We start from the raw sequence: 144,179 nt of genomic DNA on the forward strand, positions 1-144,179 counted from the left end.
CGATCGGCTGCCGGCGGCGCGCCGCCGGCTGCAAATCGCGGAGGCCACGTACAGACGCACACGGTACCAGTGGGCCGGCCAGGAGGAGCCACTGGTCAGAGATTTTAAATGCAGAGCATTTCAGTAACTCACGATGTCACCCGCGTTGACGTCCGTAGTCCGCACAGTCGTTGTCCCTACTATATAAAAAAGAATACTATCCGGCGCCCGGCTTCGATCCCTCGACCCTGCGGGCGGAACGCAATGTACAGGGCCGTCCACGCTATTCGCCCCGAGCGCGAACACAGTCGGCCCCTGGCGGCGGCGGGACGAACCGCTCCTAGTGTGGATGGCGCTCTCGCGTCGTCTGCTTTTTCACGTTGCGTGCGGCGCAAGACGCGTGCTGCACACGACAAAACAACCAATATGTGTGCCCGTTTGGCAGTAAGCAATGACATAGTTACCTCTGCTTGTGCATTTCCTCTAGAAACGCAATAATCAGCGGCCGTTGCGGGTTAATGCGCTGGTTTAATTCCACGGAACATCTTCGCCGTGGTCACCCCTTGAGTGGGAAACGTGTTATAAACATTGCTTCCACACATTGCACTTTTATTATTGTTGAGTGCAGTCATCTGCCGTTTATGGTATGTCGAAGGGTGCTTTTTGAAGGTGGCGTGGTGATTATTTAAAGGATAAAAGTTTAGTTCGCGAAACGGGTAAGAAGCGACAAGACCTGTGCATACGCGTGCAAATTCCACACCCTTGTAAAATTGCGCTGTGTCCTTATAGAAAGAAGAAACAAACAAAAACATTTACACTGCACACGACCCGTGCGCTATCGCCCATACATTACCGGACACGTATTTTACACCCGCAAGCGCCTGTGTGATCGTGTCCTTCCCGTGCCTTTTCTAAAATAAATACCATTTTTGGACAGTCGTTTATGCTAAGGAGGAGGAATAAACATTTATTCAACTGTATCGAGTTGCTAATTTTACGTATTATTTAAAATACGTTTCTATGGATGCGCAAGAGTATTTAGGGGGGATTTTTCGGTAAAATTAAGCAGTTGTGAGTTTGCGTCTGTCATGTGGCATTCCGTGTGTCATTTTCATATACCGACATGAATCATTTTGTCCAGAAACGTGTCTCACTCAGCATAACCAAATGCCTAATATGGTCACGTCTTAACCTTTTAAGGTGGACCTAAGTTTAAAGAAAGAGGAGAAAACGCGTAATATAATGCACGTTGTTGCCCACATGTGTGAGGGGTGTGTGCCATGACTCGCTGTTTTTTTTTTTTTGTAATTTTTTCCCACAATGCTTGCTTTCAATACAATTTTGAAAAAGGCGAGCCACAATTCCTGGACAATCTCGGACCAAAAGGGGGTTAATCAGTTTTGAAAATACGTGTTAAAATACTGCTTTTTCACCGCTACAGAACACGACGCCTAGTGTAGTTTCGATTGTAAGTAATAGCAGAGGAGACTCTGGTAATAGTGATAACCATAGTTTGGCTTTTCGCGTTACATGCATTCTCTTCTCGCTGCTCTTGCAACGTTGGCAGGACCCCCCCCCCCCCCCCCCCCCCCCCCCTTTCCCGAAAACAAAAAACGAAATGCACAGAATTTTATTTTTTAACCAATCCTCAAGAAGTAAATGCCAAGACAAAGGCGATATTCAGTTTACAAAACAAAGTAGTTACCCGGAACCCGTTGCGCTGATTCGCAACGAGAAATAAAAAAAATGGTTCACTACATCTGCAACAGCGCAACTTCATTTATTTCCATCTTTAGGGTTCGTAAGCGACCTTATATATACGCAAGAATGCAAACACATCTCGCTGTTGGAGGCACCTGTTATATTTTAAAAGGAACGCAGCGGGTCAACAAGCAGCCGTAACAGAAAATTTGTGCTCACTGTGAGGTCCCAGAAGCTTGGTTTGCACAATGTAAACCTGCTTATCACTTTGCGAAAACCTAGCTAAACATGAGATGTTGATTGTACTGCGTGCGTTGACAGTTCAATTCGCAAGTTCACTTGCGATGAAAGCCGTAAATAAGTCATCCGAAACCGTTATTCATCAAACCTTCCTTCAGTGTCGTTAAAATTTCATTTAAAAGACCCGTTAGAGCGGTTACATTTATATATCTGTACTGATCAAAATTCTGTAATCTTATGTTGCCTTTTGAACGCACAAAAAATATCGTAAGCTCTCAGAAAGAATTTCGGGGTAGTTAAGTATATGTTACCATTTCAGGGCATCGCAAGAATGCGTCATGCTACCAGTGAAAGCGATTGAGATTGCCGTTGTAAACTGAATTTCAGAGATCGAGGCTTCCTGATTTGTTTCTATTTATGCTTTTATTCAAGGCTCAAAGCCATAATCTGGAAAGATCGAGCTTGCTACGAGCCACAGCGTACAAGTTCATTGTCACAATTACGGCCATTCTGAGATTCCCGATGAGTCGTCGCTTTTTTTGGCGTAGTAATGAAAACTGACTGCCACTTCCATGCTATACATTGAACGTTGAGGAACCGAGCTACAGCATACCCCTCTTGTTTACACCTTTCGTGGCAACATACGGCGAGAAAAAGGCACGAAGCGCGCCCACACTGTGCATTCTTACGGGCCGCTCAGCGGAGCATCCACACTAGCAGCGCTACGCTGTCGCCACCTACATGTCGAGCTCGCGGCGAATAGGTGCGAACACGGCGCAGCGTGGCCTCGCTCCGCGGAGCGCCAGCGCACAATCCGCGGCCGCGCATCGAAGCTAAGCGGCGCAGGCGCACAGGGGCTTGAAGGCGGGGCTTGGTGTCGTCTACTAGCGCGGGAGAGCACCGTGCCTGCTTTGCTGTGAAGCACGCCTAACTGTTGGCATGCTTGTAGCGTCTAAGCGCGCCGCGACGGCGTTGCGGGAAAGCGCACTTTCCTTACTGCGGCGCGTTGTGTAGTTTCTGCGTACGAGAACTCACCGCTTCCGCTTTTCACTTCCGTGGTGCCGGTTAAATGCAAGTATGGTTGCAAACATTTAAGGACTGGCTTGGTTTGGTTCAATGAGAGACGCTGTATAGAACGGCATCATATAATTTCGGCCACTAGGATTTATTTAATGCTCACTGGCATTACGCAGAACATAATTGTCTGTGCATTTCGCCTCTGTGGAATTTTGGTCACATTGGCTGGGTTGCGATCTGACGAATTTCTTCCCGATGTGTAATGGCTTTTTTCACACATACGAATATTGCGCATCGTCGAGATGGTTCAAGCAGTCGCCCAGCCAGGAAGTCACGCCCCCAGCACAATTGTCTACTCTACGGTCGATTCCTGGACTTGTCCCACTCTAGTGTGTTAAATTGTAATGCCTACGTCATTGGTTGCGCTCCCTACATGGCTAGTTATTGGGAGACAGCGGCCCTTTCTTTGTTGCCACCTGTACGTATCCTCCTTTCTGGTAAGACCCGTAGTTCTTTAGGTCCACAATTTCTGCATTCTTCTCTTTACTATCCCCACACACATGGCCTAGCCAAACGCCACGAACAGAAAAATCACCAATATGTTTCAACACATTTTCAATATGCTTAACAATGCATGCAATGCCTTACATTAAACAAACACTTGCATTGTGGACTCGGCATATTCTGATTTCTTTTCACATTTACGATATTTCTCGTCGATTTCCATGAGCTCGTTGATAATATTTGAAGTCGCATCGAGCAGTCTGGGAGCGTCTTCGAGCAAGACCGAGCATTTGAATACTCCGATCAAAAAAAATTTAGGGAAGCTAGTACTCACGCGCAAGACTTCAATGTTGAAGCTGTTGGAGGTGAGGTTTGCTGAACGCAGTTAAGCTTTAATATCATTGTTTATTTTCATAGTTGCGGTGCTAGTAATCGTCGTCATATGCATCAAACCGGTCGCCGTCTTTCTCGAAGCGAGTGGTGGATTGAAAGTCGTCCTCTGCATTGTAGTATTCAACCAGCTCTTCGTCATCGACTCGAGACGCGGTTGCAGGATCTGTAAGTCGTCTCAAGAAGTATTGGCACACTCGTAGCCATGTCTCCAATTATCTAGAATGGCTTCCAGAGAATGTGTCGGTCGCGGTGACCTCTACCAAGCAGGATGCTTTTTTTTTTTAATTTTAGCATTTCACTTTAGCATTAACGCTGAAGTTTTCTTACATGTGCGGTAGGGGTTGACGACAGCGCTGGTGGTTCTTTTTTTTTTTTTTGCTATAGCCACTGCGCGAGCCGGGGACTCGGCGTTTTCTGCAGGGTATGCGTTCACGAGTGCTCGGCATGTTCTCGCTTCTCGAGGGTTTTGCCGGTTTTTTATTCGCGTTAAATCCACTGCGCGTGTCGGGGACGCTTGGAGGTCACCGCAAGCACGCGCCCAGGAGTCTCAAAATTTTCTCTCTTTTTTTTTTTTTTTGATGCAACGGCGGTCTTACAGCCAGTAACATCTCCGTTGTTAAAAAAGCCTACCGGACGGCATATTCGGGCATAAGGCGATCTGCTTTAGAGAGCACACGCAGAAAATACAGCTTTGCTCCCGTACCCTCATAATTCTAGGGTGCGGTTAAATCCTGAAAAACCCGCCAGGACTTGACCTGGCCCGCTGCGGTGGCTCAGTGGTTGGGGTGGTTGGCTATACTGAGCCGGGAGACCCATGTCCGATCCCAGTATAAGGTACCGCTTAAAAAAAAAAAATTCCCCCGCATTTCCCCGAAGGGGAGTATGAGGAAGTGCGAAGCACGGGGTGATGCTATGAGGGGGAGTTTGTTGAAGTTTGGTGGCATTTTGCCCGTTAGTTACATTAACACCCCCTCGTGATCACGTTCGGCTTAACACGCCTCGTTTGTTCCTCTGCGGAAATCTTGGTGAATTAACGTGTATGTTCGAGAGGAGGAGCGCACCGCACCGCAGCGCACCGCAGCTGCGAAGCGCCGACAGGAGTGAAGGGAGAGGAGGCGCAGTCACGTGAGAGAATGCAGAACTAGCGGGTTTGTAGTATCACGTGTACACCACGCAGTTATCAAGCCGCTATTGGCCGCGAGGCCCACCACTGGAGAGGCCGGCGCTGCGATCGTTTTGACGTCACTTGTAGGATCACCGTTCCTATATTTCTGCGCAGTTGGCTTGCAGCGCGTGACACTTCGCTTAGGAAGCGCGTTCTAAAAGTATTTTCGTGTTAATTTCCTTCGTTTGAAGTTAATTCTCAGTGCGTCAAGCGCAGTTCGACCTAATGGGGACTGTATAACCGTATCAACTGTGGTAGATTATCCGCAAACACCATGAGCGGGGTGGTGTATTACGCATGCGACCGAAGCATAAGCAGCGGCTCGTTTCCCCGATCAACAATGTGGACTACGACGATCGCCCAGTGAAGTTTATAGATTTCCCTTGTTTGCAAGAAATGCATAAAGCAGGAAATCGTGAAGCGTTAACTGCTCGCAGAAGCACACGCACCCGCCGTGCCTGCCCGCACAGCCGACGGTGCGGCTCGAACCGACGCAGGTCCCGGCAGCAACTTGTCGCCGCTTTTTAAAATCACAAGTCGTGGAAAAGAAGTTCCAGATTGGTGAAAGTGGATGTTAGTGTGATGAAAAATCCTGATAGGTAGTGTCATCAGCTGTGGTTTTCAAAGCGATGCTCAAATATCTGCCGCGATTTACGCCGACCGGCCGCGGAGGTCGGTCCCGCCAGCGCCGGCCCGTTCACGCACGGTGCGGAGAGCGGCCGAAGGATGGCTATGCTTGCGCGCAAGAATCGGCCGAGACCGTGCAGGTAACTTGATCGTCGATCGCTTCAACGGAAATCACCGCGCTTACAGAGTTCCCAGCGCGGTGAAACGTTCTGCTAGGGACTGTCACTCGCAACTCTAACGGCGATGAAATATCTGCTGCGGCGCCAAGCCTAAAATTCCCAACATCCGATTACGTGCATCCGAAGCCGGCTGCGAGCTGTTGGCGAAGGCCCTCCCGTCGCGCACGCGCGGGTTGCGTTTGGGTTCCTCTAACTTCATGGGGGCCCCCAACGCTCGGTTCTCCTATTCTAAATATCCCCATTACCCGAAATCATTAACGACGTGTTTCTCCTCGTACGCAGCCTCGCCTTCTGTGAGCAGTCGTGAGTTTCGAAATTGATGCTTGAGAAATGCCGGATTACTGTAAACATACAAAACACGCTGCAATTATAAATTACCACGCCGAGCAACTAATGAAAACTAGATATAGCCTTGTCCGAACCCGCTCGAAGGCGTTAAAAACTCGCGTTCATACCGTTCATACATTGCGGACAAGTCGCGAAAAGTAATCAGCCGTGCAGAGTACAGGATCGTTAATCAAATCCGGGCATGACTATAAAAACATCGTAGGGGAAATAGGCACTGATCAAGCCAAACTGCAGACCATAACAATACTTTTAAGCATGTGCAGCGAAGCAATCTGATCAGCGTTCTTGCGTCATTCATTTACCAGGCAATACGAGCAGTTCGCGCGGTGAGATCATAAGTGAGCGACGCGTTTCCGTCGCTGTTACAAGGTGTTTGCTTGCACACACATGTCCCGTCACAAGTATTTCATAATGAATTTACAGCGTACTTTTCTCGGCATCAGTTGCATCGTCCTTGGCGTTAGCTGGCTGCGTATGAAAGAGCTGTGGGTCGCGATGGTAGCAACTACCTAAACGCGGCGGTGTCGCAGGGAACAAGCGAGTCGCGATTGCTTACCAGAATTATTTGGTTTACAGACAACTTTTTTGGTAATTTTCATCAAATCCACTAGGAGCGGGCGAGACGGTGGCCACAAGAAAAAAACACGCTTCCGCATACTCACGGGAAATCTGCTGTAGCAGACGACAACACGATTCGGCGTCCTACAAGTGACGTCACTCGCAGGTGGCGCCACGGTATGTCCTCGGGGCCAATAACGCCGCTGAGTCGCCAACGCACGCCGCTGACGACGTAGTTTGAATGCGTTAAAGATATAAGGCGCGTTACTAACACTGATATCAACGTCGCGTCCGTGGCTTAGTCGGTAGAGCGTCGCGCTGCGGCCGCAAAGTCCGCAGATGGAAACCTGGCGCCGGATGCTGTTTTTTTTTATATAGTGTAGTGGCCTGGCTGGCGCGCCGAGAGAGGGTGTTGCGAGCTGGAGAGTAGTAAAGGGGCTTTAGGAGAGTAGGCGAGGGGGGAGAGGAGGCGCTATGCGAGCGCGACGATTCAGGCTCGCTTAAGAAGTGCATTCGCACTTATTCCTGGCCAATCTCCCACGTGGGTATGTGCCATGTCAGCGGCCAGGCAGCGCGCGCCCATCTCCCCCCGTTGCTAAGGAAGACGAAAAGCGCGCGCACCCGCAGCTGTTGCTATGCGGACGGCGGAAGGTTCGGGGTCGCTTATAAAGTGCACTCGCACTTAAAAGAGGAGAAATGCAAGAACGCGCGTTTGCTGCGTGGTATCAGTGCACGGTAAAGTTGCTTGGGTTATTCGGAGCACTTCTCTGCAGCTTTTTCGTAGCAAGAGTCGTTTTGTGGCGCTAACCCCTATAACCCGAGCCAAACCACTTCTGAAATGCCTTCAACCTTCAACAATACTTGCATATAACTGGCACAGCAGAAATGAAAAGCGGAAGCTGTGAGTTCTCGTACGCAGAAATTACACAACGCGCCGCAGTAAGGAAAGTGCGCTTTCCCGCAACGCCGTCGCGGCGCGCTTAGACGCTACAAGCATGCCTACAGTTAGGCGTGCTTCACAGCAAAGCAGGCACGGTGCTCTCCCGCGCTAGCAGACGACACGAAGCCCCGCCCCCAAGCCCCTGTGCGCCTGCGCCGCTTAGCTTCGATGCGCGGCCGCGGATTGTGCGCTGGCGCTCCGCGGAGCGAGGCCACGCTGCGCCGTGTTCGCACCTAGCGTGGACGGCCCTGTACATGTTGCTCTACTCACTGCGCCACAAAGCCGACACAGAATGGGACGCTACGAACGCGCCTTATATCGTTGACTCAAATTTCTGCTGACGAGCGCTCTCTCGTCAGCAGTTGCCACAAGTGCAACAACATTAACGTAACGCAAACTACTTAACGTCGTGCGCCCCCGGAAATGCTCTGCATTTGATCGTGCCCCTCACGAGGGGGATGTTTCACTGCGTCTTCTCTCGGTAGCGGGACCCGTGGCGCCATCTGGCGGAGGCGCGGCACAACTCGTAGCATTTTGAAAAGATGCGGCGCCAGCCAGCTGTGTGTGTTTTTCTTCCTCCATGGTACTGCACATGCGCCGGCCCCAGCGCGTCTGCCGCGGCTATGACGCAACGTGCCGCGGCTATGACGCAACACAATCCAACACAATCCACTTTAATCCAATCCAATCCAAATCGAATCCAATCCAATCCAAGCCAAGCCAAGCCAATCCAATCGAATCCAATCCGATGCCCCTCGCGAGAGAGTGTTCGCTATCGGAGAGGAGAGGGGGTGAGCGGCGGAGAGCGCAGCTGGCGCGGCGAGGAGAATGGGGGAGGGGTGGACAACGCCGACGCCGATGACGACGACAACGACGACGACGCCGGAGGGACAAGGCGAGTGAATCAGATGCTCTGCATCTAAAAATGGCGTGTTTGGAGAGAGATACTTCCAGTCTATACACCATTTTCCATAAGCAGCCGGGAAAGGAGGAAAATACTCTCAAACCAGTTCTCTCGGCGGCCGACCAGCGTTGCCTGAGCGCGCTGGGCTGCTAACATCGCTCGGCGCGGTGTGCTCCGCTGCGTAGTTCAGGAGTATTTCGCACCGTGTGCTTAGTTTTTGCGGAACTTTCAACTGTTTTAGCCAATGCTGCGATGCCGTTCAAGGCGCAAACGCCGCTTGGTCAGCACTGCGCGGTGGTGGGTTATTGAACAACCAGAGAAAGCGAGAAACAGTCGCTAAGTGCACGCATGTGCACGACACTGCCTGGAGAAAATGCAGTGCGGTTGCGGCGTGTTTTTGCGGAATCGCTTCCCAACGCACACCGAGTTGAGATATCGGTGGATTCCGTTGATAAATCACAACGACTTTGTACCAACGACCAACTCAAGGGTTTGTTGGGTGCACTTGGACGGCAAGCAGACGGAGCAAAATCCATTTATCACACGCAAAGCTGCGACAGGGAACGGAACCCCCTGAAATATCAGAAGCAACTTTATCCTTTACAATACAGCATTGATTGGTTGGTTGATTGATTGATTCATTCATTCATTATGGTGTTTAACGCCCCGACGCTTCATGGGTGAGGAGGGCTGCGGGTTAATTTTGACCACTTTGGGATCTTTCACGAGCGCCGATACAATACAACATTACAATAACTTCTGGTTACTTGTAGTCAATTTAAAATATCATATATTGTTTGGTCATTACAACCGATTGGCATTAAACAATCCCCTTTTCATCTAATCTAACGTTTAAAATCACGGCGTTTTGTTTACTTTTTCGAGGCCAACGCATTATACTGCCAAACGGTATGAAAGGATAACTTTCTCCATCGCACACTGCTGGTCGATAGCAGGATAAGCAGGCAGCCAAATGTGGAAACGCAGCTCGAGATACGCGTGAACGCTGCATTTGGAAAATAGCTCAACCTGTTCACAACGCGGCCAAAGGAATCTAAGGTATTACAATTACAAAACAGTTACTGCTGGTCGCGTAAAGCATTAGCGGTGCAAGCAGCGGTTTCACAAATGTGGGCTCCGAGCGACAGGCCACATGCGCTGCGCAGAGTTAGGTCAATCATGATCACGATCATGATCAACCAATATTAACTCGCCCGAACGTCAACCGTTTTGCTCAACCTTCGAATAGTAATTTGACTGGTTGTGCGGTCGTGTTATTTTTCCGCCCAGGTAATTTCGTTTCGTCAGTAACCGTCATAAGTCTAGTTAAGGAAGATTATATTGCATTGCAATGTCAACAGCGTAGCAATCGCTTCGTCGAAAGTCCATTGCGAGCACGGATCACCGTGACCCACATATGCTGTGCGCGCTCCGCATTCGACGTCCGCGCTTCCGTAAACATGATTAATCGTTCAACATAACAAGCACGGTGGCATTGAAAACATGTATTTACTCCCCGATATCGATTTCTATGTCAGTCGGTGCCATACCGGTACGTTTGCATCGCGGAACTGCGGAGCACCACCGGCACCAACACCACACTGCTACTGCTGCTCGCAACAGCCGGGGTCGGAATTTCCCGCTCTGGCAGCAAATTAGGAACTAAAATTCGTCCGCAGATGATGAAAACAAAACAGAACACACACACTTAAGCACTGCAACCGCTAACTTAACGCTAAACCACTACGGTTCACTCGGTAATGCACGGATACCGAGCAGACGCACGCAAAGAACGGCGCACTTAACAGCCCAGCGCGGAGGTTTCGGCGGTCGCTTCATAGACGGCGCTAGCGTCTAGTCAGAAAAAGCAAATGGCGGCGCCCACCTCTAGCAAGGAAAATGGTGTATACAAGAGCCGGTGGTGACACTGGCTGATGCGGCGCTGCGTTCGCGCCGTAGCCCCTACCTGACGTGCCCGTCGGCTGGCTCCCTGAAGCGTCCCGCAACCGCTTGTGCGCGTTGGTAATTGGAGTGCTACGCCAAGGTAGGGTGGCCGAGTCACGGAAAAACACGATAGAATGGGAATGACCGGGATCCATCGCCGATAATAGTAGACAACAAAACGAGTTTCCAGTGGAGAAGGGCTAGTGGAGGCATGTTGATTGAGCTCCCCCTGAAAGTCGGGCATAATAATGAATGCGTTGTGCTTGTCCATCAGCATGGGGCCATAAAAGTCCTTTGTGTCATGCAACACGGGGAGGCGAAAAGGAAAGTGCACGCCTCCCGGTATGACAGCAGGAGGAACCGCGTCACTCTGAATAAACTACCTTTTGGCTTGACCCTTAACTCGAGCGCACGTCTCCTGCTTCGCCCCTTTGGGGCCGTCGCCGTCGCGACACCACAATGGCGCAGCTGACTCCTGAATCATCTAAAAATGTAAGCACCCCACATCTCTTGAATAACGTGTAAGCCGCCGTACTGGCCGCAAGTTTTTCTTTTGCGTATTCTGGATGAAATGTTCAGGCAGTTTCGGTAGAGCGTTAGGCGAACGCGTTCGACCGCACCGGGGAGAAGACTCGGATGGCTAGCACCATAGTTCCGAAATCGGCTTTCATCGAACGACGCGCAGCAAATACGTCCAGCAACATGTCACAGTGAAGCAACACTCGAAGATATCCACAACTAGCACCAGTTATTTCTTGCACCAGGCTGATATAAACTTCAGAAGGCAAAGTAAAGCGGCACCACTCCGTTCAGTATTTTGTCTAGATGGCTCACATAGCAGCGAAGCCACCTCCATTCCTGCCGGACCCGGGAAGACCGGCCATTCCATGGCGCGAGTGGCACCGCTCGTTCGCAACATACCTTATCGCAGCAGGCTGCGAAAATTTCACACCGCAACGAAAAGCGGCACTCTTTAAGATATTTTCAGGAACGGAAACAGGTAGAATTGCTCGCATACGCATAATCGAGTCAGCCAGACCAGCGGGCGGAAGCACGGTCAACGACTATGTATATCTTGTGCAGGGCCTCGCGGCTCATTTCGACGGCTATACTTCACAACGGGCCAACCGCATACAGTTTCGAAGTCTACGTCTAGCAGAAACGGAATCAGCAATCGACTTCGCACGCCGTTGGAATACTTGGGTGGAAAGTGCAACTTCGACTCCGAAGAAGCCTCCTCACTTGTAGATCAACTCACTGTCGGACTTGCGTCAGAGTTCACCAGGGAATGATTGCTGGTAGAAGACCCGACTATGACGTTCGACAAACCCATCTAAGGTATACAAAACATATCAGAAGTCCAGGATTTACTTCAACAATATCGTGCAACCAAGGAAGAGACAGTTCAGGCCACCGATAAGACGCAACAACAACGACCCAACCGACTTCCACGTCGTGAGTTTCGCTCCAGAATCCCCAGAAACAGAAGTGCATCACCATCACATCTGGGACTTAGGTTCGCTCGAACCAGTGGTTGGCGCTCTTCTCCTCCTACGTGCGGCCGCTGTGGTAGGACTTGGCACCCTCTTCAGCAGTGTCCCGCTCTTGGGAAAACGTACGTGTTTCCGGTGCGGCAAAATTGGCTCCTTCAGAAATGTCTGCCGCAAGCCATATCCTGCAGCTACCAATCCCGCGTCAACTCGTGTCACTCGACAACCACGTCCACCGGTACGAAACATCGAGGTCCCACCCGACGACGAGGAGGACATAGTCGTCGTCAACCAGCTTGGTCAACATGCGACGCCAACACGCCAAGGATTCTGCGCTGATGTCAAGGTGAATTGCACTTTGCTTTCCCTTCTGAAGTCACCAGAAAAGGAAGCAGCAGACAACAGGCTGCTCTCGGAATAGAGACAAGCGGAGGTCCTAAAACTAACATCTGAGGTTGAATCCCTTCGCAGACACTTTGAGAACATTTTGTCCTCACTTGACTTAGCCATACGGTGAGAAACGGAGTTGACGCACGAGGTCCAGTCATTGAAGTTGCAGATTAAGTCAGACGTAACGAAGGGGACCTCGAAGGGCCGAGACCTTCCAAAGGAACTGGAGATAACCGCGTTCCAGCCAGAAGAGAGTCGGCATAGAGACGAAAGTGGACTGGTGGAATGCTGCAACGGCCTTGAAAAGAAGGATGAAGATAACGAGCAGGTGCTCTACGAGGAAGTGGTAGAAATGCAAGATATATATATATATATATATATATATATATATATATATATATATATATATATATATATATATATATATATATATATATGTATACACGTCCCCACATGACAACAGCAGTTTCCCCCTACCTGCAATCATCGAAAAGGAAGAAAAAGAAAAGGGGTGACGATGGTGACAGGGGTGTGGTGTTGGTGGTAAAAACTTTATTTATCCAGAGCTGTTAAGAAAGAGGCACCGGCTGGGAGCACCGGCACACTACAGTCCCCTAGTCGACGGCTAGGAGCCCGTGGGCCCTAGCGGCGAGTTCGGACAGCTGAATCACACACTCTTGAACTTGTTGGTCGGGGCTGAGCAGAGTAGCGTCCCATTGCTCTACCGTGGTAAGGGGCAGGGACAGAGTAGGATGAAGGAGGGGTTTCGAGGGGCACGCGCCTACAATGTGGTGGAGGGAAGCAAAATGCGCTCGCGAGAAACAGTGCTGTGTGCGTGCCGGGAAAGTGCAGTGCACTGTTGTGCAGAGAGTGCAAATGAAGTATAAAAACAAAAGTGTTTTGTAGGGACTTATAAACTATGCAACGTGTAGCCAATCGTTCCCGAAGGAAGGGCAGACAGAGCAGAGACTAAACATTTTGAGTAGTTGAGTTTGTGTCGCTATTTTGGGTTATTTCGTTTCCTGTATCTTGCCTTTCCTCCCAAGGGAGAGCTTGTTTTAGGGGGGAAAGTATGTAGTATCCGGGGTTTTCGCACCTCGGCGTTTCGGTGGTTCTACCACTATATATGTGACGTCACTCTGAATAAATTACCTTTAGGCCTGACTCCAACTCGAGTGTACGTCTCCTGCTTCGCCCCTTCGAGACCGTCGCCGACGCGACACCACACATCGATTGAAGAAAACAAAATTCTTTCATTTCGCTGAGCTTTACCTTAACGTATATATTTGGTATACGTTATTGTAGAACATTTTTCTGCGATTGTCGGGGACGTTTACGCTTTTCAATTGCTGCACGCTCTTCGGTGGAGCGCACAATGGGCGGCCTTCCCAGGCTGCGCTAGAAGGTAAACTGCCTGACGAGAGCAATTAGCGGCCCGGCCCCACCGGCGGTATGGCACGCTGCTAGCGACGACGCTGATTTGCCCCCAGTGTGGCATGATATACCGTGGTACTTGAGTGAGAAAACACTTTATTAAAGACAAGAGGCCATGAGGCCTTGCGGGGAAGTGAGGATGGGAAGGGGGAGGAATAAGGGAAAGGCCACAATTCACACAATGTACACAGTCTCGGGGTCCAATTCACAACATGCACAGTTCACTCAGTCAGTGGCAATGCCACTGTTGACATGGGACGTGGATGAGTATGGTCAGTCCGAGACAGTCTGTAAGACCGCTACACCAATTTGTAGAGGCCGTTTTAAAGGGCGTACTGGGTTATTACTTCTACAGTAGCGGGGTCACGCGGTTCATTGCTAGATTAAAGAAGAGAGGAGCCAAAATGGACCCCTGTGGGACTCCACTTGTGCGTGGGCGTCTGCGCCAGCTGCAAATGGCGAGTGGGATCTGCGCCTGAAGCACACACGGATAAAGTTGGCATGGTCACAACTTTATCCCTGGCCAGGCCCCGAGTGGGTGCGCAATAACACTCCAAGAGCATCGTAATCGTCGTCATTACAGCTCATGGATAAATTTGGCTTTGCCTTAACGAGTTTCGGCGTAGGCCACCATCAACGTCGCAAGGTAGCCAATACGAGCTTTAATTGAAAAGAGCCGCCACAAATATGGCAAACCCCCCGGCGAAGTAACATCTGACGTTGCTGTTGTCTATTTTTTGATAACTGGCCACAGCGGACGCCTCTTCGTGATTCTAGCTACACAGAACAGTCCTCGTTAAACGACACCCGTGAAGGTAGCTATTCCCCTGGGGCACACTAAAGTGCAGAGCAGTTTTAGCAACCTCAAAGTAACTTGGAGGGTACCATTCTGATAGCCGAGAGAATCGTAGGTTATGGGAGTCTCTCAAATACACTAAAACTGTTTTTTGCCGCAATTGATGCGCTATAATCCTTCGATATCTAGCAGCGGTAACTGAATGTGGTTTATTGACTTCTATGACGGGCCCTCACAGTGGTAGCCTTGCTATGGGGTCTGTGATCATCTCTTTTAAAGCGAAGCTTTCGGCCTCTCACTGATGATGTCCCTACGCCAAACGCATTTCGGGAAATTCAAATGTTTTTGACGATGATGAAGATGATCATGGGTGAAGTGTCGAAAAATTCAAACGCTTTCCTGCGAAGCTTGGCGAAAGCTCCGTTAGGCCTCCTCCGCTAAATGCTGATGTGCAGCAGAGGGAAGATGTGACTCAGGCATGCGTCTGCGTGACGCTTATATGCCTAACGTCAGGTTCTGTAATGAATCTGGGCAGCCGTTATGCAAGCTCAAGGTACGATAACCATGACGTTGCTCTGCCCGCCGCAAGGATGTTAGCCGCAGGAAGGTAGGACTAACGCCGCATTTTAAGGCTTAGTACGTGAAAACGTTACCTGTGGAGGTCTAAAGCGTGAACCGCATGGAGCGTTTTCAGCTCGCGAAAACGCACCGCCCACGCCACAGGCGCGGTGACGCTGCCGCGGAGCCACCCGCACGCTGCGCGCGCCGCGCCTGACGGCGGCAACATGGCGGCGGCTTCGGCAGCGAAGTGGTGTCGGGAGCTCGAGCGACCGCTTCTAAGCGCTCTCTAAAATGCCGCTCAAGGCACGCACGAAGTTGCTTGTGCGTTAAAGGAGCATATAAGGTGGATGAAAACGGCACTATAAAACATCCGCGTCGCTAGTGAAAGCGCCCATTCAATATCTGCTGGTGTGGTAAGCCTATCCAACCTGGCGTGTCTGTTAAGTTATTTGCCGACGATTGCATAATTTTTAATACCATAAATTCTATCTCTGACCAGCGTGACTTGTGTGAGAACTTAAACTACATAAAAGAATGGTGTAAAAAGTGGGAAATGGTAATTAATTTTGAGAAAACCGCATATTTATGTCTGAGTAACAAAATCCGAAAATTCGAGTTTACTTATAATGTAGGCGGATACACTATCAGGCAAGTAGAAGAATACAAGTACTTGGACGTAACGATTACATCGAAGCTTAGCTGGACAGCACATATTGATGGTATATGTTCTGCTGCCCGGAGAAAATTAGGCTTTCTAAAATATAAATTGGGTCGTTCTTCTAGTTCACTAAAACTTAGAGCCTATAAAGTCATAGTTCGCCCTTCTCTTGAATATGCCAGCATTGTGTGGGACCCCCATACAGCTGGTAATATACAAAAAATAAAAAAATACAACGATTACCTGCTCGATTTATATACAATCGGTATAGACGTCGCGATTCGCCGTCAGCCATGTTGCAAGATTCGAACCTCCAACTTTTGGCCGGCCGAAGGAAAACTGCACGGCTTAACTTTTTCCGCCTCCTATACTTTTCCAGATCAGGATTGCATGCGCCAGATTACATGACAAAGGACACAACCAGGGCTTCACGTCATAAACATAGTCTTAGCATTACACCTATATTTGCACGTACTAACATTTACAAGTATTCATTTTTCCCGAAAACAGTGTCTGATTGGAATTCTCTGCCCCATGATTCCCCTATGCTCGACATGCCGAGATGAAACTGCATAACTTTTTCTTGTCGCTTAAGTCTGCTTCTTTGCCTGTATTTGTCCCTTGTTTTTCACGAATTTCAAGTATAACATGAATTTTGTTCTGCAGTGTATGTATACTGCAGCAGAAGTGTATGTATACTGAAGAATTTTGAACTGTATCGCCTTCTCCTGCATGGATCATATTTGGTCCGCAGTATTTGATAAATAAATAAATAAATAAATAATTAAATAAATAAAATAAACGTCCCCGGTGGAGCCAGCCGGCTGCCCCCAGAGCTTCGAAACAGCCGCCATGAGGCGCGCGCCTCCCCATTGGCGCAAGTCGCCAGGCTCCTCCCACTGCCGCGTGGGACGCGCGTCAAAATCTAGCCAAGGCAGATGCTGCCGCGGGCGCGGAATCGTCGACGCGGGCGTCGAAAAAACGCACGCGCAACACCGACGCTCGCCGAATCGCGTGAAAAAACGCTCCATGCGGTTCGGCCTTAACACCTTGACCCGGCACCCTGACGCAACAGGACTGACTGCACGCCAAGCAGAAGGTACCGATTCACTCCGTAGACCCCAAACACAAACGTTAGGCCTAGGGAGTGGACACCTGAGATTTGCTGCTGGCATTCTAGAAAAGTGATGCACACCTCAAGCGTAACTCTTATTCGCAGTGCGGCATTGGATCTAGAATATACGTCATTGAATAGCGAACTGCCTACAGCTAGCGTTATAGGTCGTATCCCAACAAGGTTATCTGATGTAATTAGCGATTGGCTCTATTTACCAGAATGCGTCCAGAGTGTGTGTACGGGCAAATGAGTAGCAATTGTGTATAGAGTACAGCTCACATTAACATAACTTACCACGATGTAGTTTATCAATGCACTATTCTTTATAATCGTCAGCGCGCTTTGCCTGCACACTTGATGCGCGGGGACAAATCTTAGCAGCCTCATTACCCGGAATTTGGTGGGAGTTCTCGAAGACACAAGACAGAAAGGCACGGGTTTATGCAGAATTTCGATTTTGGGGGGGGGTGCCGGTGAGATGTTTGGGGGGGGGGGGGTGTTGTATCAATCCCTAGGCAGGGTGCTTGTGGTTGTGGAATGTTTTTTTTTTTGGGGGGGGGGTGTCGAAGTCCTTCTGGGGGGTGTTAGGGGGGGTGTATAAATCCCTGCAGAAAGGAGGGTAAATTGGCGTTAAGGCAAACGTTTTTATGTGAATCAGCGTCTAATACCGGCTGGTCTATGCGACACAGCGAAGAGGATGTGCGAACCACACACAGGTTTTCCATTCGCATTTCCTGACTGTCATCATCTCCTTCACCAAGAATGAGTAGCCCGTGTTAGGTTTTGATATTGACGTTATTTGGACGCTTGCCCGAGCCTGCCGCAGTTGGGGCTTCGCCTCCTAATGTATTCTTGCTCTGTGGCATCGGGTTACGTTTATTACAAATTATTTGGTAGCAGTTGCACAGAAGTTTATTTCGCAGAGAAATGGCTGTGGTTCCTAAGTACAGAAGCCCAAGTGGAGATTTTGTGATCTCAACCCTGGAGAGCAATGATTGCCCGGCGTACAAGTCAGCGACAGTCGTCAGGTTCACCCATAGTTCGGCAACGTGGAAATGAATGAAAACTCAGTTGCAAAAAATATAGACTGACACATTTTCACCCTTTAACCAATTTTTCTTCACTCCCCCTCCTAACATTCCGAATTTATTGACAGCTTCGTCATGGGCATGTGTTTGTCGCTATACTGAAGTCCGATTAGTGTCACGGCTGCCACATCGGTACGGCAAGGTGGGCTTGGGTGGCGTTGTGCGCCCTTGGGTGCTTTCTTTTCGGGGGGGATTTCTTCTGGCCACAGATCAGATTCCGGGTCGATTTTGCGACGAGCTGAGCTCTGATTCCAATTTCCGCAGGTGAGAGCAAATGCAGGGCAGAGACAGGTGTGCTGAGACCCTAGTCTGCCACAGAAACCTGCAAAGAAGGTATGCGTTACTAAGTCGAGGCAATCTGTGAAGGCAAAGAAGATGCTAGTGCAAAATTTGCTTGACTGGCATCAGGTAGTGCATTCTGTGCTCTGCAACGACATACAGGCTGGTGGCTGACGGAAGTGCAGCTCATCACATGGACACAAGTAAACTCGAAACGGTTTATTCTGTCTAACTGTGGGGAAAGTTCTGCTACTAATATATTTTTCAGATTTAGTTCGCCATTGAGCAATTAAAGTTTCGCTGCCATTGTCTAGTTTTCGTCAAATTCCTGCGGTCATTTGACACTCCCTCCCGTCGATTTTGCTTTAAATGTTATTTTTATTACTGACCACAATTCCGAGGTTGTTCCGAAATTGTATGGTTCATGTTCATGGTTTTCATAGGTTCTCACCGAGCTTTCATGGTACACACAATGTGGGCGGTAAAATTTCGTTTTCGTCAGTGTTTTTTTCTTGCAGTTGCCTCTGCGTGCAAACGTTTCTATTCACAAGTGCTCGTACAAATAATTTTGCTCTGTTGTTTTACAACGCTAATGGCATGTGTGCATACCATTTTGTAAGATGCATTAACATACAGGTATTATACTTAGCGAAATGATGTAAAATGCATCCTGCTGACAACGTTCTCCTCGAGGACTTAGGCTTAGGGCTTAGAGGAAAAAAATAATTTTATGTTATCTAACAGAAAGACCTATTTCACAGCTTAAACATACTTTTTGCTCTCGAAGCTGCAGATTTTTGAGGTATTTAAAAATGAAGCACGGGAAAAACGAACGGACGGCACAAGCGCGCATCCAATGTCTCATGTAGTATTGAACTCTGGAAAAGGGGCTCAAGTATTTGTTCGGCATTCATATGGATTTTTTCATGGCTACGTATCGCGCCTGTATTGAAAATAAAGGAGCGCCTTACCACAGGCCGATAATTATTCATTTCACAACAACAACAAAAAAACAACACGTCGTCATTTACCAGCAATATTAAACTCTTGACATTGCTTTTTTTTAAAGAGATCGTTACTGACCCTAAAAGAATATCGTTGCTGCAAATAAAACCTTCAGAAAGACAGCACAAAGCACTAAAAGTATGAGAGTATACTTATAGTATAGGCGAAATGACGATTTTAAAAAAAAATGCGGATTTTATGAAATTCTCAGAACAATTCAGCCCTCTGATATATTAAATTTGTTCTTGCATGCTTACAAACGCTGCCCATACAAATTTCCAAGCCTATTTCAAGATTTTGTCCTAACAAACACATAAATAGGCGAATGGAAGTTTTCAATTCACACTCCTTAAGAATAGGAATTCAGTTCAATTTTCCCGCGTTTGAATAGCACGCGCCATCTCATCGGGGTTTGTGCAACCACGCGCCTCCTGCAGGAGCCCATGCTAGTTATCATAAAACCGTGACTGATGGCTATCTATCACTCATACGGAAATAACACTTCCTTAGTGTAAGCAGTCATTCGAGCACACTATACTGGTACAAATGTTTTTGGATAGTCCCAATAAAACACGAGTTCCAGCTGTTTCCATGAATATGCCTTCGGTAGGAGCCCTCGTATTGACAGTTGGCGGGATTTCCAGTTTACAACTTCATGGTACACTAAGTAACAAAAAATTCCCCGCATTTCCCCGAGGGGAAGAATGTGAAAGTGCGAATGCACGAGTTGAATTTGCGCGGTTCGGTAATGTTCGCGAAAGAGAGATCACACACACACACACACACAACTACAAAGAAAGAAAGATGAAAGAAAGATGCATTTATTCACAGACACCTATTTGTGTTGTCGTTGTACTTGATTGCTAGAGCGGATCTCAGCTTTGAAATTTCGTGTCAGTACTCCTTTAAGCAGGTGCATTAGCCCTTCTCACGCCCGATTCTTGGCCAATCCCCCACGTGGGTATGTGCCATGTCAGCGGCCAGGCAGCGCGCGCCCATCTCCCCCCCGTTGCCAAGGAAGACGAGGAGATTCCTGGCCAATCCCCCACGTGGGTATGTGCCATGTCAGCGGCCAGGCTGCGCGCGCCCATCTCCACGTGCGCGGACATCGCCGGTGGACGCAGGTTCAGCGTCGCATAAGTGCATTCGCACTTAAAAGACTCAATACGTGTTATACCCATTAGCATAGTTGCCCACCCCGGCGTCGCTGGGTACTACAGCTAGTGAAGGATAAAAGAAGGGTCCTGAAACCAAATTTACTTCACAGCTGATTGAAAACAGAAAAATACAATTTCCTGGGTTCAGTAAACAAGAGTGACACTGTCAGTAGTATCCCTCCAAACACGAGTTGTCGATACAGCAAGGTAGTCACGATAAGGACAGGACGAAGCTATGTCTCTGGCGCGTGGCTTGGCTCAGTGCAAAGATGACGGATATATGTAATTAGATCAGTTCATACTCATCCGGGGTTGGTTTCATTTGCCATGCCGGAGAATAATACATTTGGAAAGGTGCGGGTTCATCCCCAAACTGGCCGCGTGTTCTCAGAGTGCGGTTCTATTGAGCAACTTGTGGCCGATAATTTAACAAAACTTGTTCGGTGGCTAGTTGGTTCATGATTTTAAAATAAGTTTAGCGCGAAAAGCAGGCGAAATGAGACAGGACAAGCGCTAGGAGACAAGTCCAGCCTCCTTTATTGTGTTCGTATTTGGCTTTTGCGCTGAAATTATTTCGGAAGAACTTGTGGCCGTTCGGCCTCTGTGGCCTCATTGTGGAATTGTGGGTACTAGCGCTGACGGCCTGGTCTCCAGCCCCAGAGGGCCTGACCATATTTTATTTTTTAAGGACGGTAGTCTTTATTGGGATACCTAAACGCGGACATTTTGGTATATCTGTCTGTCTGTCTGTCTGTCTGTCTGTCTGTCTGTCTGTCTGTCGTTCTGTCGTTCTGTCGTTCTGTCTGTCTGTCTGTCTGTCTGTCTGTCTGTCTGTCTGTCTGTCTGTCTGTCTCTCCATCGGTGCCTCGGTTCAGCCACCCGACCAGAGCTAAGGCGTTTGTACTTGTGAAACCGCTTTCAACAGCAGATATGTTTAGGCCGAGCTTTGTACGTCCGTCGCACCGAAAAATCTCGAAGCCTCAAGAAAAGAATGTGGAAGGGAGATCCCTGGAATCCACCTCAGGACCTTTGCGTCGTGAAACCGGCAACCTAACCACTCGGCCATGTTAAAGGTACGAGGGATACGTGATTAGCAGTGGCTGGGGAACAAGAACGTGTGCAGCCAATTGAAAAAAAAAAAAAAGAACGTTTCCATGGCCGGAACCGAACCTGTGTCCCTCGCTTGTTTCATTATTGGCGGTCTTCGACAGTACGACACAACACAAAGGTACAACGAAAAAAAAAAACAGCAAACAATATGGCCGCCATGCCATGGTGCGCTGGCGTTGTCTTTTAAAATTCACTAAGCGTGTCGAGGGGTTCCACCCTTGGCAGCCACGCAGGAACAGAAAACTTCCCTCTCTGAACTTCAATTAACTGGGAAACAATTTCGCGGAAATATTGCCGCGTCGGCCGCGCGTCTACAACATAGTTGAGCCATGCCATGCGTGACCGGGAAGTACTGTGGAGGCCCAACAACATGACGAGATCATACGGCACCCCGCCCTCTCTGTCGTTACACAAAAACCGTATGCCATGGGGGTTCAGGGGAAAGACCTTTCGAAGTTTCCTTTGGAGAACATCTCATAGAAACACTGCTGTCCAACAATGGAGAAAGACATGCTCCACAGTTTCCCGTTGTTTGCAAAGAGAACAGTCAGTTCCCCATGACATAGAAATCCCCTTATCCTTCATCTATGTTGCAAATGAAAATGTGCCCGCATGTAGGTTGAAGAAGAAAGACATCGCTCCTGGTGATACTCCCATTCGCTTCACCATTTTTAGAACATCTTGTCCTGGGCCTGCACGGTGTAAGACTCTGTACAATGGTACAGGTAAGACCACATCGCATGCATCCGTATATATTTTTTCCGCGTAACATTGACCAAATAGTGCATAGAAAATCGAGCAAACAAAAAACGGGATGACACAATAATCTTTTAAAAGCATCCATAAATGCCCCCTGTGATACTATTCGCAGAAACTACGAATTTCGGCAAAGCCCGCATGAGCCGCACTTGAACTACTGTGCGCAAAAAAAGGGTCTTGAACGTGCCGCAAAAACGAAAATCGATTCAAGAGTTTTCTTACAAACAGGTACGTCAGCCCTAGACCGCCATCGCGGGTTCGTCGAAACAAATTCATTGTACACTGGTCCTCTCCCAAGTGGAAGCCCATACAAATACAGCTAACACCCGGTGAAGTCGTCGTATATTCTTTTTTTTTTGCGCCGATTTGCTCCCGGGCATCAGAGGAATTGGAAAAAAAAAAAAAAACGAAAGTGGCGGGAGGCAAGCGGCTTCATGGACTACAGAATGCCGTATAGGCCAGTTCGAGCAAGAAAGTCCAAAACAATGCAGCGCTTGCATAACAAACCACATTTGCTAGCCAGAAAAATGTTGCATACATTTGCCCTAGCAAACACAAACCATTGGCTCTCCATTTATTCGCTTCCTCACGCAGCGACCCTGAGCTTGCGCACGCCAATATGGCTCACTGTCTCTGTAAAACTCCAATGGAGTACCGAAGTTCTTCACTGGATGGGTGACCCAAGTGTTTCTTATAGCGCAGGCGTTGGCTTTGAACTTGTCCGCGGGTTCTAGCGCGTCCACTGTGGGAAAGATGTGAAAGCCTGCGGACGAAACGATCCGTGCCTGCCAGTCATAAAGAACTTTCAGCGGCAAGTTCAGAAGTGGGAGGAGGTGTAACAGCCGAATCTTCGACGGAGGGAAGAGGGCCGCCAGCTCCGCTGTTTCTCCTGCCTTGCGCCATTAGTGCAAGCTGTGCCATTGTTTTCTGAGATCAATTCTACGCGTTGTTTTTCTGAACAATGGTGATTTGGTTCCCTTTAGGTCGCTTGAGATTCGGGGAGCAGCCTATGACTATGTTTAGTTAATGTTATGCATCGCGCGACGTGATATCACACACATCACGGGGGGGGGGGGGGGGGGGGGGTGTAATGCAGTGAAGCATTTGGAAGTACGGAACCTGGCCCTAGCTTAGCATCGCCTCGCTATGGGCGCTGTCGTCAATAGCACGAGGATCGTGTCGGGCAGCTTCAGCCCCGCCCAACCGCAACTCACCAATGATGTTACGCGATGGCAGGACAAACGAAATGAACCATGGTCGAGGATGAAGATATCTACAAAATGTCGGCCATCACCGCCCTGAGCCAAGACACCCGCCACACGCACCACATACTTTCATCCTCGTCTTTTTATTGTGGCGACATTGCTGTATCGCCAACGTGTGTTCAGAGGAATCACGGGAATCTATAGTACACTTTTGGTTTCCTAAAGGCAACAAATTTATTGTTGTGCCATTTTCAAGCAGGGGAGTTGGAAATTTAATTTGAGGACAGTTCTTTCACTCGTACCCGCCCCGGTGGCTCAGTGGCCAAGGTGTTGCGCTGCTGAGCACGAGGTCGCGGGTTCGATCCCCGGACACGGCGGCCGCTTTTCTGATGAAGCGAAAAGCAAAAACGCCCGTGTGTACGAGATTTCGGCGCACGATAAAGATCCCCAGGTGGTCGAAATTAATCCGGAGCCCTCCACTACGGCGCGCCTCATCGCCTGTGCTGCGTCGGCGCGTTAAACCTTACAATCAATCAATATTTCAATCGTAATTAGTTTCTTGTGAGCTTCTCATTTTCCGTCGGAATGTTCTATGCTACCTTTGAAACACTGAGCATATACACGTGGCGTTTATTAATCTTTGCCGCTCTTTCGTCTTGTCGCCTGCATGCCCTTGGTTAACAATCGGCGTCGGTTTTAAAGGGCTCACAACATAGGCATTTGTCCGTAGTATACATGCATTCCCTGCGTTATCGTTAATACCCTATAATATCATACAAGGTGGGCGTAAGCCACCTCGTTTTGTAAAATAAAACATGTACTTGAATGGGCTGTGTACACGTTGCCAGTGCAGTTTTATTGTGGCCTTTCCGCGCGGTTTTTGTGCTGCTGGGTCCTGTCGTTCAATGATAGTCTTGGTTTGCAGGTGATATCTGTTGTAGCCGTGCAACTTGTTCTAATTAAGGTTACATTCTTCAAAACACAAAAAAGTTAGCACACAGCTAAAAGTAAATACAACCACGCGACGACTTAAACGTGAGGAGCTTTTATGCATGCTTTTTGCTCACGTTCGCTTCACACAAAGCTGATTCATTTTTATTTAACACCCCTTGCCATAACCACCTGCGGTTTATGCGGGGCGCCTAAAAAGGGAGGTGTACTTTTAGTGTATATCAATGGTTCAACAAAAATATAGGCGTAGCTTACCGTGGAGCCACTGGGCCAACCTTGTAACGGGGATCAGTTTCCTTGGACTAAGAGTAGCAGGGCTTGTCTGTAGTCTCCGGACGTGTCAGTCTGTGAAAACAGAACAATTCTGACCAACCTCCTCCAACGGGAACTTCAAGATCATAAAGAGAGCTGTAAGTACAACCACTCGAGGGGAAACCCTTGTTTCTTCGGTCGTTTGTGAAGTAAAGTTCTAAATCAGGTGAAAACTATTTGTTTAAAGCGACCAGTGAAACAAATAAGTTTACTCGAGGCGGTTACGCCATATCCGCACATCTGTTACCACGAACGGCAAATACGCGCTATAATTCCAGTCATCGCGTCGTTCATCTACGCTGAGAAGCAGGCGCCGGACGGAGTGTTTTCACGTACTAAATCTTTTGTAACTTAATGGAGGACGAACAAGGCTATCGCTCATTCCGTGTTCACATTCATCATCACCATAATCATCATCGTCATCATCATCATAATCATCCTGATGCTAAGGTGCACTGCAGGACTTTAATTTCATAAAGGTAGTGCATTATCTGGTCACCTTGGCAGATGAAAGCTGAGAGTGCGTAAGCCTTGTGTGTTCTTACGTTGTATTGAGGGTAATTTGTAACCAAAAGACTCTCTTTTAGTGCCGTTTCAAGTTTGAATCGCATCACCCTTCCCGCCAAATTGATTACGGAGGATATAACCGCATACTGACAAGTACGCCCCGTTAAATTTACGGACTGGTGGCCTATGTACATGATAAAAACTATGCAGTAACAGAAAAAAAAAAAACATTGATCATACTTTCGGTGAAAATTTATCTTCAGCTTTAAAGAAGCTCCAAAACAATAAAAACCTGTGGCTAGCGATTCAAGGTCACACAAGAGTAACTGGCACAAATGGAATTTAATACTCGACGTTTTACCGAAAAGCCTGTGACCTTAGCGTGTTCAGATTTTGGTCGATACGCGGCTTTGAGCCGAGATATGCAACGAACACAGCCGATCTATCTAAAATTGAAGATACCCTTTGTTGGAAAAAAATCCCACTCAAAACTCCGTTAATATCTGAAGCCCACATAAACTACCGAGGGCCATATTTGTGCGAATTTTGAGCTTTGATGAATGTGCCGCTGGGAAAAACTTTGGGGACTTAGCAGTAGAGCCTCTGCTTGGAGGACAGCATTTAAAATTTTTGAATTTAAAAACACACAGTTGATAAAATCTCTTCTACCACAGACCTTTTGTTTATTTTGGGCCCACTTTCATAAAATCAAAGCGTGCCACGACGTTTAGAATTACGTGGCCAAGCGAAAGTTAATTGACAAGCCTGGCCGCTGAACGTCACTACCTTTTCCACTTCGCAACATCAGCGATAAACTGGTTCTTGCGCTTTTGACAAATATATTTCATTCGACCTGTAATGTGCTTTCTGTGACTGGATGATACCGAGGCAGTGCACGAGTTTTATTCTTAGCAGCAGTTGTCATTATGAATTATGCATTACTGTACATTCTCATTTAAAAAGAGGAGGCTCTCGTTGCAAAGCTCTTGAACATGACTATATTCTCGCACATAAAGGAAGAATAAATGAAACAACCAACTGATGAAGGCAACAAGTATACAAAGATGAACCAAATAAAGCTATCGCCCTTTCCCCCTTGGCATTGTAACCAATTTACTTCATGAGCATAGTGCAATCAGACCATCAGCTTGATTGTATATTCATAATGATTTCCCCCTTATCACCCGCCGACCTGTTGTGACCGTCATTTTATAGCCAGCGCTTCGATCGTACCCCCTCTTAACCCCACTTTTTTTTTGCAAATGCTGTTTTTAAATAAGCGGATCTTGTTGGACTTGCGGGTATTGTTTTAAAATTTATGAATACTACCCGCGCGTAGAACAACGCACGCAGAAGCGTTATTCGGATAGCGGGGTTGCGCATTCAGACCCTGTCATCGTCGTCGTACCCGTATGGCGTCGTGCAGCTCAACTTTGAAGTTCCGGACGTACTCCTCCTTTATCTGCGCCAGGTCTACCTCGCAGCGAGAGACGATGATACGGATCAATGCCTTGTCGGCGGTGCCTGCGCCCTGCGAGAGAGAAAGTCACAACCACCATTTTCTCTTTCTAAAATGTTCTCCAGCCTGTTTGATGATTCCAGAAAATGTTTTCAGCCGAACTGTTTCAGATTCACTGCATATGTGGACGTGCCGAAACACGAAAGCACCAAAATATGCCCTGTATTTTTCTCTCGCCCGTTTCCTACCGTTTTTGTGGCGTGAGCTACACTGGCCGAGGTTGAGCAGTTTCGCGTGGTTCTTGGAGAGCCGTGCTGCACATGCGCCAGGAGCAGTGACGTCTCACAGCGCACAGCTGGCGCGCCGGAGCCGCAACCACCGCCGCGACTGGATTGGATTGGATTGGATTGGAAAGCGTTTTAGCAGCAGTAAGCATGATAATCGGCTAATCCTAGACAACCAGGAAACATAAGAATAACCAGCTGAACCTTAGCTCACGCTACGTATATCCTGGCATAGCCGAGCTGAGCCACTGCTATTTTTTTTTACTTTTGCGCCAATAAAAAAATCTCAAACAAGCAATCTTAGATGTGGAGTTTTTGTGCACTCTGTGGTAATACCACGCCCATGATTTGGGGGATGTCACGTGTGCTCATTGGCGTCCTGTCATTTTTAAGTGATCAATAGTTTTGGTGCACTAGAGTCAACCACCGTCACGAGCGAGAACGGTTCATTGAAGACGCCCCGCCCCGTTTGCACCGAGCCCACTGACAGAAGCACTTAGCCGTGCTCACAAACATGTTAGGGTAGGTTTTCTAGCTCAGTTTTTGTCACCTAGTATCATTCTGGCCGTATGATTTTCAATCGCACTACGTGAAGAAATAATGCTGCCTTCCTGTTACCATGCGTACAGCTGGAGAGGCTAAAAGTCCCTAAATATCTGGAAGTCTGAAAAGCTATAGTGAGTGTTGGCTTGCAAACTATTCAAAACCTTCTGCAGATAATAATATTCTAAAGTGCTCTCCATTTATCACAAAACAAGTGTTTTACATTTTTTCAAATTTAAGCTGCTGATATGCACATGTTACCGTATACACTGATGTGGGCACATGCCGCAGCAACAAGGGCTCATATTTTCCACAGCGCAGGCCAATGGGGTTATTGAAATTCAGTTATATAAAATACTCCTTACGGCTTTACATGAAATACTCTTTACTGAAAGCAAATCAAGTTTATTATTTTTGTCTTTTGCAAAATATATATACAAAAATAAACATCACTGATAACGTATCCGAAGCATCGTTATATAGGTATCGCCGCCAACAGCTTATTAAGAAGGACTGTCGATTGGGCTATTTGGTACTTGTTCATGATGAAAAAAGAAAAACAGCGCAAAAACGATGAACTATAATAAAAAAGGGAGACAGGATAGCGCGTGTCCCGTTTCCCTTCTTTTTTGTAGTTCGTCGTCTTTGCGCTGAGTTTTTTCATTATGAACAGCTTATTAAGATCCCAAAGACAACAACAAAATATGGCAGACAACATATAGAATAGCAAATTCTCTTTATTTTAAATATGGTTGGGATGCAATTAGGTTTTAAAAACACTATATCGAATCATACATTTAGAGTTCTAGTAATGAAAAGTAATGTTCAGTGTACCTAATTTGATTATGTGCCTTGTATTTACTTAATATGGGCCGACTAGTTTCTCTACTCTCAAGTACAACCGGTACTTTGTTTCCATTGTTTTCCCATGATTATCCTAATATGCCTTAATAATTAGAATGACGTCGTTACATGTGCCTTTATTTTCAATGCACAGCTGTGTATTTTTATTTTGTTAAGGGTGTGTCTGTATATAAACCAATTTCTTTGTAAAACATTTTTATTGCCATGTTCTGTTATGGAATTAATTTTCATGTTTTGTTCTGTTTGCGTACAAATGTACATGCGTTGAGTTGATTGATTGATTATTGATTGATTGTAGGGTTTAACTCGCCGACCCTATACACAGGTCATGAGGTGCGCCGTAGTGGAGGGCTCCGGATTAATTTTGACCCCCCGGGAATCTTTAACGTCAGTCACAATCTAGAACACACGGACGTTTTTGCTTTTCGCCTCCCTCAAAAAAGCGGCCTAGCTCCACTGCCGGGATTGAAACTCGCTTCCTTGGGCTCATGTACCTGCGTGTCAACTGTGCTCGGAAGGAAGGCCTTTGTCGGGCAGGTCGCCTTTTGCGTTCCCTCCATTTTTATTGTATTTAGAAAAGAAAGAACGAATAAATTCATTTTAAAAATCCTATTCAATTCAAACCAGTTGAACAGAGTCAAAGCCAACCGCCCTCTTTCCGACAGAAAATACACTGGGCCTGCTGTGATATTCGGAATGAGGGCCGCAGGCCACTTAGTTAAAGCCGATTGCAAGAGTGAACCACGCATGGGGCATCGTTACATGGTTAAGCACCTGCGCGCGCTGAAGGGCCATATATGGCTGGCGCAAGCTGTAGCGCTATAACAACGTACACTACAAGGCCAATGTAGGGACTGGTGTTTCTGGATGTTCAAAATTCCTAAGTGCCCCGCTTCGGTCGCTCTTGTTGTTAGGCAAGAAGCAAAATAAGGAGTGGTGACGGGACGCTTCATACGAAACAGGAACGCAAATACAGATCCAGCGAGGTCTTAGGAACTGGAATGACAGTAGGTACTGCTGCTCTAAATCTTGAGAGTGTGCAGTCGAGAGAGAAAGAGAGAGAGAGAGAGAGAGAGAGAGAGAGAGTTAGTTTTTGGAGTTTTAGGCTGGTTTAGGGAGTGGTGTGGCCGTCTTTTTAAAGGAGCCATGAAGAGAAAACACAAGTTTGGTTCATTCGAAAGATTGCCTCGTTAGAACCATAACGACACCACTTATAACGCAAACTTCGCTCAAATAAGCTACATAATTAGGGAAAACGGGACTGGTCATGCGACCCACCAGCTCATTTCCCGCAACAGAACCTATGCCGTCACATGGGCTAAGCTCTGCGATTGGCGGAGGCCGGCAAAAGCAAACGCATGTTAGGCAGGGCTTACAGTTTGCATAGCGAGCTAAATGCCCGTGAAACATACTGCACATTCTTTTTATGACAAAGAACGGTGGAGTAAACGGTTGAAGTTCCGAACGAACACGCAAGCGTGTGCGCCAATGCGTACGAAACAACCGCCTGGCCGAGCTCGACATCTCGCCGTCGCGCAGACGAATTTTCGGGTTCGAGGCGCTCTGACCTTGGAGGAAAAATGCCGTAAACACCGCGCATTGACGCTCGTATCTTTCTGGTCGAAGCAGAGAGCTCGCGCGAACGGCTTTCCATACACGACACCGGCCAACTGGCATAAGCGATACTGCTACTGAAGTTGAACTATTATTAACCGTAATAAAAATACGGCACATACGTACCAGTCTGTATTCGTCCGTGGCGACGGCGCTGACGAGGCAGCGGTGCCGACGGCAGGGCGTTCGTCTGTTGTGGCTATCGCGGAATGGTCGCTTTCCCGTCCACCGCGTATCCCACAACTCTTGCCGCTCGTGCACTTAGACGCGTTGAGCGTTCAAGTGGTGTGAGGTTGTTAAATGCAAGCCCGAGCTCCTCGGCGAGAGTTTTGTTCTCCGGATCAGGCGATTCCATGACTAGGGCTGCGGGTGCACTAGGTTTTACTAGCATTTTTAAAATGGCCGCCGTCTCGGTCGACTCCCGCGTGTGGGTGCTATATGGAGTCGACATACTAAGTATCTGTTTCATGGACCGGCCCGTGTGACACCATTGCTCACGTCACCAAATGTGCAATTTTAGCGGGAGATTTAAAATTTTGGCTTAAATTGCCTTATTTCTCAGTGAATAAAGCATCATTTGCTTCCGGGAAAGCGCTTGGGGTACTATGAAACACCTAATCTTTCGAATAAAACAAACTTTTGTTTTCTCTTCATGGCTCCTTTAAGTCCGGCGACGATGTTGGCAGTGCGGGTGACCCGAAGCGTCTGGACCTCTGGGACCGAGCTGCCCAGCGCCCCCACCATCTGCTGTTCACTAACTACGGAGGGAAAGGGGTCTTATGGGCAGGCCCACATAGAGTGGATGAGTGAGGCTAGGTCCCCACAGCGACAATTAAAAGTTTTGTGTTGGGAGACTCATACGCCCACCAGTCTCACACGTATGGTAAATCTGCTCGGTGATGCATCGAAGATGTAGAATGGCTTTCGAAAAACGTTTATTAGAAATCGTCAGGCGCGACTAAAAACAGAGGTTGACTATGGCGCAGCTTATGTTTTCGTAGGCACCGAATGTCAGAAGGGAATCCCGCAGAGAAAAGAATAGTAAATGCGGTATTGTACCTTAATTTGAATGCAAACGTTAAAGCAAATATATTTCACATTTGCTTAACTCGAACAGTTGGATGCCGAAACTCCAAAGACGATGTGACTGAAGCCGGCTAAGATGCTAATTTACACTTTACTGAATCCATTCGAGCAGGGTATAGAACGGAAGAGTAGCATTCCATGTAGGAGTGCTGTTCTGCATTATATTTATCGTTCCTTTAAAGCTACGCATATCTACATCATGTTTACGCACAAAATTTCTTGATGCTTGTGGCGGATTGCTAACACGAACCAGGAATCCAGGTTAGGGGTTTGCTCTGTACAAGACACAGGTGCTGAATGTTAGAGGAAGGGAATTGGCACCCACCTTCATGGATCTGTAAAGCTTCTCGGCGAAGTAGTACGGGATGTTGATGACGCACTTTGCTGCGTGGGACAGAAAGGAAGAAACGAAAAGACGTTTAGGGCAACCGAGCTATCAGTAATATCGTCCACGGAAAAAAGAAGTCTTTCTTAGGGCGTACAGTTTACACGTTTGCCTAGATAGAAAAACAGGTAAAACTTCACATGTTAAATACCCTCCAATATTTTAAAATGCACGGAATACAATGGCATATGAAAACAACCTGTGCACGCCAGAGTCTAAAAGTTCAATCACATTACACAAGAATAGAAAAGAATAAAACATTGTTATTATAGAATATACGGAGAAAATATGCGTACGCGTGCCGAGCTGAAAAAAAAAATGGCCCCGTATCTGTTCACTTTGCTGTAAATGTCGCGCAATATGATAGTCTTCTGTCACAAGACGATTGTCTTCGCCCCGTAAATGCCTCTCTTTCCTTTCCCGGCCTCTAGCGCTCCTCTCCTCCCTTTCTTTACCTTCCAAGGTAAATGCGGGAGAGGTTGGCTCAGGTCGATTAAATTTCGCGGGATTTCACTGCTGGCGCGCCATATGCTGGAAACTTTATTTACCGTTGGCCTTTTTGGAATGCGGCCACATGGTATAGGGTCGTGCGCAGTCGGGTTTTGTATTTGTGAGTCAAAAGATTTTTAACGCGAATGTTTTTTTTTGCTACTGCAAAAATCAAGCAGTCATGTGTATTTATTTAAAGAACATTTACTCATGTATTGATAATGTGCCTCAAATATGTCCAATGCATTTTCTTTCCTGAACAATTTTATAAGTATGAAATGTGTTTCTACATTTAGTGGTTTAGCAAAAACTTTGCCTATATAAAATTCCCTTTCAAGATTTTATTTTCCTTTTGGCATGATGGTTGAATCAATGAACAGGCAGACAAACAGACACATACAGACAGACATTTTTTCGCGTTTAAGTAGCCCCAAAAGGACTATCATCGTCTTAAAAAAGCACTTCCTCTAAAATCGTAGGTATCATCAAGTACACCATTAGATGACGTTTTAGTAACGAAGCTTTTGGCGCACTAAGGTGTCCGTGGCAAGAAAGAGCGTCGATTTTTATGTACGAACAGGAAGAACATTGCATGAGTGAAATTCTGAGAAGTCGTAAAAAGTTAAATTACATACGTAAAAGCATCTCTCTAGCATATCCGGATGTCTAACTGAAAAGTCAAATGTTTAGCGTAACGCTTAGACTGCCTCCCTTTGAGAACCATTGCACTAGGTCGTAATCCCTATAGAATATTTTACTTGCACTAACTTTGTGGTAATTCAGTGGCAGCTAAAAATTATTGTTTGTAAGTGAAGTTAATGTGTGCTTAGTAGAATACAGGCGACAACAGCAGAAAACCGGCGATGCCCACAACCCATTCTGAATCATTCTGCGCCACAGAAATTTGCTATTTTATAAATGTTCACTGAACTACAAAACTTCTGACTTTTTCTAGGTTGATCACCCGATAATAATAAAGAACGTGCAATATCAAATTTACTTATGTGCCTATTGCTGGCTAGCTGGGAATGTACTTGGCTGTACACAGAACGAAATGGAACTATCGAGAGCTGACGTCAAGCAATTGATATCAAGCGCGGCCATCAGAATTTTGATTCACGTGCCAGAAGGATGGCTCAAGAAAAAATTTACCGTTAGGGGCCTGATAATTGTACGTTCGCGCCTTTGTGAAGTAGGTTTCGTAGTTTGGTTGAAGAGCGTCATTGTTTAGAATTCGGCTCCGTTGGGGAAAGTTTTTTAATTGTACAACCATCTTTTATTTGCATCAATCGGATCAAAATATTCCGCAAGAATTTTAAACAAGTGAAGAGTGCTGCTATAACAGTGCTTTCATAAAACAACCGTTGAAAGTCCCCGCACTCCGGTGCGGAAAACAATATAAATTATGCAAGAACACTTCACGGCGTTTCGTTCTGCTATTTAGCATGGTCGCTTCCACTCACAACCATTCTTCCTCGTAAGCAGAAACAGTTTAGCATACCCTATTTGGCGAGGCATGAAACCGTACGGCCGAAAACATTCATACGCCAAAACACCTCCTGTTTGGTAATCGTTGAGCAAAAAAAGGGAATCGCAAATTGATTGTATTAAATTCCCTGTGAACGCTACAGTGGATTCCCGTATGTGACACACGTGGAACACAGAAAACAACGGGGGTAACCATTGGTTACTGAACTCGCACCTTGAATACCATCAACCATGGGACTTCATGTGGAAAACATTTGTTAGCCACTGATCCACCCACACTTTCACGTGTTCCTGCCAATTTTTGCGGGTAGGGAGGCGTGCCGTTGCGCAGAAATGACCCTAAAACTGTTTTTGTTTATTTTCAGCTCCTTGGGAAGTCCCTTCTGCCGCCTTGTGTTCGCGCGATATTCTGTATCCGAGCAACGACTACAGTATATGGCCATTTTGTGGTGCGAGTTTGTCGATGCTTTATGCATAACGTTGGCACGAAATAGCAAACACAAACGATTATTGCCGAAAAGCATTGGTTCCTGTAAAAAATGTTTCTACAGAACTTTCTTTAAGATGCTTCACTTGTCTATCATTTTCTTGTGCGTAAAGCTGGCTCTGCTTGGGTACGCACTGCTTTGCAGTGAAGCACCATTTTTAGGACTGTTTCGGTCGGAAGGTTTACAAGCCAATGACAGCTTAAGCTGAAACGACGGAACGACGACCAAGGGACACTTTAGTTTGTAATTGCGTAATAAAAATGGGGACAAGAAAGAAATGAATCTCCGCGCGCACCCCCGAAGTACATTTACAGGAGGGCAATATTTTGTTTTGATTTGGTTTTTACCTTCCCGTGTAATAAATACCTTCGCGGCCGACATTGCGTACTTTTACTTAGGTTGTCGACGATAATCACCGCCCCCACCATCACCACCAGCCTATCTACGTCCACTGCAGGGCAAAGGCCTCTCCCATCAATCTCCAATTATCCCGGTCCTGTGCTAACTGCGGCCAATTTATCCCCGCAAACTTCTTGATCTCAGCTGCCCATCTAACTTTCTGCTACCCCCTGCCACGCTTGCCTTCTATAGGGATCCACCCTAATATAAGATAACTAAAACAGTATAATATAAAACACCTAAAACCGTATGCGCAAAATGTTATAGAATTTGTCCCATTTGTAATTTTGCCCATCAGTCGCAGGTTGACGCAGAACGTTCTAAGATCGGCAAAAAAGTCGTGCGGGTCGGAATATATTCTGTGCATGCAGTAGAATCCCTCATTTCTGCTAAACAATAGATACGCCTCTATGCTTCCACTGTGCTCTTAACTGAACGTTCTATGTTCTATAACTTTCAAAACTGTGCTGAAAATGAGAGAAGCTAACCTTTAAAGCAGGCTTCCGTCATGCTAACAACCTACACCGTGTGCTGCTTGCTTAACCTGTCACTCTCCGATTCCTGGAGATCGTTTAGATGCACTCATCTTCAGGAATCGGCATTTAGCTGCATATACATCATTTAGCTGCACTACGCAACGCCACAGTAGAAAACACCCTCGACAATTGCATGCTATGGACAAATTATCTAACACCTTCCCCTGCTCCCATGGTTGTAAAAACTGCGAAATCATTCTGTACTACCATTGTCGATGCCTTATAACATGAACAATACGACTATCGATGCCGAATAAGCCATCAGGTTTCTGTGTAGTTCAAAAAAACATGACTCCTCATATGACAACGCTCTTACTGTACATTTCCCCCTACCCTGTGTATTCGTTCATTTGCAGAGTGCCCCTCCTCCGAATTTCCGGTCTTACCGATGGCTAGGTACGCTGTTCGAAGGTCCCCGCTCATCTCGCTTTGTATGGCCTGCAGAATGTTGCGGCCCGACATGTTCTGGTATTCTTGGAAGACCAGGCGCAGGTGGTCGTAGCTCTGGTTCGCGAGTATCTGGTTGAACACCGACTCCTCGGTTCCCCACTTCATCACTCCTGCCTGCTGCAGCATCTGCGTGGAAGAACGGGAACAGAGGCAGCTGTTAGTCACCATTCAAACACCAAGTGTCCTCTCGCGAAAAAACTAACACGTGCTTCACCAGCGAATCGTACAATAATAATAAAAAAAATGAGAGCCGTTCCACTCAATGTGAAAGCTGTCAGAAGTGCAGAGCAGGGATTCGCCATAATGAGCTGCAGCGCCGTTATCCGCTCACTATGCCACCCACAGTACCTCAAATTTCCCGCCTTCGCAGGGCTCGCGCGCCCCCTGCCTGAAACTGCGCAGGCGGGAGTTCTGTTCTCTTTGCGCTTTTCTCCCCGCACGTGCCGGCGTTGCACTGCCACATTCTGCGTTTACTAACTTAAAAACCAACCCAACGGGCCTCCTTAACTAAAGGAACGCGGGCGCTGCCGGTTAATTACGTATATTTTTCCTCAAATGTACCTATAGTTCTTTTCGCGCCAAACAACGGGAAGATGTATGACAAGCGCCAGCGTTTCACAAGTTTCGAACGCTTACGACTATATAAACCTCTTGGCTTTCGATGTCTCTGGGGCACGCCGCGTACAACAGCGTTACCCCGGGACGCCGCCATGGTGCTCCATATACTGGGTCGAGCGAGCGAGCTAGGACGACAAAGCGAGCGCCTAAAGTGCTCTGTAGAGATGGGCAAAACGGCTCACTTCAGTGAGCGGCTCAGAACGGCTCAGTTCACTGAAGTGAACCGGTTCATTTGAACGGTTCAGCGGTTCATTTAGGTTTGTAACCTGTGTTAAGCATCCATAATCTAAATTATTACTCAATTGTTATTTAGTCATTTATTTTGTAACAACATCCGCTGTATTTGTGCTGAAAAGAATTGGCCTCACCATCATTACAAAGGTTTTTATGTGTCAGTGGTATTTCAGAATCATTCTCGGTCGATATATATAGAAGAAAATGCAACTTTTTGTCAACTTTATAACCTCACAAATATGATCTCTACTAGTGAGCTGTGACGCCAGAAAAAATGATTCTGGACATAATACAAGAAACTAATTTTAATATTGTGGTGGTGAACAACACTTTGTTCAGTTTATTCGAAGCGAGGTCGACGGGTCCGCTTTCTGGCAGCGATAATAGATGACGCGAAAGTTGCACACAAGACCCAGCTGGGTCGGCCGATACGCCTCTAATAACTCTACCGGAACGTGCCGACACGACTCCTTCAGAGCCATGCTCAGCACGATTCTCTAATCGAGCGAGCAGCCGCTGAACGTCGGTTCTTAGGAGAGCCGCTCTGCCGAAGAACCGCCGGGAGCCGATAATCGCCGCGGAACTGAGCGGTTAAGAAGATGCGGCTCGTTCCTGATTCGGACAACAGCTACACGCACAAATGTAACTGTAGTGATTCTAGTGAATTATATGGTCACAGGAGTTTATTTTCCTATTACTTTGAAAATACAGACGCAGTTCGTTCACTGCTGCCATTGCGGCCTCCCGATCTGTCATTCACCGCCGCCGTCATCGCGGTTCCCAAATGGCGCCTCAGAAGATCCGCTTCGCGAGGAGCGGCTCTCGAAAAGAGCGGGAGCCGTTCTTCGGTTCTTCGGTTCAGTAACTGAGCGGAAAGAGCCGGAAGAGCCGATGAACGGGTCAAAACTGCATCCGGTTCTCCTAGCTCTCCCACGACAGGAGGCGCGCTGGAGGAGTTTGAAAAATTAGCCCCAGCCGGCCCGGCAGTACAGTTGCTTTCCCGCGCCGATAACAGATGGCGCAGAGCGACGGCTCATTTGACCCGGGTCTTCGGTTCTTTCGCTCAGTAACTGAGCGGATCCGCTCACCGGAAGAGCCGATGAACGGGTCAAAACTGCATCCGGTTCTCCTGGCTCGAATTGTCTGCTCCCACGACAGGGGGCGCGCTGGAGGAATTTGAAAAATTAGCCCCAGCTGGCCTGGCAGTACAGTTGCTTTCCCGCGCCGATAACAGATGGCGCAGAGCGACGGCTCATTTGACCCGGGTCTTCGGTTCTTTCGCTCAGTAACTGAGCGGATCCGCTCACCGGAAGAGCCGATGAACGGGTCAAAACTGCATCCGGTTCTCCTGGCTCGAATTGTCTGCTCCCACGACAGGGGGCGCTGGAGAAATTTGGAAAATTAGCCCCAGCTGGCCCGGCAGTGGAGTTGCTTTCTCGCGCCGGCAATAGCTGGCGCGAGAGAGCGTTGGCCCGGCTTTTAGGCTCCGTTGGCTCTTTCTCCATGGTTTGCAGTGCTGTGGCTCGCCCCGTTCGACACTGATCACTGAGGGGGCGAGAAGGGTCTCCCTCTCTCCAAAAGAACCGCCGCTCACTTTTACTGAGCCACGGCTCACTCGTTCTTCAAAAAGAGCGGCTCAAAAGAACCGGATCACTCCTGAGCGACGCATCTCTAGTGCTCTGCACTTAATACTAGCTGCAACACACAGAACTCATTCAGATGGAATGCATAGTGGGCCGCCTACTACCACGGAGCCCCCCAAAGGCCTGGGGTAGCCTCGGCGCGTAAACCTCCCCTGAAATCTCCCTCGAAAATAATAGGATGCGCAAGTAAAGGATGTTTTACATCCAGATCTGAATGCAGCTTTCAGAAAATTAATTAGTAATCCCACGAGCGTTAAGCCGGTTTTGTCCTCCCGTTTTATGAATTCATTACCAATCAGACTGGTCCGCATTTTTTGGTGACTCTGCCGCCTGCGTTGTACCATTTGCGTGTTCTTTGTGCTATGAAATAAGTTTCCGGCAAAGCACAATCTTAAAGCAAGACAAGTGATTACTAAAGCTTAAACGAAGGTATTTGCTAATCCGATTGCAGCGACATTTTGGAAAACTGTTTTAACAGAAGAGCTCTTTGGGCTTTTAGTTCTGCCGCCGAGCGTTAGCAGAAAACTCAGCCCAGCCGAGCGCATGTCAGCGTGCGCCTCGTGAGGATATCCTGGCGTCGTCCAGACTTTCGCGTGGGCTTGCGCCATGTGAGGAGCTCGCAAAAAATACAAAGAAGACATATCGAGCGCACGTGAGCATGCGCCTCGTGGGAAGCGCCCGGCGTCGGGAAGCTCGACCTTCGAAAACACTCTGCCAGGCGTTCGTGGTGTGTTTCCTCGCGTGCTGGGGCGGTATTCTCGAGTTTTGTCGCTTTTGCGTCCCTTTCAAAAGTGTCCCTTTTGGCAAGCCCTGATTGGCTAAAAGCAAACAACCGGAAGTGACGTAACGCAAACGCGGCAAACCTACTGCCAACGCTCACTGCTTAACCGAAAGTACGTCACGAGGAAGGGGCGCAAAAGGGACGTTTTTAAAAGGGACAGTTACGAGAATACCGCCCCTGTTCTCCTCGCCAGTTAGCGTGCGTTCACGCCTGAAATGGGGAGCACAGACGCCGAGTTCGCGAAGCCGGTTGCCGCTGGTTCTAGCGCGTGGGAGAGATGTGATAGCCTCTGGACAAAACGATCCGGGCCTGTCAGTCATGTAGAACTTTCAGGGGAACGTTTACAAATCCATGTGAGGTGCAACAGCCAGGCCTGCAATGAAGGGAGAGGGGCCGTCAGCTCTCCTGTTTCTCCAGCCTTGCGCCACTAGTCTAAGAGGCGCCAACCAGGCAACCGGAGACCACGTTCACACCGTGTTTCTGAGGCTATTTTTACCGAAAAATATTTAAAGCTCCTCATTGACGATATAATGACATGCAAGAGGGCACGGCAATCTTGGATCACAGCTCATCTTGTTCGACTGCGTAAAAAAATAGCGCGAATTCGTTTCTGCATTCATTAGAAATGGTCCTGAAGATGCGTTTAATCGTAAAAGTGTGGAAATTAGGTTAGGCAAGGCGACTTTTAACAAGGATTTATACTTATGATTTCTTTCACTTCGACTAAAATTGAATAGAATACTAACGAAACGTTCCGTATATACGGAATTAGGAGAACACGGAATTCATACGGAGTATTACGCTCCCCGGCTTAGCTAATGCATATAATGTTTCCAAGAGCATAAAAATCAAACGATTTGTCAGGATGGAAACGCTTGACGCAGTTTTTGGGTTTCTGTCTTTATTAAAGCGCGCTATACGGCGACAATGTTTTCCGTATGTTTTTCGTATGCTCCGTAGGTACAGAATGCATATTGACCATGATTTAGCGCTTGTGGCGGTCGTAGAGAGAGAAAACCGGTGTCAAAATCTTTAACGTAATACCATACTCCACGAGCGTTGGCAGGATTTTGTCCTGAGGGGGCCAATACTGTTGTGTTGCGGGTAGAGGGGATGTGGACGGGGGGGAGGGGCAATTGTGCTGCTGTGGCTTAGTGGGGGGCATGCCCCTTTTGTACTGCCTGCCAACGCCCATGCCCTACTGTATTCTCATACGTGGCGGGCACATATCTGTTTTTATTCCGGCCGGGTGTAAGAAAAGGTGAAAATTTCGTATTCCCGTAATTCTGCATATACGGAATGTTACACGAGGGAAGACGCTGTGCTCTAAAGCTGCTCTGGAATAGAATAAATATCTTAATAGGATTGTGCACTCGGTAATAAGGTTTTGAAGAGAAGCTCGTGAAACCGCTTGATTTGACCAGATCAAACGATAAACATTTGCCAACACCCGGTTTGGGAACAGCGACATAGATTATCACACCACCCTTGAGGAAGTAAACATCTGTTACCCCTTTTTATAATCGTCATTCTTCAACTCCCGGATATGCCAGAGATCAAAAGGCACTTGTACCCGAAGCAGTGTTTGAAAGGCGTAAATGTGTAGAAAGAATGTACCAACATAGAAAGGGCACTGTCGAAAATAGCCAGTTGTTTCAAGGTACCATACTCACTTGAGCGTCGTTCCGGGCTTGAGCAGCATTCGGAGCGTTGCCTTCCTGACGATGGGCCTGATGAAAGCAGCAGAAAAAATAAGGAAAAAGTTACTCCGATGATGTACTGGAAGGATTAACTAAAAATTCAAAGCCCCTTTTATCTAACTGGAAACATGGTCGAAACACGGAGCTTTCTACCGTGCAACCTGAGTCAAAGACAAAGTCCAAAACTCTCTCCCAAAGTTTAATACCCAAACTCCCAATGTGCAAAGCCAAAGTCCGCTTCAACTCATCCAAAGTCCAAAGTCAACGTTCAACCCCACACCACCAAAGTCCAGAGCCAAAGTCCAACCTTGCTTAGAAGGGTGTCGAACAGAAAAAAAATACCGGTTCGGTTACCCTTCTATTAGGGCGAATTCTTTTCGTTCCGGTTCAGTTCTGGTTCAAATAAATCACGTGCCGAACTATTTCACGAAACGGCTCGATGAGTTGCATTATCAGATGACTATGAAGAGAGATATAGAGAATAAACTTTATGAATAGTTTGCCAACTGTAATGCTTAGTCGTAGGCAGTGGACCCTTGGGTTCCGGCAGCGTCCTCGGCCAGCTGGACGGCCCAGAGTTGAGGACGGGCAGGAGCTGAGCAGCACGGTCTCCCACTGCTTACTGTTAGTGATTGTGCGACCATTTGTTAAAGATGCCCTGGTGGCCAAAATTAATCCGGAGCCCTTCACTACGGCGCGCCTCATCGCCTGCGTTGCGTCTGCGGACATTGCCATAACACGTCCACCGGATGCGCTCGTTCCTGACATCTATGACCTCGGGGGAGTAGCGCCGCTGTAGGAGTCGCCAGACCACCGAATGCCGCTTACTGAGGGATGAGTGCGCGTGTGGGAAGCGGGCCCCGCCTAAACAATAATGACCGGAATGGCAACAGCCTTTCCCTGCCTGACAGGGGGACGAGGTCCGCATCGGAGGTGCCGTCCGGTCGGTCGATGAAAAAAAAAAAGTTTGGTACTGTGTATGCATGCAACCGTTTCAGAAGCAGCCGCTGCGGCCGGGAGTCGAACCCGCGACCTCGTGCTGAGCAGCGCAACGCCTTAGCCACTGAGCCACCGCTTTTTTTTCTTTATTACCGTTTGTCTCAAACGAAAAACTAGGTTACAGTGATTTTATAACATTCGCCACCTTTAATATAAACACAAGTTTAAAATCTCTTCCGTTGAACAAGGTCATCGAGCATTGGTAACCATTCAGGTGGTTCGCTTAGCGCTTTGTATACCTCACGTATGTTGACCATACTCTCAATGAAATACTCTCTGGCGGGCCGCGCATTGGGATCGGCATGCCTGTCCGCCATCCTTGTGCGCCACAAGCTGTGCATGCTGATCAACATAAACATGTCGAATGGCACGCCTCCTGTATCACATACAGACAGAAAACGAATCCCGAAAGAGTTTATGGGCAGGTCCTTCTTAACAGTGCGCTGTAGGATGTCCCAGTGAAATCTCGCGTCTGAGCAGTCTAGAAAAATGTGGTCAATAGTTTCCGGCTTTAAGCATATGCGACAGTTAATGTTCCAATGTATGTCTAATCCTTTCTCGTGGAGCCATGACTTTACAGGAAGCGTGCCACTGTGGAGCTGAAAAAAGAAACTTTTAACGGAGGCGCGCACGGGCATTCTCTTTACCCTCTCGAGCACATCACCTTCCCATCCCACTGCATACATAGACCTGTATAGGGGAATGGCTAACATAACATCAATGAGGTCCTTATATAACTTTTTGCGTGGTACGTTGCTCAAGTACTCAATCGAAAATCTCACTCTCAATAATTTGAACGCCCATACAACATCGCGCATGAAACCACATAGACTCGTTCGTCTATCCCCAAAAGAGGACACAACAAATTCAGGTATGTGATCACGAAGGCGCACTTGAATGACAGTACGTAGAAAGAGATTATTCTGATCCCTTAAGAAACAAAACCTGGACACAATCTGCTTCAGAAACAAGTGGCAGAGCCCCAAGCCTCCTTTTCGAACCGCGCGGAACAGGTTCGAGCGGGTGGTCCGCTCCCAAGTCGATTCCCAAATAAAAACCGCAAACACTCTGTGTAGCTTCTGAACAGAAACTCTCGTCATGGACAGCACCTGAAGGACATAGAACACTTTGGCTACAAGAAATAAGTTGCACACAGTAGCTCGTGCAAACATCGACAAATCCTTCCCACCCCACCTGGTTGTCTGAACTCTTGTGCGCTCTGTTTCCAGCGTCCAAAATTCGGTAGGCTGCCTGTAGTTATTGAGTGGTACGCCCAAGTATTTGGCCGGAGTTAACGTCCACTGCATATTTTCAAAAACCTCAGGTGTGTCTTCCCACTCCCCGTGCCAGAAACCTAGCGACTTTTTCCAGCTTATAGCACTACCCGTATGTTTACAAAACTTTCCAGCTTCTTTTACTGCCTTTCGAACACTTTCTTTGTCGCTGCAGACTATAGCTATATCACTTAGCCACCGCGGCGGGTTTTCGACATGAAGAATTGTAAAGGTCTTGGCGTATACCCTTCTGGAGTTCCGCACGTTAGGTACAGTTCTAAAAATCCAATGTCTCGAATGTAAGTTAAGAGATGATTCGGGGGGAAACACAGGTTCATCTGCTAAAAACAGCGATGGGTGTAGAGATACGTCCTATCTGTAAATCTCAGGACAGTGTCCGCCTCTAGAGCCCTTAAATCCTGTGCATTGAATTAAGATATGAACCTTTTAAAGTGCGGGCTTTAACTGTTGCGTAGTGCAGCTATTTGTGCGCTGATCGCTCCAATAAAGTCACCGCGAAAGAAGGGCCAAGTGGATGTTTAATAACGCCTGCAGGATTAAGAAATAGTGTCATTTCTTTCACTCAGCCTTTTACTCCGCATGCGTGACCATTGCAACAGTGGCGCGCATACCTTTCCCGACGTTACGACCACGAGGTGATAGCGTTTCGATTGCTCTGGTGAAGGAAAGTGCGTAAAAGGTTTCGAAAATGATCTATTGTGAAAGAGAAGAGCATTCAGTGACATCGACTGGTCATTATCAACTACGGGTGCTCGAACTGTTTTCACGTGAACCGGTAACCTTTATTTATGTTTTCGGTTAAATTCTGGTTCGAGTCCAGCGGGCTCAAAAAGAACTTCTGGTTCGTCTTCAGTTCCGGAAAAAAATATCAGTTCTGTTCCAGTTTTCGCCTGGGTTTGGTTCCGGTTTGACACACTGCTGTTTAGAGAATTATTTAATCGTCATAATCGCCAAGCGTGTGTACTGCCAAATGATATTTTGCGTATTACGAGAGGTCCGTGAGGTGTGCAAAGACATCCTATTGTTACGCTATGTCGGCTTTGATTGGCGTACCCCCTTGAAACCCATTGTGAAAATTTGGTTTTCTTGCAGGGTGCTTTATTTAAGTTGGCTTCCCTGCAGTGAAGTTTTATCGGACATTTACGCTCTCATTAAGGCATCTAAAGACATGCTTTAAAAACAGAAAATGGGATCTATAAGTAGCCAGAAATATGTTGAAAAGACATGGTTCGCTGAAGTATAGGCCACGGCCTGGCCTCCAGTACGTTGACCTACAAAGCAGATACAGACTCGGATACAAAAAAGTGGTCTTCTTCAAGGGACCTCATCTTGATAGATACTAGTCTCCTACCGATGCTTATCTTACATGTCTTTCCTTCGAGTGTGCGCAATTTATGTAACGTCTGACGTTACTGGGCACTCTCACATAGCTCTTCGCCAATCGGTATTTGTCAAACCGTTTCCCGGCGTACGATGTATATTTCACTGTCAACGTGGGGAGGGCACGGCTACAGGAGTGGACGAGAGAGGTAATGAAGAAAGGTAAGGAAGAAAAAAAAGGCGACATTGCATTAAAATGGCGTATGCCAGAGGAACAGTAATGCTGAATAGGATAAGGAAGTAAAAAAGAGATAAAGCAGAGGAGGAGAGGTTGGGCGAATTCAATTCAGGGAAAAATGATTTCATTCAACGACACAAGCACAAAATATTCGGACGAATACTGCTTTTATCGCGCCGACAGGTGGCGGATAGGGGTTCCGCTTATTCTTTTACTAATTCTATGCGTGTGCGTGCGTGTGTCTGTGTGTGCATGCGTGCGTGAACGCGTGCGTGTATGTGCATGTGTGTGTGCGTGTGTGTGCGTGTGCGTGCGTGAATGCACGTGTGTGCGTGTGTGCGTAAATGAGTGCGTGTGTGTATTTATAGGGGTGCCTATGTGTGTTTGAGTGTGTGTGTGTGTGTGTAGGCGTGTGTGCTGTGTGTACGTGGGTGTGCGTTTCTGTGTATGTGCATGCGTGTGGGCGTGCGTACGCACGTAAAGATGTGTGTGTGTGTGTGTGTGTGCGTGTTTGTGTGTGTTCGTGCGAAGCCTTCACTGCTAGGCCGGGCCTGATCATACGACGTTCGGGAGACGGAATAAGGGATAGATATCTTAGAGCATGATGAGAGGAGGCAACGACACTCCTATAGTCTATCTGTGCTTGGTCTGATGGCTTTAATTGCATACAATATGTTCATCGCCGCCAATAATGCCTAGCAGATTTGCAATTTTAAAAATAAGGTTGTTAGTATCAACTTTTAACACACAAGTCTACGAGCGACTTTGTGGCATGACGAGTAGCTGTAAACAGGCGTTGTCGATTCTTTGTGGCAGGGACACTGTCCACCTGACTAAAATGACCTTGGTCCTCCTCCAGCTTGTATATTCTGTGGCCGCGAGCGCCGCCACTCAAATGATTTTTATTCTCTGCGTCGCAAGGTGTGGTCACAATTTATTTCGAATTGGGAATGCAACTTTCCATATAGCTCATACTTGTTGTAGCACCAAAATCCAGAAGTTCTGCCACTTGCGCCTACGCAATGCAATAGTAGGTGACTATATTTAATGCCAAAATCATGTAATAGGTTGCCTTACGTGCTACGCCGGGCCACGAAATGCGCTCCCAAAATTGGTCATTGTTCGTTTTTTAAAGCGAAGCTTTCAGCCTCTCACCGATGTCCTCTAGAGTCCACCCAAAACGCACTGTGTGCAAAGCCTACTTTCCCTGACAAGGAGGATGATCGTGGTTGAAGTGACGAAAAATTAAATCGCTTCCCATGGTCAGAATCGAACGTGGGTCCCTTGGCGTTATGAATACGACGTCTATCCGATTGCGCCATTCCGGCATGGTTCAAGCAGTTTGGATTAAGAGAGTGGTGCATGGACGTGCAAAATTTCAGAAAACGTACCCCTCCGTCTAACGACGACGTTGGTTTAACTATAGCGAAAGTCATGATGAGTAAAGCACCAGAAAACACAAACGCAATGTGAAAAACCGTCCCGATAAAAAACAGCGGCTCGCTTCTGGGTAAGTTCATTTGCTGTTGGACTTGATTTTGAAAAGCTTCGAGTTCCCTCAATGTGGTCGTTTCGACAGAGGTGTAGTTGACTTTTTCCATATTGCGTGAGCAGTAGATGGCGCATATCTGCAAAATTTCCCCGTCACTCTTCCGCGCCACCGCAAAATTTCCGCGTGACCGCGTCCTTCAGCGCGCCGAGATGGCTCTCCTCGGGAGTGTAGAAGGCGGCACTGCGAAAGCGACGTCACTCATCCCCGTCTCCTGTTGCCATTTCCCGCTCCTCCTCATTCGCTAGTCTCCAAATTAAGGGTAGAACACATGAGCGGAAAGGGACGCGCCCTGCACGCGCCCCCGCTCCGAGAACCGGATTGGCTGCCGGTTGACCCGCCGCACCGTCCGCTCCCGCGCGCGTCCAATAGTTCATACCACAAGCTAGGTGGGGCACTGTGGAGGCTACATTGTTGTCAACAGTGCGCCCACTGAGGGTGCATAACTCGCCGGGAAGGGGGTCCTGAAAGGACATTCCCCTCTCCCCTCTCGGCAAGTGGAACCGCAGGGTCCCGGCGTCTGTTGTCGCTTCCTTCGCGGTGATTTAGGCACCCTGAGGGGGCGGGCTGTTGACAACAATGTAGCCTCCACAGTGCTGCACCTAGCTTATGGAATGAACTATAGATATTTTGACGCGCCTCGTCGGAAATTGCATTGCTAAAACGGACATGTGTTTCCCCTTTACCCTTGCCTGGGGAACTGCGCGGATTCGCGGGAAGATAATTTGCGAAGTGACGGAGCCGCGCGCCCCAAACCGCCGATGAGAATCCGAACTAAGCGTTCCCAGTGTTCCCATAGAAAATCGTGTGACATGACCGGGAGTGGTAGAGAGGCAGCGTTGCTCGAGGGGAGTCCAGCTATTCCGGCGGCTTACGAGCACGTGTTACCGCATCTTGTCGCATTTGTAAGCATAGGTACGACAGACTCCGCCATTTGCAACAGAAGATGCAAAAGAACCTGGATTTTAGGACCCGGATTTTCCGAAAACAAAATGATCCTACACTCGCTGGAGGGTACGTTGATTTGTCAGCGAATATTTATATTCCATTTCACATGTCTCCATTCCTGACCTGAGTCCTCAGGTTTTAATTTCTCAGCACTAATAGCTCAAAGACAGCTGCGTCAGTGCGTCTTTTGAAGCTTCTTTGTTCCCATCGCTACAACCTGTGCAACCACGATGGTTAAGGAATGCTGCTCAGGAGCGAGAAAGGGGGAAATAAAATAAAATGGAGCTCCGGTGACCTCATCAAAGGTCCTAATGTTTGTCTTTGTAGCTGGCTATACGAATTAGACTATTCTGTTTTATAAATATAAAGTTGCAAATCCTTCAAAGTAGGTACATAAAAATGAACCTTAATATGTTGTTCTCCAATCTAGTTCTAGCGGTGCATAATAAGGAACGCTTCAAAACCAGCAGTAGGGGCCGCGTCGGGAACAACTCCTACAACAGTAATAATGGCCAGAGGGCAGACTCTAGTCTCCATCACTTGACCCTGAATAATTCTTCCCGGTGTCAAGCCGCGTGTAAATAAGCGGAATTTTATGAAACAGCAGCTTTGTGCGCCCCCCAGATTGACACAGGAAAACAAAACTTCATCCGCAGGGCGACCTCACGTTCGCAAATGAGAAACCCGAACATTATGCACTATCTACCATGGTCCCTTAGTACTTAACGTAAGGCGGGTTACAAGCCTTTCAGAAGATCATGGACGACGAAGTGTGGGGGCCAACCAGACGACAAAAGAATGGCGGGGGTTTGCGCTCATAGCGATGACGAGAAAACAATGTAAACGTTTGGGTAGCCTTTGCAGCCACTTCCCAATGCCAAATCGGTATATATACTTACGTTGCACATTGATATCAGGATCCTTCGGAAATCTCCGGATGTCTCGCTCCTAATGTCATTTTCCAGGTCCCTCCCGAACACTGTCAGGAAAAGGGCAGTACAGGATAAAACATTTTCCGAACGTTTAACTTGTATTTACGCAAAGTGAACATTTCAGGAAACTTTCCGTGTCGCAGTTTTGAATTTCCCGCTTTAAATTAGTGAATAATTGGGTTACAAAGTGATTGCAGTAAAATTATGTTTGCCGTCACACCTACGGATGCTCCCGAGCACTGCTCAGGTAACCGCCTAAAAAAAAAAAAAAAAAAAAAGGAGAAGTTGAAGTCTTCCACTATGCACCCTTAGATAAGGATTTGTTGTGCCCCCATCCACAGTCCCGCAAGACGAAGTCGGACGGCCAATGACTTGGACCGTCCTAAACCTAACTCAAAAATATACTAAGCTCGTCAATAGTATTAAATGACAGCTTCACCCTTCCAATAATGGCTTGTGCCACATCGGAAATAGTGCGTTTTCGAAGTATAGTTGTCTCAACGTTAATCGACAAAATAGCTTTTTGGATGCTGCTAAGGGCCATTTTATTAAATTTCGGCGAAAGGGGCACGCGAAAGCTTTTTTGAGGTATTTTTAACAATCTCTGAAGCTACGCGCAACCTTTTTCACAGCAATGGGGTTTCTGCCTAATAGATTTGCAAATATTGACGACATGATGTTTCGCATGTACCGCGACACTAATGCAAGCTAATGAACTATGCTTACTCTAAGTCTCCAAAGAATGCCCTCCTTTTTGCACTGTGGGTAGCAGAATTCTGTACTCGGTGACAACTTAAGAACGGCACCAGAAGTTGCCGCTGTGCCTTATCACCGTAGCCGGATGTTTCTCCGCGCGGCGCAAGTAGGGCGTTACTGGGAATATTTTGAACATGGTGTGAGCCGTTCCCGTGATTTTTTGGACTTATTATGCTTATAAACGACTCCAGTAACGACAAACAAACTGCGTGAGACAAGGCAGACGATATCACGCATTCATAGCAAACCCCTTTCAAAACACGCGCGCACTGACATCACGGGTCCGGCGCTTTGGCGGAGTGATACACTACATGAAGTGGTGCCGTTCTTAAGTTGTAACCGAGTATAGTAAAGACTTTTTCACTAAGTGATGCTTTACGGTTTATGCATCTACCATCTTAATGGTTATTTTGCAAGTGCGTTTAACTTTTGTGTCCGTGACATCATGCAAACTAGGTTAGGCACACGTTTTTGGAGCAAATTATGCGAGGGAAGGGTGATTTTGTTTTCGATAATTCATCTCCATAAAACAATTACACAGACGTTATGTTCTTCAGTTGTCTTGATGCGTGTCCAAAGCGGGATGACAAAGATGGGTAAATGTTTCCTCACAAAAAGGTATATTTAAAGCAACCCCAACAAAAACTACACGGGAGAAAAAGTAGAAACTGATCATTTTGAAACAGATAAAATAACCTCTTTATACTGCGGCCGAGGGAGCCCTCAATAAACATTGTTCTGCAGTTTAACTGTAACTAAATATTGAGTGGTTACCAATAAGCTTCACCTGTGTCTCCTTTAACGAAAACGTGGTCAATAAAAACGTAATTCAAGGTACTTGCTCATTGAACAAGAAATCACCTAGACCTAATCTATATCTCCTTCATAAAGTGTGTCGCGCTTTTTAGCGGCACTGACTGTAAAGAATATTTTCAAAGGAATAATATAAAGCCCCTCGATATAGGAATGACTTTATGAAGGTGCGGAGTACAAGGACTCATTCAGAGCGGCCATAAAGCGATAAATGTCTTCACCGAATCATGACAGCGTAGTCGTGTCGTCCGGACAATTTTTGCGTCAGCAGAGCGACGTAGTTGTGGCTAACTCAATACCCCAATTCGTCCTAGATTTATTATGAATGTCTGATTTTGTTACGTTGGGAAATATTCTTAAACACAATAAAGTGTTGTAATTCCTGTGGATAGAACAAACTGTTGAAGTAGAAACAGATTTGTTGTTTTTCATGCACTGGCGGTCAATTACAGAACTCGAGACAAGGTAAACATGATACCGTTTACACATTACTCCGGTAGGGGACACCGACCGTTGCAGCAGTTTTGTCAGAATGTTCTGCAGTTGTCTGGTCATAAATCATGTGTTATAAACAATAAGGCAGTCAAATAAGGGCAAATTATTCTCAAATGAATGTCGCATGTTCATGCACACACAAGGAAATCGAGTGTGCAACAGAACATTGGCCCCGCCCTCGTGGGTACTTCCCACACTACGTGGTTGGAAGCTGAGCAGACAGCCCTGAGGTTGTTACGGAGAGACGTTGACTTCGTGATGTCGCATAAGAACTGTTGCGTCGTTAACTGTGCACATTCTCACGCTAATTGCTCGTGGGAGCGAATTTTGTTTCGTTTTTTACACGGCCTTACCTTCAGGGCCAGCGATCGCAATAGATACGGTGTGTGCGCCGCGTGAACTAAATAGTTGTGGACGTTTTCGTCCGAGCATGTCCGTGTGCCGTTGACAGTTATTCTAAATTTTTTTACATAGTGCCGGTGAAACCAAACGGCAGCCGTCGAAGTGGGCAAGGGTATGCTGTGCCCACTTAGTCTGCGGTAAACCATAGACAAATCCAAGATGGCCGTCATATGCGCTATATGATTTTCCGGCCGGCCTACCGCGAAAGGCCTACGATATCTGGAGACAGAGACTCCTGCTATGAAAGAACAGAGTGTTTCATCTATCAGTTCTTATCCGCTACATAATTTTGTGTCTAGGACTCTTGGAAGCCATTCCCACCTTAAAGAATGGGCATGTATTTGCATGGTTGGCGGCTGGTAGAGTCAATGTTACCTTCTTTTGTGTCTCTACTGCGGGGACTTTTTTTCGAGTCGTCACGGTTTTTTGTCACACGCTGCGAGCCACAGTATGTATTGATAAGCTGTATGAACTGTCATTTAGTAGCGACGGCGACAACGCAAGCCAAACAAACCACCGGTGCCAATGCTTTCAGTAAAAGAAAAATGAACGTCCCGGTAGAGCACTCGCCAGCTGTTTCGCGTTTGGTGACCGTGATTCGTTTCGTTTTTGTGCAGTGTGCTGAATGAAGAGCAAGCGCAGCCCTTCTGCACACAAACAACAAACCAACGCTGTTATTATTTTTGTTTTTATTATTTTAATATATCGATTCAATGTCGAAATAGCATTAAAGAAAAGTGTACATAGCATTAAAAAAAACAACAGAAAGGCGGGGCAGGGGGAGATACAGCGCTCAGGAAATTTTGAAGGGTGTTCTGACACCGAAACACCTCCCTCCTGGCTACGCCCCTGGTTATAATGCACTTGTTGTACGTAATTATCACACGAGTAAGGCGTTTTAGCAGAATGTCTGCATGGTGCAAAAAAAAAAAAACACCCAAAGGGCATGCTGTGAAGTGAACGCTCAGTTGGCATGTACGTGCTTTAGAGCTATTTTTATTCCGCAAACTTCAAATATTGCGACCGGTAAGTGTGCGATGCGGATCGAATACCAAACATTATTCGCGACGTTCTCAAGTTTCGAATAATCGCAAACCCTTACTTTTTTCCCTTCTGGGTGGATGGCTGGCCGGCGCTTTACGTACACGTTTCTACCTATTGTCTATCCTAACGTAGAAGATTGAGGAAGTTGATAAAGCATTACACAAAAATGAGTACCGCGAAAGGTAAGAACGACGGCTGTTAAAAGGGGCCGTTTCAGCATTTTATCATTTAAAGCGGAAGTTCCTGGCTTGCACCTGTAATACCCTAGTTACACGGCGGAAATACCCGCAGTTACGTTTAACCGTGGTTACTAAACTTTAACCGTGGTTATCGCAAACTGCGGTTTTGGCTGTTACACGCGAAATCCCAAGTGTTGCGACAGCAGTCACGTGATTGTGAGTGTAACGAAATTAAATTATCAAATTTTTAACCTCACGATAAAAAAAAGAAGAAGCAGTGTAGACAAAAGGAAATATCGTTAAAACAGTTGTTTTAGATTGAAACGCAACGCACTTGCGCACGGCAAGTTTTAGGAGAGGCTCGAAACCGGCTTGGGTTTCTGAAGTCGGCTCTGTGTTGGAAACTTTATCGGGGTAAATATTTGACCACCGCTGTCTTTACAACTGCGAATTACAATACATAGCACAATTTTTCTCCACACTAACATCCACTTTCTCGCATGGGGAATTTATTTACTGCGATCAGATTGATTTCCAACAGCGGCGACAAGCTGTTGCTGCTGTGGTCTGGGCCGGTTCGAGCCGCTTCGTGGGACGTCGCGCCAGCGTGTTTGCGGGCACGGCCAGCGTGCACGCGGTTCGTTTCCGTAGGCTTTTTGAAAACGCTTCATGATTTCCTGCTTTATTCATTTCTGGCAGACAACGCACGGAATTTGCAAATTTAGCACAGGTATTGTCGTAGTTGATCGGGTGGATCTGGAAACGAGCCGCAGCTTTCGCCTCTGTCGTGGTCACCCGCAGTCGTGCTGACTGCGAGAGGACGCAAGGAACGCAATCTCCTCTTGGGGCCAGCTTTGGGGCGCCCACTATTTCGGCTCTGTGAGGGCCGTCGTCTCCTCCGCACCGTCAGGTGATTTTTTTTCGCCTCTTCTGATGCGCCGCCACTTGCGTGCGAGCTGATTGGCGCGATTTTGAGCACTGCGGCTGTTGCGGCGACGGCGGTTAGCGCGGCAGAAGTGAGCATGCCAAGCTCGGTTTGCGTTAACCATGGTTATCAGCATAACCGAAGTTTAGTGTGGTGTGTGACGCAGCAAACTGCATAGTGCACGATTCCCACCTTGCGCGTAGCACCCTTTGATGTCTTGTATGTCCTTGTTGCTGCGCGTACACAGGATCTCAACGAGACAGTCCTCGTCGGTGCCGAGGCCCTTCATAGCGGCACGTAGCTCGCGGGCAAGGAACTCTTCCATGGGGTAGAGGAGGCCCAGCATGATGCTTTCGAAGCGACCCCGAAGCTCTGACTTGATGTCTGCTACGAGATCCTGCACCAGTAATCGTTTTCGTATATGTTCACCACAATGATTTCATGGTCATTTTCGGCCCTATCATCGTCTGCTTTACAGCAAAGGTTGCTCGCCATCGTCTGTGTCTGCCCGAGAGCTGTGATGATGCAGTAAGCGTCTTTGCTCCCCTTTCCGCCATTGCCATTTCCCTTCCCGCCATTTCCTTTCCCGCCATTTCCGTCATTTCCCGCCACTGCCTGTATTTTTCTGCACCCAAACGAATTCGGCGCTTACCCCAACCTTCTCTTTGTAGCCAGCTCTTCCAGTCAAACGAACGAAGTTTCGAGTACCTCGCAACTTGATCAGCCGTCATTAGGCTGGCCGTACAACGACTAGAAGGATTCGAGATCACCCGTTGTTATGCAAAGGTGGCGGGTGCCCGGAAGACCCAACTAAAAATAGTAGCGAAAAAATTTGGCGAATTTGCATCTTTTGGTCACCGCTCAGTCAAGAGCTTCGCGGGAAGGCTGACCCCACTACAGAGAACCTGAACTGTATAAGACGGCTTTCACTTTTCACAGAAAACTGTCACGCGTAATTTTATGTAATTACCTTAATTTGACTGGTGGTCGCAGTTTGTGCTTGAATTGGTGGTGAAAGCTAGAAAATCGCCGAGTTCAATTCTAAGTCATAAGGCTGTTATGACTTCACAGAAGCTATTGTAGCGTGTGGTAAATAGAACGAGTAGAGGTATGAGCGAAATACATTGAGAACTTAAGGGAGACCATAATAATCCCCATCGCTCGTTAATATCCCCCGATGGTCCTCGTGGCTAAAAAGCACGAGTGGACCTAACGTTGGTACCCTAAGCACCCCATCGCCTGAAAATCATTATGGTGTTCAAAAACGTATCTTCTTTAATAATTATGATTCGACTTCATATATTGAAGGGTAAGCTTTAAGAATGGCGTTAATGTAAGAGACCAGCACCATCTCAAAAAAAAAAAAAAAAAAAAAAAAAAACGTTCGTATACCCTCTCCAAGAGCCCCACACTCCGTGTGGAAAGTTGGAGGTGGCAGCCTCACTTACACGACCAAACATCTGCTTGTACGTGCGTACGATAGTCAGCCTCTGGTCACCGGAACGTGCACAGAGAACGTCGATGATGGCCTTCTCGTCCGTCCCTAGAATGCACGGAAAAAGCCGCGTTGCCATAAAAGCTACCACAAGGAGCTCAGAGAGTAAAAAAAGAAGGGTTGCTATAACAAAAATGTCATTGGGTACTAAAATCTGCTGTCGTGCATTGAATGTATAAGGCTTGTCCTGGCACACAACATCGGACTTGAGTTCCCGAGGGGCTTTTATTTTATTTACAATTGCCACGATGATACCGAGACAATCGCCTTCTTGTGGCATGTACACTCAGGATCAATTTGAAGGTGATCACGGGAGCATCGATCAGTGGACATTTCGACCTACAAAGCAGCCATTTTATGAACTTTGGAGATAAAGGTAGCAGCGCCTTCTTCTGCAGGTTGCCTCTTGCATGATACAACCCTGATACAACAAGTAACATAGCGAGGCTGCTTGATTCTTTGCCACCCAAGCGATCACCTTCAAATTGATCCCGACTGGACCCGCTTTTGTAAATGTTATTATGAATTTATTATGTAAATGGATTATGTAAATGTTATTATTGTAAATGTTACACATGAATTTTTTTGACGAAACTATTGCTGTTTTTTTTCGCCACCTTAATAAGAATGTTAAAAAATATATTCGTGCCATGGCGACCGGTGGAGAGGACAATATTTCCAAGGAACGCGGTCAAGAGAAAAACCTCTGTGAGAATAAAACTCCACTAAGGAGCGTTTATTATTGATTGGTTGTGGTAGCTACCGCGCAGAAGCTACACCAGGGCCATGAGGCGCGCCGTAATGAAAGGCTCCGGGTTACTTCAGACTACCTGGTGATCTATAACATGCGCCGAAGTCTCGGCACACGGGCGTTCTCGCTTTTCGGCTCGATAAGAAAAGTATCCAGCCACTGCGGCCGAGATCCAACCCGTGTCGTTGGGCTCAACAGCACAACACCTTAGCCACTGAGCCATTGCGGCGGGTCACTGAAGAGGGCACTTTTTGTAAAGGGAGATGTTAAAATACATTGTTGCACACCAAACTTGCACAATTTGCAGACTATGAGGGCAAACAAATGTGCCGGGAGTTGGCTTGCAATAAGTAGTGGCAGGTAAAAGATGTATTCGCGTAGCCTGTAGAAGCAACCCAGACTGATGCCAAGATATCAGCGATTTGAAGATTTTAGCGCGTGCACCTTCTTCGGTATACAATGTATTTCTACGTGAACATAAACTCTGGAGTGTGCCCAGTATCTCTAAGACCCTTTTGCGCAGATAATTCATGAAAATAACCCCCACAGAGCTTCACAAGTGGCTGCGGCATGCGCTTGCAACTGGTTATTTGTCCCCTAAGCAAGCGTAGGTGCGAGCCTGCACTATACTTTATGGCAGACTTACCCCATCCTTTCATGGCCGTCCTTAGAGCTTGGGAGTCTGCCTGGGCGTTGAAGCTTGGGTGCGGCCTCAGGGTTCCACGCTGCAGATAGGCATTAAAGAAAAAAAAAAAAACACGAAATAGTTGTTGTGAACTACTGCTTTCCTGCGGTAAAAGGTGGAACGGCCGTTTCTCTGAAGGCCGAATAAACGTGTACTTGACGAGAAGACATGAGGCTGTGCTTCTACAGGGCTTCGCGAGAGGACAATAGAAATTGGACAGCTTGGTTTTGCGGTCGCATTTATAATTATATAACGGTAATGCGACGCGGCGCGCAGAAGTAGAATGTACATAAACATGGCAATGGCAACTTAAAAACCTTATATACACGTGCGCTCGTGTGTGTACGCGCCTGAGTGTGCACATGTACGTGCAGGTAGACGGTATTAGCTGAAGAAACCGGAGCATTCAAATGAATATGTCCATATGATTTTGTATGCCGTTCATTTATGCGGTATTGTACTAATTAGCATGCGTTTGGTGGTGAAGCCTCTTTTAGTACCCGCACCCTTTATTTAATTTTCTTTTTTCTTTGTCTCCAAAATAACGGGGAAAATCAGATCATGAAGGCTGTCCGTTTACGCGTGCTTCCATTCATTCATTCGTTCCCTCTGGGACCAGCTCACACCTTTTCGAGGGCTTGCGGTATTCTTGCCATTCGGGCAACGACACTTGTCACCTCAGTTCCCCCTTGTTTTCAGGTGCGTTTTCGCAGTTTTGTTTGGCCCCATGCGAACTTCTCGGTTAGGTTTATTTGCCTGCACACTGAACTTCTTGACTTTTTTTGACTGAAAAGGGTGTAAAAATCTTGTTCCATGGCGCACACCTTTAAAAGGTGTTTTGGCTAAATAACGGTGTAAGGATGGGAAAGGGATGTTATTGTGAACACCCTAAAAAAGTCGGCGGGGTTGCGCGTGAGGGAAGCGCAGCTACGCGTGACGATGTGGGCCCGATGACCCGCAGCATGACATACAGACACGTTCAACCCGCACAAGTCGCACTTGGGCAACAAATGAATTGATCAAGAAAACCAACGGGATGCACGGGCAGAGCGAGTACATATTTATAAGTACATCTGCTCGTTTTGGTTTTATAGGCAGCAGAGGAAAGTCCTCCGATAAAGTCAGTGGGCTTGTCGCAAAAAATCAGATATTTTAGCGCTAATTTTGGGATTATGCATATCAATGTGAGCATATACAAATCAGCATGCGGACTTGCTAAAACGTTTTAATCGTGAGGGAGTCATCATGTTCAAGAAGTCATACAATTTTATTAAATATCAAGCGCCTATTCCACACCATTTCAACCACCGCCGAGAAGGGTGCTGATCCTTTCAACACCTTTTTTCCCACGTGGGTGTAAAGCTACAAATTAGGGTATTGGAAACTAAGAAAAAAGGTGTGAAAGACCACCAACTAAGAGAAAAAAAGGTGCAAAAGACCTCCAACTTTGGAGGTATTTGTACCAGTTCACACAGACGGACTGAACATTTGTGCAATCGGAGAGATGTTTTGTACCTCACGGTGTTTAAAGCAATATGATTTTGCATAATTTATACAGGGCGGACCTGAGATAGGTTCCGTGACGTTAGCAAGAAAGATAGCAAGGAACAGAACTGCGCCGCCTGTAAAGGGTGCACCACCGAGGCATAGGGTGTTATAACAGTGAAGCCGGGTTTCGAGCATGTTCGAGTGTGAGCGCGAGTTGCGCATGCGTACGCGCACCTCTTAGTATACTATTTTAAGTGTACTAGTCCTTTTGGGGTACTAAAACGCAAAACAAAAATTGCCGTAGCTTGCGCTAGTGTTGCAAGGCGGTAGTAACAGCGGAGCTGGGGGTCAACGTAGCTTGTTTCCCCCTTGAATCTTCATCAGTGTGGGGACACACTGGAACAGGCTTGTAAAATCCGGCTAAACTTGGCCTCACCCCTCAGCGCGCTTAGCATCTATAGTAAGAACATCGCAGAACCTAACTTAGCGAAGCCTAGTAAAACCTATCAAACTTAGCAACACAGAAAGAAGCTAGGTCAATCTCCAGCTCCAGTATTTTTTTTGCAACTGAAGACCTACTTACAACCTTTTCAACACCATACAGAAAACCAGGTGTGTTGCAGTCGGCTAACACGCTATTCGCCATACAAAAGTAGAACTACAAGTTTGGGTGTTGGAACGTCAGAAAAAGGGCGTAATGATTTTCCAACATCCTTATTACATTTATGCTACACCTTTATAGGCAACAAGGGTCTAAAACAGTTTAGTGTGTATGTATGTATAGTCTTTTTAATTTTACAATTTCAAATTGATATTTCACGTGCCAAAGCTTAATTTGGGCCATGAAGTAAAATTTGGAAACGAGCGATCATTGCAGATGAAATTTGTTTTTTGCTTTTAAACATTTTGTACGAGGAGAAAGGAGGGTAGGAGGGACGTATCAACCGCTGGGCACCTTTTCCACGCCCTTTCAACACCCTACTAAGGGTGTTAAAGTTGGTCAACACCCTTTTTTCACACAAAAGAGGTGTAAAACTACAAAAAAGGGGGTTGAGATTCCAGAAAAAAAGCATGTTATGGCTTCCCAACACCCTTTTCCCAATTATGGTACACTCTCTTTGGCTGGAATATCAGAATATATGCACAGTCTCTACGGGCTCGTCACTATTCAATGGACTTGTAGTGAATGATTTTTTTCCTGCGTCTAATCATCATAATCATCATCAGCGTATTCAGGTGCACTGCAGGGCGGCCTCTCCAACCGACCTTCAAGCGCTCCTGTCCTGCGCTGCTCGAGTCCATAGTTAACCCGCTCATTTCTCTATTTCATCCCTTCATCGGGTTAATAGCCTTCCCCTTCTTCTAGACCCATCTTTTGGTATCCACTCTGTTATCCTAAATGTCCACCGGTTTTCGCGTCGTCCCACTACATAGTCAGCCGAAGTCCATTTCTTTTTCTTTACTTTTTTCTTTTCTTTTTCTTTTTTATATCTTCTACTCTAGTTTGTTGTCTGATCCAGGTAGCTCGTCTTTTGTCCTTGAGTGTTATTCCTAACATTATTCGTTCCATGGCCCGTTGAGCCGACCTAAGTTTCCTTTCAAATTGTTTAGTAAGGTGCCAAGTATCACCTCCGTGAGCCGTCACCGGCAGTCCCCACTGGTTACAGATTTTTTTTAATTGACAGAGTTAGCTTACTTTTGATTATTTTGGAATGCTTGCCGAGTACTCCCCAACCCATACCTATTCTGCGCCGGATTTCTCTCTCGTGGTTGGGGTCAGCCCTAGCCATCTGTACGAGGCAGCTATATTCTTTTACTTTTTCTAGCGTTTCGTTTCCTAAGCTGAAGAGGACGTTCTTGGCATGCCTATTCCTCTATACTTTAGATTTATTATTGTTTATTTTTAGCCCTGTAGAATCTCTTTGAATGTGTCGCAGCCGCATCGTCATCGACCGCCATAGGCCTGGTGTGGCCAGCCATTGTCTTGAAGGGACAGAGGTCAATCTCCTGTGCTCTGGCAACATCGTCATGTCTAAGGGCGCACGAGCGCACGCATTGCTTCTTCTTCTTCCCTTCCCCCCTGACGTTCCATTAAAAGACAGACCTTGATGGTCACTTCTCTCCCCCCTTGATGCTCGAATCTCGTCCTTGGGGGTCGACGGATCCCACAACTCGGTGCCGAAACGACCCGGGACTCGTGTCTGCCAGGCCGACACCGACAAGCAGGACCGATAGCCTTTCTTCGACGGCTTCTGCTTGACTGACCGGCGGACCTACCTCCAAGGACCAAGGATGATTTCAATCGAGTGCAAGCTGCGGCGACGAACTGCCCTTCGCGACAAGCTTTCCGCCGTCTTGACGGAGATAGAAGATGGCCTCCGAAGTGGCACCCTGACTACAACGATGGACGCAGCGATATCCTTGGAGAGGATCGAGGCCATGCATCGACCTATCCAGAAGCTGGACGACGACATTTTTCTGGAAGCGATGGAGGAAATGGTCACAGAAGAGACCTCCAGCGCGACTTCGTTCAGTGACCAGGTGGTGACGATCATGGCGGAGCATCGCTACAGATCTCGAGACCAGAAAGCTGGTGAGTCTCTAGTTTTGCCTTCTGCACAGAGACCGCCTCATAGTGAGCCCGCAACCACCAAAACGAAGCTACCAACCATAGAACTGACGAAGTTTGATGGAGACCATCACAATTGGACCAGATTGCGGAGTCAATTTGAGCATGCCATACAAAAGAATTGGGAACTGCGAGCGACTGAAAAGTTTCATTATTTGACCAGCCTGCTTACCGGATCGGCCGCTTGCGCAGTAACTGGGCTCCCCGTTACAGAACAGTGCTATAACGACGCAATAGAAATACTCCTGAAGCGGTTCGGCGATCAGACTCCGATTGTTCAAGACCACCTGCGGGCACTGATTGACATCAGAGCAGTTTCGTCTTCGAGTGACGTCGCAGAACTTCGAAAGCTTCAACGAGGGTTCAAGTCTCAGAAGACGCGCGATACGAACACGCTCTTCCTCGGAAGCAGGACATCGACCTATCCGACAACTTCGATGCAGAAGAGCGAAGATGTGACCAGTTGGTTGAGACCCCGGATAAGGGGCAGTGTTGGTCAAGAAGCGAGAACCTGACTGACGCCCTAAAAAAGGAATAGGAGACCCGTCGCTGCTACAGTCCCCATCGTGGTGGGAAGAACCTGCGTGGATGTCTTCGCATCGGGAGCTGCAGGAACTAACGAGTCATCTCGGGCTGCCACAGAAAACAGCGGAGGAGGCTAGGGCACAGTACTTCACCCTTCAGTTATTGACTTCGATTTCGGTGAACTTTACCCGATTGAACCAGGCTGCCCGCTCAACATCTATACTCTTCAGAAGCATGCTGGCTCCACGTCCTTGGCGGCCGGGAAGATCTAGAATCTCTTTGAAGGGGTCGCAGCCGCATCGTCCTCGACCGCCATAGGCCTGGTGTGGACAGCCATTGTCTTGAAGGGACAGAGGTCAATCTCCCTGTGCTCTGGCATCATCGTCATGTGTAAGGGCGCACGAGCGCGCGCATTGCTTCTTCGTCTTCCTTTCCCCCCTGACGTTCCATTAAAAGACAGACCTTGATGGTCACTTCTCTCCCCTTTTACGCTCGAGTATCGTCCTTGGGGGTCGACGGATCCCACAAGCCCCACAGCCGTGCTTTCTGATTGTAGTTCCTCAAACACTGTTTGCATTTGTTCTGCAGCCTCACTCACCAAAACTATGTCGTCCGCAAGCCTCAAATGGCTCAATTATTCCCCGTTTATCATTAATTTTATGTTTTTCCAGTCAAGCTTTTTCACACCCTCTCCAGACATGCTTGGAATAGTTTTGGCGAGATATTGGCTGCTTGGTCCGGTGACACTAATGAACAGTTTCTTGCCTCAGCTCGGCAATACTGTCTATAGCGGGGAAGACGTCCGAAGTCCCGTTTCTACCATTCCATTAGCACGCCTGGAGGTCGATAGGAGAGACAACGTGCCGAACCCGCATGCCATTACATCAATCATTGTCATCCCCCGTCTTCATAAATTTTCGCCAGCAACAGCAGGGGAACAGGAGAAGCTGAAGGTCCGTCTGCCCGTCATAGCCTGGTTCACCCGACTCGCTCCAGTGTCTGTGCTACGCTGCTTCACTACAAACAAGTACCACTGCAATATATACACAGTTACACAAGCGAGACATATTTACTATAAAATGGTAACAGAAATGTTACTGGCTGCAACAAAACAGCCTTTCCCATTAATCTCCGATTATCCCGTTCCTGTGCTAACTGCGACCAATTTATCCCCGCAAACTTCTTGATCTCATCTGCCCATCTAACTTTCTGCCGCCCCCTGCCACGCTTGCCTTCTCTAGGGATCCACTCCGTTACCCTTATATGACCAACGGCTACCTTGCCTTCGCATTACGTGTCCTGCCCCGTCCATTTCTTCTTCCTAATTTCTACTAATACGTCCTTAACACGCGTTTGTTCCCTGACCCGCTCCGCTTTTTTGCCCCTTAATGGTATACCTATCATCTTCCTTTCCATTGCCCGCTGAGTCGTTCTCAATTTAAGTTGAACCCTCTTAGTGAGCCTCCAAGTTTTTTCCCCATAGGCGAGTACCGGGATGATGCAGCTGCCATATACTTTCTTCTTCAGGGACAATGGTAGGCTGTCATTCATTATCTGAGAATGCCTTCCGAATGCACTCCACTCATTCTTATCCTTCTGATTATCTCTGCCTCATATATCCGTAAATATATTCCACTAGAAACTGGGGATTTTTTTGCTACTGACCTGAAAGTTCAAGGCAGCACGAGCACACAGTAAGTTTTACGCCAATGTCCCGAAACATGCATACATAAACCGTATGTATAGTTATGTGACAAAAAAGTAGCTATGTGTTGGACTAGCCGTCATTTTACGGACGGCGTACTCACTGGTGCACTAGAGCGTCCCATAGAACTTGCTGAACCACTCTGCGCTGCGCCGTAACCAGCGCCCTGTCCTCCGTAGCTCCCGGCTTGCCCGTACGCTCCGGGTCCGGATCCTCCCTGCTGTGCACCGCCGTAGGGCGCTCCACCGTAGCCACCACCCGCAGGAGCCTGACCGTAGCCTCCGGGTTGGTGTCCCGCGCCGGCGCCGTACCCGGGAGCCCCGTAGCCTCCCTGCGGCGGGAACCCGCCCATTGCCCCGCCTGGTGGCGCCCCGTAGCCCTGGCCTGGGCCTCCACCTTGAGGAGGAGCATACGGTGCGCCACCCGGAGCACCGTATCCTAAAGAAAGAGAGCCAGTAACCCTATTGTAGCGCAAGCTACGGTGGCCGAGGTTGAGCAGTTTCGCGTGGACCTTGAAGGGCCGTGCTGCGCAAGCGCGAGGAGCATTGGATTGTATTGAATTGGATTAAATTGGATTGGATTTGAAATTCAGTCCAACTGGAGTACGGGTTTCGGAGAATTGGGTCTGCGCATTCGCCGATCTGCGCATTCCAGAGGAGTGACGTCATAGCCGCGGCAGACGCACTGGCGCAAGGCGCGTGCCAAGCTGTGCACCTCCGTTGCGCAGTAGCGAAGTCTGACGCTGCGCCGGAGCCGCTTGATAGCCCTTTCGCGTGGCTCCTGGAGAGCCGTGCTACGCATGCGCGAGGAGCAGTGACTGGACTGGATTGGACTGGATTGGACTGGATTGGATTGGATTGGACTGACTGGACTGAACTCATGGAGGAAGAAAAAGTTAGGAGACGGCATGACGTCACGCAGCTAGCCTTCGCAAGCCCAGCTCCGTTGACGCTGCTCCTTCCGCCGTTTCTCTTTCTCAAGCCGCCGCAGTCGGCCCAGCACGTGACCTCCATGGTCGGGTGGGCCGGCGGCGGCGGCGGTCTCCGACTCCGGCGCATATCTCGTGTTTGGTTGGCGGTAGCTTTTCCCCGTCCTTCTTGCATTTGTCTGCTCGGTGATCTCATGCCTGCGTGCGGGCAGGAGTGTCGCGTACGTGCGAAAGACAAAAGCAGTGGGAAAAAAACCATCATATAGCAGGCTTCGCGACAACGGGCCGCAGAGTAGTTTCGAGCAGACAAAATTGAAGAGCCGCGCGCTCTCACACGGCGGCGGCGCGGTGGGGTCACGTGGTGCAGTGACGCCTGGCCCGACTTCTATTTTACTTTTGATGTATAGGCTTCACGTTTCTCCGGTGGCGCCGTCTCCTAACTTTTTTCTTCCTCCATGACTGGACTGGACTGGACTTGATTGGATTGGATTGGATTAAAAATCGTTTTAGGAGCAGTAAGCATGATAATAAACTAATCCTAGACAAGCAAGCCGCCTAAGAATAACCAGCTGAATCATAGGTCACGCTACGTATATCCTGGTATAGCCGAGCTGAGCAAACGCTAATTTTTGGGAAACTTCGTGATCGAAGCACCTATTTAACGACAGGTGCAAATATACCGAATACCGTCCTGGTAAAGTTTGGCTCGAGAGACAGTTGCAACGCGACGCCACCGTTGTGGCGTTCCTAGGAGTGTTCAACAAATGGGAGCTTCGCCGGTTTTCAGTTAGGTTAATTGCAGGGCCCAATTGCGGATAATTTTTCCGCGTCTAAGTAACCGCTAGTTTGTAAAGCATAATGTTTAGTGAAATGCAGAACTGTTACACGAACGCGGATATATAAAACGTGAGGCAGCTAGGGTAGACGCGCTAATGAGACGCTTCTCAACCCTCTTATAATTGATATGTGACATCAACCCGCTCGCCTCTAGGAATATCGTGGACATATAGAGGAAGTTTACGTTAAGACACTTGTGCCCGCAGCGCAAGAAAAAAAAAACATCGACGGATAAACAATTTTGGGCCATTCATTATCATAAATGTGGGGGGTTTAGGCAAGCAATGCGATTCTTAGTGGGACACCTGTTTATTTCCAAAAAACAATTCTCTCCCCTGCCTACTTTCTCTGCGCAGCAACATTTACTATAGCGAAAACGTTCTTGGATTCTGACTCGCTCACAGTCATCCTAATCGGCCGTTTCCTGAACCGACGCCATCATGCTACAGCAGAATCCACGTGAACAGCTGCCAGAACCGCCAATCCCTCTTACACAACGGCACTTGAAGCCGCTGAAGTCGAGACATATCGCCTGTAAGCAGTGGCTGCCTCGAAGACACAAATCAACGAAACGCACAGAAGCACGCATTACCTTTGCTTTTCCTTCTATGTTCTATGTTCTAAGCACACGTGAACGTCTATGGAGAACTGATTCTAGATGTGGAATAGCTTAAAGGAGCCATGAAGACAAAATACAAGTTGGGTTTATAAGAAAGACTGAAAGACTGCTTAGTCCCGATAGCAATGATACCAATATCATCACAATCTTCGAACAAATAACGGATATATTAAAGAAAACGTGTGAAGCAGTCGCGACCCCCTAGCCAATTTCCCGCAACTTTTCTATGACGTCAGTGAACCTTGTTTGTGCGATTGGCGGCCGCCTAACTGACCTGTCGCGACGACACATGACTGGACGTCTGTAATGGGGCCTCTAGTTCCATTTGACCGCATTACTTGAAGGCTAACGTGCAGTTAACGCACTGAAGATTATGTTTTATTGTTGGCCCGTATGACGTCATTCTTGCTCATAACACGTCACTGTGGCGCAAAATTTGAAAGTTTTTAAATACTTCTTGCTTTTTTTTTTCGTTAAAAAGACATCTTTTGTGGCTCTAATGGGGCTGAGTGAGATGCTAAATCATAGTTCTTTCAAATTAAACACGGTTGTATTTTCTCTTCATGGCTCCTTTAAAGAGCACTGTTGGGCTAGATGCTGCTTAGATATAATGGTTTCAACTTCGCGAGAAACTACACTGCATGAAAGCGAAGGAGAGATAAGAACACAGCACAGAATAACAATTGAGTTATTCTGCGCTGTGCACTGTGACGTGTACTGAGAGAAATGTGTACTGCATTATGTTCACGCAATGTTGTTTAGCCTTTTAGCCAAATCAACAAGACACACAAAAAAACAAAAAGAAAGAAAAGATTGAAAGGGAACAGAATATGGGTACGCAAATTTTAAATGCCCACTTGTTTCTTATCGAACAATCCAGCCTTAAGTTGTTCGCTCTTCATGGGCGTCTGATATTAGGTAGGTCATGCGAATATCCGATCTTCGGGAGCCATTTCAGCACCGACAGCGCAATGACGCATTTTTTTCTGTTTTATTTTTGTACCCAAAATTTCTCACTTTCTCTTGTCTTGGCTCCTGTGCAGTAGTACAGTTTCTAAAAATATTTGTATGCAACCACACTGGCGCTAAGAAATACCAAAGTGATGTCAAATAAATTGAATATAGTGGTGCTTCCTGGGTCTGTCATTAGGGCACCTGCCCGGTGGCCCATATAAATACTGGATGATGAGAAAGACAGCGGAGGAACAGAAACATCGGTGGCTCCCATTTTAGGCGACAAAACAAACGAATTACGAGGAAAGGTGCAGTACTTAAACGGCTTCGCAACAGCGTGCATTTGTTGACGCTAGTCGGCAGCGGTCCGTGACTTGTAACTTCTCGCGTCTTGTCTAATCCCACTGAATGAGAGGCGTCAGTTATACCCCACGCATTTCTCTTTGACAACCGTCATTTTGCCCAACATTTAATGTGAACCAGGAGTACGCATATAAAAGTATTTAGCGGCCCGCGAGCAGTTTGTCCCCGCTCGAGCTTTAAGTACATCAATTTTGCTTGTTTTTTTTTTATTAGTGCAGCTCTTTATTATAAATTCCCCGAAATTTATGAACTCCAAAATATCGGATGTCAAGCAAGGTCCTACAGGAAGAATCTAGTGGCCTCACCTGGTCCTTGCGGACCCCCTGCTCCCATAGGGGGGTAGCCCTGCTGACCGCCGAATGGTGGCATACCCTGGTTTCCAGGTGGATAACCTCCTCCCGGAGGAAAGCCCGTACCAGGGAGGTTACCCCCTGGCGGGTAGCCTCCGCCTGGAGGGAAGCCTCCGCCAGCCGGGAAGTTGCCCCCCGGAGGATAGCCACCTCCGGGAGGGAAGTTGCCACCTTGAGGGTAGCCACCGCCCGGAGGTGCGTTGCCCCCTTGTGGGTAGCCCCCGCCCGGAGGGTAGCCTCCGCCTTGAGGGTAGCCTCCTCCCGGCTGCTGGCTCATTGCTCTGAAGGTTGGCTCCAAGTACCGATGTGGGCAGGCGGTGGCTGTGCCTCGGCGCTACACAACCTGAGGCAACGGGCGCGAGCCATTAGCACAGTACCGTCATTCTGAGACATGAGGGCACACAGCGGTTAAGTGAAGGGGGTGAACTTCGGTGAATTGGGTGAACTTCGTTTTTTTGGACTAGGAGTTCGATTTAGAAGACTCAGAAACGTTTTCTCTGACTCGATTAACAGCGAAACAGAATTGTGTGCGCGCGCGCTCAGACACAAAGATATTCACACACACACGCACTCTTAAACGCAAGAACGGGCCACCTTTACGTGGGCGCGTAACATAACCGAGAGCTATCAGCAAACCTAGAATCATACGTCCTTTCCGCGCACGAGTGGTTACCATGCACGCCAGTGGCAAAAACGCTTTGCGGCTGTGCCTGCGTGCCTGGGTTCGGTCCCAGCAGTGACGGCCGTTGATGGAGGAGAAAATGTGAACACGGAAAGATGCGCGCGTGGTTTAGATTACCTGGTATCTCTCCACTGCAGTGCACCTCACGGCCCAGGTGTAGCTACGGTGTTCGGAGCCTCAAATAAACGAGCTACGACTGAAACAGGGTCAGCTAATATCAAGCCAGTAGGTCACCTTCGAACGGCACGCTTTCTTTGCCGGCCAGTGGATAATCGTGGTCAATTTAAGAAGCTTGCTCCTACGTTTGGCTCACCACAGTAGAAATCTGTCAATAAGAAAATCATGTGCTATTTGCCGTCTTCTATAATCTTACCAAATGGCACTCTTATCGCGTCTTTTAAAAAAATTCTTAACGCTGTCGCACAAAATGACCAACTTTAAAGTAGTAGGATAGCGAGAATAATTTGGCACCCGTTCAAAACAAGAGCATCTATTAAAAGCGGTGACTACTGGAAAGCGCAGAATTTCAAGCTCAGGTGACTTTTTTTTTTTACCCAGTAGTCACCTCCTCTTCTATCAGGAACAAGCAGTTTACGTTCCTAGGGAATCCTAAATGTCTGTGAGTGGCTGTGCACTCCGTCGCTTCATCAGAGCCGTACGAAATTCGCCAAAGACCACGAGCACAGCGCCGTGACCGGCGACAGTTAGCGCGAGGCCCGAAGGAATATACAGCCGGTACGCCCGTCACTACGCAGCTACGCAATGACTGACAGGTGCGTGATGCCACCTGCAGTGAGTGCAGCTGCGTCCCTAGAGAGGTATTCATTTATTTAGCGTACTTTTAGGGCCCGGAGGGTTTACAGAAAGGCGTCTACATTGTTTACAGGAACGAGAAAATAATTTCAGCATCAATTCGGGATTTCAGGTACAGAAATCTTTGAGGACGGCCGAATCAGGTATATCTACGGTAGAAGCACGAAGACGGTCCCAGTGATTGCTCGTTTTACGACAGAAGAAGCGTTATCCATGTTAGTACGGCTTGTTGGTATGTCAAATGTACGTGTGGGGTCAGATACAAATGATATGCACAAGGCAGCAGTGAAAATTCATTTAAAGTGGAATGGAGGAACTAAAGCGCTCAAAGGAAGCAGAGGCAACAACCGATACCACATAACATTCTCCCCCGTCGCCCACCCGCGACTCGCCTTCGCTAAGAACCAGGAACAAATGAAATTGGCATGTGTTTGCCTCATTAATATACCCTCGAGAAATTGGAGCCATTGGGGACGCATGCATTGATACTGGATGACCAGACAGCGTTTGCGATACCAAATATTTCCGGTGCTTGTTCAACAGGCCGACGGGTCGGCTGGGACGAAGGTCATGTCGGGCAGTGACTGCAGGGATTACAGATAATGCAGCCTAGACACGGATGTAAATGTGGCTTTCATGAATAAACAACAAAGGTTTTCTGAGCACAGAAAAAGAGGAGAGGAGAATTCGCGGCTGAAATTCTGAAACAAATCCAGGATGAACACAAACACACGGGCAGAAGCAAGAAATTCAGTGCCCGTCCACTCGGTAAAGAATGAGGAGCGAAGCTGCGGTTAAGTTGTTTTTAAATAGTTCTGGTAAAACAAAATTTACAGCTTTTTCCTGCAACCGTACTCCCTCTGCAGATGCCCATGCATTGCGAGCAGACAGTAACTCTATAACGTTGAAACCTTCACTGCGAATTAAATATTTATGACGAGTAAATGACCCCGGGTGTAAAGGTAGACTCGACTAAGTGGCTAACTGTCATGTAATTTATTTCTGAATACTTTTGAAAATACCAGAGCTCGAGCCGTTTTCCCTAAACATTATCCCTCTATAGACGGCCACGCTTGCCTGTGAAACGCCAAATATGGGAAAGCCAGCTTCGAAAGACCAAGTTCACACGAATACTCTTAAGGTTGGCTACACTTCAAAACAGTCAATTACATATAAATGCCTAGTACTTTTCTACTTTTATTCTTTTTTCGTACTGGGAACCGGTTTCTGCGGGGTGGAGGCATCTGCTCCAGGGAAGAGTCTATCAAGCTGCCAGGACAGACTGTCGTCAGGGCAAGTCCCAGAACAGTTCTGTTAAAAGCAGCTAGCCCGGTCCTGGTAGTCACCACCACTCAGCGAATAAGTCAACGACGGTGCAAACGGTTTTGCGACGCTGCAGCACTAACATTGCCTGAAGACACCCAATTAAGGGCGCTTAGAATCCCCTTGGTTTTGGGCAGCTACATTGTTCTGATTTGCCAGCGTCTATCCTTAAGACGTCCTCTATATTCCTGTTAAAAACAAGAGCGTGAACGCGGTCTTTTTTCGTTCCGTATCACGCACATTTCGACTGCAGACAGTAAAAAGTAACGAGCGATCTCATCAGGGGATGTAAGCACGTCGACGAGTGAAAAGATGGTCTTCACCAGAACAGAAACAGCAAGCGACAAGGTAATGGTAAAAGCTCGTTAATTCGACCTCGAAGGGGACCATAAAACTGTTCGAATTAAGCGGAGTTCGAATTAGCGGGCGGCCGCTAAAACGAATGGACATCGCGCCACACTGCGCGGGCAGAACACAAAAAAGCCACCTCTGAACTCGCCATCGTGAATTCGTCGCTGCTTCCCGTTTGTGGCAGGTGATTTCGTGAATAATGTTTATGGAGCTGGAACAGCGAACGAAATTAATTGATCAGTCAGTTACACACCATAAACGGGCACCGAAAGGCATTCATAGAACACCAAGCTGTAATGTCAAAATAATGACGCTGTTGATGCTCGAACACACGTTTGTTTACATGGCAGGGTCGAGGCAATGAAAATTGAAAGTAATCGTTTGATTACTTTTAATTTTGGACCGACTTCTGTGCCGACGTCTTCTGCGAGGCGCGATGGAAACCAGGAAATTTCAGTTTGGATTAACCGTTCTGGATACCGACGCGTTGGAATTATCGGGAGTTTTTCCTTATAGAAATATACAGGGCTGTGCCGGGACCACGGCGTTAGTTCGAATTAGCTGCAAGTTCGGATTAACCGAGTTCGAATCAACGAGCTTTTACTGTACCAGACTAAACTTCCTTGTAGTCTTCGCTATGCTCTCGTGCCTCTGCGAGGTTATGAAGGCCCCAGAACATTTCCCCATCTGTCCATTTACCCTCGATAATTCGATGCGCCATTCGCTGCCAATTGCCCACTGGCAATGTCGAAAATAAATTGGGGAACATTTATGACAGACAGCCATGGTGTAGTGCAGGTGATAGTACGAAGCTGTACCTGCCAATTCTTCGGATAATTCGCCAGGAAGCCTACAATGAAAACAGAGATTCACAAGGGTTGGAGACGCTTACCTCCGGCAGAATTTGGATCAGGCTGTTGTCTTCCCCCTCTTTTTCGGTCATCTACGCTGTGTGTTAGCGCGTGAGTCTCTGCTCATAGGGATTGGCCATAGCCCAAGAGTTATGATGAAAGCTTTCGTGTGAGGTATGAGTTCCCATATTATTTAATTAAAACGTTGCAGTGAGCACGCAACGGCCCCAAGAGCCTGAGTACAAGATTGATTTGATTGACTGTAGGGTTGTAACGCGCCGACGCAACGCAGGCGATGAGGCGCGCCGTAGTGGAGGGCTCCGGATTAATTTTGACCACCTGGGGATCTTTAACGTGCGCCGAAATCTCGTACACACGGGCAGTTTTGCTTTTCGCCTCCATCAGAAAAGCGACCGCCGCGGCCGGGAATCGAACCCGTGACCTCGTGCTCAGAAGCGCAACGCAGCCTGAGTGCAAGAGAATGGGTGGCCATGGATATAGCCGGAGCCGCAGCCCTCTGACGGCAGGAAGCCCACACCCTGCGGTAGAGAAACCCCCCATGTAACAAGTATACAATAAAATTCTGAAACACAGGATTGCCTTGGAGTGTAAAAAGGACATGCTGTTTTTGTTACAGGTACCATTTGCACTTAGGTGTCACGGCACTTACCTACGCGAAGCCGAAAACACAATTCGGGTACTGGCGACTCGCCGAAATCACCGTTTGGACGTAACGCTTCGCACACGGCTTGCTTCAGCACCTGCATAGGCAATACTCGGGCAGCAACATTTCCTCGTCGGTTCGTAATTTTATGTCGTTTGGGGTATTGGGGCTCGGTTTTTGGCACGGGGATGTTTGTCGCACGCTTCCCTTTTATAGCCTAAACAGGTCGTTTACCTCGTTAATAAAATGCATCACCGACATTCGTTTCCCTGAATATTAAGGTATTGTTACTTCTGTATTTAAAAATTTTTTTCTTTGTATCTAAAATTATTAACGTCACTTTTCCCACGATTTTTAACTTCGAATTTATCTTGGTTTTAATTTGACCTTCTTTCACAATGAGATCCCAATCTGACATGGCCAATCCCCCACAGAGGTACGCACCCATGTGTCTTGGCTACAACCAACCAACCATGTCGGTCATTACGTTAGGGTGGGGTCCATCGTTCTCTCAAACCATTATTTGTTTGTTTGTTTGAAAATTATTGTTTCGAAATTCCTTCACGCTCCCTAATATCGACGATTTGAATGCAAAAGGAACAAAATATTGGCTGGTTACACATCTGCAGTCTAGCTTTTTTACCCCACGATGACGAATTGATTGCTGCCCCCCCCCCTTTTAGGGCGCACGTCATAGCACAAATGTAGTTTCGTTGTGCAAACCGACAATTTTTATTGTTTATGATATTAACAATAAAATTAAGAAGAAGAGATGGACGTGGGCAGGGCATGTAATGCGAAGGGAAGGTAACCGTTCGTAATTAAGGGTAACAGAGCGGATCCCTAGAGAATGCAAGCGTGGCAGGGGGCGGCAGAAAGTTAGATGGGCAGATGAGATGAAGAAGTTTGCCGGGATAAATTGGTCACAGTTGGCACAGGACCGGGCTAATTGGAGACCTATAGTAAAGGCCTTTGCCCTGCACTTGGCTTAGAGAGGCTGATGATGATGATGATAATGATGATGATATTAGCAGATACTCTTTTCCACTGAGAAAATACATGCAGCATGCATAAACGTTGTATTTGTTCCTTGTATGAGGTACGCTATTGCACCAAGTGTTGCACTGAAATTTTACGTTTATTTACCACGTTTTTGCGGTTTCCGAGAATGTTGTATTCCCACCCAACTCTGGCCTGCACTGGCGGCAGCCCACTCGGCTATTATTGGTGTTCACGTTTGAGTTTCATTTCGCTTGTATTTTTAATGCATCAAATGCTGACATGTGGTCTTTTTGAAAGGTCAATGAAGGGCTATTTTTGATTGATGTGAGTTGTGATCTTGTAAATTTTTTACCAGTACTGTTAAAATTATTATTTTTTCGTTTAATTATATATAGCTTCTAAAATTACCTCTCGTGATTTTGTGTTTAAGTTGACATTTTTTCTCGTCATTGAGTCAACCTTCATGGGTGATGGCATTTAAATTTGTATTGTTTTAGATTGGTATTTAAATAAAAAAATTTAGTTCCTGGCATTAATGTTTCTTGTATGCATGCCTGGATTACCTTGCAGAATCGTAGCGATTAAGTCTAATGCAGCCACCCATACTCCTTATTGACTCTGTTCATCTAATGGAACTCTTCAACTAATGAAACTCTCTTTCAAAAAGAGTCTGGCGACCACCGTTACATGAATCACGAAATAGCAACAAGACTCCCTTTGTTCGTCAATTTGGAGTAGCAGGGACTGCGTTCAATGGATTCCTGCATACTCCCTTTCTGCTCTTGCTCAGATGGTCTCTAGAGACCCTTTCAAAAGGAGTAGGGGGACTCTCAATACTGGGGTCACAAAGCAGTCAATTGGGCTCTCTTTGTTCATTGGTTTAGAGTCATAGTGACGACATCCTATGGCGCCCTGCGCACTGTCTCTCGAGCCTTGGTCACGACTCTTGGCCTAAAAGTCCCAGAACTCTCTTTGGTCTTGTGACTCTCTCCCTAGCCCCAAGGGGGTCAATTCTGTGGCAAGCGAATGACTCTCTAAAAAGAATCAGTATACGGATTCCCTTTTTTCTTCGGGTGTGGCCGGTCTCGTTGCCAGGAACGTCGAGGTGAGCGGGGGTCCAGATAATCTTGATGAAACGTTTTAGGGCACGTTGAGTAAGGATTGTGAGGATTGTGTCGAAATTCTTCCGTAGGTAAAAGTGCTGCATGCCTGCTGCGAGTCGATGGTGATGACATCTGTAGTTTGACTCTTGGCGAGGGCGATGGCCACTTCCTCCGCTTGAAGTCGGTTCTGTTGTGGTATAGTGACGTGTACTGTTGTGTCTTCATGGCTACAACAGCTGTCGTGGCCTGAATCCCGGGTTATGTGGCAGCATCCGTGTAGGCAGTGTCGGTTTCATTTCCGCATTGCTTCGAAATTGCTCTTGCGCTTGAGCCTACCGTCTTGTCGCATGACGCACAGGGTGCATGTTGTGCGCTTGAGGGGGAACAATGACACATTGAAGGATTTTGTGTTGGATGCTTCTTACGTCAGTAGTGAATGTTGAAGCGGGACTGCAAGTTCCGGGCGGGAGACAATGACTCCCAGTCTCAATGGCTCCCAGAGACAATCGCTCCCAGTCTCACTCTTTGACTCGAGAGGTGGACATCGATTAATTCTTCTGTGTTGTTGTGTATGCCAAGCTTGAGGGGTCGGTCTGTGGAGGAGCTTCCTGGGAGTCCGATGGCTTGCTTGCAGGCTTTCCGGATTATTGTGTCTACTTAATCGTAAGTTTTGTCGTGGACAGGTAAGCGTATGGCATAGAGAAGGTGATCTGGAACATGAATCATGATGAACGCCTCCACTAGTCGAAGGGTGTCCGTCTACCCCATGCTTGCGGACCCCGGCAGAGGGGTGCCAAATGGGCACTTTACCCCCACAAGCCGCAGGAGCACTTGTCCCCCACACCCTCACCCCACAACTTGCCCACTCTGAAGCCTGTTCAGTGAAAGTTGTGCTTCTAGCATTTTTCCTAAAAAACCGAAGTTTTCACTTCGAACGAATTTGAGACCTACCATATCAATCGCCGGATTTCTATGCCTAAGTTCTTTATTAACAACCACCTCACCTAACCGCAGGTTCTGAGCTACATAAGGGGCGAGCTAAATTTGTTTATACGGCTGGAGTTTGTGTGCTTTGCTTTTCCGAATCAGTGGGGTCGAAAGCTGCTTGGAGCCGGACATTTGCTTTTTTTCCCGCTGTACGTTTACTTTTTTTTCCCGCAAAGTTTATCTACGAGGCCATGGTGGTAATGATAAATGCAGATAAAAATAAAAAAACCAAATAAATGCAGCAGTCATTTGCGGGGTGGTTTACGCATAGTCTTTTAAACGAATTTGTGGGCAAGCTACCCTTCGATGTACGCTCGAAAGCATTTACCGAGTGCCGCGGTATTAAACTCTTTTGCCCCAGCTTGCACCCGTCGCTACTACTTTTGCACCGTAAGTGCACTAGGAAGTTCGCTGCGTCGCCTGAAGTCGAACTTCCAACATTAGTGCGAAAGGCGAAGAATTCATGCCGTCCTCAACGTTTTTTCTTCTGTTCTGTAAGTGGCAGTAAAAGTGAAACTGGCCGCACTAACGTGTAGCCGTTAAGCTGGCGTAGCGACGCTAACTCAATTGCTTACTCTATTTAAAACTTCAGCCTGAACGAAAAAAACACAGGACGTTAAAAGAAAACACAGAGAAAATGCTTTGTGTCAACGTTTTCTTCTAACGTCCTGTGTTTTTTTCATTCAAGGTGAAGTCTCAAGTCGATATGATCGAACTCGTCCAATACCAGGCAATGCTTACTCTAGCCCCATTCTCCCCTAAGCCAGTAAAGGCCACAATGTGCACCTCGTATTCTTAACAGAATGACAAAAAGAAAAGTCCTGCAAAGGCACATCGCAACCCCCGGCGGCAAAGTGAGCACGCGCCCGTGAGCATCGTGGAGCTCTTTTGGACAAGCGCCGTTCCACTTCAAAGTTGAAATATGCATGAGAAGCTTCTCAAAAAAAAAAAAAAAAAAATTCATGCACACCTCCATCTAACGACGACGATGGTTGAACGCGAAGCTTTCTTGTGATGGATTATTTGGTTAGAGATCCCACACTGCGAGTATGTGGTGCTCTGGAGACACGCACCAGTTTTCAAGAATACCCAGAGCAACTCTCGGGGGTGCACTCCTAAGGCCTCACGTTTGGTATTGGTGTTGTTGGGAATGACCTTCCCAGCGCTGCTCCCAGGTTGTGACTCGCCTTCCTGCTCGTCACCGATGTTGGGAATCAGCCATCCCGACGCTGTCACCGCTGTTGGGACTGGGCCCTCTCCACTTGCCTCCACTTTTTCGGAACAAGGTTTGTATCCGAAATCGCACCCTAGCACAAAACACCATCTCTGAGTTTTTTGTTTGAAGTAGAAGGCATATTCACAACCGCACAGCAGTGCAGTCATACACGAAACATGCAATAATCTGCAGCAAAACACACAGCGTGTAGTCCTACCCGCCGCGGTGGCTCAGTGGCTAAGGCGGTGCGCTACTGAGCACGAGGTCTCGGGTTCGATTCCCGGCCGCGGCGGCTGCTTTTCTGGTGAGGGCGAAAAGCGAAAACGCCCGCGTGTTCGAGATTTCGGCGCGCGTTAAAGATCCCCAGGTGGTCAGAATTAATCCGGAGCCCTCCACTACGGCGCGCCTCATCGCCTCCGTTGCGTCGGCGCGTTAAAGGAGTACTGACACGAAATTTTTATGTTACGTTTTTTTTCGCTGCTATGCGTGCCTACCAGCCCACTAATCATAGAATGACAGATTAGACGGTCGAGCGCAGCGTAAACATTCATTTAGGGCGTCGTTTATTCGTGCCAGTTTCGGTTTCGACTGAAAAACGCCGAGCGGCCGCCATGACAGCATGTATAACATGACGTCACCATTCTTGCCGTATCGCTGCCTCTCTAGAAGCGCGCGCGAGCGAGCGCACGCGCGCGCCCAGACCGGCCGAGGTTTTCGCCGTCCCCACAGGCCCGGGCAGCATGACGTCAGTCCCAAAACCATGACGTGTACACACGCCCGAGCAGCGCGCGCCAACCACAGCCAGCGCGTCGGCTTCGTCACGGGAGCCCCGACGTCGGCAGTTTGGGGCACGTAGCAGATGATGTCACGTCGGCCCGCTCTGGGCTTTCTCGTGCGGGCGAAGATTAAAATGGATTTTAAATATGTTTCGCTGAACGGTTGCTGTTGAAACTTGCTGGGAGATATCTCCTGATAAAAAGGAAGCGTTTTACATAGTTATCTCAACTTTGAAATTTCGTGTCAGTACTCCTTTAAACCCAACAATCAATCAGTGACTAGTCCGCGCCCAGGCGCTGATACAGACGCTGGCCGCTGGACTGGCTTTCCCCCGCGGAAACGCTGACGGCGCCCCTGACGACAGCGCTCTGTTTTGCCCTAGCGGCAGGCACGCGCCGGGGGAACACCCGCTCTGCGGGAAAGGCGCCGCGGTCATCACACCTTCCCATTCTAGCCACCAACCATTCTAGCCATCCTACCTCCACTGTTGCGACTGGCTATCCGAGCGCAGTCACCGGTGTAGCGACGTTGCCTTGCTCCGTCCGCTATCGACGCGGCGCAGAGCAGAGCGATGAAGTTCTCGAGCCGACGAAGAGTTGAAGTAACATTTATATACAGTATGTACAGGGTAAGCAAACGTTACATGACTCGCACAAAGGCGACAGCACCCTTTCACTCGGTGCCTCCGAAGAGTGCCGCCGGAGAGAAGCCGACGATGAGAGTCTCCGGGCTTCTTTTATACCCCGGAAAGTTCGTTGTGGCCCCGAGAAGTTCGAATAGCTCTAATCAGGGCTCTCGCTGCCTGAAGTTTGAATTCCGACGAATCGTAGCGAAGCGGTGAGTCATCTGCGCTGCCAATGGGGAAAGGGAGGGCGATGCCCCTGCCGTCCCCGTGACCTCGCCTCCAGGCGTAGCGACATGCCCTTATTTGGTCGTTCTCAGATGCGGGATTCGGCTGCACCGCAGCGACGAAAGGGAGAGGCGTGACTCAGCCTCGCTGTCGGCGCGTCGCCTCGTGCAACGCATTTGGGCCAGGCGCTCTGGCACAACAGTGTGCACGGTGCAAATCGCTACATGCTGCTTGGCGTTCATGTCGAAAGGGAGCGATCGGATAGACGCCGGCTTCATGACGCGAGGGACAAAGGTTAGATTCCGGCCATGGGGAGCGTTTCTTTCTTTCACTTCACCCACGATCATTCATCGTCACCGTCAGAGAAAGTTGGCTTCCCTGCAGGGCGTATTGGCGAACAACGACATCAGTGAGGACACTGAAGCCACGCAGCTCCACGGTGTTCGCCCCCGATTCTAATAAGAAATAGCAGAAAAAACAAGAAAAAAATTCCCCGCATTTCCCCGAGGGGAAGAATGTGAAAGTGCGAATGCACGAGTTGAATTTGCGCGGTTCGGTAATGTTCGCGAAAGAGAGATCACACACACACACACAACTACAAAGAAAGAAAGATGCATTTATTCACAGACACTTATTTGTGTTGTCGTTGTACTTGATTGCTAGAGCGGATCTCAGCTTTGAAATTTCGTGTCAGTACTCCTTTAAGCAGGTGCATTAGCCCTTCTCACGCCCGATTCTTGGCCAATCCCCCACGTGGGTATGTGCCATGTCAGCGGCCAGACAGCGCGCGCCCATTTCCCCCCGTTGCCAAGGAAGACGAGGAGATTCCTGGCCAATCCCCCACGTGGGTATGTGCCATGTCAGCGGCCAGGCTGCGCGCGCCCATCTCCACGTGCGCGTACATCGCCGGTGGACGCAGGTTCAGGGTCGCTTAAGAAGTGCATTGCACTTAATTGGTAATGATGTCAGAATCGATTAGCCTTTTGTCCACAAAGCGGGTGTACGTAAAAGTTTTGAACGCCAAAGAGAGGAGCCGTAGCATTGGGTCTGATGAAGTTTACCGGCGAGGGGCGATTTGAGGACGAAGCAATATCGAAACAGACAGAATAACTTTCTTTGGCCACAGCCGGGGCGAGAGTTCTTCGGTGGTGAAGGCTGGTAAGGTGCGACGCATCTCAAATTTCAATGTTGTGCCTTGTTTTATAAAGAATAGAAAACTTTCCCAGCTGGTCGACGGTCCCGAGTCTGAAGGCATTTCTACAACCACCGCCTCAACTTACCAGCCTTCACCACCGAAGAACTCTCGCCCCGGCTGTGGCCAAAGAAAGTTATTCTGTCTGTTACTCGGATGGAACATTTGCGCGGGTGCTGTTTTGCCGGAGGATTAGCCCGGGAGAAAAGTTGCCGGCATTTCCCCGGCAGTGATGCCCCCCTGGGCGCCAATGATGCCACAACCTGAGATATCAACTTCAACGTTAGGGGCAAGTTTCGAGGCCTGCCGAGCTTGACGAGAAGATTTATCGGTATTGTTTAGCGAATGGGCCAGCCAATGACAAGGAACGGCCGGCAACTTTTCTCCCAGGCTAATCTGCCGGCGGCCGGAAAAATAGCTACTGCCAATAAATAACGCATCAATCGATAAATGCAGCATGAACCATTTTAGTTTATGCTGCTTTGCGCACTGTGTTCAAATATAGACATGGGTAGTTCACCGGTGCAGCAACACATGCGGCTTCTTCTGTGAACAATAAGCTAGAACATGTTAAACGCTTAACAAGTATTTGTGGACGTGTATAAAGAGAACAAAGAGACAGCCGGACAGCTCGGCGCAGAAGTCAGTGGGCCGCGAATCATTAACTGGACCTGCGAAACCCTCCGGAACTCCGGAAGAGTACTCGTACTCGTGGCATTTTTATTTCTTCTTAGCGATCCTACCCGGCGATGCCCGGGTGGGCCACTATACTAATTACACGAATGGGTATAACACTTCTTAAGTTACATCTTAATTTTCCTAATTAGGTATTTCCCCGTGGAATTGTACGCAACTAGGAACTCCTGTCGGCTTTCAATTCATGGGGTTCTCACGCAGGCGTGTGATTATAGAAAACGGCAGCAACTCGTCCGTTATTCAAACTATCCCGAAACAAAATGCGCGAAGATATTGGGCTGTAGGGGCTACTTACTCATGGGAAGTATTACGTGGTAGGTGTACAGATTACCCATCGGTGTGAATTTTATAATAACATGGCCTCATAGGCGAGGCGTGTGGTTGCAGAAATTCCTAACAGGTGGCGACCGCTATGCTACACTGGAAAATTGTACTGAACTCCGCTTAGAGAGAAGTGTAATTTAAAATATCCCGCTTGCCTGTTTATACACCTCATCGGACAAAATACTCAAATTGGTTTTTGGACAATTTTATGAGCAGCATTTATAAGCAAAAACAAATTGGATATACCAACGGGATGGCTAGTTATTGAGAAATCTGTACAAACAGGTAATTCACCGAAACTCTTATTCTGTCTTTTACATGGCTGTTGGGGAGAAATCTTGTAAAGCAGTTTTGGCAAGTTTTTATTGAATACGTACATCAACAAAAACTCGTTCGATATCTCAACGGGCATGCGATAAAAATAAAAATGTGTGGAACAATCTTCTAGCGCATCTCGCTCTCTAAGGGGTGTAATTTTTGAAGAATTCAGAAATATTGAGCTCCTAAACCATCATAGGATTGGGGTTGTCAGGTTTGAAGTTTCTACAACGAGCAGTTTGGCTTGGCGTTCACGTAAAGAATAAGCCTTTTCGGCCCGTCAGAAGCAAATTAAAAAAAAAAAAAAACCCATTCTGTCCTCTTAATGGCGTCGCAGGGTGAAATCCATAAACATCTATTTGGGCGTGTGCATGCGTAATATCTAATAATGCGTAGCATTCTTATACCGCTTGTCTTGAGTGTAAGTTTTTCCAACCAAATGTTTTAGGTTTTTGTAAATGCTGTCCGACCAATTATCTTCATTTGCGTTATTACAACGATTACATTTCGAATTTTCCCGAAATGTGCATTATTGTGGAAATACAGGGCGTTACACGGTTCGCCTGTTTTCGTAATAATTTTATATTTTTCTTATTTTTCCGGTTTTTCAAAATTTCGTTAGACCTATTATATCCATTGACGCTGTTATAACGATTACAGGTGGAACATTTACGAAACCTGCATAATTGTGGAAATACAGGGTGTTACTCGTTCCGCCATTTTCCGTAACTTTCATATTCTTATTATTTTTTAGTTTTTCAAAATTTTGTGGGACCAGTTATCTCCATTGACGCCATTATAGCAATTACAGGAGGAACATCCGTGATATCTGCATTTTTGTGGAAATGGGGGGCGTTACACGGTGCTGGCTGGGGGGGGTACTCGGCAAAGAATGCTACGCTATATTTTTTATTAGCAAAACCCGATTGAATATTTGAATCGCTGAGACATTTATTGGAGAATCTTTAGGAATTCTTCCGAAATGTAGAATCGCCCCAGTAGTGCTGGTTACGACGAAACCCTAAAACTAGCTTTGAGATATTCTTAAGGGCTACGCATATCAGCAAAAAGCACTTCGATATGTCAACGAATGAGCGAGATAATCTCGAATTTAATAGAACACAGCACAATTTCCTTTTTTTTCCTTGCCGAATTTCCGAAAATTCCGCCTTAGTTCCCCCGAAATTTCAAGCCTCTAGGTGAAGCAGTTTTGGCTTGGCGTTGTTGAGTGAGTGAGTGAGTGAGTGAGTGAGTGAGTGAGTGAGTGAGTGAGTGAGTGAGTGAGTGAGTGAGTGAGTGAGTGAGTGAGTGAGTGAGTCAGTCAGTCAGTCAGTCAGTCAGTCAGTCAGTCAGTCAGTCAGTCAGTCAGCTAGCCAGCCAGTCGGGCTTTTCTCTTTATAGGTATAGATTTAGACTCTGCTCTGAGCACGGAAAAAAATTATACACCTTGCGTTTGCTTTACGTTAATTTATTCAACAAGGGCATTGAGGGAACGAGCAATATTTCAAGACGAAACCTCGCGAGCCAGTTAACAAACACTGCCATTTCCGTAACTTTGACAAGTGAAGGTTAACTTTTACGTCGATCGTGAATGAACACAGACTTCAGAGGATACCCGCTGGATCTTTTGGCATTCGCTGAGGTGCTCAATCCCTATATCAGTCACACTCTGCAAATGGTTGTTATATTCCCCGTGACGACTTCGTCACAAGCCGTCGAGCGCTTAAGGAACGCTCCATTATTTGAGGGTTGGTTTAGCGGGATTTATCATGTTAGAAAGTGGCTTCGTTCGACGATGCTTGAAAACGTCTGTGTGGACTAGGCATACTTTCTCGGCATCGTAAAGAAAATGCAGGAGAAACACGCTAACGCGTAAGACTTGAAGGTAGCGAAGCTGTACGCAGCATTCGTGAGCATCACGACGGTTTAAGTCTACGATTGCAGCCGATCGCTGCCGCTCGAGGCAGGCGGTGACCGCGGGATTTTTTTTTACCACTATTGGGCAATCTCCCAAAGGGGGCTGCTTAGCTTGACGAACGTACGCTTGAGGCAGGCGTGCACATGGTCTTGGAATGCTATTGGTGTTTTTAACTGCGGATACCCTTATGTCGCGAATGTTGGCCAATCTTGCTAAGTGGGTATGCTTGGCTTGACGAACGTGCACTCGAGCCACGCGGCGAACGCTGGAGTTTCTTTAGTCAATATTGGCCAATCTCCATAAGTGGGCATGTTTAGCTTGACAAACGTGCGCTCGAGGCACGCGTGTACGAGCGCTCGGCATTTTCGTGGTGTTTCTAACTGCAGACACCTTTTTGTCGCCAATGTTTACCAATCTCCCTAACTGGGTATGCGCAACTTGAGAAACGCGCATGCACGAGAGCTTGTCATTTTCTTGGTATTTTAAACTGGGGACACCATACACAAACGACTTGCTCACCCGCTTCGCTGTCAAAAATGGCAAAGAAGGGGCAAAGTGTGTTCGCACTTTGCGTCGCGCTCGCTTGTAGACACGTGTTACACCAAAGGCTGAGTGAGAGTAACAATAGGTTCGCTCAAGGCAAATACACATTTTTCGTAGTCTTTGCTCGCAACATACATTCTTTACTCTAAATAGTTCTGTGGTCGGCGCAAGACAATTGCTTCAAAAGCCTGTGACCCTTCTGTTTCATAAAATGTTACCTTTGAGTAACGTACTAGTTTCTTGTTATTCTTAAGAACAGAAAAGAGCTTTCTTCATTCTTCTACAGGATTTACCTTGAATCCTGTGGAATCTCGTATATAGTATTCACCCCTCTTTCTACCCCGTTGAAACGGGACTGCCCCCTCAAGACAAAGTCCTGCCGACGCCCAGGAAGCACGTCTGATCAGGTGGGTTACGTCTTCAGTGGTTTGCTTCAGCTTGACTGAAATGGAGGATGTGTAGTCTGCTTGGCAAGTCATGCCAATGACCCTGATGTGTTGAAAGGGGGTGGTGGCGTGGCCATCCATGTGGATGTTTATCGTCGGAGTTCAAGGTGGCTGTATTTTCAAGGTGGCTGTATTTCAGAGTTCAAGGTGGCTGTAAAGACAAGTAGAAATTCAGACTTCTGTGGGGCACCATTAAGAAAGCTCGATATGGACGTAGCTGTTCACCACGTCCGCCGCCGTTTGCAATCGGTTCTTAATTTCCCCTATAGATACAGTGGACGATCAGAAAGTAATGTTGTCCGTATACAGGCCGTGTTGGACACCAGGTATGTCGTTCAAAACGGAAGGAAGTCTGAGGGAAGAAAGGCCGAGCCAAGCGATTTTAAACAGCATGGATTGGGCAGAGCATAGCTGCGTATCACGCTGCGTCGTCCGTGAGCGGTGCGATCCGCTCCTTAAGCTTGCGGTTATACTTTTCTCCGAGAGCTGTGCCGCGCTCACCCAGAGGAAAAGATCTGTGGCGTGGTCCCTGACCTTGAGGATGGCTTAGGTGTTGATGAGAAAGTCTCGAACTTATTGTTAGGTTCGTGCGCCGCAGCCGAGGGACTGGAGCCTAAGCAAGGTGGCTGTGTGCTTCACATTGCCAGATGCACCTTTTAGGTCTAGCACCAAAATGGCGATCGGAGAATTTCGTGTGCCTGCACTATTACCCACTCTTTGGTTTGAAGTAGGATGTCCTACGTTGAGAGATTGAAAAGAACGCCTACCATGGTCCGGGGCACGGTGTAAGATATATTATTATCTTACACCGTGGTCCAGGGTGCCTTTCCTGCGTCTTTTAAGTACGTTTAGACCCGGTTGAGGACGATATGTTCCAGAAACTTCCCCACGAGGACATTGGGGAAATAGGACGTAAATGTCCTATGCTGGGCACCTTGCCCGGCATTGCTATGAGGCAGACCTTCGACGTTTTCTATTCATTAAGAATACCATCCCGCCTTATTTGGCTGAGGTAGAAGGGAAGGTGCAAGAGGGACTGATCGTCCAAATTGACCAAAAGCTTGTTCAAGATTTGGTCCATGCCCAGTGCTGCGTGCCTGCGAAGACCCCTGAGGGCTGCCGCGACTTTATATAAATAGGTGTCCTCGTCGAGTAGGGTTTTTGGTTTACCAATATATGGTGGTAGCGCCTCTTACGGGTGAATAGGGAGATACCGAACTCAGAAGGCATCAAGAAAATCTGGAGAACGTAATAATAAGGTAGTGGAGCAGTTTCTGGGTTTTGCGGGTGCTCAATGTTCCACTTAGCCCGTCGCAGAGCATGAGCCAGTCCTCTCGGCAGAGCATAGCTGCGTATCACGCTGCGTTGACCGTGAGTTGTGCGATCCGCTCCTTAAGCTTGCGGTTATGCTGTTGTTTCTCCCACCACTGTAAGCGGCTGTGGCCGGCCTCCCACATCCGATGAACGGGGTGGTCGTTGTGGTCTGGAGTTGTTTGGTGTGTGCCGTATGTCTTGGCAAAGTTGGGGGATCCAGTCTTCGATGGAGAGTGGGGTGTGGGAATCTTCTGGTTGACTTCGTTGTCTTCGCACCTCTCTCAGCTTGGCCCAATCTGTGAGACGGGTGGTTCATTTCCTGGCCTAATATTCTTCCCCGTACATGGTGGTGGCCAGGATGTCGTTATCACTGCGCAGGTATTCACCTAGGTGGAACCAGGTGGCATGGACAAGTTTGATCAGGGTGCGGAGGAGGGTAGTGTCCCTCGACACGCTATTGCCTATTCGTGTGCTTTGTTTGGGTCAGTTAGAACGGCTACATCTTCATCCATGATAAACACGTGTGGCACAATGCTCCTGTGGTTGGAATGGGTATATCCCAGGAGCGGGCGGGCTGCTTTGAAGTCGCCGCTGATAATAGCGATGTCATTTAGCCTTGATGTAAGCGTCACGTGCCTTAAGGAGCGTATCAATTATTCCGTGATCATTCCCACGCCGAGGTACATGTTAAGACACGACCGAGAAGGCGTCCTCTGCGCACGTGGCGGCTAGCTACAGCACAACCGAACACGACGCTTCATGAATTCGGGAAGATAAACACCGGCCTAATGAACGCGGGACGGAAGCACGGAACAAGGACAGCGCTTTGCCTATGTACCCTGGGCCCGTCACGAGCTACTGTGACAATACGTTTACAGATGAGAACGTGGAGCGAAAACTGGAAATTTTGCTCCCCCCCACTGTACTCTCGACAAATGGCAATCTGTAGCATGGCGCCTCTTACAGACAAATACATTCCCCAATCCGGTCCTGTACAGCCATTGTTACCCGGGGCTCTACACGAGCGAATGTAAGCTATGTACAGGCAGGGCAGACCTGCGCCATATTACTTGGGAATGTCCCCAGAAAAAGAATTCGTTAGGTGCTTTGCTATTAATTAAGACCGAGGAGCAGTGGGAGACCGTTCTGCGCAGCTCCGATCCGGATGTACAGATCCGGGTTGTCCAAATGGCCGAAGACGCCGCCGGAGCCCAAGGACTTCTGGCCGCCGTCTGAGGGGGTGAAGAGGCTCGGCCTCCTTTGCATCAAAACCATGTTGGACAAATAAATGTTGTTTCTCTCTCTCTCTCTCTGGAAATTTTGCTTTGATGTACTATTGAAGTATTCTCCAAACCCACACACAAATCAAACGCGTATAGCGGCACGCTCAATGCTTGATGGGTAACCAGCGTGTGCTTCTCAAAGACCCAATTGTGAGTTATTGTGCGTTACAAATTCTGACATCTAAAGCGGAACATATGGGGTAGTGATGAATATTTTACACTGCGAATGTCAGCCCCGATTTTCGTACTAGAAAGATTGATCGCGTCATTGTCCTCCCGCGTGCTGACATAACCAGTAACAGCAGCTGCCTAAAACACAGTGATTACTCTCAAATCGGTAAAAGGCTAGGCTTAACTTTTAGGTTTACTATAATTACTCCCGCGTCAACTGGAGCATTTGTTTTGTTCGATGGGTGAAAAAAATGTGTTTTTGATCCTTTGCTGCGAACTACCTATCCTAGCGTTCCTAGGGGTGTTGGACGCATTTACCACGCAGCCACTATTCGCGTAAAGGTAGGACTAAAAGCGACGAGGGCGCTTTCTCCAAGTATCAAGGGAAACCGGGAACGCACCTCTAGCCAGAGGTTAAGGGCGCGTGTAGCAACACCACAGAGGAAAGAAAAGCCTAGGAGAGGCCCTGACGTCGCCTCTACTGAAGTCGGAAACGCCATTTTCCGAGGCCGCTCTTTTATCATTGTATTTTGCGACTTAAAAAATTAGAGCCGAAAATGTCGAATCAATTCCACCGCATTGTCTGGACTCCGGGACACGAGGAGCTGGAGGGAAACGAGAGGGCCGACCAGGCGCTGCGCGCGATCTTACAAACCGCGCGGCTAACAGTCCTAGCCTTCTGCAGCCCCTCCCAAGTGGCTTTGGCGAACGCCTCACTGTCCAAAGAGGTGAACGAGCCCTGTTCCCCAACCCGGACAAGAACCTCTCTGGCGCAGAAGCTCAAACGCTGAGGCAAATCCAGACGAACACTTATCCTAACAAATCCCGGCTATCCAAAATGTTCCCTCAAACACACACAGACGCATGCAATAAATGCGGAAACCCTTCCAACTTATTTCACGCAACATGGGCCTGCCCTATCATCTGGCCTTCAAGAAACAACCCCACAAATACGGTCGCGCTATGGGAGGCAGCTCTGGCCAGCTCCGACTTCGGGATTCAGAAGGACTTAATTCTTCGAGCCCGGAGAGGAGCAGAAGAGTCTGGGGCCCTGGAAGGAGGGCACCACCCCTAAGACAATCGCGCCACCTGCTTTTTTCCTAATAATAAACGTTTCATCTCTCTCTCTCTCTTTCGTGCCCACGCCCCCTACACAACCTTCGCCCGCTCCTCTGTCGTCTGCTTCGTCTCCCACTCATTGGCTACCGGCTGGGCAGTGCAGGGGCTCCGGTGGGCTGGCCTTCGGCGCCGTTTCTCGGACGCGGTATCCGTGGGCTCCGATGAGCGTGAAAAACCACGCACGAACTCGCACGGACGCGCACACGCATGCAGACGCAATCACGTGAACACGCACACGCACACACGCACTCTTAGACTCGCTCACCCACTCACAAATTACGCTATGCGACTGCCCAGAACGCTTACTATTCGTCACACCACTCAGGGGTCACAGTACCCCTACGCCATCGGCATGCGGACGACGATGAAGTCCGCGTGAAAGCGAGTATCATAACAGAGCGCCGCCGTAACAAGTAATGACAAAAACTGATACGTTTAATACACCAAGGCCTCGAAAATGAGCTACTGCTTCCACAACACGCAACTCGCCCATTCGAACCGTTTCGCCATCCTGATACGCGAATCTGTGAAAATCTGCGATACCTTTTCAAACGATTACGGGCGCTCGGAATTTGCGCTTCAGAACGGATGGCCATTTGACAGCTGCAGCAAGGCGGCCAATTATGTACACCAAGTACTACGGCACTAGACCGCGGTGCTTCCTAATGCCTCCATCGCAGCGCTCAGCGGTAGGGAAGTGCAATCGCTTTATTGCGACGGCGTTACCGACACTAATTCCAACACAAAACGCTGCGAGCCAGAAATATCATTCAGCGAGAGTGCGCGCAACAGCCCCTCAATGAGTCATGACAGTGAGAGTATCAGCGCATTATCGCTTCAGACGTCCATCCAAACTGTATTCCTCAATCAACAGGTCACTGGAGAGTTGGTTCCACGGTGTCTTAATTATAAAGGGGAGTAGCCACATATTCCCGAAGCTAAAGGCAGTTCTTCCATTAACTAGTGGCTGTGCGTACGAGTGGATATCGCCAGCAGCAATCACCACAGCAAGCGGCTCCTGCGACGAATGCCAACAGCGAGTGATGCTCACCGCGGTAAGCCCCGCACATCGCGCAAGAAGCGCGCGTTCACTCGCCACTCATGAATGGTGAGCGGGGCTCGCCGTGAGTGGAACTCGCACTCGCGAGTGGTGAGTGGGGTTCACCGCGAGTGGCTTTCGCACTCGCGAGTGCTGAGCGGCGCTCGCCGCGAGTGGAACTCGCACTCACGAGTGGCGAGTGGGGCTCACCATGAGTGGCGCTCGCACTCACTCACACTCGCACTCACCAGGCCAAAACGACGGTGAGGTTCACTCATCACTCACTCGTGAGTGGTGAGTGGGGTGTGTGTGAGGGCACTCATGAGTGAGTTTGCCGACCTATGCTGCTGGGGCTCGAACCCAAGCGCACAAAAAAACGGGGACAAAGAGGAGGGACACACACACGCGCAAGTGTGTGTGTCCCCCCCCCCCCCCCCCCTTCCGTTTTTGTCGCCGTTTTTTGTGCGGTTTGAAGTTTTTCGATATCATGCACCAACTAGCCCAACTTGCGCTTCAGAACCAAAGCCATCAGCGCCAGTACTCAGTGCTCCACGTCGAGGACACAGAGCTTTTTTTTCTTTATTACCGTAATTACCCGATTCTAACGCGCCCCCGATTCTAACGCGCACCCGGTTTTCCCGGCAAAAAAAAAAAAAAAAAAAAAAAACGAAAAAACTTGCATCTCCGATCGTAACGCGCACGGAACTTTGTGAGCAAGAAAAACGAATGCGAGAGAAACGGGCGATTTATTTCTGGAAGTAATGTCACTCATCTCACTCCTCGTCGCTCTCCGCTGAGCACAACATCTCGTCCTTGGTGGCGTCAAGCGCGTTCGCGATGCCACACTTCATAACGGACGTTCAACCATGGTCGATGGGATCGTTGTCCACGCCTCGCACGCCCATCCTGCGAGCTTCTCCAGAGGCGCATGCTTCAGCCGACCGCTCGTTTTGAATGCGTGGGAGCCGCTACTGCCACTGTTGTTATCGAGCGCGCAAGTGGAACGATTTGACGGTTTGTGTGAACGCCGATAGAAAAGCCTAGGCGCCTATGCTTCCTGCGTACAAAAAATCGCTGCTAAAAGCTTTGGCGCATTCTAGAGATGGCGATGGCGATGGGTGGGACGAAATTCCCGTTGTTTCGGCAGTTTCCGTTTCGTATCCGATTCTAACGCGCATGCGATTTTTCGACCTATTTTTCCGGAAAAAAAAAGTGCGCATTAGAATCGGGTAATCACGGTACCTGCTTGGTACCACAATACAAAACAAAGAGTCATGCATACAAACATTTCAAGGTAAAAAAAAACCAACACCAACCAATACAGTTCCGCCGGTGTTATGTTAAAATCAATCAATCAATCAATCAATCTTTATTTGTTCTTCAAGAGGAAGAAAGGGAGGACAGCGGAAATAAGCTGCGCATGAGCAGCTTGACGAAGCCCGCGCCCCCCGGTACAGATTTATGCAGCAGCGATATAGTAATGAGGTGCACACATTTGGGCATAGAAAAAAGAAACAAGGAACAGTACATGACATAACACCCAATATCAACTGAAGTAGCGCAACAAAAGGCCACTGAAGGCGATAACTATAAATAAGATACAGCATACACAAACATGTCTGGCCACTACCGCAGAACGCATGCACTAGGCCGTAGTAAAATATCACTGCACAAAACAAAATAAAAGAATATGACCGATAATACGATAAAATACGACAACACGGTAAAATACGATAAAAAGTACGATTATACTAAAAAATAATACAGATACTATTACGTATTACTACGTTTGAGAGCCCACGTAACAGGTGGACAATACTTCGGAGTTTTCCGAAAATACGATAAATACTGGAAAAATAGTTAAGGGAAAAAAATGTCCCAGATGTGAACTGGTGTATTGCAAGAGCGCAGGAAAGAGAACAAAAATGGAAGCTATGTTGCTCGGAAACACTGCTAGCCGTTGAAGCTGAGCGCGTGTTCTCTGCATTAAACGGAACAAGTTCCTTTATGAATGCAATGTAGGCAGAAATGAATAGTAGCACAAGATCAGACAACCGATGTAACAGACTGGCATCAGATCCCAGTTGCATCGGATAAGAAATACGTGAAGAGGCTTCGAGTCGAGGAAGTTATAACATCGATATCAAGTGTAGATAGCTTGTTTAAAATGAATGCAATGTTAAACGACGCAGACTGTAATCCATATGTCGTGCGGCAAAAGCGGGTAATCCATGGGTCATGTGTTCTCGTGTCATAAATGTAGCGCCGCTCTTCCAGGTTAAATAATGCTACATAATCAAGATTTCTGTTTCGAATAGCAGACCGGTAAGTGCAAGCGAGCCGGAAAGGATAAATTGAGGCAACTGGTAATATATCAAACATCTTAAAGTATTGGATTGTATGAGCCCTGAATGGAGCATTCGCTATTATAGGCATAGCACGCTTTTGGCATACACTTACTTTGTTCATGTTAACATTTGATGTTGTTGCCCATACCATGTGGCCATAATTAATGGTAGATAAGAACAGTCCATTGTATATTATGCGTTTTACTGAACATGGTCGTCTCAAACAAAATCGTCTCATGGTTACAAGGGTGTCTAGTATGTGCACCCAGCTGGGGTGCTCTTCCTCTAGTTTGAATACATCTCTGATGTAGGCTACACTCTCAGTGAAATAATCCTTAGCAGGCCGTCCATTTGGATTCGCGTGCCTCACATCCATACGGGGTTTCCATAGACTATGCAGGCTCAGGAGCATGAACATGTCTAAAGGAACACCCTCTTCATTGTCGGTAGGCAAGAAACGTATACCATATGGTGTGACCGTTAATTCCTTCTTAAGTGTTCGCTGGAGAATGTCCCAATGGAGCACAGCATCGGAACAATCCAAGAAAATGTGTTCGACTGTCTCCGGCTTATGACAAAAAGCACAGTGGACATCGCAGGGCACAAAAATTCCTTTTTCTTGCAGCCATGGTTTCACCGGCAAAGTCACAGTGTGCAGTTGGAAGAAGAAACTTTTAGTGGATGGCTTAACCGGCATCTTTTTAACTCGCTTTAAGACATTTCTTGCCGAGCCCGCAATTTCTATGGATCGGTAGACTGGAACCGGCAGCGAAATTTCGATGACATCCTTATAGTATCGTCTACGTGGTACATTGCTCAGGTACTCAAGCGAAAAACTTGCCTTCAGAAAATTGTATGACCACACCACCTCGCACAGAAACCCACGTAAACCTACCCTCCGTAAACCACTTGAAACCATGAAATCCGGTTGTTGTTGTTAAATCTTTTATTCCAAAAGGGAAGGCCGGAGGCCTTGGGGGGGAGTTGGGAGGGGAGGATTCCTGGTTTAAGGGGGCTACTATGAGTTCGTGGTCTTCGGGAGGCGGCATCAGTTTTTCACAGGAAAATTGTTCAGCATTGAATGGTCCATTCACTGGTGTAGGCCATCGCTATATAACTCGCGCTAGACCGCTCTTAGTGGCGAACCGTATTACAAGGTTAAGGGTGTGTTCATCTAATGTGAGGGGATCGATACGGATTGAGGGATCTGGGTTCGGGGAAATGAAATTCCGGTATCGAGAGAATTTGGGGCATATCCAGACCAGGTGGTGCAAATAAGCCGCGACGGCTTGCTGACAGTATGGACATTTTGGGTTGATGTGGGGGTAGTACCATTTGCGAATTGTCTCCGGTAAAAATGATGCATCTGTATAATATTTGTTAATAAATATTTCTTGGGTTCTTGTAAGGGAAGGTCTGTTGGAAACGTGATCCTTCGGCGTAAGTTGCTTGAGTCGGAGTTTCTTTTCGTGTTTGTACCGGTACTGGGGAAACCTAGGCAATGCGTTTCGCATTCTTACTTGAATCATTGTTCGTATAAAATCATCTCTTTGGTCCCTCAGAAACAGGAACCGTGAAACGACTTGTTTCAGAAATAAATGCACCAAGCCCAGTCCACCAGACTTCACCGAAAGAAACAAACTAGAGCGACTCATGCGCTCCCACATGGAGCCCGACAAAAATAGCGAATGCTCTGTGGAGGCTTTGAATGTTGGCACGTGTAATGCACAGAACCTGAAGCACATACCATACCTTGGCAGCCAAGAACACATTACATACAGTAGCTCGGGTGAACGTAGACTACTCGCGTCCACCGCACTTCGTTGTCTTTTCGCGGACGCGTTCGCTTTCCCCAGCCCAATAACTATTTGTGTCCCGGTACTGATATAGTAGCATGCATAGGTATTTGGAAGGCGTGGTAGTCCATTGGACGTTTTCAAACGTTTCTTCCGTGTCCTCCCAGTCGCCATGCCAAAATCCAACGCATTTGCCCCAGTTTATTAGGCTACCTGTATGCTCGCCGAACATTTTAGACTTTTGCACCGCCGCGCTGATGCTTTGTTTGTCTTCACAGATAACCGCCACATCATCGGCATAGGCACAGAGCTCGAACGGTGGGATCGTCTCAGCAGGAGCTCAAAAGAATAGCAGGCGCAGTCAGTGTTACTTGATATAGGAGTTGCGAAACTCCCCATATGCCCCATGCATCAAAAAGTGGCGCTAGGATTGGTCCCCTTATTTTGGATTTTCCCGTATCGTGGCGCCATCTATTGGTGACAAAATAAACTATACAACGCGGTTCGCCGCTCGACAACCTGGGCGAAAAATGGTATTTGGGTGTTTACTTAAATTTGTTGTGCCAAAGAAGCCCAACGTGTGCAACCACGCACGCGTTTTATATGCATCTGAACCAAGAATAGTAAAAAAATGCAACCGTAGCTCCATTCCATTCAGAAGGGGTGCACGGCAACGTTGCAGAGAAAGTTCTGTGGTGCCGGTGCAGTGCAGCAGCGTGGTTCCGCGGTGCTGTGCATCACGTCTGCACCGTCAGCAGCGCCCCTGCGCGTTTACAATCGAGCAAGGTGCAGAGATAGTCGTCTGCTAGTCATCCTCGCCTGTCGTCCTCTACAACTGGATGTTTACGGCCATCTGGGTTGCGTCGTACGCATCAGCGGTGACGCTAAGTTCGTCCCGCGTATCATGGAGCCAGTTTTAGCATATCGTTACCGTGTTTGCGTTACCGTTTACCGTGTTACCGGAAGCGCTCGCAACGGTGAAGCCTGTGCCGGTAAGTTACTGTTCGTGGTAACTCTCGCGCTGCGCAGTCTACTCCCGCAAACACGGTAACGATATGCTAAAACTGCCTACTTCACGCGGTCGCCGCAACTGCCGGTAGCCGCCTGCCAACCCACAACGCCCCAACGCTCACGGCACCGAATCGCTGCATCTCCTCCATAGCAGGTGCAGCGGTTCTCTGCACCGCGGCGGCACCGCTGCTGCACCATGAGCAATCGAGCGACGCGGTGCACGGCACCATTCCTGCAGCGGCGAATCGAGCGCTTTGGTGCAGCGCACCGTGCAACGGTGCAGGGAATCGCGTCTGAATCGAATGGAGCTCGTGTGTTCAGCGAGATGCGTTGTCGCCTGAGCATTGTCGTCTGCTGCGCATCATCTGCGCTCTTCTGGCGGCGAAGAAAGTTTGTAGGAAAGCGGAGCCGTGGACTCGGTGAGGCGATGTGGCTCTCCTACATTTATTGGGGTGCGCAAGGCCCGGCCGGAACTGGAGTGGGAGCGGCGATGGCAAGCGACCGCCGAGGCGCTCGGTCGTGTACCGATCTCCTCTCGCGGCGCGTGGCACTGCTGACGCAGCCCGGCAAGCACCGCTGCTGATGATGATTGTGGGATGCAGGGGTGATGATGATAGTGGCGCTGTTAGCGGGTGAAGCTGCCGCCACTACAAGTTAAAAATCCACTTCGACGGCTTTACGCAAGCATTAACGCGTTATTTAGAGCCACTTGATCAGCTACTGGATTAGTTTTGGCATTTACTGCGATGTAGACCGAGCGAGAACTGCAAATTTAGTACTCCAGGTCGGAACTATGTGGTGCCAAGGTGCCCGCGCAGCGTGAAATAAATTGCCCGGACGCTCAGACGCGAAAGAGAGAAAAGGAGGAGTGCGAGTGGGAAAGGCGAAGGGCGCTTGGCTTTTCCGCCGTTGTGCACACTCCCTGCGCTCTGGGACCTGCCGGAGCCGCCGGAGCTGTGCCCTCTGCGCTAGCCTGTGCTCATGTTACGTGAAGTGTTTCAATCGGCATGTTGTATTTCGCTTTCTGCGACGGCCGCGCTGTGGATTGAACGCCTAATCATTCATATTCTAACGAAGTTACGAGTGCTTCAACCGTGCCTGTGTTGGATTTCGCGTTCTCAACAGGTGTTTCCCGCCGCTTATGCACTTACGTGAAGCGGCAAGTGTTTGGATCAAGCCGGTCGTGGTTTGGGTCACGACAGCCGGTCGTGGTTTGGATACACAGTGTGCGCTACCGCATCCGCTCCTCATGCTCTTACGTGAAGTGCTTCAACCGTGCCTCTGTGCGTGATTACGCGTTCTCAGGCGTTGCCCGCTGCTGTAGATTTCGAAGTGCCTCAACCGTTCGCCAATCGCCGTGTATATGAACCGGTTGTTTCTCGAGCTTGTATCTAGATCTACACCATTCACCCTGTGGTGATCGACCGCCGCTGTAAAAGTTATAAAGTCAACCTTTAATTGTCAGGTGTTACCCGCCGCTGTGGATTTCGAAGTGCCTCCTCAGCCGTTCGCAAATCGCCGCGTGGTTGGAACGGCTGTTTGTCAAACGTGGATCTGCACTGTTTACCCTACATGGAATCAGCTTAACCTTTGGCCCGAAAATTGCATTTTGTGCCCTGATTGTTTCTGCGATAGTGCAGACCACGGGTGCAGACAACCGTGTTGCTTCAGATATATTTTTTTTTCTAGCGTTCCGTGCTGACGAGACGGCAATTGGAACTCCCTAAAGTTTCGTCAGGCGGAATGATAACTGGCCAGAGTCCTTCAGTGATTTACTATTGCTCTATTTCACGCCCTCGGCGGTTCGCAAATCGCCGCGTGGTTGGAACGGCTGTTTGTCAAACGTGGATCTGCACCGTTTACCCTACATCCCTACATGGAATCAGCTTAACCTTTGGCCCGAAAATTGCCCTGATTGTTTCTGCGATAGTGCAGACAACCGTGTTGCTTCAGATATATTTTTTTTTCTAGCGTTCCGTGCTGACGAGACGGCAATTGGAACTCCCTAAAGTTTCGTCAGGCGGAATGATATCTGGCCAGAGTCCTTCAGTGATTTACTATTGCTCACATGCGTTGCCTCCATCAGGCAGGATGACCTTTAATTGTGTTATTCAGTAAACCTTGGGTGTTGGGCTAGTTGGTATGAAGACATGAGGAAAAGCAGAGCGCTGAAGTTTAAAAGACGACCACAGAATAAAGGAGCAAACGAATCACACCAAGCGTTTCGTTTGTCCCTTTATTCTGTGGTCGTCTTGTAAACTTCAGCGCTCTACGTTTCCTCATGTCTTCATTGTGGCCTTTGGTGTGTGCTTCCGTCGCTAAATGTGTTGTCCGGTGCTTAATCAAATTTCGCCCCCCGTTTTCTTTGGCTACAGCCACGGTAGCCATTGTTTTCACCTGTCGTGCAGTTCACATGGTGAGAGCAGAATTGCTTAAAAATGCTCACTTCTGGAAGCATATTTGGGAAACTGGTCATTATAATGCAATAGTCATCACATCAAAGGCTATGTGACAAACTTGCTAACACCCACGCTTTGCAATCGGTCTGCTGTACGCTGAATTTGCGCACGAGACACTCTTTTAAGAGTGAAGTGTACATGCATGTGTTGCTGCAGGCCAGCTAACAGTGCTGAACTGGCTGTAAAAGTTTGTCTGCCAGAAAAACCACAATTTTTCAAAGCCTTTTCTTTTATTCATCGAACTGGCTTTTTCTCTTTAGCTTTTTGGAAACATATCAGGGCACGTCACAAAGCGCCCAGAGCAAGCCAAGCCCGACTATGCAGTTGTTACCGCCTTCTTAAAAACTTGTCTGATTACCCTTCACTTTTCAAAGTTACGTTCTGTCATTCTGTTACATTCTACCTAATGCTACCTTGGTGTGGCGGCGTACAGCAAAATAGGCCACCCAGCCCCATCTCTTTGCTGGCAGGGCATTATGACATCGGCAAAGCTTCCCTAGGAACGCCCGCAGTGGCACCACCTAGGAAAAGCTGCTACGCGAACATGCCTGCGCCATTGATCAAAGCATTTCACAGCCGTCTTGTTTCCTGCTGATTGTGCTCATAATCCCCTGCTGTCACTAGCTGCTTTATCTGTATGCGCTAAGTCACTAGCTAGGTACAGTACTACAGTCTCTAGTGCACCCACATGCATGCATTTTTGTGGCTGTGCTTGTAGGCAAGGCAAAACATTCTGATGAAATCGACACTGCAACAAAGTGTGGGATGAGGCATCATATTTTATGTTTGCTAGATGAGGTTTTTGTCTTTTAAGAAGCACAAGACCAGGAAAAGTTCTTGCACACATTCATATCCCTGCATCAGTGTTTGCTTCAGAAGAACGCTTCGACTAGTTCCACCAGTCATGTCTTGACATCCGCAATTAGTAATGTCACAAGTTGTCGTGCAGAACAATATATGGGGCAGCCGTGCCTGTTTTCACGCCACTTTGGGAATTTTCATGCACTAATAAAGTACTGCTGCTGCAAGTGGCATATTATTTGTATTCACAACACTGTAATTACTGATGCTGGCCAACTTGCTTTTGCACTTTAGTGTCTCTTTAGGCGTCTGTATTGTACCGTAAATCCATTAGGTCCCTCCTGGGCAGATGTGCTGAACTATGCTCCTGTGCTATGTCGCTTTTGCATCCCAATATATTTACTTCCTCTTTCTCTCTTTTTAAGCATAGCAGCAACCTTTGAGGTGCAAAAAGTGTCGAAACATGAAAAAGTTCAGTGTAGTTCTTTGTGCTTGAAATGAGTGAGCTACATTCTGCGCATATTACACCTTGTGGCATTTCTGCTGCCCACAGGCCTGAAAGAAGGACACGACAAGTGCTTGACTTGCAACAATGTTTATTTGTTTGCACCACAAAGATATGCAAGTACAAAACATCAAAAGCAAGAATCACAAGCAGGAGCCTGCGTCCTAGCCTTAAAAAGGTGGCATTATGCGAACCATAAAAACACAACTTCAGTCATATGCATACTCCTATCACTCAGTACATTCACATTAACAAATTCAGCAATTGTAGCAGCACCCACACAAACAAAGCACAGCAACATCTCTCACTAAGTGCATTGGCAAAAAAATTCACCTACACAGTCTGTACAGATGATTAACAAGCAAAGCTGTGACATACAGTTGCTGTTTTATGTGTGATGCGTGGCCTACCCATTGAGCTGTGCTTCACAGAGTAGCTTGCTGCATGTGCGCTCTGCTGCGAGAGACGCCTTAATGTTCCCTTTGATGTGGCATTCCCAAGTAGCACTGTCAGTAGGTGTGAGAGTGTAGCTGCGTCATCTATAAACCTATAAGCCAATCTCTGTCTTTGTCGAGAGTTCGACGGAATGCCATCTGGTCAGGTAAAGGCATTTGTATAAATGTTGCAACAAAATTGACGTTTCAGGATCCGTATGGATCCCTTGTTCATAATGGATTGATGGCTTAGCAGCAGGCTCCTAAGTAGCGTTGAGTGCATGACGTAATGTACCGGAGTACACATGGTTTAGAGTGCCAGATGATCTGTTGATTGTGTTGCTTGTTGTCTGAATTATTAGCGATTCAAGACTGAGCCTCGTTGCGATATTCTTTCCCGGCGACCACTACATAATTCAGTCACAAATCTCCCATCAAAGAGCGAGCAGCCAAAAAATTGGCACTGCGTGCATAACAAATTGGAAGAACTTCCGAGAAACCACCCCCGCTGATCGGATAACAGTCTCGAGGAATGGACTACCAAGCTCATTCAAGAGGCAAGAAAACACGCCAAGGAACTTTCCCTTACGCAGGATAACCCAGCCATCGATGCCTATCTCCTCCACCTCTGGGACGCCCGTAGAGGGCTAATCAGGCGGTGGAAAAAGAACAAGACGAACCGCAAGCTGAAGATCTGCATTGCGGAAATTACGGCAGAAGCTGAAGTGTACGCCCGTGAGCTGAGCCAGCACAACTGGACGCAGTTCTGCAACAAGCTGCAAGGAACGCTGGGAACCCGCCGCACATGGTACCTGCTCCGTTCCCTTATGGGCCCCGGTGAATATAAGGCGGTCGCAGCAGACCAGCTTCGCCGATTAATCCACAATTACCCGGGCACAGAAGAAGACTTGTTGGACGAACTTATTAAGCAAGCCTTGGCGCCCCCACCTCATGTCCAACCCACCCAGGCACCTGACTACACAGGCGATCCGAATCCCAAAATGGATGAGCCGTTCTCCATTGCTGAAATCGAGGCGGCAGCGTACAACCTCACCCGAAACACCACTCCGGGTCGAGACAAAATCCCTAACAAATTATTGCGAAACCTCGACCATGCCGTCCTAGAAAATCTTCTAGTCTACATCAATGAGTGCTGGCTGGCGGGTTCCTTGCCCCCACAGTGGAAACACGCAGACGTCACTTTCATCCCCAAGCCCGGAAAACCCTTGAACTCCAAGAATGTGAGGCCTATTTCTCTGACCTCATGTGTCGGCAAATTGTTTGAACACCTGGTTTACAACCGGCTCTCGCCCCACGTTGAAGACAACGGCTACTTCCCTGACACGATGTACGGCTTCCGCCCACATCTGTCAACCCAAGACATACTACTTCAGCTTAAGGAGGAAGTGCTGGACGACTTTAATAGCCACAGCAAGCGGTCCATCTTGGCCCTTGACATTAAGGGGGCATTCGACAACGTTTCTCACCAAGCCATCCTTCAAGGCCTCGCATCTACAAACTGTGGCGAGCGCACATTCCAATACTTTGTCTCCTTTCTAACCCAGCACACAGCAACAGTGGGCATCGGGCACCGTCGATCCGACGCATTTAAAACCCTGCCAAAGGGCACTCCGCAGGGGTTGGTAGTATCCCAAATACTATTCAACCTCATAATGAAAGACTTGCCACCCCTACTAAAAGCCATCCCGAATCTTCGCCACGCAATATACGCGGACGACCTAACGCTCTGGGTCCCCACTGGATCTCCGGGCGACCAGCAAGATGCACTTCAAGCAGCCATTCAGGTCCCCCAACAATACCTGAAAGCCCGAGGACTCGATTGTGCCCCCGAAAAATCTGCCCTTCTAACCCTGTGCAAAAGGACATATAAGAAGCGTCCAGATCCCATGCCAGATCCAGAACTTACCATTAATGAGCAACGCGTCCCCAATGTCCCACTCCTACGCATATTAGGCCTCACCATACCAAAAGATGGCTCAGGCGCTCAGACTATCCTTCCCTTGCAACGGACTCTTGACCAGCTCATTCACCTCATCCGCAGGATCTCCCATCAGCGACTTGGGCTACAAGAAGCTGACAGCCTGCGCATCATTCATGCCCTCCTTATTAGCCAGGTTACGCCACCGTATTTGGCCCTGAAACCCGCAGAGAAAGAAAAGCTAAACATCGCCATACGCCAGGCCTACGAGGCCGCCCTTGGACTGCCTCCAAAAATAGCAACAAGAAAACTTCTACAGCTCGGCATCCATAATACATGGGAGGAACTGGAAGAAGCTCATCGCATCTCCCAATTCACGCGACTTAAGCTCACGCCAACCGGCAGGGCTACACTTACCTGGCTCGGCTACAGGCCTTCCCCAAAATGCGAACAGAGGCAACGCATCCCTCTAACCATCCGACAGTACATCACAATCGCACCCATTCCCAGAAATATGCACCCCATCTATAACAAGGCACGCCGAGAAGCCCGGATACGAGCCCTTAGAAAACGCTTCCCCAACTCTCCCTGTACTCGTTACACGGATGCCTCTCCATACCACCAACAACCGGAACATGCCGTGAGTGTCACCGGAGCCAACAGTGCAGAACTGACGGCCGCTACAGTACACACGACATCTATTGAGGCAGCAGAAGGACTTGCCATCGCTCTAGCCGCCACCACTGGAAACGACTACTTCACTATAATCCGCTTGCCGCAACTTCCTGCTAGGTCCAATAACACCCACGGCCTTAAAAATTCTGCAAAGTGTGCACCAGCTCCCGGAAATGCACATCATCTGGACCCCCGGACATGAGTCCTTCAAGGGGAACGAGGCGGCACACGCCGCTGCCCGCGTTCATACACACCGAGCCGTTTCTCAAGAAGGCGAAGTCACACAGCCCCTTCGCTCTCCGAAGCCCGCTACTCTGAATTCATACGCGGACATCCTCGCCCATTACCGCCACGAACGACGACGCTTCCCGCCACCACATCCCCATTTATCCAGAGCACAGGCGACTGCCTTTCCTCCATGCCATGTACCCCACCCTCTACTACTCAACGTGTAATTTCTGTCAACCAACCAGGCACCCTGTACCACATGGTATGGGAGTGTCAGAAAACCCCATCTCTTACCCCAAATCCTCACCCAACGTACGAGCAGTGGGCGGACCAGCTGGCCAGCTCCGACCTCTCAGTCCAGCGTATCCTGGCGGAGAGGGCTAGGGCAGCCAGCGCGGACCAGGGCTTCCCGGACTACAGGAGGCCCCCCACCTGGTGGGCACCTGAAGCTCGTCTTAATAAAGTTTATCCACTCCACTTCGTGGCTATGATGCGCGCGTGGTCCCACTCTATCTTGTGGCCCATCTTCTCGGCATGCTCTGCAAGTGCATTCGTCACGGTGTGGCCCTTGGTGACGTCATTTTTGTGCTGTTTAAGACGCCGGCAAAAATTTCCGCTTTCACCAATGTATACCAATTCGCAGTTGGCGCATGGGATTTTGTAGACCACACCAGGGAAACGTTGCCGAGAGAGGATCCTTTATGTTAAGCAAGTCACCCTTGAGCTTGCTTGCTTGCACATGCGCGATCTGCACACCACGTTTTCTGAAGACACGAGCAAGGGCTCCACTTCCAGGCAGTTCCTCCACAAGGACATGACATTAGTGTATCGCACGCCGTTCGATGTCACTGAGCTCTGCACCTTGCTACGGTTTTGCCTGTCTAACGCTTGCTTCTCGCACAAAAGCGAATTCTACAGGCAAGTTTTCGGTACCGCTATGGGAGCATCTATTTCAGTCACGACTGCAATGGAAGCAATTTAAAACAAGGCATTGGAATTATTTTAGCAGATACCCAAGGTGTTCCCGAGATACTTCGATGACTGCTTCTGCGGTAAGGTGTACATCAGACAAACCAGCCGATGCGTAAATGACCGCCTCAGGGAACATGATCTTTCCATGAAGAATGGCACCGGGTCGCATTTGCCTCATCACTACCGCGAGTGTGGCAAAGGATGCCTTCCGAGACTGACAGAGACAATCATTATCGGAAAGAGTCGTGACACCGTGGCGCAAGAACTGCGCGAAGCGTATTTTATCCAAAAAAAAAAACAGCGCAGGCTGTATCAGTGAAGCATCGCTATCCCTGTTTTCGAAAGAGTACCGGATCCTAGACAACATGCGATAAAAAGGTGTGATTATTGTCTTCAGCTGTGGCTATTTTGTTTTTATAGTATCTTTTTCAGATCTATTATCCTTTGTGTATGTTTGTGCGTTTGTAGACAAGCTACTTATATCGCTGTCTTTCCTTGGAATAAATCAGTTGTTAGTAGCGCATCTGTCTCGTCGTTCTTCGTTTTTTCTGTCCTCGTTTGTAGCGCTCGATTTTCCTTAAGCAATGAACCAACTAGCCCAACAGCATAGTTTACTAAAAAAGCGGACCCTGATTTACAACGCTACTTGCCCGTACGATTTCGAAAAGGAGCTTTTGTTATAGCCGACGCTTCAGCTATCACGTCTCTCTCTTTGAGGGGAACAAACTGCACGCGGGCTGCGATCGATCACTATTTTTACCATACATTATGTGCAAACAGCTTCGTGAATATCAACCCAGTATTTTTTGCCTTGCTGCCCATCAGGAAACGAATTATAAAACGGATCTAAAACGATAAGCCAGCTTCCACAGCTAAATGATGCACTAAAGCACGAAAACATTTCCTATCTGCCACTGTTTTCTACTTTAACCAGAGACAGGTGCTGCTGAAAAAATTTTACTTTCAAATAAACTAAATCTAACACTCAAAGTAAATACTTCACTTGGGAATTGAACTTTTAAAAATCTAGTCTATTATTTAGGAGAGGAGAAGTTTCGTTAGTTTTCGCACTTGACGAAGACGACGGCCGATATTTGTGCTGATGTATTTGTTACTTAGAGAAAGGCTGATTTTGGCTCACTTAGCGAGTGAGGCAAAAGTCACACAAGCGTTTATAGCCGCGTGTACAACAACTCTATTTAGGTCGTCAAACTTTTGAAAAGGTCTAAAGGATAGAGGTGGCGTTGGGCCAGCCCAAATATGGCCCATATTAGACGCGGGATGCAAGCGGCCAAAAAGTTATAAAATATCTTTTTTTTTCTGTGGTAAATGCAATAGGAATGACAAATGTAAGGCATGTGCTCATTTCGCGCTATTTTTATCTTTGAGTAAACATTTTATTTTTAAGTAAAAAGAGGTTTGCTAACACCAAGACATTCGCAAGCGCGTGAATAGTTTGTAGGCTTCTCATCTTTCTTTTTTTTTTTACATTGAAAAAAAAAAAAATGGCGGATACGCCTGCCTATGCGGTTAATTTAAACATGTGATGGCGACGGCGGTACAGCGCGCTGGTGTAGCAGAGAAACCCCGGGCGAGCACATCCTTGCACCTGGCGGAGCGCCCTGCAAGTCGCCGGAGAAATGCGAGCTTCACGGGACAGGTTCCCCAACCTCCGTCACAGGCAGCTCGGAACCTGTTTCGGCAACTCTCCACCAGGTGCAAACGTCGTCTGCATGGAGCTACTTTGAACGATGGTACCTAGTGTGCAGTATGCTTGCGAAGCTCAGGATTTCGCCAAGGTGATTTTAAGAGCTTAGACTGCTTATTTGGACAAAAAAAAATTTGAGTGCAGTTGGCCTTTAATGCCGAGACATGTGCATTTAAAAATATTGGAGTTGATTTCCCGTGAGTTTTCACTATTCATTTACGACTTGTAGTGCCATTCACACACCTCCGGAGAAAACATAACCCTAAATGAAGAGGCCCACACAAGGGGCACCCTATTAGGTGCCTTCTGTCCCTTCTGTAGTCCGAGAGCTTTGGCGTGCGGCACCCCATCTCTGACGCTGAGGTTCAGGGCGTGAGGACCGCTTGACCTTCTTGCTAGCCGAGCTCTTGGCCAGCAGGCACTCTACCTGGTCCCCGGTTGACCCCAGAGCGACGCCTGGCAATGCTTGTGGGCTGGACCTTGACGGTACAGCCGCACCTCCGGGCGCTGGTGAAGCCTGCCTTCATGGGCAGGCTCCTTCCTGGGGCTCCTTTCTGATCTTGTGCATCTGCCGCAGCAGCTGCTGAAGGGCAGTGGCATAATATGGGTTGCCAGCAGCTAGGGAAGGCTGGCGCCACCACTCCTCGTAGATCTTTTGCAGCTCCGCAGTGTCCTACGAAAAATTTGTTCAGGATATACCACAGATTTACTCAAAATTTGTTGCATCTCCTATCTTTACTATTGTCTTCTTTGCACTGCTGAAGTAATAAGGGTGTTCCGTAGGTATTCAACTATGGGCCTACCGGGAAACCCATTAGGGCAGAAAAATGTTCACAGAACTCACCTTCCCCTGCCAAGCTTAGATAACCACTTTGGACCAGAGAATACTACGCAGGTATTTACAGATTAGTTTCACAAACATTAATGCATTCATTGAACTAAAATAAAACACAAGAAAAAGCTTTGTTTAGTGCCATGTTCAGTTACATAATAATGACTGATTGATTGATTGACTGCAAGGTTTAAAGTACCGAAACTACACCTTGCTTATGAGGCGCGCTGTAGTGGAGACAGCTGGGGTTTAATTTTGGTCACCTAGGAACAGCTAGGAAGAGTTAACGTGCGCCGAAATCTCGACACACAGACTCTTTCGCTTTTCACTTCTATCAGGAAAATTGCTACCGCAGCCGGTATCGAACCCATGTCCTTGGGCTCAGCAGCACAACACCATAGTCACTTTAGTCTCACAGAACCCAAGCAACGCCTCTTCAAAATCCCAGGGTTCCTCAAAGCCTTACTTGAGAGCCCCTGACCTAGCGCTTTCGCAAGGCACCTTTTTATTCACAAGGCCTTAGTGGCATACAAGGACTATTCAGCGAAACACACAGAAAAAACATTAAGACCAGAATGTAAAATTTTACATCTCAAAAACTTGCACTGTGCAACTGACTACGTATCTAATGGTATGAGATTGGATCCTGGCAGAGTGTGTTTAACACTTCTTTTAAGCTGGGCTGAAGACTGTCACACCTGGTGGGGGCCCCTAACACCAGCACAGTGCTGTTTAATGAAAGTTTATTCCTCCTCCTCTTAGCACCCTCCCTATGTCAGAAAGGGCCTCGGAAGACATACGACAGCCAGCATACAAAATTTCACACTAGCTGTGACATATGAATACTACTTCATTCTTGCTCCCCTTTACATGCATTGGAAAAACTTGTTCGTCTTGCTTCTGCTATGATGCTACGCAGTCATGTTGGATTGCCTTAATTTTTGGAGTGTCTTTTTTGGCATCCTGTAGCCTTCTTCTACTTAGCTCCTGCAATTGTACCTTCGTAAAAATAAATTTTACTACAAGAGACCCCTGAAAAAATGCATGCACGTGGTTATAAAATAGGTAGCTCTTGCCAAAAGTGGAGTGTGTTGCTGAGAAACAGATCTTGTTCAGGTGTCTAGTTGCTACCTAGGTGTCCAGTAACTGGAGTAAGGGTCACAATTATTAGGCTTTGCTAAAATAAATGCACGAGCACAAGCCACACCTCAACACCTCACGTTGGTGACTGCTTCCAGTTGAGCCCTGGGCCTCCAGCTGTGGCTTGGTATCCATAGGCAGCTGCTGCTGTTCAGGCTCTGCTGCCACCGGTTGGCCTTGCCCTGTGGGTGTGCTGGTGCTGGCTTCTTGGGAGTTGTCCTGTGTTTGCTTTCCCAGTCAAGCTTCCTGAATGCCCCCTCCAGACATGCTGTGAACAGTTAGGAATAGTGAAAACTGACTGTGAATCAGATCGAATATTCTCAAATACGAATAGTAGAAACCAACCGCGAATTACATATATTCGAATGTAAATGGCAAAAGATTACTGCAAATGAATTATTTTCAAATGTGAATAGTGAAAATTCACTTCACATTGAATTTGATTCAAATTGCGCATTGCTCCCACGCCAGGCTGCTGTTAGCTGTGCCACGTATAAAGATGTATTATGAGCTGCACTGTTGTGGCGAATACCACATGCCCATTTATTCCTTCTAAGTGGAACAAAAATAGTAGAGCGAAGGTATGTACTGAGACATACGAACGTCTGGGCCATAATTTAAAAGTAGTTTTACAAGCACAGGCTTTCAGTCAGGCTGTGCCATCTTCATTAGGACAGGTGCATCAGACAAGTCTAGTTAAGTGCGCCGTGGCTGTGCATGTGCTCATCGCTGCCTTTCTCCCGAATTAGAGAATTCAACACTGCAGAACAGAGTTTCTGCGATAGCTTTCCGTCTACACTGCATGATAGCTTGCTTGAAGCTGAAAATTAAACTGAGAGAGATACCATGTTTGCATAAACGTTGGCACAGGTCACATAAAAGTAGCAATATATGGAGTGTGCTGGGGTACATAGCTACTTACAATGTTCAACGTGATTTGGTGCTCTTCTGTCCAGCTTAGTGAGGGGGCTCACTCCTTCGTCACCATACTGCCCTCTCCGCCACCCGCAGAACCAGTGGTAGACGGTGCTGACTGGGGGATTTACAGCGCTGCTAGCGAGCAGGCCCTCACCGTCCTCCTGCCTTGCCAGCTTCGTTTTATGAGGAGCTAGTGCGGCTGCTGGGGTCGTATCATCTTGAAAGTAGCGGAAGAATGCGGCACTTTTGTCCGATGTGGGTTTTAGAAGGCGAAGCCCATCGGCGCAGTCGAGCCCGTGGTTGAGCACCTCATGCAGCTTGATGACAGCAGTCGGCGAGACTGGCCAGTTGAGGAATGGGTCGTTCTGCTGAGTTGCTTTTGTGACTTCCTAATTTTGACATCTACAAATGCTTAGCAGTAGTAGAATGCTTTCCGGCAGTTTCGTTCAAGCTTCTGTGCTGACACCTTCACTCCTTGTGGAACACAAACCTGTAAAAAGAGAATATCACAAATTATCTCAATTCTCAAAATATTATTTAAAGCTTGATATACAATGACTAACCTGCAATATATTTTTTTACTTAAATTACAATTTTATGAAACACAAACGTGTTAAACGGTAATATTATGAATTATTTTAGTTGTGAGAATATTATTGAGAACCAGATATGCAATCTGTAACCTGCAAATGTTTTTTTTACTTCAATTACCCACTTCATCTGACAAGTTTCACAATCAGACAACTAAGAAATGCTGAAGTTCCAAGGTGATGCGCATACTGTATTAAAGATGTGCCTCCAAGTCATGTTCTGATCTACTTCGCGGAATAAGAAATTGTACAGGTTTAGCACTCGCCTTTCACTTAATTTTCCCATGTATGAAAAATGGCGTTTTAGGAAAATTTGTGTTGGTACCAAGCAAAAAAAAAAAAACTTGCTCAATCGCTCACGAAATCGAAGCGGAACAGTTGCATGTTATGCTCTTGCATATAACACAATCCTCTCCAAAATAGGACAGTTATATGCTTCCCACGTTTCGGTTACGTTTAAATCCACTGAAGACGTAATAACACGACACGTTTAAAGCCTCTTTTAAAGCATTTTCAGTTGGTCTTTTTTTTCCTCCTCAGCAAGGGGTGCCCCTTTATAGACCGAAGGGGGCAGGAGATAATTGGCTAAAAATCATTCATCTGTGAAAATGTTAAAAGCATGACACACATGCTTGACTCTTTTTGCTCGGACCATACTATGAAGCGTTATTTGTTTGTGAATTAGAATTAATTACATCACACATTATTCTGATATTGTTTAATCTTACGTAAGGAAAAATAAATTAATTTGAACATGAAGTGAAATGCGGATTGTTTTTGCACGGGTGCTTCAAATCGTGGTCAAAAAATCCCAGCCCAACTCAATGTAATGTAATTTAAACTATATGTTCTTTCACCTCGGCCAAGAGAACATACAACGAAGTTCAGCTGTTCTTCCCTTTGAAATTGAGCGTGAAAGACGGCGGCATCGATGATTGACCCGTGGCGTTGTTCAGCGTGACGGAAGCAAGTGTGATCAGTAGTAACCAGATTTTTAAGCCACCGCTACTGTAATAAATGCGTAGCAAAAAAAAAAAAAAAAAAAAACTCGCTGGTGTAGCTTCGCAACTGCAACTGATCAGTCTGTCTTGATTTTACCAGGTCGGGTAGGGGGGTGATATGGCAACGCCTCCGAGGACCTTGCCTGAATAAATAAAGACACTGCCGAAGAGCATCTATGGTACCTCGTTGGGTTGGGGGCTCCCAGTCGACGATCCACGACGCACGGTCGCACGGTTGCCTCGCCGTAGTAGTCAGCCATGCGTACGCATCCCCGCACGAAGCACGTCCACGTTATCGACGCTGGCTTTGCAGTCTAACTAGAAAGGTTGGTCGCGCCCGCGCACGTCACAACGGCTGAAGAAATTAACTGCTACTTCGCCGTCGAACTAGAAAAAAACCGTAAAATTGCAGCAAACTCTACGCCACTGATGCTGCTGGTGCCGTGAACGAGCCCTAAACAAGAGCAGAGGAGTGCGGAGTACGTTTACTGCTTTGTTCGCACGCCGGCAGAACCAGCCTAAACATCAAATAGCAGGGAAGGAGTGCGGAGTACGTTTGGTGCTTTGTTCGAACTTCGCACACAGCAACGTTTTTATGGCGCAAGGTTTGTTTTGCATTCAACAGGTGGCGCACCGCAAACGCGCAATTTTTAAATTGTAAGCCGCGGCATTCGCGCTCACGTCTCCGGCTACGGATGAGATTTCTTTTTCTTGGAATGCATTTTTAGCATTTCTGCGCGTACTGTAGCACGATATCATGTTACTGTGATCGCCTACAGCATCAGCAACCATGCTTAAAATAAGACATATTCCCGCTGCATTTTTTATTCAGTGACAAAAAAGTAAATTCTCAACAAGAAAAGTGGGGGGAGGGTTCATTATGAGAGTAAATACAGTAGCTCTCATTTTAAGCACAAAAAACTACACTGAACTTTTTCATGTTTCGACACTTTTTGCACCTCAAAGGTTGCTGCTATGCTTAAAAAGAGAGAAAGAGGAAGTAAATCTACTGGGATGCACAAGCGACATAGCACAGGAGCATAGTTCAGTACATCTGCCCAGGAGGGACCTAATGGTTTTACGGTACACTATAGACGCCTAAAGAGACACTAAAGTGCAAAAGCAAGTTGGCCAGCATCGGTAATTGCAGTGTTGTGAATACAAATAATATGCGACTTGCAGCAGCAGTACTTTATTAGTGCATGAAAATTCGCAAAGCGTCCTGAAAACAGGCACGGCTGCCCTGTACATTGTTCTGCAGACAACTTGTGGCATCACTGATTGCGAATGGCAAGACAAGACTGGTGGAACTAGTCGAAGTGTTCTTCTGAAGCAAACACTGATGCAGGGTTATGCAAGTTTAAAATGAGTGTGTGCAAGAACTTTTCCTGGTTATGAGCATTTTAAAAGACACAAACATCAGCCAGTAAACATAAAATATGATGCCTCATCCCAGGCTTTCTTGCAATGTCGATTTCATGGGAATGTTTTGCCTCGCCTAGAAACACAGCCACAAAAATACATGCATGTGGGTGCACTAGAGACTGTAGTACTGTACCTAGCTAGTGACATACAGATAAAGCAGCCAGTGGAAACAGGAAAATTAGCACAATCAACACGAAGCAGGACGGCTTTCAAATGCTTTGATCAATGGCGCATGCATATTTAGCAGCTTTTCATAGGTGAGTAGCGCCTGCAGGCGTTTCTGGGGAAACATGGTCAAGTAGCGCGGTAAAGACGGGACAAAAGTAGAGAACACACAGGACTAGCGCTAGACATCAACTGAAATTTTTACTACACACATCAAAAGATATACAGGAAGGGTGCATGCATGAACATGCTCAAAGCACAAAGAAAAAAGACAAGGTCAAGTGGTGCATTTTGTTACGCACGTGGCAAGTTCGCATCCAGATAATCTATTTCTTTTTTTGATGAACTAATAGAAGCCGTGCTTACACACTTTTCACCGGCTTTCATGATGCACCACGCTTCAAACAATTCACGGCTGGCTTGGTCCTTAAAACAGCACAATGTTACTGTCTTCTCGTAAATTGGAACACAGTGTGGAACGCACCGGCAGCGGCGGCAATGGTCAGCTAAACGGCCCCCCGCAGCGAGCGCTTGAACAGCTGTACGGTGCTCCCAGAGCCTGTCATTTATGCACCTACCAGTCTGCCCAATATAGCATTTTCCACCAGATAGAGGCACTTCGTATACAACACCTTGCTTGCAACCAACAAACAGCGTGGCATGCCTCTTCTTCGGTTACCCTTCTTCTCGCCATTCACAGCAGAGCACATTCGTGCTAGTTTTTCTGGGGCGGAGAACACAACGTCGGCACCACATTTCCCCGCCACCTTTTTAAGGCGGTTGGAGAAATTGTGCACGTAAGGGACGACTACAGGCCTCCTTTCTTTGCGAGGTTCATCTCGCCCTTGACGCCGTGCCCCTGACTTGACGTCACGCAATTCGCCCCGAGCGCGAACACAGTCGGCCCCTGGCGGCGGTGGGACGAATCGCTCCTAGTGTGGATGGCGCTCTCGCGTCGTCTGCTTTTTCACGTTGCGTGCGGCGCAAGACGCGTGCTGCACACGACAAAACAACCAATATGTGTGCTCGTTGGGCAGTAAGCAATGGCATAGTAACCTTTGCGTGCTCGTTTCCTCTAGAAACGCAACAATCAGCGGCCGTTGCGGGTTAATGCGCTGGTTTAATTCCACGAAACATCTTCGCTGTGGTCACCGCTTGAGTGTGAAACGTGTTATAAACATTGCTTCCACACATTTCACTTTTCTTATTGTTGAGTGCAGTCGTCTGCCGTTTCGAGAACGTCGAAGGGTGCTTTTTGAAGGTGGCGTGGTGATTATTTAAAGGATAAAAGTTTAGTACGCGAAACGGGTAAGAAGCGACAAGACCTGTGCATACGCGTGCAAATTCCACACCCTTGTAAAATTGCGCTGTGTCCTTATAGAAAGAAACAAACAAAAACATTTACACTGCACACGACCCGTGCGCTATCGCCCATACATTACCGGACACGTATTTTACACCCGCAAGCGTCTGTGTGATCGTGTCCTTCCCGTACCTTTTCTAAAATAAATACCATTTTTGGACAGTCGTTGGTTATACTCAGGAGGAGGAATAAACATTTATTCAACTGTATCGAGTTGCTAATTTTACGTATTATTTAAATACGTTTCTATGGATGCGCAAGAGTATTTGGGGGGAATGTTTCAGTAAAATTAAGCAGTTGTGAGTTTGCGTCAGTCATGTGGCATTTTGTGTGTCATTTTCATATATATCCTTTTCAAATCCGACATGAATCACCTTGTCCAGAAACATGTCTCACTCAGCATAACCAAATGCCTAATTTGGTCACGTCTTAACCTCTTAAGGTGGACCTAAGTTTAAAGAAAGAGGAGAAAACTCGTAATATATAATGCACGTTGTTGCCCACGTGTGTGGGGTGTGTGCCATGACTCGCTGTTTTTTTTTTTTTTTTTCCCACAATGCTTGCTTTCAATACAATTTTGAAAAAGGCGTCCCACAATTCCTGGACAATCTCGGACCAAAGGGGGGTTAATCATTTTGGAAAATACCTGTGCTGCTTTTTCACCGCTGCAGAACACGACGCCTAGTGTAGTTTCGATTGTAAATAATACTTATAACCATAGTTTGGCTTTTCGCGCGCGTTACATGCGTTCTCTTCTCGCTGCTCTTGCAACGTTGGCAGGACCCCCCCCCTCACCCTTCCCGAAAAAAATGAAATGCGCAGAATTTCATTTTTTAAACAATCCTCAAGAATTAAATGCCAAGACAAAGGCGATATTCAGTTTACAAAACAAAGTAGTTACCGGGAACCCGTTACGCTGATTTGCAACGAGAAATAAAAAGGAAATGTTTTACTACATCTGCAACAGCACAACTTCATTTATTGCCGTCTTTAGGGTTCGTAAGCAACCTTATACGCAAGAATGCAAACACATCTCGCTGTTGCAGGCACCTGTTAGATTTTAAAAGGAACGCAAATCGTCAACAGAGCAGCCGTCACAGAAAATTTGTGCTCACTGTGAGGTCCCAGAAGCTTTGCACACTGTAAGCCTGCTTGTCACTTTGCGAAAACCTAGTTAAACATGAGATGTTGATTGTACTGCGTGCGTTGATAATTCAATTCGGAAGTTCACTTGCGACGAAAGCCGTAAATAAGTGATCCGAAACCGTTATTCATCAAACCTTCCTTCACAGTAACTAAAATTTCATTAAAAGACCCGTTAGAGCGGTTACATTTATAACTCTGCGCTGATCAAAATTCAGTAATTTTATGTTGCTTTTTGAACACAAAAAATATCGTAAGCTCTTAGAAGGAATTTCGGGGCAGTTAAGTAGTGTTACCATTTCAGAGCATCCCACAAATGCAAGAATGCGTCATGCTACCAGTGAAAGCGATTGAGATTGCCGTTGTAAACTGAATTTCAGAGATCGAGGCTTCCTGATTTGTTTCTATTTATGCTTTTATTGAAGGCTCAAAGCCATAGTCTGGAAAGATCGAGCTTGCTACGAGCCACAGCGTACAAGTTCATTGTCACAATTACGGCCATTCTGAGATTCCCGATGAGTCGTCGCGTTTTTTGGCGTAATAATGAAAACTGACTGCCACTTCCATGCTATACATTGAACGTTGAGTAACCGAACTATAGCATACCACTCTTGTTTGCACCTGTCGTGCGCACATACGGCGAGAAAAAGGCACGAAGCGCGCCCACAGTATGCATTCTTACGGGCCGCTCAGCGGAGCATCCACACTAGCAGCGCGACGCTGTCGCCACCTACATGTCGAGCTCGCGGCGAATAGGCTTTCAACCACTGCTGCTATTACTTCCCGAGGGAAGCCGGCATCTTTCAAACGTGCAACTTGGTGCTGAACACTATCGGCGACTTGGTGCTGACAAGACTTCTCGAGGGCACCGCGAAGACAGCTAACGCCAATACCCCTTTTCACTATCTTCGAATGCGCTGAACGATAATCCAAAATTGCCTTTTTTGACCGTGGCTGATACGCCCAACACACGCGTGTTCCACAGAAATTAAAACACACATCGAGGAACTGCAAGGACCCATCATTTGGTAATTCATGAGTGAATTCCAAGCCATCAGAGCACTCCAGAAATGTTTTCTTAACTGTCTTGACTAAAAGGTTTACTTCTTCTGGCTTCACCGACCTAGTAACAATCATGTAATCATCGACATATCTAAATATCTTTGCTGTCTTAGCCGTGTCAATATATGCCTCAATGCTGCAGCGCCAGACAAACGTCTTCAAATTTTCCTTCTTCCCACACACCATATCCGACTGGAATAATCTGCCTGTATCTGTTGTCTGCAACATTGATGGGATTGAACATATTGAAAATTGAGACAGTATGTTTTTACAAGTTACTGTATTTTACCCTGTGTTGTCGGTTTGTTTATATTTGAGTGATTCCTGCTTGGGTCCTGTGTGGGGCCTGCAGTATGTCATAAATAAATAAATAAATAAGCTGGTCCGCAGCAACACATGCAATGTACACTTAACTCTTAAGCCAAATACAGCCACCATAGCACATTGTTTTCACCTGTTTTGCAATTCACACAGTGAGAGCAGAACTGCTTAAATATGCTCCTTCTGGAAGCGTCTTTTGGGAAACTGGTCATTAGGAATGCAATAGTCATCACTTCAAAGGCTCTGTGACAAGCTTAATAACACCCACGCTTTGCAATTGGTCAGCTGTACACTGAATTTGCACACCAGACACTTTCCTAAGCGGTCGCCAGCGACAAAGAAAAAGGGGGGTGGGGGGTCACACGAGATTTGAACCCTGGAACAACACATTTAGCAACGGAAGCGCACACCAAAGGGTCATCCTGTCTGACTGAGGAAATCGTCCGAGCAGTAGTAAATCATTGAAGGACTCAGGCTAGTTATCATTGCGCCTGCCGAAACTTTAGCGAGTTACAACTGCCGTTTCGTCAGCACGGAACGCTAGTGAAGAAACAAAAAAGAACGAAAGCAACATGGTCGTTTGCGCTATCACAGAAAAACATCGGGGCACAAAATGCAATTTCCGGGCCAAAGGTTGAGCCGATCACATGTAGGGTGAACGGTAGATCTACGTTTGAGAAACAGCCGCTCCAACTACGCGGCGACTGGCGAACGGTTGAGGCACTTCGAAATCTACAGCGCCGGCCAACACCCGAGAACGCGAAATCACGCACAGAGGCACGGTTGAAGCACTTCACGTAAGAGCATGAGGAAAGGATCGACTGGCGAACGGTTGAGGCACTTCGAAATCTACAGCGCCGGCCAACACCCGAGAACGCGAAATCACGCACAGAGGCACGGTCGAAGCACTTCACGTAAGAGCATGAGGAGAGGATACAGTAGAGCGCACACTGCGTATCCAAACAGTTGCCGCTTCACCTAAGAGAACGCGAAATATCCAACACAGGCACGGTTGAAGCACTCGTAACTTCGCTAGAATACGAAGGATTAAGCGTTAAATCCAAAGCGCGGCCGTCGCAGAGAGCGAAATAAAACACGCCGATTGATACACTTGTCGCTTCACGAAAGTGCCCGAGCAGAGGCTAGCGCAGAGCGCACACTTCTCCGGCGATATTCAACGCCGGCAGGGCGGTCCCAGAGCGCGGGGAGTGTGCACAACGGCGGAAAAGCCAAGCGCCCTTCGCCTTTCCCACTCGCACTCCTCCTTTTCTCTCTTTCGCGTCTGAGCGTCCGGGCAATTTATTTCACGCGCCCGCGCAAGCGCCAATCGGTCGAGGCAGTTGCGTAGACGCAGAAACGATCGCAACAAAAACACGCACTTAAATAAACAATAAATAACTTAGGAAAGTACGAAAACAAAATTTATGCACGTTTTAAATAAAGTTTAACGTTAAATTGTCAGTTTGAATATTTACTCTGTTTTTAGGATAGTGCGTGCAGTGGCCGCGGTGGCGCCACCGTACGTACGATACAAAGCACGGGGGGTCCAGGTGCGGGCCGTTTTTTTGAAGCGTAGTTTCGCAACTGCCTACATCGCAGAGCTCTGGGAGAAGTTACATTACGTATGTCACGTGGGTGCTTTGTGCAGCGAAGACTTTGGAAACACTGGGCTGGGAACGATTGCTCTAACTCCACGCAACCTCCTCTTCTTGCCCAGAAATTGAAATTTCTGCATTCCTCCTCTACCAACAATTCTGAAGCGCCGGGCACGCAGAGAAGATGATGCTAGTCGCTGGTGGGCTAATATGCGTTGGAATTTTACAGCAAACCGTTTTCACGAACAAACGTGTGAACACTTATTTGGGCAGGTGTGAATCACACGCTTATGGCCGAAAGCGCCTGCAAAGGTGAGACTTTTAACAAAAATTTGGCTGCGAACTTTAGATAAGGGCGAGACGAGTTATCCTCCACAACTGGTGTTTTTATTGGAATAATACTTATCTGCTCTTCTGGGACGCGAAAAAAGGAAAATTAAGACGATCATTTCCCGCATGCCATTTTTGGGCACGTTTACGGCTAATTGCGCTGTTTAGCGGTCATTAAACATCTATATATCGTATTTATTTAAATCGCTACTACGGTTTTGGTTCCTTGCTAGGCTTCGTAGGTTGATGGGTGGGTTTTGCCCCGACAACGCCGCCGGTCTTCGTTTTGGTCTTGCCATCGGAAGCGTTCGTTTTGTCGAGCCCCAAAGTCTCCAGCAAGGCTTTGTTGGCTTTGTTGTCCTCTGGTTGACTTCTTGATTTTTCGCTCACCGACTTGCGGCGATCGCTGTCTTTCCCCTTAGACGAAGAGGCCGCTGCGTTTTCGTTAGTTTTCCCTGGCGCCGACTTCTTTCCAGCGGTGTCCTCCTTCGGGGCAGGACGGGAGGCAGCATCCGCGGCGGCCGCAGCGGGATTCGATTTTTTGCTGCTGGTTTTTGCTGCTGGATGAGAGGAACCGCGGAGCGAAGCTGTGTCCGGTGGGTCTTTACGCAGGCTGCCCGAGCTGTGTCGTCTCGTGGGTAAAGTGGCGGCCCCACTTGTCCCGGCGGCGGATTCAGGAACTGGAGCGATGCTGCGCTTCCTCTGCCGGGTGGCGGCGTCGGCACTCGCCCTTCGTCCCGATTCTTCTGAGTGGTCTGTTCCGCTCCCGTGGTTGTGGGAACCTTGCGATGATCCTGTAATAAAGACATCTCAAGCTATGAATGTGCCGCTGGGAAACTGATGTGGGATATATCGACGACCATGTCAGGAAAGCTAAGTTAAAAACCGCAGCATATTGCTGCTTCAGGGCAGTACAGTGCAGCCAGTGCCTCAAACTAAAACAACTCAGGAGCCCTGGAACGAGACAACTCAGTTTTAATATGTCAGCATCACTCACACGTCGCGTGACTGAGTTGAAAAGAAAAAGCGGCGTTCTCAGATCCCCGAGAACAGTATATTTTAACAAAAATTGGGGTTGATCCCTCTTTCATAGGAACCGGTAAAACACGAACGTGAAAGGTGCCTTCACAGGAGCAGTTGAATGTTAAAGGAACCTCCTTCATGGGCGAAGGGTTTGCGAGCCTGACCCCGCCAGACGAAGTGACGCCGACACTCAAGAAGCAAAAAAAAAAAAAAAAAACCCGGTTTATTCCGGGATAACAAAACCAAAAATCACATTCACAGAAAGAGCATCTTGAAACACAACGGTCACGGGAACAACGCCACAGTGGAGGTTCTCCAATTACCCCGGTCCTGTGCTAACTGCGACTAATTTATCCCCGCAAACTTCTTGATCTCATCTGCCCATCTAACGTTCTGCCGCCCCCTGCAGCGCTGGCCTTCTCTAGGGATCCACTCCGTGACGCTTAATGACAAACGGTTATCTTGCCTTCGCATTACATGCCCTGCCCACGTCAATTTCTTCTTCTTAATTTCTACTAATAAGTCCTTAACACGCGTTTGTTCCCTGACCCACTCCGCTCTCTTTTTGTCCCTTAATGTTACACCTATCATCTTCCGTTCCATTGCCCGCTGAGTCGTTCTCAATTTAAGTTGAACCCTCTTAGTAAACCCCCATGTTTCTGCCCCGTAGGTGAGTACGGGTAAGATGCAGCTGTCATACGCTTTCTTCTTCAGGGACAATGGTAGGCTGCCATTCATTATCTGAGAATGTCTGCCGTATGCACTCCACCCCATTCTTATCCGTCTAATTTTTTCTGCCTCATGGTGGGGATCCGGGGTCACAACTTGGCCTAAGTAGATGTATTCGCTTACCACTTCCACTGCCTCGCCACCTATCTCAAACCGCTGTGCTGTACCGAGGGTATTGATCATTACTTTGGTTTTCTGCATATTAATTTTCAGACCCACGGTTCTACTCTTTTTCCAGTGTGGAAAGCATGCTTCGCAATTCGTCCCCCGAGTTACTTAGCAAAGCAACGTCGTCAGCAAGTCTGAGGTTACTCAGGTATTTATTCTCCATTAAACCCTTACTCCCACATGTTCCCAATCCAACGTTCTGAATACTTCTTGTAAGCATGCTGTGAGTAACACTGGGGAGATTGTGTCTCCTTGTCTGACGCCCTTCCTTACAGGTATTTTACTCCTCTCCTTATGCAGGATGATGGTAGCTGTGGACCCGGTGCAGCGGTGGCGTAGAGGTAGAGCATCCACCTCGCGTGCAGAAGGACCATGGTTCGAATCCCGGTGCCGGACAATTCGCACCGGATTAAAAAAAATCCGTGTATTGATGAAATTGATGAAATTGCAGAATGGGGCTTGGGGTGCGGCCTGATCCCGGCGACCATTGCCGGTAATCGGTAACCCGGCGACCAGTGCCCAAAAGCCCGGGGTGTTGAACCGCGCAAGTGTTTTATATGCATTCCAACCGAGAGTAGTAACAGATGCGACCGTGTGGTTAACAAGATGCGTTGTCGCCTGCGCAGTGTCGTCTGCTGCGCGTCATCTGCGGTCTATCGGCGCCAAAAAAGAGCTAAAAATTCGCCTCGACGGCCTTACGGAAGCTTGAAAGGATGATTTATGGCCACCTAAGCAGCTACTGGTTTAGTTTTGGCATACACTGTGATGTAGGCCGGGGTACAACTGCAAATTTAGTACTTCAGGTCGGACGGGTGTTGTGCTTGAGCGCCCGCACAAGCGCCGATCGGTCGAGGCGGTTGACCATACGCAGAAACTATCGCAAGAAGAAACCGCAGTTAGGAAATCAATGAATAACTAAAAAGTACAATATAAAAAAATTATGCATCTTTAAAATAAAGTTTACCGTTAAATTGTCAGTTTGAATAGTTACTGTGCTTTTTGAATAGTGCGCGCAGTAGACGGTGGCGCCATCGTACGTACGATCCAAAGCAGGGGGGGTCCAGGCTGGTGCAGGCCGTTTTTTGAGACGGAATTTCGCAACTGCCTACATGGAAGAGCTCTGAGGCAAATCCTCTTGTAACGCGTCCTCGCTCGGTAGACATCCATTTCGGCGTCAGCTGGGCCCACTTGCTCAAAGCCCAATAAGGCAGACTTATTCGCAGTATAATCATATTGACATACTTTACTTGGGGTCTTATGTTCCATAGGCTGCAAGACGCTCTTTGGTAGCTTATAAGACGGTGAAAGAGACTTCAAAAAATTGCGGTAAGGCTGTGAATAAGTGTTCTCCGAGCAGTCTTATTCATAGATTTCCACTGACCCGCCATCCTCGGTAGGTCACCTCACAGGACGTGGACTTTCTGCGCCGTTTCCGGTGGCACGCAGTGCACGCTTCCGTCATGCTTTCTCTGCGCGAAAGAGGCCTTGCGCAGGCGGCGAGCGCAAGGGGCATTAGTCATGAACCGGAGGCCTGTTTCGAAATCGTCTGCTCAACAGCGCAGCTGTTGCGAAATCGTCTGCAAAGCGCCACTTAGCAGACTATTTCAATCGTCCGCTTGTTTCAATCGTCTCGTTTCAATCGTAAATGTTGGCTATTTCAGTCGTCAGATCGTCTGCTAAGCGCCGCTTAGGAGATGTTTTCGCAGCGTTTTAATCGTCTGCTCGTCTGCTAAAGGCCGCCTAGCAGATGATTTTGCAACAGCTGCACCCCTGTCGACGATTTTGAAACAGGCCACCGGTTCATGACTCATTCCCCGCAGAGCTCTTCGATGTATTCAGTTGCGAAACTCCGCCTCAAAAAATGGCCCGCCCCTGGACCCCACTGCTTTGGATCGTGCGTACGGTGGCGCCATCGCGGCCACCGCGCGCACTATCCGAAAAACACCGTAGTTATTCAAACTGGCAATTTAACGTCAAACTTAATTTTAAAGTTGCATAATTTTTTTCATTTTTGCACTTTCCTGAGTTATTCATTGTTTATCTAGGTGCGGATTTTTGTTGCGATAGTTTCTGCGTCTGCGCAACTGCCTCGACGGATTGGCGCTTGCGCGGGCACTCCGTCACGAGATAGGTCCGACCTGAAGTACTAAATTTGCAGTTTTCGCTCGGCCAATATCACACGGAATGCCAAACCTAATCCAGTAGCTGATCAAGTGGCTCTAAATAATCCTTTCAGTCTTGCGTAAAGCCGTCGAAGCGAATTTTTAACTCTTATTTGCCGCCGGAAGACCGCAGATGACGCGCAGCAGAAGACACGCAGGCGACAACGCATCTCGCTGGCAACGTTTTCAGAACGTCGGCGCTGGACACGGGGTCGCATTTTTTACTACTCTACGCATACATATAAAAAGCTACATATAAGCTACACATATAAAGCTACACATATAAAAAGCTACATATTAAAAAAAACTACATTGAAAAGCTTACGTGGTTGTACACGTAGGGCTTCTTCGGCACAAAAACATTACGTAAGCACCCAAATACCATTTTTCGCCCAGGTCATTGAGTGGCGAACCGCGTTGTATAGTTTAATTTGTCAGCAATAGATGGCGCCACCATACTGGAAAATCCAAAACGGTGGACCAATCGTGGGGCCCCTTTTTGATGCATGGGGCCTATGGGGAGTTTCGCAACTCCTATATCAAGTAATTCCCCTGGCATCCAGCGCCTGCGCAGTGCCCCTTTCGCGCAGAGAAAGCATGGCGATAGCGCACAATGCGCGCCGCCGGAAACGGCGCTGAGAGTTCGCGTCGCTTGAGTTGGCCAGTTAAAGGGTTATTGTAAACGATTCGTAATAGGGTCCACATAAGCCACCCGATGGGCCACATTTCTTTAATTGTACCGATAATGAATCCAAAAAAAAAAAAAACTGCTTGGTCCTGGCCGGCAAAACAAAGAGAAGATATTTCTGCCGCATTCCCCGCTCTTTTTTCAGGGTCCCTCTCGTGCGCGTCTAGGCCCCTGCTGTCCCTATAGACTTCAAAAATACCGCTTAGTATCCTTGCTTGTGCCTTTCGATAACGCGAGTTAGTCTGAATCTTATGTGCGGACTTAAATATTTAAGTCCGCGAATAAGACTAGACTCAGTAAGACTGCCAATAGGCACGTTTGTTTGAGAAAGCGGGCCCTGGACCAATGGCAGTCTCCACATGTTAATTATGACGGGATGGCTTCACAGAAAAAATGGACGTGGGCAGGGCATGTAATGCGAAGGCAAGATGACCGTTGGTCATTAAGGGTAACAGAGTAGATCCCTAGAGACGGCAAACGTGGCAGCGGCCGGAAGAAAGTTAGGTAGGCAGATGAGATTTGTGGGGATAAATTGGTCGCAGTTAGCACAGGACCGGGGTAATTGGAGATTAATGGGAGAGGCCTTTGCCCTGCAGTGGGCCTAGATAGGCTGGACATGATGATGATGATGATGATGGCTTGACAGATTCGTCCTAAACGTCTTCGGCGCGGCGGACCCGTGGCGCGCCGGCCGCTACTAGGGTGCCTCGATGCGCGCCCGCTCCGCTGAGGGTGGCGCCACTCTTTGAAGGGGTCGCCGCCGCCAAGACCGGTTCTCGGGAGGCTCCGCCGCCATTTTCTTGCATTCCGCCCCCGCGGACTCCCGTCGAAGGCGCGCGAAAAGCGGCGATCTTCACAAAGTCTCTTTGCAGAATGCCTGGGTGCTGCGTTCCCCAGTGTTCTAACAGCGCTACAAATGTTTGGGGGATGTTTTCGTTTCCTAGAGACCCAAAAAGGCGGCTTCTGTGGACGGGGAAGATCAAGCGAGACAAGTGGCAGCCGACGAACCACTCCTGCATATGCAGTGTAAGTACCCGGCATCTCAGCAATGCCAAATACATTTGGGGCTATTGCCAGCTTGTCTGTGTGGCGGTTTCTAGATACCAGACGTAAGGTTTTATGTGTTTAAGTTGGAGTTTTCATCATGCTTTTGAGGCCTTTTTATATTTGATTCATGCGAACGGACGTGGCCTCTTAAAGCGGGGGGCCGATATGAAACGTATGGCGCTTTGTATCTTCAGTCATTTCACTTTGTATCACGAAATAAGGCGGTCGTTGTAAGAAGGTGTGCGACCTTTCTCAGCCCCGAAGCGTCATCCCGGCGCATCACGCTTACTGCAGCAAAAGCCCATATTTGGCGGTGTGAATGATGTATCCCGAAGCGTAAAACTGCATGCGACGCGTTATGCTCGTGTTTCCCCTCGTTGTCTCAACGTAAGGTCTGTTTTACATCTTGTTGTGTGGAAAAATTACGATATTTAAGACATTTATTCTCGCTTATTATGCCATAAAAGTAGCGCATGGAGGTGAAAAGTAATGTGAACTACACCTCTATTTTGTGAATCATGTGCGGATGTGAGCCGATACGTGGGCATGCCAGTTTGTTTGATTTGCTTGATTTCACGTCATTTATTCTTATTGCTCGGGAGAAAAAAGGCAACTTTATTGGCAATTTATTGTGCAGGCTCACTTTGAAGGGTCCTGTTTTGAACAAAACCGGGCAGATGTATGGAAGAAGCTGAAGTCAAATGCTGTGCGAAGGCCTTTCCCAATCAGAGGTAGGCATTTAACATTCAATTCACTGCGTGTTTTCGTATAAGTGCGTCATTACTTAAAAAAATCAGGGGTGGCCGCTGGGAAACGTTCCACCGGCATTTGAGCCGTCCGTGTGGCATGCTTCACTTCTTTTGACTTTAACACGTTATTCATGCATGCATGTAAGTATGTATATGTATCGATGCTGCTTCTCAGACTTTTATCGGGAGTCACTTCCACCTATTCAATTGTAATGTTGATCAGCCCATGCAACAACCTTAACCTCACGCATCCACTTAATCCATTTCCACTGGAAAAGGGACAATCGCTCGACCTGGGTAATTATTACAAGTATAAATTCTGAGACGCTTGCCATGCAGTGTTTCCGCTTTGTTGTTTGTCTTGATTTCCCGTTCCCTTGATTACCGCGCTTTCCCTGAACTTACTGCCAAATTCGATCATTGCTTTGCATATCGTTCTGCTTTTAGTTGCTATAAAGCAGCGAAAGCCACCCAGAGAACGAACGCAGCCTGAGCCCACATCCAACAATGAGGAGGTGGACAATCCCGCTGAAGAACCTCACGCATCATCAGAGGCAGCGGAAATGCTCCCCGAGTCAACTCACACGGTATCAGAAAAGACGTCATCGGAAAATCTCCAACTGAACAGCGCAAGTGTCGAAGCTTTGAATTGCGGAATTCCAAACTCGGCAAATGAAACTGTCACAAACAATATAGTGAGACACAAAGGAATTGTGCTGAGTTGAAAAAGCAGTTGGCAGACCTGGAAAGAACATACACCCTACTTCAAGAACATCACACATGCTAACAATGCAATTCAAAACTTCAAAAAGCAAGTTCGAAAACATCCGAGCGTATTCATCATTACCTGTTTTATAACTGCAGTGAAGTGTGTTTGTATCATTTTGTACATAATGTGTTATGTAACAGCAATGGAGAATGTTCATCATTTTGTACATAGTGCACTTGTGCTTCAAGGTATTAAATTATTCCTACTTCCGTGTAAGCCTTTATGTTTAGATTGCAGCCCAAGGACGCTGGTTCGATTCTCGGGGTGGCGGCTGCTTTTTTGATGGAGACAAAAATACAAAACACCCGTGTGGTCGAGATTTCGGCGCATGTTAAAGATCCCCAGGTGGTCAAAATTAATCCGGAGCCCTCCACTACGGCGCACCTCGTCGCCTATGTAGCGTAGGCGCGTTAAACCTCAGCAATCAATCAATCATGTTTAGATCGCACAGTGCATGCATGACACAGTTTGCCGCCAGGCAATCCTATGTAAGTACCGCAAGTTTCAGTGGCCGTAAGCGTGCCGGACATTCGTACATGAATATGTAGCAGTTCCCTTCCTTCGTGTACTTCGCCTACATGTAAACGCAATGACAGCAAGTTCACGGCGCCGGTTTGACAACGACGGCTAGAATTTTCCCGCCGTGTCACCTATCGTAAAAAAAGAAGCATTCAACATACCTTCGCTAATCACCTCAAAATAGAGAATCCTTCACAAAAACCTTACTCTTCTGTTCATCTACCATAGAAAAGGAATGTATATCAAAAGTAAAGCCAAATCAAGCCCACACTGTTAGCGAGAACAGCACTATCAAGGCGCGTCACGCAGCAAACGGGCGCCCCGCGCCTAGCGGATGCAAGAAAATGGCGGTCGCGCTAGCAGACGAGGCGGTTGTCCTCACCCTCAGCGGAGCGGGCGCGCATCGAGCAACCCTAGCCGCTACACGACGGCGACGACGACGGCAGGAGCCCAGCATATGGCGTAAGCTCACGCGATGCTTGAGATACACCGGCACGTCGCCGCGAGCAACGCGCTCACGCACGCTCAGTATTTTGTTTTAAGTGCAGAGCACTTCATGGGCTCGCCTTCTCGTCGTAGCTCGCTAACGGTCGATGTCAAGCGACTGCCGGAATCAGGTGGCGCAGCGAGATAATGGACCCAAGTAAAGCCTGGTGCACCGTCGTCAGGGAGTCACGCTGAGGCTTCGAAAACAACGAGGTTTAAATACCCGTAACTGTTCGAAACTCGTGAACCGCTCGCGCTTGTCATACATCTCCCCGTTGTTTAGCGAAAAAAAAAAAAAACTGCAGGTACATTTCGGGCAAAATCTGTGTATATAGCCGGCAGCTCCCGCGTTCATTTAGTTTACAAAGCTCGTTCACAACGCTCGTTTTGTTGGTTGTTACGATAGTAAGCGAAAAAAAGCGGCCGTGTAAGAAAAAAATGGCGCGTTCGAAATGACGCAGAAAGGCTCCAGCCACGCAATGAAAAAATAGCGCGTTCGAAATTGCGCAGAAAGGCTCGAGCCACGCAATGAAAAAATAGCGTGTTCGAAATGCCGCAGAAAGGCTCGATCCGTGCGAGAAAAAAAAAAACAAAACAATTACGTGTTAAAAATAACGGAAAAAGCCCCAGCATACGAAATTAAAGCGAGCACAAAAAGAATAGAACTCCCGCTGGCGAAGTTTCAGGCAAGGGGCGCGCGAGCATTGTGAAGGCGGGAAATTTGAATTTCATATTCATGAAGAGAGGAGTGAGACAGGGTGGCGAAGAGCGTTGTAGGTGGTAGCAGAGGGCGGATAACGGCGCCACCACCCATTATGGCGAATCAGTGCTCTGCATTTCCGTCAGCTTTCACATTGAGTGGAACGGCTTTAATTTTTGCTAAAGCCACTGCCTAAAGTCGTGCCCGGCGCCTCGCACCAGAGACGGCGAGAGGTCGCCGCGAGGCACGCATTCACATGCACTCAGGGTTTTCTGTCCACGCCGGACGGATTTGTGTCGGTCTAACAGCTCCGCTGTTAAAAGGAACCCTACCTTTAGAAGAGTCCGAGGAGCGCTGTCCGCCGGGTGGAGCGCCAGAGGCGCCCGTCTTTCCACCAGTAGCGGCAGTTTCTTCGGTTGTGGCAAATGCGACGTTCGCCAAGCTGAGGGTGGCAGTCTTGTAGCCGTCGGAGGTCGAAGAGGAGAACTTCGCATTTTCGTACACGATGCTCGTGACCCGTACCAGAGTCTGCAGCCGGAAAAAAATACGAGGGATTAAAAATGCAGATTAAAAGCAAACACACTTCCACCCAGTGTTACAGCGGCTGAAACATCGGAGCTGTGGTTCGCTTTTGTCGGCTCGAGCGTCAACGGGTGCTCGCCCGACAATGGCACTGTTGTCGCGGGCGAAAGAATCGGCAGCGAAGCGTCAGTGGCGGACGCCTCCATCCCCTCTCCCTCCCCGAGCGGGAAGGAGATTAACCCGGGCCTGCGAGATCCCTGCGCACTCTATAGGTGCGCCTGGGAACCGGTTTCGGCGATGCTACCGGCGGGTCTGCGAATCTGCTCCTATATATCCCTGCGTAACATAAGACTTTCAGCAGACGGACTAAAACGGTCGACCTACGACAGCTACTCTATAGAAAATGGTCGTGTACATGTTACGCTGGGGCCGGTACGTTCCCAACTGCACTACGGGAATAGTGACAACCTCAATGGGAATGTTATTTCGAGACGCGCACGACGAGAGCTAACTCAATACAAGAGAAAATTCGTGTTTCCACGTGGTAACAGAAACGACTGCACTCGTTAGGCCTAACGAGTTAGGCCTAGCGCGAAAACACCTTGGCTGAGATGCCAACATCAATTTAGCTGTACGTTAACCTTCAGTAAAACCCATTTTTTTTCTATTTTCTCAGCCTGATTACAGATTCGCTTTCTTCTATAAGAAAGCAGTCAGCCGAAATGACCCTTTCTTTTCGAGTTTTGTAACGCTCACACATTATCACAATCCGTACAAGACTCGCAAATCAAATAAAGTTGTCTTACCACGGTGTACAACAAATTATGGCTACAGTAAGCTAGCCCACATTCTTCCAACCTACCTCAACACGCCATTGTATGAAGACGTGACCCGCATGTCATACCCCTGTCAAACGTGCCTATTTAAGTGGTCTTCCGCCGAGTGCACTCGGGCTTCCCAAGTGACTCTTAGTCTACGCGCTGCTAAACGACGAAATAAAGTGCCCTTGGCCGTGATGTCAGTGACGAAAGCCGGCGTCAATATTACGAAAAATTACTTGAAATTCCCCCTCTTTATCACGTGAGGAATAATATAAATATTTCGTTGTGTTTGCGTTGTTTAAAATCGCAATCGGCGCCTCGCACAAGGTCACAAAAAACAGAGTCGGGACGGTGACCGAACACCGGCGCTGATATCTTCTCTGTTATTCACTGCGCAGTGAATGACAGCAGCATTATTGTTTGGAGGAAATCATCTGAAAGCGTTGAATACAACAAAAATAGGCTGAAGCAGGAGCACAATCACAGGGCCACAAGAAACCACCTACGAGAACGGCTGCCATGGAGCAAAACACCCACTAGGTGGCGCTGGCACGTTGTTGAGACAGAGGTTATTTTCTTCGCTGCTTCAATTTTTGTAAAAGTAAATAAGCAATATATCTATAATTAACTTTTAACGTTACTTATTATCATCTAAACGCCCACGGTATTAGGTTAATTTTTCCGATTTTCGGACTTCTGTTCACGAGATCACTCACTCGGCGAGCTGGCCCCGGTAATGTGTGTTTGGGGCCCACACTCAGCTTAAAGTGCGTTCCTTGTAAAGTGTCATTCGCGTTTGCCGTTTAGCTGCTCCCGAATGATATTTTCGCCGAGTGCACTCTGTGTAAGTGCACTTAAATAGGCCCGTTTGACAGGGGTATCATTCACTGCACTTCGCAATAGCTTTGTAAAATATGGTGTGAATATATTTTTGTATAAAATTGTCGGTCATTGCTTCGTATGGAAAGTGTCTTATATTTAGTGAAGACGGAAGCCCGTCTGTGAACAAGACTTCCGTAGAGGAGCCGAAACGTCTTGTATCTTGCTTTGAAAGTTTTAAACTTTTTAGCTGCTTCTTTTACCCGGTGTATCCGTTTTTACTTCACTTGTATCTCGTGACATGCTTGTATCAACAAATGCTTCTCATGTGTTGTGAGAAGGTTGTGTGTCATAGGTTGTGAACAAATGTTTCGAGTGTCTGTGATTAATCGCGCTGTTTTTGTTTCCCCTGAAGAATGACAATTTTTTTCTTGAAGTTGCACAGTGTTGTTGCGTAGACCTGTAGGGGCGACGAGGCTAGTCAAGCAGTCGTTAATGACTGCTTTTTTCTTGCCATCCTCAGTTTTTTGCGTGTAAAAAAACTGGAATAAAAGCGATTGATTGACTGGGTCCGGCCTACTTCAACCGTACCATATACAATTTTCTAAGCAAGGGATTCGCCCGTTAGGAGCCACCTCACACTCGCGATATTGACCACAACGTGGTAGGAGGTAAACTAATCACTGCGGTAAGAAAAATTGGGTCCTCGGGGAGTAGGGTTTCTTAATTATACGGTGGTAAAATGCTGCGCGCGAATGCGTAGAAGAAGCTGTGAGGAGGGGAAGCAGGGGGTAAGCTTGTGAATACCAGTACGCGTGGAAAGTTGAGAGAAAGCTGTTTGCACGCAATGCAGACGGTCAGCGCGCCATTCGTATCGAGTCCGACGCTGACCTTGAGAAGATATGATAAGCGTCAACCTTGAAGTGTCCTGCTGATTAATTCTGTTGCTTGATGACAGACGCCGCAACGGAATAGTATAGACGGAAACGTTTGATGGCCTTGTCAAATCTTTGAGTGTTAGCAAAAATAGTACATTTTCAGTATTTTACATACAAATATTTGAAACACAATTTCACAATTTCGTCCTAACAATAATATCAAGAGGCGAGCGAGATATTGAAAACGAAGCTTTCAGCCTCTCCCTAATGTTGTCTGTAGTCCAGCGAAAACGCACCGCAAGAAAGCCATCTTTCACTGACGATGATGATGATCGTTAGTGAAGCCAAGAAAAACGAAAATGTTTCCCGCAGTTGTATTCGAACCTGGCCCCCTGTAGATGTGAAGCCGACGTCTATGCGACTGAGCCATTCCGGACTGGCTGAAATCGTTTGGATTTGGAGAGGGGTGCACGGGCATACAAACTTAACACAAATCAACTACTCCTATGTCGAAACGATAACAATGGTGAACGTTAGGGAAAGCAATTAAATGCCCGTATGGGTAAAGCACTAGAGAGCGCAATCGCAGTGCAGTAAACCATCCCGATATAGAACAGGTGTTCGCATAAAGATTGCACAGTCTTACATCCAATATAATCCGCTCGCTTGTGGGTTGGTTCCTTTCGTGTTGGACATTCATTTTGGTAATCTTCGCGTTCTCAGATTGTTGCCGTTTGGACGGAGGGGTACTTGATTTTCCACATTACGCCCCTCAGAAAGAGAACAAATCTCTTGAAGTGGAATTCAGTTGAGCTTTCTCGCGTTCGAATAGAGCCCGCCATCTTTTGGGACTTTCCGTAACTACACGCCTCCCGTAGAGGCCCAAGTTATTTATTTTAAAACTGTGAACGATCGTTTTCTGTCACACCTACTAAGATAACATTTCCCATGGGCGGAGAGAGAGAAACATCTTTTATCGCGATAAAGGCTTAGCGCACCACACTAAGAGTCGCTACGACTTCAGCTGCTCGAGTAGCGACCTCCTTCTGGAGCTGGGGTCCGAAAGGCCTAACGCCTCCATCCAGTGATTAGGGAAATTAATAGGAGGGAAGGTGTCTTGTGCAAAATTGCACGCTCGTTGTTGGACCGTTACCTTTCCACCACAGCGGCACGCAGTATACATCAGCAATCGTTTCAGCGCACTATCTTGGTGCAATTTGTTTCAGTATAGTTTCAATCAGTGTGTCGAACCAAAAAAAAAAACCGGTTCGGTTACGGTTCTGGTTCGGGCGAAATCATTTCGTTCCGGTTCAGTTCCTGTTCGACAAAATGACGTACCGAACCGGTTCGCGATCCGGTTCGGGAGCTTGAACCGGTTCACGAACCGGTTCGATGAGTTGAATTATCACTGAAATTAGAAAAAAAAACATTTATTAGTTTAAAAGGAGTCAAATCACAATACAAACAAAAATTCAAAATGCTGCTGTTCCCCAAGGGCAGTGGCGCGATTGCAAAGCAAACTTTAAACAATGAGGAGATATTAGAAAAACAGATGAAGTGGCGACGATTTACCACCTACTTTCTCGCCCAGACTTTATGTTGTCCTAGCGACTACTCATAAAGCCGCCGCCAAGAGATATGACGGTGGCATATATTTTCTGCCCTTTCCTTTTTTGTCGAAATCTCAATCGTCGCTATGGAATCGCGCATCACGCTAACCTTGAAGCCTTAAATTTAGGCGTGCGTACTGGCGCGTTCAAATACCAGCGCTTAATACCAATGGCGCACATTTTTCATATTTGTAACAAAACGAAAATCCTACAACAGGCACATAAATACTACCAATAAATTAGATTATTTGGTCACGCTAAATAATTTGTTGGTTGCCACCGTATCGAATGTGTTAGCCACACTTTTGTTAAAAGTAAGCTTTAGGTAATGCTCAGTCACTGCATTATTGCTCTGACCACTGCAATTCCTTTTGCGATAGCATACCGAATGTGTGCATTAGAATCAGTATGTCGACCCGCCGCGGTGGCTTTTCTGATGGAGGCGAAAAGCAAAAACGCCCGTGTGTACGAGATTTCGGCGCATGATAAAGATCCCCACGTGGTCAAAATTAATCCGGAGCCCTCCACTACGGCGTGCCTAATCGCCTGCGTTGCGTCGGCGCGTTAAACCCTACAATCAATCAATCAATCAATCAATCAATCAATCAATCAATCAATCAATCAATCAATCAATCAATCAATCAATCAATCAATCAATCAATCAATCAATCAATCAATCAATCAATCAATCAATCAATCAATCAATCAATCAATCAATCAATCAATCAATCAATCAATCAATCAATCAATCAATCAATCAATCAATCAATCAATCAATCAATCAATCAATCAATCAATCAATCAATCAATCAATCAATCAGTATGTCATAGTACCGCCTGACCCCCAGCCAGCGTTCCGTGTGCTACATTGCGGAATATTAGAACAGATTATGCTGTTACAAAATGAAAGGGAAATTTGGCGCGCGGAGCATGAGATGGGACTTTTTGGGGTAGACGCTCTTTAATTCGTCCACAGCAGTACTCCCTCCGGAACGAGTAGCAGTAGAAGCAATGTAGCGAGTTGGGCAGTCAGTACAAGTGCACCTTCGAAAAAAAAAGCAGATCAGGAAGAGACAAAACTGCAGAACAAGCAGAAAAGATGATCGCTGGGCGAATAGGACAGTGTGAGGTACCGGCCTGCCTTTCTGCACGTTTTAAGCTTTATTACTGTTTCTGCCTCCAAGACAAGGTCGAGGAGTGCAGTTTTTTACCAAGGGATTAAGTGCGCACCTTACCAGTTATCCCTGACAAATCTATTGTTATTTGTATCTGCAAAAAATGGAACTTGTCCACTGTACTACTGTCCTCAAAAACTGATAACGGAACACACTTCCTTCGCATTGATGACACGTTTAGGAGTGAAAGGCAGGGCAAAGAAAAGTATAGAGCAATATCCACGTTTTGGTGCTTTTTTTCTACGTATTCGGTTTTACTTACTTGTTGCGTAATATTTTAAAACAACGTGATTCGCCGTTTTTTTTCCATGTAAACACATAAAAAAAACTGGCGCATTTGATGCCCCGTGCTATATCTCTGCTGCGAAGCGCAGCTTATGTTGCAGGCCGGCAGACTTATTTTAACCAGCTGGTGATATTAAACGTGGATCAAAATGTCGATTCACGGATGTTCTCAATTTCCATCTACTTCAGAAAAACAGTCGTGGGGAAGTGAGTTCGAGGCCACTTGCGGTCAGCAGCCAACGGCTTAGCCACTGAGCAACTCCTGCGGTCACACATGGCAAGTATTAACAATTTGCAGGCGTCGGACCTTTTAAAGAAATCATGAAACGCAAAAAGTTTGCACACATCGGGTGTGGTCTTTCGCTGTTGCGCAGTGGAGCACTGCTGCAGTCTTATTGCTCCAATAAAGTCGCAGCTAGGGAAGGGCAAAGTCGTTTTATATCGCCTGCAAGGTGCCGAGAATGACATTTCATTTGGTCAGCTTGCACTATGCTCGCGCGTCCAGCAGCAACAGACCATTGCTACATTGGTGCTCATTCATTTCCGCTGTTGTTACACAGAGCGTGGTAGTGTTCAATTGTCTGGAGGGGAAAGCGGGCGAGCGGGTACGAAGTTGATGATACGTGAAAGAAAAAAAGGCGTGAATTGCATTAGCTGTGCAATATCAACAACGGAGGGTCGAACCGTTTTCGTATGAACCGGTAACCGTTATTTCTTTTTTCGGTTCAGTTCCGGTTCGGGTTCAGCGTCCTCAAAAAATAACGGTTCGGGTTTGGGTTCAGTTCCGGCAAAAATACCGGTTCAGTTCCGGTTTTCGGTTCGGTTCGGTTCCGGTTCGACACCCTGGTTACAGTAAATCAATAGTTCCACTAATTTCCCACAACCACATGACTCCGGAAGGATCCCAGGTATTGCCAGCAGGCGGGAGTTTCTTATTGTGAGCAACTCCACGGTGAACTAATTATGACAAATACGAAATGACTTAACACACGTTATACTATCTTTGTTTTCGGACCACCCGGGCTTCGTCGGGTACCACCGCTATGCCGATAAAGACGAGCAGGCACTTCATTTGTGTGCCTTTGTGCAGCGTTCGTGGGCTTCACTTTTAAACCTTCAACAGCCCGGTGTTTTTACCATGAACCTTTCTCAAAGAAGGGGCACCCATCAAGGCGTAGAAAGCAGAGCCGAGCTAATCGAAGCCGCTTGATTCTCAGTTGGCCTTAATCCGGAGGAGTACACTTTTATATTTGCACCTTTTCATCAACTGCACTGTACACAAATCCACAGTGTTGCAGCTTTGAAAATAGAACTGCTGGGAAACGGTTGCGGAGATACCTATGCTATAATTGGGCACTTCATTGACCCTGTGAAAAACACTTGATGAATAGATAAACTAATAACGAAATCTTTAATTTATCATACGCTGCTACAAAGGCCTCAAGTTTCAGTTAGAAAACGATGTTTTCTCTTGTTGATATCTCCAAAAGTTGATGCTATTATATAAAGAACTCGGACTCACGACGCTTCCGAAAGTAGGCTCCTATTTGCAATACTTCACACAATGCCTTTATTTCAAGCAGATCTAATCAACCATCTCTCAGGCCAGGTACACCTTACGCGAATAAGTGAATATGCCCTCAACATCCCATCAGGATTTTCTTCCTTGCCAGATTTGCGCATTCATCGTGCACATAGCGCGTAAGTACGTTGATTTGCGCATTCATCGTGCACATAGCGCGTAAGTACGTTTGATCACTTGGTGTTATAAGCCTGTAGGGCTTTCATGCCATGGGTTGGGATCCTGGCGTCACTGTGAGCGTACCTCGAAGAAATTCTGCCACCCTGAGAGGGCCCTTGGTGTCATGTGTGCCTCGTAGCTGGCTCCCAGCATGTCCACGATGACCTGGCCGAATTGGCGGAAGTGGGTCGGCTTGACATTCTTAAATTTGTGGTGGCGGTCGGCGTTCTGTTCAATCTGCTGGAGCAGCTCGGTGGGAGTGTCCAGTGCGTCAATAAGCGCCGCCAACTCGTCGCCCACCCGGGTGCAGTGCAACCTGCGGGGAACAAGAATACGTAACCGCGTTTGTATGTAACGCATTGTCTGTCTGTCTGTCTGTCTGTCTGTCTGTCTGTCTGTATGTCTGTCTGTCTGTCCGTCTGTTTGTCTGTCTGTCTGTCTGTACGTCCATCCGTGTTCGTCACCTCAGCAGAAACGCCTCTCTAGGCTTAAGGAAGTAGGTCTTTCAGAAATTCCTAATATTTCGTAACATAACACTAGGCGAGCAGCCACGTAACGTTTGCCGTACGTTATCCAGCTCTTCTAATAGAATCTGGGAGAGCCGTTCTTCGTATAGGAAGCTTTTTTAATTTTCAGCCAACAAAGTAGAAGGTCGAGTTTCGTTACATTAAAGTGTCCCACATACCTAGATCGCATTAGTGGCTTCTGAAGGTAAGACTGTCAAACACAGCAGGTCTATTCATTTCAAATTTTTTAACGTGCGCCAAAATCTCGAAACAGGTGCGTTTTCACTTTTTCGCCATCAGAAAAGTGGCCACCATGGCCGGAAATCGAACCCGCGTCTTTTGGCGCAGCAGCACAACACCGTAGCCACTAAGCCACAGTGGCTGGTGCCCCTTCAACGATTGAGAGGACAAGCTAATGAATGCGAATGTAACTGACAGCGAATGTTCAGAGATTTTCTTTTTCTGAGGCAAATTCTCCTCCTTAGTTAGGATGCCAGGATGCACAGGATGCCAGGCGAAAGTGACGCACGTACCTAAACTGGGGGTCGCTCGTGAGCGCCCTCATGGTCTTGCCTTGAAATTCCTTGAACAGGTTCAGGTAGTCGGGGTACTTGAGTAAGAACGCCTGGAACACGCACACGCCGTAGTCTTCATCGTGATCCCTGCGGTACGCCTGCCACACGTCTCGCACCGCCTTTTTCTCGGCCGCGGTCAGCCCCGTCGCGTCCCGTTGCACATCACCGCTGAACCAGCGGCGTGGGTCCATGTGTTCAGAGAGGCAGTTGCCCATCGTTGGCAGGAGGCAGAAGACGTGCGTCCGCCTGCCTGCCGATCAAGTCTTCTTCTTTGTCTTCGCTCCCGAGCAATTCACAACGCTAGGGAAAGTACTGAAGGAGGTTGGTCACAGTGTAAACGTAACAAGGAAGTATGAACGTAGGTTTATTTACGTCAGTGGAGTTGTGAGCCAAGGACCTCATTACGCACTTGCTGAGGAAGTAATGGAATTGCACTGCAACAAGGACATGCAGGCTAGCTGGTAACGCTTGAGCTAACGAGAAGGTAAAGAAAGGATCTGCAAACGCCGACGTTGTAGGTTTGCCCTTCTCAAAGCGAGACACGACGTTTCTTCTGTCTACCATTCCCCGCCACGCCTCCATGAGTCACCGGTCTGTGAGGTGGAAAACTCGTTGTGACGACGACAACGACGACGCCAGTGTGGCTGAAACATACTCTCTAAGTGCTCGTGGCATGAATGCGAGCTGCGGGGATTGCCCCTTAGTGTCGTTGCGCCGAGAGAAGAAAAGCGGCAAGATACACGAGGAAATGACGTGGGTCAATGAGAGGTGGCCACAAGGAAGGAGATGGGGAGGCCAGGTTGGAACGGGGAAGAACGCCGGGAGGAGTGGACGGAGCAGGTTCGAGGAGCGCGACGTCCAGGTGGAAGATTCGAAGCTCGTAGGGTTTTTGGGACCCGAGCTCGAGAAGGGTCTACCGGGCGCTTTGTCATCCTGGTGCCGAGGCGCGACTCCCAAATCGTGGAGGCGCGCAACGCTGGCGAGCTCCGCCCTTGCACGACCCGCTGCCTGCTGCCCGTCGTCGACTGGCATTGGCCGGTTTTCTCCTGCCCGCTGCTACAGGGCGCCCAATCGTGAGCGGTGCCGCGCAGACCGTTGTATACGAGGACAACGGTGCGTCTTCCTTGCCGACGTTCGGCACGCGCGACGACGTCATCGCACTACCGCGACGCCTCGCCTCGCATCGTCACCAGTACCCATGATCCCCTGGGGACAACGTCTCATCTCCCTGAACATTTGGTGGAGACTTGGCGTTGTGTATTTTTTAGGTTCGGCGTTTCTTAGTGTTATGTATGTGTTGTTTAGCTTTGACTTGTAATTGGATACTGTGCGTGTGTTTGTTCAAGAATATCAGTTTCTTTGTGCCGTTACCGAGTGCCCCCGTCTAGTTATTAGACCTGCGGCAAGTCTCACTCGCCACTGAATACCTGAGAAGGACCTTGCGGGGATTTGTCCCTCACATGGTCCCACCCTGACAACCATCATAGGCGACTACACCGGCTGGACCCGGACTGTAAGTTTCGGTTATTTCCTGGCATTCAGCGAAACCCTGTCATGCTGTTTTACCGACTACGGCTAGGCGTTGCCTTTACCCGTCGCTACAAGAACCTTATCGGCGTTACGAGGGACACCAGTTGTGAAACAGGCCGTGTACCAGATAGTGTTTAACGTGTTCTCTGCAACTGCCCACGATACGAGCATCAGCAAGAACAATTAGCCAGATCATTGCCCCGTTTGGACTGTCGGGTTGTGTCTCTGGAAACAGTGCTGGCCCTTCGTCCAGACGAGCAGCGTTCCCACAAGGCATTCAAAGCAGTGCTGCCATTCCTGGGCAGCAGTGGCCTGGCAGCGATATTATAGTTGAAGCCCGTCTTGATGCTCTGCAACACAGGCACTGTATAAGTATAGGCTGTTTTAAAGACGATAGTCTTTCTTGGGCTACTTAAACGCAGAAACTTTGGTCTGTCGGTCTGTCTGTCTGTCTGTCTGTCTGTCTGTCTGTCTGTCTGTCTCTCTGTCTGTCTGTCTGTCTGTCTCTCTGTCTGTCTGTCTGTCTGTCTGTCTGCGACTCGATTCAGCCGCCCGGCGAAATCTGCGCAATAGCCTTATTTACCCACAGCCAAGCATAAACGCCCTAGTCAGCTGTCAATCTTCATACTTGTGGACGTTAGTGTTTCTTTATTTAAAAATTCATAGTTTCTTGTTTTTGCGATATTAAATGAAAAACTGCATCAACTGCAGAAAATCGTCGCCTGCTGTTGCCCGCGCCACTATAGCTCCTTTCGGAATCTTAAGAAATTAAACGGCAGCAGTAACGAAAGATTCCACAATATAGGTTCCACGTTCCGCTTGGAATGCATGCGGAGCAAGGCAACGTAGTCCTATAAACATCGTAGTAGGGTTCCTCGCGTCTTCGCTGTACGACAGCGCGTCTCCGCTGCGCTTCTCCGCTGTATGCGCGTCTCCGCTGTACGGCAGCGCAGGCATAGACGCACCCGGCCTTGAGCAGTAGAACGCGGTAAATTTAAATTGACTTGAGCAAATCTCTAGTGTGTTGTCTTGGGAGGAACGAGGAGACACGAGAGGAATTGCATTAGAGGTGAGCGGGAAAGAGAAGGGGGCGTTTACCTGGCCGGGCGCCAGTCGACTATCGTCTTTCGTCGGCAACGAAGGAGCAGATACGTGGCCATTTTTTGTACATAGCCATTCCTTAATCTCTCCGCGATCTTCATCTTTCTCATCCTGTATTCACGCTTCTTTCCCCTTCCCCTTCGCGCACACAGAATAGTTGGCCGAACTAACACCATCAGGCCGACCTTTCTGTGTTTTTTTAAATAAAATTTTTCCCCTCTCTCTTTTATCAATTGCGCTTCTGTGTAAATAGCAACTGTTTAGTAATGTTACCGGTCGTCCAATTTAAAGATGGCCAATGCATGCTTGAAGCGGATTTTCAAATGAATGTTTACGTTACGATTAGTTCAAGGGAAATGCTGCGGGCAAGCACCGTCAATAATTCCGCTTGCCACTAAAAAGAACAGTATACGACCAAAGAGTGCTTTCGCGATTAAATATGGGGGGGGGGGGGCGAAATGGTCAGCTGCATGTGCACTTTCGTTGATTATTTATGGGTAAGAAAAACTGTAGGTGATTCCTCCGTCATAGGAATAAATAAAACACTAAAGTGACATGTGCAGCGAAATCTGCAGCTGAACATGATTTGCGGGTCAGCGGCTGTCTTGTGGGTGTGCCTGGCGAGCGACGTCCTGCTGGCGCGTCGCTTCGGCAAAGATGGATATGACGTCAGTGCAATCTTGGGGTAACGCGGAATAAAACTCTTTCGTGTTAAAATATCAAACCCGAAAACGAACAATCCCAAGTATACCCAAGCAGCCTTGGCCGACTGCCAATTATTGGCAACACAGTGGGTGCTGGTCGGTGGCCAGTGGAGTCGGCCTGCCGGTCCTGGTCAAACGGGGGGCTGTGGGCTGTAGCCAACCAGTTGGGCTTTAGGTTGGCCGAGGACGTTTTGCCAAGGCACGGTTATACGTCGGACTGCGGTCTGCAGCCAACCACTCGGGCTTTGGTTGGCCAACGACGTTTGGCGAAGGTCGCTTTTCTTCCATTTTTCCGCGGTGCGTCAGGTGTAAGAGCGAGAAGTTAACCGAACCTCGGGCCAAGCTACACGGCCAACCACAACCGCCACAAGCACAGCCCCCAATGTTCACTGGCCTTTAGGCTTTATTTTGTTCTTTTGAAATAGTAGCACGCTTCAAATACTGGTGGTGGCGGAAAGAAAAGTTTAAAATGTATTTTTATGCGGTTGTCATCCCTGCGGAATGCGACGCCATATTTCATGGTGTGAATATGCGCTAAAAAATAGATATATGTCCTGGATACATCAAACATGCCCAATGGTTAATAGCTGACGTCTTTTTTTTTGTCAAATATGAGAACATCGGTAGAAATAGCGGCTGTACACACTGCCTCGATCTGGTACAACTCTCTGCCGCGCCGATCGCTGGCGCTGCTGCCGACACTGGCATAACGTACTCTTTAGTTCTAAAAGCTGCTTTCCCGCAAGAAGACCCTGTGTGCCGGGATCACCCTTTACAGGCCGCTTGCTTCGTTGTACTGGCGTCACTTCCGTGACGAATATGACGTCAGCGAAATCTTCGTGTATTCGGGAATAAAACACTTTCGTGTTAAAAGCGGTGCCAGTTTTACACGTTAAATATTTTAGGCCATCCCAACGAGACCAATAAAAGTGAATGATATTAACCACGCTTAAATGAACACTGAAGACAAAGTACAACTTGCCCTTGGTAGGTTACCCCACCTAGAAAACGAATATAAAATTCTTACGAGTACAGTTCCAAAGGTAGAAAATAGCGAAAACGTGAAGACAGGTGAGCCGCCGGTGCGTATGTGCGCAACTTTCCCCGAAGAGCTTAAATCGTTGGGCGTGCGCAACGCCTTTCTTGGTGGCCGCTGGATGGCACTACTCCCCCATATTTAGGGCAGCGGTACCGCTTTTTGAGGAAGCGTGCGAGCTATGAATGAGCGGTTGGTTCGACGCCAACATTCGCCTGGCCCAAAAGGGACAAATCGTTTTACAGGAAAGCTGCCTGCGTCTACCCCCAAACAGTTTCATCGGCGTGGGCAAAATCGATCTCCGGGGGCAAAAATTCCCCGCATTTCCCCGAGGGGAAGAATGTGAAAGTGCGAATGCACGAGTTGAATTTGCGCGGTTCGGTAATGTTCGCGAAAGAGAGATCACACAGACACACACAACTACAAAGAAAGAAAGATGCATTTATTCACAGACACCTATTTGTGTTGTCGTTGTACTTGATTGCTAGAGCGGATCTCAGCTTTGAAATTTCGTGTCAGTACTCCTTTAAGCGGGTGCATTAGCCCTTCTCACGCCCGATTCCTGGCCAATCCCCCACGTGGGTATGTGCCATGTCAGCGGCCAAGCAGCGCGCGCCCATCTCCACGTGCGCGGACATCGCCGGTGGACGCAGGTTCAGGGTCGCTTAAGAAGTGCATTACACTTAAAAACTCCAAGGCGCCAAGGCCTAAGACGCCGAGCGCATGCGTCTGGCTGATTAGGCATGCAGCATACACTCTAAGAAAAAAGTGGATCAGGAAACAGTTCCCGCAACCATGACTCCCTTTTACTTGGTGACCTTGTAGAGAGTCACATAAGTGAGTCGCGGTTTTTGAGACTCTTTTCTGACTGCGTTCGGGGCACAACTTGGCGGGAGAGGTGGACGGATACGACGAGCGAAGAAAACAAAAAAAAAAAGCTGCTCTTTTTGGCTCCCGTCGGTGCGACGTTCGGTGATTCGTGTCCCCAGTGCGCAGGCGTCGGGGCGTCGACGAGCAAACGGAGTGGCATTTTTTTACTTGGCTGCGGGCTCCGCTGCCAAAGCGTCCTTTGTGCTGTGGCCATTAGAGCAGTGTTTCGTGATTATGTGGTCTCGCTGGTTTGTGTCACGACAATTTTACAGCGCTTTTTACGTGCTCTACGTGAGGACAGCGTCCGCGATAATGGAAGCAATACGGACGAAGCTACAGCAACACCGGAGGTCCATTTGATAGAAATCAGAGAACGCAATGAACACACTACAAATATATAGGAGGCAAAACAATACCCTAATAAAACAAGGCTTCTGGCGAAAGCCAAGCTGCACAACTAACGAATTAAAGAAGTGTACGTTGAGATGACAATTTTTTCTTAAAAAGGAATGTGAAGCATTCACGGTTGAGTTTATATTTTTTCCACATGTTTTAGCCGCTGTAGTACCTCATACTTTTCTACTTTAAACCATTCAGGAGCATTCACAAGCCTTCTGCATACGCATTAAGGCACTGCTAAGCTAAATCCTAGCATGCAAGTACTCCGTGTGCTGCCCTTTCAAATGGCCTGCACAAGATGTATTTTAAAATGCAATGCAGTTCCAACTTGAATGAAAATGTTCATTGCAGTTCTTGTCAACATTCTCCCAATGTGTGCGTGTTCACTATGTAGTGGTTCACTATGTAGTTCACTATGTAGCGCGCTAGCAACCGAAAGGTTTGTTTTCACCGGGGTGGCACACAGTGGACCCTTTTCCCCTCTGCCTTACCCTAGAACCAGTTCTTCCTCCGCACTAGCGCCACCGTTGGGCGAGGTCTGGTGGGATGTAGCACGACGAGGGGACGGCCGCTTGTCTTGGGGATGCGGTAGCGCGCGGAAGTTTTGGCGCGCTGGTCCGAACCTGGGGAAAGCGCCACAAAGGGACGCGTCCGGGCGAGCTGGCAGACTGCACCCACGCTCGCACGTGCGGCGCCCCGCTGCTCCGGTATTCCATCGGTAAGTCGAACCATCTCGATCTCTAGCGTTGTTTAATGCCTCGCTCCCAATGTTACCGTTATGGCCTACGATTGTTCTATACGAAGTATATTTGATTTGCACGTTGCAATAAATGCTGTCAGTTGTGGTCTGCACTTGTCGCCTCCTGCCTTTGTCTGCCTCCGCAAACAAGGGACCCGTCCGCAGCCGGAGCTCGCGAGGCATATTTGCTGAGCGCGATGACTGCGGGGTGGGGAATAACTAGTGTGTGAAATGTAGAATCCCACAAGTCTCAAGCTTACTGTCACACTGTTCTGGGTTCCGGGCCGCTGTGGCATTGCGGGAAAGAAAGCCGCTGACGAAAGTGCTGCAAAAGTTGTCCTTCGGGACACCATAGACATAAACCTGTTTCCATATCAAGACCTAAAACATTTTGTGAGGAGAAAGCTTCGAAACCACTGGCAACAACAGTGAGATAAAGAAACAGATCATTAATTACATCTTATTAAACCTAAAATAGAAAAGCAGCCTGCCGAGAAACATGCGAGATTCATAGAGGTGGCCTTAGGCAGGCTTAGAATTGCTTACACACACATCAGGCATTGATACTTGTTAACTGACAGAAACCAGCCACAGTGCCATCAATGTGGGTGCAGCTTTCTGTCCTTCGTATGCGTATTGAATGTGATATGTGTAACATTTTAAGGAAGCGTCATTTTAATGAAGCCTACATGTGTAACAATCCCTTACACTCTTCATTATTTTTATCAAATCATCCCCTGTTCTCTTAGAAAAAAATGTTTTTAGTTACGAAGCAGATGTAGACTTTTTAAAACACACATATTACTACCCATAACTTCACCTGTGCTCATGACGTGTTGCAAAACAATGGTGGAATCTGAGGCTGTACACCTCAGGTGCCTGCACTCACTAGGTTTTAATATGACCCTATACACCATTTCTCTTAGTATACTCACTGTTTTAATTATGGCTCTATGCACCAACCCACTTATTAAGGTTTTTAAACTAGTGCCTTTATTAGAAATCCTTCTCATCTCATTCACCACTGTCATGGCGCTCATTGCCTTTGTCGGCCTTGTGCCATTAAAACCGAAATTATCATTATCAACTTTGTGTTCGGTGGGGCATAGTTTGCAACATCGAACAGCTTTTGGGATGTGCTGTGCTTTTTCAGGCGCCGTCACGAAGAAGTGCCGCCATCCCGTGCCGACCGACGTAATCAGTGGCGGCGCACACACATGTTTTCCCGCATGCGTTCCACGCCAGTGAATACAACCTGTAGAATAATGGTAGAGACAACCGCATTGCTTTGGCTGTAGTACACCTTAATAGGCTCTGCGAAAGGTACGGTTGTATTCTTGGCTAAGACCAATTCCACACTCGGTCGCCACTGCGTCATTGGTTTGTTGGAAATTTCTCTCTCCCGCGAGTCTGAAGTTCCTCTTAGGAAGACCCAGTAGCCGTTGATGGTCAGGCTTTGTATGGCCAAACATAAAGGTGCCGAGAATAATCTATGGTGGGTTGTCTGCTCACCGGACGTGCAGAAATGATCTATACATGAAGATACACACTGTTTCTTTTGAAGTAGTGTGTTGGTTACAGTTGGTGTCATTTGGGACACGGGAAATGATAAGCCACCGGGAAAGCATCATTCAATTGCGCATCTGTGAATGTGTTGCTTTCGGCGTGTTTCAACAATTGGAAATTTGTACTCGCATTCAAAGTAATTAATACAGAAGTGTCCAATGCAGTGAACAATACACAACGTTTGCTACGTGCTGTTCTTTGAATATGAAACACTGTATAAGTATTGGCACTCGCAATAAACAAAAAATTCCGGTTCATGCGTTGGTCAATACACGGTAATGGGTTGCGGTGTGACTGAAACGATTTAAAAGTTAGAACAGAATCTTCAGACTGCATCATCCCCCTACTTACGTAAACTGAACATACTCATTTAAAAAAATAATTGTTCTGATAGTTTATTTGTTTTCTTCCGTCCTCTTTCTTTTGCAGTGTAATCTATCAGGCCTCTTCTTTCCTTCCTTCCCCTTTTCTCCCTGCGAGTAGGATGTAGGTTGTCGAAACTAAGGTTCTAGTAAAGGCTTTTCTCTCTCTACTCTCTCTCTCCGTCTCTCTCTCTCTCTCTAATCACCAGAAAGTTGTCGGCAGGTTGAGTCCGTCGACGTGCAGCCAACAACAACGTGAACTTATTCTTACTTCGGGTTAACGCTATTAGATTAAGGTAGTTAAGACGGCTAACCTGTCCGGTGTTTTACATTGTCGCAAAAGGAAGGAGTTGGACCATGGTGTATGGCACCATGTTTAGCCATGCGCGAAGAAGACAATGAACATAGTGTGACAGTGTTGCTCGTGCCAAGGTGGCTGACACCCATTAAATTCATCTCGTCATCTACTGTTGTTGCTGCCGCCTTCATCCCGCCGTCGCGTAACAATATAAAAGTATAATGTTAGGCACAATTTCAGGCAAATCCCGGAAAAGCGTTGACCGATTGTCACAAACTCGAGCGTACGACGCCTAAAGTACCGTATAATTTTTTTCATTTTATTGTACAGTGCCTAGTTCGTGTTAAACTCGTCCAATTCATTGAGTTCGGTTCTATTCGCCCCGAGAAAATGCTGGCACTCTCTCGAACGAAGAGGCTGTAACGCGAGCACTCGCCGGCTCGCCGGCAAGAAAATACCAAATTAAAAGCTCCGCCGCTCAGCTTTCACCGAAGCTTCGAGTTCTTTCGAGCGGGCACGCGTGGCCTTGCCAGAGCCAGAGTCCTTCAAAGCATTGAATGACTCTGCCAGTGCTAAAGCGCGCCGATCCTTCCAGAAGGAAGCAAGAGGGAAGCTGTTCGGTCGACGGCGGCGGGCGCGTTGTGTGTTGTGCCCTCTCTCTCCGCGCCGGCACAGTTATAAAAAGAGAAGCCGCGCCTAAGCAAACCAGCTACGTTTGGACGTCGTGATGTGACAATGGCTTCTGCCAGTTTTTGCCCCACACCATCGGCGACCCGCGCCCTGGAGGACTTCAACGTACTCCCGGGTCTCGAATCACCGTGATCATGTAGGACGGCCTGGCCTACGACGAAGCCACGCTTCACAGGTAGCCGAATCGTCTGCGACAGCGGTGAATCGTCCGGCCCGGTCGGTGAATATCGTGGGACTCAGTCCCATATGCATCGAACTGTTCGTTTTTTTTCTTTTTTTGTTAACTGCTCTACTTCGTAATATCTAATTGTTAACGCTCCTGATTGTATCAATTTGTCTAATTTTGAACTGTTTCTTGCATTTATACTCGATATAAGTTGTCTCTCATTAACGTTACATTACCTCGTGCTTGTGCAGTGTTTTGCCTGTCTAAATATAAGTCTTTGTTGCTTTCGTTCAAGGCTCTGACTCATTCTTGCTGCTCTGGTCGGCGAAAGCTGCAAATCAGACGTCCACCCTCTTCGTTACCTGTGCCCTGTAGATTCGGTGGGGTTGTTTGCTCGCTTGAGTCGACTCCCCACATCTTCTAGCAGCCCACCCAGTTAAGGAAACGGTGACGCCAATACACTTGTGTGGGTGGATGCTGCTCCATGTGTGTGTAATGCTGTAAGAGTTACTCGGCTGCGTACGGACTCCAAAAATCCCGACCAAACAGACGTTATCAGTTTCAGAAAAAAGAGCAACTTTGTACGTCTGTTCAGCCGGGAATGCGCTCGCCACTCTGATTTGAAACTCAGAGCTAACGGAACGCGGCACTGTACAGCAGAAAAAAAAAGACTAGCGCTTTTGTGAGATTAAACTGTGTAATGGTTTGTCGCTTTGGCAGTCACATTTGTGACACCGGAATTCGCGTTCATGAACTCAATTTCCCTTCCTCTTTCCTGCCACACTTTCCACCCCTATCGTGAACGATTATGCGATTGTTGTTGTTGTTGTTTCGTTTATTTAATAGCTCCAAGGCTTAGTAGACATTTGAGGGTCCTATCTATATCCAGGAAACTAGTTTGGCCTCCCGGATATAGTCCAGCAAGGAACGGAAGGCAGGACCATGGAGCCACCGATGGTAGTGCGTGTCTTGCCGCAAATTTAGGCGTGCTGTCATCAAACATTTCCGTCGAATGTCCTTTGTTCCAGGGCATGTCCATATTAGGTGGTGAAGGTCTACCGGAACCGTTTCCTCAGAGCAGGTTGGACATTTCACATGCCCTCGGTAGTCCCCTTTCCATCCACTCGTGCGGGCAGGAGTAAGAGCCACGCCCAGTCGGATCCTTCGTAGTACAACCTCCTCCATCCTGGTAAGGTTGAGGGGGAGGAGAACCAAACACGGAGGTATGAGAGCGCGCGTTCAGCATCGAAGATCCTCCTTTGCAGCCATTCGTGTGGCCCATGGGTCCCTTGGGAGCTGGGCGGGGGATGATGGGGCCGGGCAGTTGTGTGACAGGAAGTCAGCCCATTCATTTCCTGCAGTACTGGTGTGACCAGGAACCCATGACAGAATCACCTTTGATGGCATTTTGCTGTGGAGCTGGTGGATACGTGAGAGATGATGGGGGTCTGCACAACCTGTTTCAGATGGTGGATCACTTGGGTAGATTCAGTATGAAGGTTAATGGTTGTCAAGGCTTCGTTGGAGGTGGCTGCATACAGCAGGGCGTCGTGTATAGCCTGCAATTCCATCAGGATTGCGGTGCATGTGGCAGAGGCGTAGGGAATACGGCCTTCGATGCTGGGATGTGTGGGGCTGGTCCACGCTGTGACTCCATGTGTTCCTGTGCACGAGGCGTCGGTGTAGAGGAGGCATTGATCGTCTGGTCCCAGGTTATTTGGTAGGGAAGAGAGCAGTACTTTACCCTCCTTGGGGTCCGCCTTTTCTGCATATGTCTTGTCTTGTTGGACGCCATAATCGTATAACCCCAGGGTGGAAGGTCATCCGGGCTTTCCAGAGGAGCCAAGGCGCCCGGGTTGAAGTGGTCGTACAGTGCATGGCCGGTCTGCAGACATGCATACTTTGACAGTCGCACAGCTCGGCGTCTATTTATGAGCTCGTCAATTGTGTTGAGGTGAGCTTGTTCCTGGAGGACCGGTATCGGGGTGATGCGAGGGAGACCGGTGATGGCTCGCATGGCTTCTCTATTAATAGCTTCCAGTTTAGCATGTTGGGATGCGGTTAGACGCTGAAACTGGGCTTCATAAACCAATCGTGGTTGGAGCACAGCGCACGCCAGCCTACGAGTGACCTCAGTTCTTGCACCACCCGCTTTTGGCGCAATGCGGCGGATCAGGCGAATGGTATTTGCTTCTGTTTGCCTCACTGCTTTAAGCCATGCTGTAGCGATACCAGCCTGGTGAATATGCAGGCCCAGAATACGGAGCTCTCTTGCTTCAGCAAGCTGATGAGTGCCTGTGCGTATAGATGGAAGGTGCACGGCGAGCTTCTTGCGGCCAACTTTGTTAGGGACTGTCATATACTTCGTCTTCTCGGCGGAGACAATAAGACCAGCCTTCGCTGCAAATGCCTGGATAACTTCAAGAGCCTTCTGCAGCGCTGAATACTGTATCTCTACGTTTTTGTGTGTCGACCAACTGTGGCATCATCCACGTAGATGAGGAAGCGTGTGTGCCGCACAGTGTAGAGCTGCAACACTAAGTGAATAAATACAATGTTAAAAAGTACGGGTGATAGCACAGCTCCCTGGGGGACACCACGCACCGAGTGAAACAGTCCTACGGACTTCCCTTCTACACGAACAGCGAATGTAAGGTTTTTTAAAAAGGCGGTGACAATCAACCACACGACGTGGCAGGCCCAACCTAAGCATAGAAAAATGATAGCGTCGTGGGATAGATTGTCATACGCCTTTGAAATATTGGTTGCCAGTATGGTACGAGTGGCGTGGCTGTAAGAGGAGACATTCAAGATGTCTTCGGCCAACATCGCCAAACCATCTTCCGTGCCAAGGCCAGGACGAAATCCGATTTGTGCTGGGTGATATTTGCGATGCTTCTCCAGCCACCAAGAAAGACGTGTTGCCAGCATCCCTTCTGCCAGTTTGCAGATGGTGGGTGTTAAGGAGATTAGTCAGAGATTTTCTAAGCGTTTAGGAGGTTTTCCAGGCCTAGCTAATGGGATAACGACTGAGTGCTTCCATTAAGCCGGGATTGTTGAAGTTGTCCAGGTCTCATTAATTATATCTAGAATAGTATTGAGCATATCTCTCTCCAGGTTTTGGTAAACCTCATACGGTATACCATCCGGGCCTGGTGTGGTACGTTTTTTGGAATATTCAATAGCGGCGAGTAGTTCCGGAAGTGTAAACGGAGTCGCCAGGCCGTCTGTGTCAGCTGCAACAGGATGGGGATATTGGGGAAGCGTGTGCGCCACATCGTGTAGAGGGAAGAATTGTCGAGCTGCCCATTTGGCAAATTCTTTGGGAGTCTCCTGAGCCGCAAGGCGAGAGCTTGCCACCGGCTCGGGTGGTCGACAACCGTTTTCCATTGCTCGGAAT

At 47.7% G+C, this 144,179-nt stretch overlaps 1 protein-coding gene across 1 annotated transcript; it reads right to left on the reverse strand.

Annotated features, from left to right (window-relative positions):
* Nucleotides 1-17,955: 17,955 nt before the first annotated feature.
* On the reverse strand, nt 17,956-65,880 carry LOC144148017 (annexin-B12-like). The gene is made up of 12 exons (XM_077679617.1): nt 65,559-65,880; nt 61,686-61,948; nt 55,167-55,245; nt 53,723-53,817; nt 52,467-52,671; nt 47,628-47,707; nt 40,353-40,409; nt 35,340-35,529; nt 31,494-31,552; nt 26,727-26,849; nt 24,755-24,844; nt 17,956-18,355 (listed from the first exon to the last, which is right to left on the reverse strand). Exons 1-11 carry the CDS (start codon nt 65,878-65,880, stop codon nt 24,788-24,790), a joined length of 1,530 nt encoding a protein of 509 aa, XP_077535743.1. The 3' UTR covers nt 17,956-18,355; nt 24,755-24,787.
* Between the last annotated feature and the right edge of the window lie 78,299 nt (nt 65,881-144,179).

Source organism: Haemaphysalis longicornis, unplaced genomic scaffold, assembly GCF_048455015.1.
Source record: "Haemaphysalis longicornis isolate Haplotype H1 unplaced genomic scaffold, Haemaphysalis longicornis Haplotype H1 scaffold_71, whole genome shotgun sequence".
Classification (NCBI taxonomy): Eukaryota; Metazoa; Arthropoda; class Arachnida; order Ixodida; family Ixodidae; genus Haemaphysalis; species Haemaphysalis longicornis.

Coding starts and splice junctions, on each gene's coding strand:
- LOC144148017 (XM_077679617.1), bottom strand. CDS start 65,880: ATGAGCCAGCAGCCGGGAGGAGGCTACCCTCAAGGCGGAGGCTACCCT. Junction 52,672..53,722: donor ACAAGCAGATGTTTGGTCGT/GTAAGTGAGGCT, acceptor TTACTGGTGCAG/GATCTCGTAGCAGACATCAA. Junction 26,850..31,493: donor AGCTTTACAGATCCATGAAG/GTGGGTGCCAAT, acceptor TCTCTCTCGCAG/GGCGCAGGCACCGCCGACAA.